Here is a 144,179-nt window from a genome sequence, read left to right as displayed (position 1 = left end):
CAGAGCAACAGGTTCTGCCTTTTGTGTGAAGTTCCCTGAGGCAGAGTTTCTGCCTCAAGAGTGGAGTCCAGAGTGACCACTGCATATCCAGCAAAACGTACCCAAATTTTAAGAAGCTGCTTCCATGTGTGAAGTACTCTGCCTCCGGGTCATTGAGGGGCTGGTCTGTCGGGGCTGGTCTGCTGGGGAACACTTCTTCCATGGCTTCAATGCAGTTGTCATCAGGTTGTCCAGGTCCGATGCACAGCAGAGTTGCTGGGTTTAGAGTGCGATGACTTCAACATGGACATGTGGATTTTCACATAACTGACTTCAACATGGACATGTGGATTTTCACATAACATGCCCTGGTGTCTGACTGACCTCTCATTAGTCAGTCAATATTGTCCTTTGTGCTCTAACAATGCCAAAATTGAACAAGGAACTCTGACAACCAATTCTTGTCCCATAGCCAGTTTATCAGCTTCCAACACCAGAAGAGCTGTGAGTTTAAGGGCCCATAAGCAAGGTGGCCAGCCTTGGGCTGCAGAGTCCAACTGTTTACAAAAAGAGGCCACCAGACGGTGCCATGTCCTCAGCATCTGAGTCAGGACTCCTAGAGCTATTCTGGACCGTTCATGGAAAGACGTTGTGAGGTCAGGGAGTCCTAGTCCAGGTGCATTGGGAGGGCTGGTTAAATGTCCTCAAAGGGTTTGTGCTGTGCTGGCCCCCACATCAGAGGGTCCTGTTCTCCCCCCTTTGTGGCATCATAGAGGGGTTTTGCCATAACTGAAAAGTTGGGGATCCATATATGGCAGAATCCGGCAGCCCCCAAGAACTCTCTAATCTGGCAGCGGGTTAAAGGGACTGGAATTGAGCAGATCACCTATTTTCTTTTGGGGCCCAGTTGCCACTGTCCCTGAATCAGATAGAAACCAAGGTACAGGACTTTTTCTTGACAGATCTGGGCTTTCTTTTTTGCAACTTTGTAACCAGCCTCATATAGGAGAGTGAGAGCCACCGTGTCCTTTCATGCAGTCCTCTCTGATTGTTCCTGCCAACAATAGGTCATCTACATATTGGAGCAGTGTGCACCCCACATTGTCTTGCAAGAAAGGCTTTTAAGTCAGAGGCCAGCGCTGTCTCAAAGATGGTTGGTGAGTTCTTGAAACCTTGTGGTAGCCTAGTCCAGGTCAATTGGTCATTTTTCCCGTTGGAGTCTTCCCATTCGAAGGCAAAGAGGGGCTGACTCTGGGGTGCTAGTTGAATGCAGAAGAAGGCATCTTTTAAGGTCCAGGCATGTGAAATAGGCTGTCTCTGCTGGGAGAAGACTTAGGAAAGTATATGGATTGGGGACCCTAAGATGTAAGGTGACTGGCTTGATTTATTACACATAAATATTGGACCAACCAGTAATCCTCAGATCCTGGTTTCTGAACAAGCAAAAGAGGTGTATTCCACAGTGATTGGCAAAGACTTGGCAGACTATTGCAAAAGTCTGCCCAAATGTTTTTGAATTCCAGGTTGTGCCTTATGAGGAATATTATATTATCTCTGGCATACCAGTGTGGCTCCCGGTTTTAATTCCACCACCACTGGGGGAATGTTTTGGGCTAGTCCAGGTGGACTGTCCTCTGCCCATACTCCTGGTACTTGAAAAGGAAGCTCTGGTCCCTGCTGTGGTTTACTAGGCCAGAGAGGCGCCACTCCTCTTCCCAGGGAATTGTGAGGGTTAAAATCCTTGCTTCAGCTTTTCCCAATGAAAAGCCTGCCTGGCCTCTTGCATCAAAAGTTACTCGGGCCTGGAACTTTCCCAGCAGGTCCTGACTCACCAGTGGACAATCTGGCATGTGCAGGACTCATGGACCACATCTTGGCCTGCTAAATTACAACGCCAGGGCAACAGGAAAGGATGACCAGCTTTGTTGCTTGCGGCCCCCACGATTGTGGTCTGTTTCTTTGAAAGTGGGCCCATAGGTTGGGTCACCACCGAATGGTGAGCTCCAGTGTCCTCCATAAAGTACACAGTTTGGGCCCCTAAAAAGCATTCAGAACATAGGCTTCTGGGGGCCCAAAGGGATGGAGCCCAGTCTGTCCTGGTCCTCACCCTAATTTCTCATGGCTGCCAGTCCCACAAAAATCTCTCTCAGGGGCATCAGAGGGGTGTCTGTGGTGTTGAGCATCATGGTGGACCCATTTGTAGGGCTGATATCACCTCTGAATGACTTGGCCTCTCTTACCCTGGTAAGGAGTAGCCGCAGCCCAGTTGTCTTCCTTCAGCTGGGGCATTCCTTCTTCCAGGGGCCAGCTAGATGGCAGCAGGCACATTGGTTTGGTCTCAGCCTAGTCCTAGTCCACGGGTGAGGTGGTCCTTCCAGCCAGATCTTCCTCCAACCTTGTGTTTGGCCCCAATGTTGATGTTAGTTTTGTTTTTGTTTTTTTCTGGTGGGACTCCCTTGGGGTGACTCCTGGGTCTGCAGTAAGGGCAGCTGCAGGGAGACACATCTTCTTTATCTTTCAGTCTGTTCTCATTGGCCTCTTGGTCTTGACTGATGGACACTGTGGTGTCAGCTCACTGGCATTCTTCCCAGCAAAACCCTCTAGATTTTGTAGTTTTCGGTGAATGTCACCCTGGGCCTGTCCCACAAAGGCTGCCTTGACCATCGCTGGTTGTCTGGTGCCTCAGGAGCAAAGGGAGTGAAGCGTCAGAGGCCTCACACAGTCCTTCACAGAACTGGCTGGGGCTCTCGTCCGGCTTTCGGAGCACTTCTGATATCCTGTTCGTGTTCAGGGCTTTCCCTCCCCCCTTTCGGCCTCCTGTGAGGGCTTCTTGATCTCTTTATCTTTTGGAGGTCTTCTTCTTTGTCGGTGTCCCACCCAGGGTCTGTGTCAGGGAATTGGGCCTGGGCATAGGCTTGGATGTTGCCTTGTGCATCTGGAGCATGTTCCTCTAGCCATTTTAGAGCTGCTCAGGTCACCGTCTGCACTCCTCCATATTGAATAGAGTTAGAAAGAGCTGGCGGAAGTCCACCCAGGTAGGCTGGTAGGTCTGGATAATGGATTGCATCAAATCAATCATGGCCTGGGGCCTCTCCATGTAGGAGGGAGTATGATCTTTCTAACTTAAGAGATCAGTGGAGGGGAAAGGCTAATACACAAAAATGCATTGTGCCCCTCAGACATTTTCTTCCCAGTCAACACAGGCAGATCCTCTAGTTTCTCACAGGGGCATCTGGAGAGCTCTCATCTGGCTTGTGGCTCTGGTCTTGAGACAGGTTCCCACCTTGATCTCTGGGGGTGGAGGAGGAGTGTTTTGTCCTAGGGAAGCCTCTGGTCCTGAGGACATCATGGAGGAGCTGGTGTTGAAGGGCCATCATCTGTTGTCCCTGGGGACAAGGGGACAGCCTGTTGTCTCAGTGATCTTGATAAAGTCCAGTAGATAGCATGTAAGATGGTGGGTTCACTTCTGGCTCACTGGGCAAAACTGGTTCCTTTTCTGTCTTTTCTTTCTCAGGTTTTCTCTGTAGCTGCCCTTTGTTGAACTTAGAGGCTGCTATGGTCCAAGCTAACATCAGCTTGGACTGTCCATCTAAACAGGCTTTCAACCAAGGGGGCTGTTTCTGTACTATCTCTTACCAGCAAATGATATAAGGGAACTGGTCTGGGTGTCCAACAACTATTAAAAAGACCTCAGCAATGATTCTCTCATCTAAAGATCCTTCTGGTGGTCAACCCACACCTAAGGTTGGCCATTCTAAATCACAGAGAGTATGCAACCTTTGTGGAGTGAGTTTCACCCAATAGTCTGCCTTAAAACTTTTTAAAAAATTTCTCAACATACATTCCAAGGGGCTCAAGACTCACTTGTCCATCTCTAGCCATTCCCCTTAGAGAGACTTAGGGTCCTCTTAGCCTTGTGGGTCAGTATCAGTCCCTGACCTGGAGTGTCCACCTACATTTTGGTTGGTGGACTTCTGCACAAACTGTATGAGGCACCATGGAACGATGGATTGGGACTCCGCACTAGTCGGGGGCGGAACCCTTCCCTTGTCCGTCTCCTGAACACACTTTCACACAGACATGGTCAGAGCAAAATTTCTATATCACCCAAATCCCAAAAATCCCACAAATTCCAAACCAAAAAAGGGAGTCATGGTTTTCCCTCTGCCCCCTGACCCCAAACAGAGAATACTTGGGTGACTCCTCAAGTTCTTTTCAGCTCCAACTCCTTCAGAGTTGACTCAGGACCCTCAGAGGTTGATCAAGTCTTTCTTCTACCTGCTTGGGCCTCTTTAAGGAAGTCAGGTGGGCTACCCACTAATGGATCTGGGTCCTACCTGTTCAGTTGGGTGGTGTTCCAAGTTCCCTAGTCCTGATTCATGCTCCTTGTGGGTTCTGTTGTGCTCTAGGGTGGTAGCTCCAGGGTGCCGGGTAAGTCATTCCTCCTTCAGGCAAAGAGTTGCCTGTGTTGGGTGGTAAGGGGAATCTTGTCCCCAACCCTCCAAGGAAAACCTGACCCAGAGAAAAGCTCTTCAGTCCCATCTGGGTTGCCAAGTGATGTAGGTCAGATGAAGCTGAACACCAAGGAATTAGCAGGAAGCAGATTTATGGGCTGCAGCTGATCCAGAGTGGGGCTTTTGCCTAAATCAATTCTTCCCTCTAAACCCAAGTCCAGAAATTTTTAGAACTTTATATTCTGTGTGCAAGGTGGGGGTGGTTCTTGGAGGCTTACAATTTTCAGAAGTCTATATAAATGTAGGATTTTTTTCTTTGAGTTCACAGAGTGCCTCTTGTCTAATTTTTTTGATTTTTCAGAGATTTTTACACACTTAACCACAAAAGCAGAAGTAACATTGTGAAGCCCATGGTCAAATTTAGTTATTACAAGACAGAGTAACAGGAAAATAGAAAGTCTAACTACATTTGAACTCTTTTGAAGAGATTCTTGCTGATAATCTAAGAACAATTATGTTGAGGGTCTCTGGAGATTTTTGGTGGAGGAGGGAGTACCACTATAGGATCATCAAGTTCCAACAGAATACACACTGTATCAAAGAACACTAATCTTCACCAAAGAACTTTCAGAGAAACTATACTATGTAATACTTTTGGAAATATTTTCAACAATTTATAACAACCTGATAATCTTGAATACTTTATTAAAAGAAAGCTGTGCCCTAAAAAAGCCTTTCACATAAAAATGGAAGAGAACTCAATTCCAACAGATGCACAAGTTTCAACATAGGAATACAAGAAAAATGAAGAAACAAGGGAGCATGACCTTGTTTCATAATTCACTAGCAACTGACTCCAAAGATATTGAAGTAAATAAAGTACCAGATACAGAATACAAAAGAATGATTACAAAAAAAAAAAAAAAAATCAATGAACTCCAAGACAATAACAAGAAAAGAACTGAATCAAATAAGACAGTGGGTTCAGAATATTAGTAATAAGGAGAGAGATATTGAAAATAGAAAGTCCTAGAAATAAAAGGGACCATAAATCAAATAAAAAAAAATCTGTTGAAGTGTCATCAATGAAGTGCCAAATTAAACACTGGAAATAAAATGATGGGATTAATAAGCATCTGTACATAATGACATCAACATTTAATATAAATGATCTCAACTCTCCAAATAAAAGACATAAACTGGCAGATTGAATTAAAAATAAGATCCACCTATATATTGTTGGCAAGAGATTCATTTTAAAGGCAAAGACAGTCATAGACTGAAAGCGAAAGAATGGAAAATGATGTTCCATGCAAATGGAACCCAAAAGATAGCAGGAGTAGCTACTTTTGTATCCAACAAGGTCAAATGCAAGACAAAATTAATCACAAGAGACAAAGATCATTTGATATTGGAAAAAGGAAACAATTGAACAAGATGATAAAATGATAAATATTTATGCCCCAAATTTTGGTGCACCTAATTACATAAAACAAACATTACATGGCATAAAAGCTTAGACTCCAATACAATAATACTGGGTGATTTCAACACACCTGTCTCACCAGTGCGCAGTTCATGCAGACATAAAATCAGTAAAAGAAATTCAGGGAGGGATATAAAAACTCTTAAAATCAAATGAGAGAAAAGACACAACATATTACAATCTCTGAGACGCTATGAAAGTATTTCCAAGAGGAAACTTTATAGCTATGAATGCCTACGTATAAAGATCCCAAATAAGCAACATAATGATGCATTTGAAAGCCCTAGAAAAACAAGAACAAACCAATTCCAAAACCAGTAGAAGAAAGAAAATAATTAAAATCACAGCCAAAATTAATTAGATAATTTAAAAATACAAGAGATCAATGAACAAAGCATTGATTCTTTGAAAAGATAAATAAGATTGCTAAAACCTTAGAAAACTAACCAAAAGAAAAAAGACCCAAATTAATAAAATTAGAGATGAAAAAGAAATTATCACAACAGACATCACAAGAATCCAGAGAATCATTAGGGACTATTTTAAAAACTTGTACTCCAATAAATTGGAAAGTCTAGACAAAACTGATAAATTTCTAAACATATATTAACTACCAATATTGAACCAAGAGGATATAGAAAAACTAAACTGATTAATAACCAAGAGGTTAAAGCAGTAATAAAAAGTCTTCCAACACAGAAAAGCCCAGGACCAGATAGAGTCTTATCTGAATTCTATCAGACCTTTAAAGAAGAACTAATGCAGATGGACATTGTGGCACATGCCTGTAACACCAACAACTTGGGAAGCTGAGATAGGAGGATCATAAGTTTAAGGTCAAATTCAGCAACTTAGTGAGATCATAAAGGGCTGGGCCTCAGTGGTATCTAGCACCCCCTGGGTTCAATCCTCAATATCATAAATGCATGCGTGCGCACACACACACACACACACACACACACACACACACACAAACTACTGCAAATACTCTCAAATTACTCCACAGAATAGAAGGATGGGGGAGCACACTTCCAAATTCATTCTGTGAAGCTAGTATCACCCTGATAGCTACACCAGATAAGGACACATAAAAGAAAGAAAACTATAGACCAATATCCCAGATGATCCCTAATGTACACAAATGAAAAAATCCTTAAAATATTAGCCAATCCTATTCAACAACAATTTAAAAAGCTGTACATCATGATCAAGAGTATTTCATTCCAGGGATGCAAGGATGTTTCAACATAGACAAATCAATAAATATAATTCACATTTATTAGAATCAAGGACAAAACCACATAATCATCTTAATGCAAGAAAAGACTTAGAAAAATTCAACACACATTTATGATAAAAACATTGAAGAAATTAGAGATAGAAGAACTTACTTCAATAATTTAAAGGTTATATATGGCAAACCCAAAGCTAACATCATAGTGAATGCAGAAAATCAAAGTATTTCCTCTCGAATCAGGAAAGAAAAAAGAGTGTCCACTATTACCACTCCTATTCAGCATAGTATTTGAAATTTTAACTAGAGTAATTAAGCAAAAGAATAAAAAGGTATACAGACAGGGGGAAAAAATCCACATTTTTCAGGTAATATGATCCCATATTAGAACATCCACAAAGCTCTGCCAGAAGATTTCAGAATTAATGAAAAAAATTCAGCAAAGTTACAGAATACAAAATAAACACACAAAAAATCAATAGCTTTTCTATACTCCAATAATGAATCTGCAAAAAATCAGGGAAACAATTCCATTCACAATAGCAGAGAGAGAGAGAGAGAGAGAAGAAAGAAAGAAAGAAAGAAAGAAAGAAATCTAACCAAGGAGATGAAAGACCACTACAATGAAAATAAAAGAGCACTGAAGAAATAAAAAGAATTGAAGACCTAGAAAAGGGAAAGATCTCCCATGTTCATGGATAGGCATTATTAATATTTTTTAAATGGCCATATTACCAAAACCAATCTACAGATTCAATGTAATCCCCATCATAATACATTCTTCACAGAACCTGAAAAAGCAGTCCTAAAATTCAAGTGGGAGAATAGATCAAGTGGGAGAATAGAAGACCCAGAATATATAGGACAATTCTAGAACAAAAAGAAATCTTGTCTCCAAGATGATAATACCCATTTTAAATTTTACTTAAGAGCTATAACAATAAAAAATGGCAAGGTACTATCACAAAAACACAAAGACCAATGGAATAGAATAAAAGGCAGAGAAAAACTCACACAAATATAGTCATCTGATCTTTGACAAAGGTGCCAAAAACATGTTAGAGGAAAGACAGACTTTTTAACAAATGCTGCTGGGAAAACTTGATACCCATAAGTGGAAGAGTAAAACTAGATCCCTATCTCTTATCCTGCACAAAATGTCAACTCAAAATGGATCAAAGAAATAGGAATTAGACCAGAAACTTTGCAAATGCTAGAAGAAATCCTAGGGTCAACCCTCCAACACATAAGCACAGGCCATGATTTCCTCAATAGGACTCCTAAAGCTTGGGAAATAATATCAAGAATTAGTAAATGGACTAGTAAGTAATAAAAAAGCTTCTGCACAGCAAAGAAACAGGAGCATGAAGAGAGATCCTATAGAATGGGATAAAATCTCTGCCAGCTACTATTCTGGATTAATATCCAGAATATATATTCAAAAATCTCATTACCAAAAAACCAAATAACCCAATTGATAAACCAGCAAATGAATTAACCAAATACTTCTTTAAAAGATGAAATGCAAATGAACAACAAATACAAGAAAAAATGTTCAACATATATAGTAATCAGGGAAACGCAAATAAAGGCTACACTAAGATTTCATCTCACTCCTGTTAGAATGGCAATTATCAAGAATGCAAGTAATAATAAATGCCAGTGAGGATATGAGGGGAAAGGAACACTTAAACACTGTTGATGAGATTGTTAATTAGAACAACTACCATGGAAACCAGTATAGAGTTTCCCCAGAAGACTATGAATGGAAGTGCTATATAACCCAGCTATACCAGTTTAGTGTTTATCCAAAAGGATTAAAGTCAGAATACTATAGTGGCACATGCATACCCATGTTTATAGCAATGCAATTCACAATTTATAGAACCAAGTTATAGAACCAGCTTAATCATCAACAGATGAGTGCAAAAGGAAAAAGTGTTATATGGAGTTTTATTCAGCCATAAAGAATGAAATTGTGTCATTCATAGAAAATGGATGGAACTCAAGAATTATGTTAAGTAATGTCAGTCCTAGAAAGTCAATGGTCATATGTTTTCTCTCATACACTGTAGCTAAGAGAAAAAAGGAGGGGATCTCATGAAAATGGTAGAGGGGAATAGAGAAAGGGGAGTGGAGGATAGGAGGTACTGGGGAATGAAATTGACCAAATTACATTATGGACATGTGTAAGTCACAATGAATCCTACTACAATGTATGACTACAATGCATCAGTAAAAATTTAAATTAAAAAAGAAGAGGATGGTACTGGGGAATGAGATTAATCAAAATGTGCTAAGTGCCTGTATGGATATGCATAATGAATCCCACTATTATGTACAATTGCAGTGTACCAATAAAATAAACAAGCAAATTAATAAAAATAAAAAAGTTGAGGTGTCACATTTCCTAATTTCAAAACTTATTGCAAAGCTATGGTAATCAAAACAGTGAGGTACTTGCAAAGACTGTTATAGATCAGGAAAATATTTCTGAGAAATAAACCATCGTATACAGAGTCAAATAATTTTTGGCAAGAGTGCCAAGACCATTCAACTGGAGACAGGCTAGTCCCTTCAACAAACAATGTTAGAAAAAGGAATATCTATATGCAAATATTTTTACCCTTATCTTCCACCACATAAAAAAATGAAGTCAAAACAGAACAAAGACCTAACTTAACATGTAAAACTGTAATACACTTAGAAGGAAACCTAGGGGGAAAGCATCATATCATTGGACTTTTCAAATATTTCCTGGATATGATACCAAAGCGTAGGTAACAAAGGTAAAAGTAGATAAATATAAAACTTCTGTCCATTAGAGAACACAACCAACACAGTGAAAAGGCAACCTGTGGAAGGGGAGGAAATATTTGCAAATCATACGTCTGATAAGGAGTTAATATCCTGAATATATAATTAATTCCTATAACTCAACAACAAACCAAAAAATACTGATTTTTTTTTTAATTCAGCGATTGAACCCAGGAATTCTTTAACACTGAGCTACACTGTCCCACTCCTTTTATTTTGAGACAGGGTCTCACTAAATTGCCCAGGCTGTTCTCCAACTTGTAAGCCTCCTGCCTCTGCCTTCCGAGCTGCTGGAATTATAGGTGTGCTCTACCGTGCTCAGCTTAACTAACCTGATTTTAAACATGGGCAAAGAATTTGAATGACTATTTCTCTGAAGATAACATATAAATGGCCAGCAAGCAAATGAGAAGGTGCTCAGAATCACTACTCACTAGAGAAACACAAATCAAAACCACAGTGAGGTATCATTCACATCCATTACGAATAGATACTATCAAAAATAAAACAAAACCAGAAAATAGCAAGTGTTGACAAATGGGAGGAAAAGGGAAATGTTTGCGCATTGTTGGTGGGAATGTAAAATGCTATAGACACAGGCCAACAGTGTGGCAGCTACTCAAACGTCTACACAGAATATATTATCCAGCATTTCTACTTGTGTGTTTGCATCAAGAGAATTAGAAGCAAGATCTCAAATAGATATTTACACACCCATCTTACAGCAGCAGTGTTCATAACAGTCAAGAGGTAGAGGCATCTCAGGTGGATGAATGGATAAGCAAAGTGTTTTGTTTTTTTTTTTTTCATACAAAGGAATATTACTCAACTTTCAAAAGGAAGGAAATTCTTCTACATATAATGACATGGATGAACCTTGGGGATATTATGCTAAGTGAAGTTAATCAGTCACCAGAGACAAATGCTGTATGATTCCACTTGTGTGAGGTATCTAAAGTTGTCAAATTCATACTAACACAAAGTGAAGTAGTGGTTGCCAGAGGCTGGGGGAGGAAGAAACAGGAAGCTGTTGTTTAAGGGGTACAGAGTTTCAGTTTTGCAAGAGGAAAATGTTCTGGAGATTGGTTGTAGAACAATGTGAATGCACTGGACACGACTGAACCATATAATTAGGAGTGATTAAGAAGGTATATTTTATGTTATACATTCTTAGCACAATAATTTTTTAAAGAATACTTACAGTGTGAAACCTCAGAATCAGAAGTAAAACAATAAAATACGTGCTCTGGGAAATTATGAAAATGAATTATTTCTGAGATCACAAATTACTGAAATCCATATCTGACTTTAAGTCTAGGACCATGAGCAAAGAGAATATATCCTCTGAGAAGATGAGTCCGAAGGACCAGAAGCCAAGTAAGGCAATAGCACGACCAGGAAAGAATAATTTCCTGATGGTCTTCTAAGCTGCCATGCCAGTCCCGGCACCAGATTCCACTGGCGCTTGCTCGTCCTTCATTAATCAAAGATAATGCAGAATTACAGGGTAGTGTTACGTGCCAACGAGTTTTCCATTTTCTGCCTCTCTGAGATGATGCTGATTGGAGAGAGGGAGTTCCCTGAGGACAAATTCCTGTACTCTCAGGACCAGAGTTTGCTTGCCATGAAAACTGAGTGCTTAGCAGTCTGCTCTTGTTATTATCACAGTCCCTCTGGTGAGCCCAGTGCCTTCCGCAACACGCCTCCAGGCCAAGCCACCATTAGGGAGCCAGGCAGAACATCTGCATTTTCCCTTTGTTTTCCAGCAACTGGTCTCTAATTGGATTGTGGTAATTGAACTGCCTAGTCCAGCGTTGCTTCTGCCCTCCAAGGGACTTGAAGCTAGAACCTATTGCATTTGTTCAAACCATTCCATTCATAGTTTATACCACAGTTTCTCAATCTTCACTCATACACTGAACTCTCCTAGAGGAGAAAGGGAACCAGCCTCTTGGGAGGCTGAGGCAGGAGGATCACAAGAGCAAGATTGGTCCCAGCAATTTAAAGAGGCCCTCAGCAACTTGGTGAGACCCCGTCTCAAAAAAAAAAAAAAAAAAAAAAATTAAAAGGGCTGGGGATGTGGTTCAGTGGTGAAGTGCCCCTGGGTTTAATCCCCAGTACTGAAAGAAATACAAGGGGGAAAGAAAAAGGAGGAAGGGATTCTTAAAGACCCTAACAAATTTATTTAAATTCTTTCAATTATAATTTTAATTTAATATGTTTTTATAAAAACAAGTCATAAGTCCTTGTATCAGCTACACAACAATGAAACCTCAATAATTCTCAAATACAAAAGTACACAACCTATATATTCAAAATCACAGCCTTAATGTTGTACAGCAGATAATGTCCCCACATTGAATTAGTACTTTCCACAAGCATTTGGTCCTATTTGCTGTGGAGCAATTTCTTTGGTGCTGGGTGCTGTGATAACAGGCAGTTAGTTGTCTGGTTGCTTTTCTAGACTACAATGAGAGTGAACCCTTCGCTCACAAGGCCTGCAGAGATCCATTTGGCCCATGCTTAGCACAAAGGCACAATTTGCATAATAATTTTATCTTTATTCTTTGCTCATTAGCTCACCATCACAAAATAGTGCTTTTTGGTGATCAATGGGACTCTAGAAAACACAGAGCAGTTATTTTCAAAGGGATATGCCAACTGAGCAGAATACCCATAATACTAATACTAATTTTTAAATGACCACCACAGAAATGAAAACAAAAAAAATTTAATATTGGAAAGAAATAACAGAAACTCCAGGTTCTTGGGATCAGTTGAGAAACACTATACCAAACCTCCCTTGGCAGCTACTTAATACTGAAGTAAAGTATTTCATTGTTTCCTATTTATTTCTTCCAGTTGGTGTTAGTTTCCCAACAACAGTAAGCCCATGAATCTATTGCTTCACCTACGGCTCCTAATAAAGCCATGCCCATTATCACAAATTATCTGACCAACCGTTTGGCTTCAGAGTTTGCTAAACTGAATTATTGATTAAGCCTCCCTGAGTTTTTACTGCTTTGGAGTTCATTCCAGTCAGTTCCCTGGGTTAGAGAAGGTTTTATTACGTATTGTGGGAAAAAGGTTCATTCCACACCAGGGCCATTTTGTTTGGCCCACTCTCACCACTTGCACGCAAGACTGGAACACCTGAGCTCTCACACTACCTGACTTTCATTCAGCTAGAGCCCTTAGCTGGAAAGGGGGAACTGTATTTAAAACAAAACAAGGACAGAAAAGCTTATTCAAGATGACCATAGGCAAGGGCCTGCCTTAGAAGGAGTCAGTAGTGGAAAGGATGCTGAATTGGAAAACCAGAGGCTGGTTGCTCTACCTTTATCACTATGTGTTTGTGTGGCCTCAGGCAAGTCTACTAATGTCCCTAATATGTAGTTCTCTTATTTATTAAGGTCAAGGGCTGAAAACAGAGATTCTCTAAGATTCTTTCATGCTCCAAGAATCTAATAAATATGAACAAGGTGGAAACTGGACATTGGAGGTAAACTATCCATTTAACATATAATCTGTTGTCCTGTAATAGTCCTGAAAGATTTGTGGCCTTATTATTTACTTGATCCATTTTTCTCTGTCCATTCCACGCCTTTTCTGTCTCCCTGATCCTTCTCTCACTCTTCCCTCTCCCCTCCAGATGGGGACGACCATCAAGGAACAGGAAGGTAGGAGCAATGGCGTAAGGAGCACTTCCAAAGGTTGTAAGCACAGAACTTCTGAGAGATACATACAAGGTGTTCCCTTTCTCTCAGGAATAGATATGGATCCCTTTGACAATTTTCCATCTCAGAAAGTAATTTCATGAGTGCATTTGCCAATCTGAATGTTGAACTATTTCCAAAAGATCTCTTCATCAAAGCTAATGGATAACTATTGTCTAGTAGTCAAGAGTTCACTGATGTGTTTCCTGCTCCATTACTTAATGAACATTAAATAACAATAACAGAAATTATACTAAAACCACTCTGAGTGAATTCTTTGAGGTGAAAGGAAATAGTAGGAAGGAAGAGAAGACATTATGCAGAAAATATAACCCATCTGAAAACAGATGTTCTTGTTCCCCACGGCCATGATGTTGCCAAGTGGACTTCATATTTTGCTGTGGAACTGTGAATTCTGACTGTTTTTAGAGGGTTACTCTGACAGTTGCTGAGGTGGAAGCTCCTCTCTACTTGTAAGGACATTTAATCACATGGAACACAGTGGCTCTGCTGTGCTGGTTAAATTGCTTATTTTTTAAAAGAAGACATGGAGATATTTAGGACAGTTCAAAAGCAAATAAAGATTACTAAAAAAAACAAAATTGGGAAAATGAAAGGAATTAGATATGTTTGTTGAGTTTGTAAAGGAAAAAGCTCATGGTTGACTTAATTGCCATCTTATGGGAATGTCAGATTTGTCAGAGCATATTTTCTGCATTTCCCTAATATACGTCTTTAAATTCAGAATTTTTGATTCCAGCAACTCTAATTTGTTCTTTAAGCAAATATCCTGGAAAGCCTTCATTATGTTTTTATTAACATTTTCTTCAATTCCTCTATTAGCTCTGCTTCTAAAGAAAGCACCTAATCTGATTATTCAGCCTGAGTTCCCTTTTCCAAACATCCCTGTCTCCTCAAATGGCTAGTGATGTTTCGGCTGTTTGTCCCAACCAGTGTGGTATCCTTAGCATTGGTGCTGTCAGACCTTTGGCCTCATCACATAGAAGTGTCCGGTCAAGAGGTGAAGGTAAGGTGGGTGTCCATTCCCCCTCCATCAGGCCTGCAGCAAAAAGTCTCGTCAAGAGACCAGAAGTCTACACATCCTCAGGTGCTGAGTTCCTGCTAGAGTAAGCACAAGCAGGCCTCTCTTCCCAGTGGGCACTTTTTCATCCCTTGCTCCAAAAATATTTATTTTTGACGGATGCTCAAGGAACCTAAGCAGATAATGGTGTTGGTCCTATGGCACTGACCAGAGGCAGGCCTCCCTTGCAGCTTGAGCCCTTTCTGGAGTGAATATCTAGGCTGTTCACTGGTTGCTGGTTTGGGGGATTGTCCCCTATGGATGCCCACCAAGTGCCAATATCTGGCCACCATTTCTTTAGTGTTTGAGTTGCCTATGCAAAAAGATTGATTTGTGGGTCTGAAACATGTGCACAGCTTAAACTACCCAAGTCCCTCAAAGGCAGTAGTTTCACCAAAAGCTTAAGAAAATTTAGAATGAATATTATAACTGGTTTTGAGGAATTCTTGGAACCTGTAATTACTTCATTGGTTTCTCTCCCTCTGTTCCACCCACAGTCTCGCTCATTTTTGTTTCCTGATGTGTATCTTGTGCCATTTAACCTATCTATTCAACTAATCATTTTTCTATGCAAAAAATAGAAAACAAACAAAAAAGAAATTAAAAAAATACCACAAATCCTCTCTCCCACTTTTACCTGTCTATTCTTTTGTATGTGTACAGCCATTAGCTGCATAGGAATGTTTATGTTTCAAAATATAAGTGTCTCAATGGAAGCATGTAGTAAGTACTGATGCCTGAAATTTACCAACCATTCAGACTGTCTTACAATGGGGCCTAAGCATTAGTGTTTTGAGAAACACTTCCTAATAATCTAATGCATAGCCAGTTTTGAGAACCATTGATAAGGAAGCTTGCTGGTTTCTTCTGAGCATAGTGCTCTGGGCACTTGCCCCAGAGTGTTGGTACCTAATAAAGTAGGTGGCTTCCCAAGGCCTTTGTGGTATAAACAATGGGTACAATAATAGTTTACAGAGAAAGATTTCTCTGGGACCAGTAGGGTCATTATTGAGTTTTGTGATACCTGTGTAAACTCATTAGAATTTTTACATTATAGATGTAGTTCTACTCCATGAGAAATATCTACTTAGAAATCTTGCAAACATGATACTAACATATGTAGTGAATACTATATGTCAGTTATTTCTATACTATATACATAAACTCACTCTAAACTCACAAGTTAGGTATCACTTTTATTCCCATTTTACATATAAAGGAACTGAAGTCGAGAGGTTAAGAGAAATTTCTGGAACAACAAAGATAGCATTGCAGAATCAGGATTTTGAACTCTGTTTGGCTTCAATATCTGTAACCTAACTACTCAACCATACTAGTCTAGTTTTAGAGATTTCCACTATAAAACCATTTAATTCATTTATGATTCTTACCAAAAACTAAACATGTTCTCTTTTCTTTCTCCATCTCTGGGTTCTAATCTTGATTTTTTAAGATGTAGTTGTCTCTCTTAATGAAGGAAATACCTAGGATTATAGGACACTAGGGATATAAAAGGTCTTATAAATTCACAAGTGTTGCCACTTCACTTATAGAAGTGTTTCCAATTTAAAAGGTCTCTTCTTGATTACGTCTAATCTGCTGTGTCACTGGTTACATTCTTTGGAAGCAGATGCTGAAACTGAGTCTTGGGTATAGGCTGATAATTAAGAATCCAAAATTAGAAAAGTAAAGAGGAAGAAACAGGACTAGGCAGAGAAATCAGATGAAATAGAGTCCTAACAAAGCCTTCACCAATTCAGCAGGAAGCCCTGAAGTCAATATTTCCTATCGGAATTGTCCTGAACTGAGAAGGACCAATCGGGGTCTCTAAATCCCCTCAAAGCTTAGCTACTGGATGGTGACTGATGCAGTGATCTTGGGAAAGGCAGCTGTGGCTTCTGAGCAGTGAACAGCTGAAGGCTGTTTGTTGACCATACTCCTTACACTTGGATAGATTTGAAGTGATTGCCAAAAAAATAAAGGCAAATAGGAGAGTTAAAAGATGTTACAGGAAGCATGAGGTCTGGGATAAGAGTAGTCAGAGCTGCCTGTGAGTTAGTTGAGGGAAAGGGCAACAGGCAATATTTGAAAAGATAAAGGGGGATAATTTCCAAAATCAGCAAAATGAACCAAACCTTAAATAAAGGAAACCCAATGAATCTCAAGTGAGGTTAGGAAACATATCATTGAGCATGTCATTAGCCAAAGAAAGTAGGCAGCAGAAAAAAGCCAGATTACCCTCAGATAATCAAGTAGTAGAAAAACGGATTTTTCAACAGGAAAATCAGGACCCTGAAGGCGGTGATATCAAAACAAACTGTCAACCTAAAATTATATACCCAGCAAAACTACATCCTAAGAATTAGAATAAAATGCAATCATAAATAAATTAAAGCTTCGTGGGTTTTATTTTGCTTGTTTGTTTTTCAGTGCTGAGAATCAACCCCTGGGTCTTGCACATGCCAGGCAAGCACTCCACCAGTAAGCTCCATCTGCAGCCTGCCAAATCAAAGCCCGGAACAAGATCCCCCAGTTAACCCTTTCCCTGTATAACACTCAGTGGGTATTTTAAAAATTGTTATGCAGCCTCCAGAGCTTCAATTCCTTCTTTTCCTGCAAGTTTGACATTTTTCACGCCTTACCACCTTTTGAAATGTGTGAGACAGTCAGCCAGCTGAGAAGGCTGTAACATTTTTCTGACCCTGGGTAATACCATAAATTTCCTTGCCTTTCAGATCCACAACAATGCTGTTCCCTATGCATGTCACAGATCAGCCGTTGTCTCATAAATTCACAAACTTAGCTGCTTTTCTATCTTTTCTATCACTCACTATGGATGTTACTTTAACAATTTCTAGAGTGGCCTCACATACAGACTGGCGTTTCGTCTTTTTTTTTTCTGCATGCACTGCATTCTTGATTCACTAGCAGTGAACTCAGGGCCAATAGTACTGTAATTCACGTTAAAATTGTTTTAAAATTTTTGTCAAAAGTTCTAACTCTTAATTGTTAATAATGTCTATTTGTTTGGACATGCAGAGCTACTTACTTGACCCTTGCCTGTGCCAAAACTCAAGACCCTCTAGAGCAATGCAAAAAGCATCTCAGACCAAAGAAGGCTAAGCATCCAAGGGAAATGAAGTTTGAGCAGGAAAGAGACCTGCCCGCTCGCTGCTGGTCCTTGGTGTCAGCCCAAAATGGTAGCATAGGTTTACACTCCACCAGCCTTATGTGTATCTGTTTCCCAGTATGTGCACCAGTACTTGTTTTTATTGGATGTTAATTTTTCTAGTTTGATGGGAATAAAATGACACCTTGTGGTTGTTACTGTTTGCAATACAAGGCACTCTTTTTATTCCTTTGAAACACATGACTTTTTAAAAACTCTTTAATGCATGTTTCACTTAAACACCTAAAATGAGTATACTTACCCTCCTCCTGAACAACAGAAGGACTTCAGAATGCCTTAATTTTGAGCATCTTTCCTATTTTGTGCAATTTCATCCAATATTTTAGCTGTAGAGTTGATCCTCATTATTCAGAGATACCTGATTTACTATCTCATAATTAACATTTATTTGCAACAATTGAAAATCCCAGAATGAGTCTATGATGAGGTGAGAGAAAGTGTTGAGTCATCTTGGAGGTTCTCTGAGCAGGTAAATAAAGCCCAGCTAAAGCTATCAGAGACGAAAGTAGGCAGGAGGGCGGCACAGGACCAGAGCAGAGGATGAGGTAACTACATGCTAATGACCCTCCTGCCCACTGATTCCAGAACACCAGCACACAATTCATTCCCACGCTGGTATTTTTGCTTTTATTCTGTGAAATTCCATTCCACCCTTTCCCATTTCATTTTGCTTCTCTTTTTAAAACTGTTGGTCAAAACATATTACTTGATTTTTCCACCCTTTGATTCTGTGTGAAAAATACTAATGGTAAATGAATATCCACTTACCCAGACACACAAATAGAAAACAATAAGTCACCGTTCATCATTAATGCACTTTGATGCATGCGAATGGGAATGGATAGCACTTTCCTCTCAGATCTTCAAGGAAAGCTGATAGTATAAAAAAGAGGGGGTAAAACAAACCAGGAAACAAAATTAGAATAAAGCAGGAACCAGAAAATTTTAAAACAGTATCATTAACAAAAGATATTACTTCTAAAAGCACAGAATGCAATGAGCAAGAAAAAAAATTATAGAATTTTGACATTTAAAAAATGAGGTGCAAAATTTTAGTGGAAAAAGTGGAAATTAAAGTAGAAGAAATTTATGTATGATCTATCAAAATGTATAAATGCATTCTACTGTCATGTACAATTAGAACAAATAAAAAAATAGGAGACAAAAAAGATATATAAAAAAATCAGGAAAAATCATTTAAAAATTAAGAGTTGAATGCAGCAATTACAAAAATTAAGGTGAGGAATTTTATCAAACAAGCTGTTCAAAACTATTGTAGAACTTAAGGACATGATTGTTCAGAAGAAAGATCTAATACATTAAACAAAAAGATCATCATTTGGGGACAATAGATACAGAAAAAGAAGGAATCGGTGAGGAGTGAGACAGGGTGTGACTCAGTGGTGGAGATTTGCCTAGAGTGCATGAGATCCGGGGTTCAATCCTCAGCACCACCAAAAAAAAAAATCTGAAATCAAAATAACATTGGATGTTTCAACAACAGCACTGGAAGCTAGAAAACAGTAGAAAAATTCCTTAAAAATCCTGAGGGAAAATTTTCCCAGGTGATTTTCTCAGCTTGGTAAAAATGTAGAGCCTGATATGATGCGACTTGCAAGAATCAAGTAACTTACCCCAATGAACTTTTTGTAGGCTCACTAGAGAGTGAGCACCAAGTAAAAATGGGAATAAACCAAGGAAAAAGAAACTTGTGATCTAGAACACAGAACTTTCAAGAGCAAAATGGGAAAGGGTTTTCCTAGTACCACAGAGAAGGGCAGTCCTGAGATGAGCTGTAATCAGAAGAAAAGAGGAAAGGAATTGAAGCAGGTGAAAAAGGAGTGTATTAAAAAAAGACAGGTTAGCCTGTTCATTTGAATATTGAGAACATAATATTCATAGGCATTAACACTGATGAAACAGCTGGTATATATTTAGGGTATTGTCTACAATAATATTAAAAATGTGTACATATAATATTTCTACATATAAAATATTATATGTATATACCCCCCACACAGAGATGAATCAAATAATAAAATGAGGTGATAACTAATCCCAGGAAGAAGGAACTTGTAAAAGGAAATAGTTGGAAATGGAGAATATCATGCTAAATGAAATTCACCAAACTCAAAAGTCAAATGTTTTCTCTCACATGTGGAAGCTAGAGAAAAATAAAAGAAGGGGGGAGAAAAGATAAGACTATATAAGGAACCAGTCAAATATAAATTAATAGACCAGAGGGTAGAGGAAGAAGGGCAGAGGGGAGGGAAAGGGGAGGGGGAAGGAGAAGGCGGGTCATGAACTGAAATTGACTTCCATGCATGTATGAGTTTGTTGAATGAACACAACTACCAAGTATAACCACAAAGTTCTAATAAAAAAAAATTATAAAAGTTAGGAACTCTAGCCGGGCATGGTGATGCACAACTATAACCCCAGCCACTTGGGAGGCTGAGACAGGAGGATCTTGAGTTCAAAGTCAGCCTCAGCAACAGCGAGACGCTAAGCAACTCAGTGAGACCCTGTCTCTAAATAAAATACAAAATAGGGCTGGGGATGTGGCTCAGTGGTCAAGTGCCCCTGAGTTCAATCCCCAGTAACCCCAAAAAATTTTTTTAAAAAAAGGAAGGAACTCTAATCCTGAAGTAATATATGACTCAGTAGAAAACAACATCTACTATAAACACTCTGATAGGAAAATGAGGAGAGAGACATATGTATTAGTCAGTTTTACTGTTGTGACTACAATTCCCGACAAGAACAATTTTAGAGGAGGAAAAGTTTATTTGGGGACTCACAGTTTCAGAGGTTTTAGTCCACGGACATCAGGCTCCATTCCTAGGGCTCAAGGTGAGGCTGAACGAACATCATGGTGGAATAATGTGGTGGAAGGAAGCAGCTCACATGGTGATCAGAAGGGAAAGAGGGAGAGGAGAGGCGGAGGTGGAGGTGGAGAGGGAGAGAGGGAGGTCTCCACTTGCCTGATACAAACATATACCCCAAAGCCACACCCCAATGCCCACCTCCTCCGGCCGCACCCCACCTGCCTTCAATTACCTATCAGTTAATCCCTATCAAGGGATTAATTCACTGATTGGGTCGAGACTCTTGTAATCCAATCGTTTCTCCTCTGAACCTTCTGGCCTTGTCTCACGCAGGAGCTTTTGGGGGACACCTCACATCCAAACAGTAACAGTGTGTGTTAGAGATTTTTAAATTCTTACACATCATGAGGAGCGAACAGTAGATTTCAAAATCGATTATCAAGTGTTAGCAGCAGAAGAAATTGAAATTGTTTACTTCCAAGAAGTAGAACCTGTGGATGGATGGAGGGAGAACAATGTGCCACCTCATTTCAATAAAAGCTTATTAGTACTCTAAGTCTTCAAAGCTATGCACAGTACCACTGCAATAATGTTTTCATTTTAATCGTATGGCAGGGAAATTTCACCGGTGGCTTGAGCAGCACTCTCCGGAGCTCCTGGCCCTCCCGGGCTGGCTGTGCTCTCCCCCACCGACTGGCTTTGTGCTGCGCCCTCCTAGCTCATGGAGTCCCACCTCATGGGGATATTTTTGTGATATTGCAAATACCACCTCGACTGTATTTTCTTTCCTGCATCCATTTTGTTTAAACTACCAAGAACCATGACGCAAAGTTGTGAATCAAGAGCATATAAACTGCTCAGGTGACTGAGACAAGAAGGAAAGCACTGTGGGCAGCGAGGGCACCTTTTCCGTCTCAGCCACCTCTCAGTGTAGGTGGCTCTACGTTTACAACGTGTCTTTTCAGGGAAGGTTTTGGTTGAGGTTTGGTGGTTTGTTTTCCCTTTGAACCAGCTGAGGCGTGTGGAAGGTGCCCGGCACGCATCAGGAAATGAACCCCCCATCTGACTTTCAGGGTTATGAACACGCTGGCAGCCGAATGCCCAGATACTTTTGGTTTAAGAAACATTCAACATTTTGAAACAGACTTCTCTTAACAGCACAACGCCTCTCTGGCAGCTCTCGTGGTATTCCTCGGTGGATATTTTTGTCCCTCCATCTAAAAACAACAGTAGAGAGGGAGGAGGAGAGCACATGCCCTCCTTGTGGGGCCAGAAGGCTGCTTTCAAACTGCCAGAAGATCTAGCCACAGTTGTGCCCACTGGGAGCCTTCATCAACTCGTGCCACCTGCCTGTGCCCATCCAGTGGGGAGGGACCAAGTGCAATCCCCCTCTCCAATGGTGACGTGCACTACTGCTGGAAACCACTTCCTTCTTTTCCCCTGTTTTTCAAGCGAGATGACTTTGGGAGTGTCCCCAATCCTGGGCTAAAACTAAGAATACTGAGAAAGAAGTGCCTGCAGGGGCATCTGGCAAAGCACCTTCGCTTTGTGGATATATGCAATTCCACTGAAGGCTCGCCAGACGAGGACAGCCAGTGTCCCCTGCCCAGGTGAAGCAAGGCTAATGGAAATGGTACCAGGATGGACAGCAGGGCAGCCAGTTTGTGGTTCTTCCCTGCACTCACTCACCACGCCACCAAATGTAGAGATGGACATGTCTCTGTGGGCCCTATTTTCTGCACTGAGCATCAGGGACAATGATAATGGCTCCATCCTCCTTTTGATGACCAGCAGGTGCATCAAGGGACATGATAAAGGGCTCCGTGTAGAGCACCAAGTTTTATGCAAATGGAATCATTCAGATGTTTCTACTACATTCTTTTTTAAGATTAATGAAGATTTATCTCTGAGAGCAGCAAGAACAGACTCTGGATGGCACACATTTTGGTATCGTGAAAAGAGGGTCAATTGATGTACAGATGCCTCCACAGCTCACAGTCTGACTGCCTCCCTGCTCCAGACTCTATTTCCTGTCCCTTGGTGAAACTAATCACCCTCTGCACCTCCTAGTCCACCACCAATACTATAGTGTTTCCTTTCTTGTAACCCCCAAAGAGTCAGCCACCAGTCCAATCCAGAAACCGTGAATCCAGGGGACAGAAGGCCCAGGGAAGTAACAGAATGAGTGAACCAGCGTAGGTGTGGGCAAATGTGGCCCCCCAGAGATGAGCTACATGTCAAAGGGACCGGTACTACTCAGTTCTTGAAGTTGCTGTCACTCAAGAGAAGATGGAAATCTGGATTCATATTTTTTTAAAAAAATATTTAAATGTTAAAATGTTAACCAATAATTTTAAAAATGTTTGAAACAGCCCAGGATCATATCAGAAACACCTGTGCATGAGCTGAGACTTTGCAACCTTTGATGTAAGTTAACTCCTATATTTCTACGAATAAAAATCCTTACGCTCCAGCTCCTATATCCAGGCAGCATAGGATATAGTTAGGATTACGGACTTAGAGTCAGAGAAGACCAGGACTCACACCTTTTGTTTGCACCTAGTTTGCTATATAGCCTTGGGTGGGCTTGTTACTTGTTCTGAACCAGTTTTCTCAGTTGTGAAAGGGGGCAAGATAATATACAAAACCACCTGGTTTAGAACAGTGTCTCCTTTCCCCAAAGTCAGCAAGTTAATGGTACAACGAGCCATAGTGTCCATGAGAGGCCGTAAGTGTCCACTCCTGAGTCCCACTTAGATCTCACACCCTCCATGCCAGTGTTTCCCTGCCTCTATTGCCTCAATTGCAGAGAAGTCAGGCATGATTTATGCTGGAACCTAAGCACAGGACTAGGAATTTAGACACCTGGTTTCTCCTCCCAGCAACAAGCTCACAACGCCCCATAGGTCTCACTTTTCTTCTCTGGAACAGAAGTGACAACCAGTGTGAAATGAGACAATAAATGTGTATTACACAACCTAAGTCACAGTCGGCCCGTGTGGGAAGACCAGATGCCCAGCAGTCTGGGATCAGTCTCTAATTTGATATATTAATGCCCAAGGACTGTGTTTTAGAACATATGTTTTATTGTTGTTCAGGTTTGAGGAGGCCAACAGATTGGGAGACAACTTCCATTACAAAGAGAACTTGTTACTCATGGTTTCTAAGATGAGGGGCAGGTCACCTTACAGAGGGCCACATGCAGGTATTCCAGGGTCAGCCAGCAAGCAGATGGAGAGAGGGCAAAATGTGGGCAAAACCTTTATTGTGGTTTATCCAGGAACGAGCAAGGCAAGGTAAACAGGTTTAGGATTGGCTAATTTGAATAGTTTCAGCAAGTCTGGGATGTAGGGGCAGTGTCCAGTTGTGTTGGTTCCTGGCCCTGGGATGATTAGAGCAGAGTACAGTGGCCCAGAGTGTCAGAGCTGTGTAAGAGCCCATAAAGGAGGTGGTTGGAGCGTGGCCTCTGAGTGGTTGGTTTATGGATGAAAGGCCTGCTCACAGGCCAGGAACGGGGAGCAAAGGGCAGACCCTCCAGGACCAGGAAGGTCCTAGATGTTACAGAATTAGAAATTCAGTAGGTAGGAAGGCATGATTAACATAATGTTCTTAAATCCATGTTTATTCCCATCACACAAAACTGGGTAGATAGCATGTCTGCAAGGGGGTTCCATAATAGGTCCTTCTGCAGGGATATAGCACATGTGTAGGAATAGAAAAGGTCAAGTTGCTTAGAGGGAAAGGTCATGGGGGATTAATGCACCCCCAAGACCAAAGCAGGCTAGGAATGCTGCTAAGGGGAGGGGGGATTCTTTTTTCCCCCAGGTGGACATGTTGCATAGCTATGGACTTTAGCATCCTGAGACTTTCTGAGACTAAATGAAGCCCCACCTTCTCTGAGTGGAGAAAATTACATTTGAATCCAGACGGTGCCATGGAATGAAGTTTATTCTGCTTGAGTGTGTTGACCTTTATCAACTATTTCATGAGAGTTTCTGGAGCATGAACGTGTGTTAGGCCTCCTCCTCAACTGCTCACGTGAGGAAGGAGCATTCCTTTCTGGCTCGAGTTCAAAGTCTTGTTCTCAGGCATCCAGAGACCAGGAAAGCAAAGTTAAAGTCAGAGACCTTTGAAATCTAGTTAGGGAATAGTTGGAGAAGGAAACGCAAATAGCAGTCGGGCTACGTGAAATCTCTGGAGAAAACGGTTTCTCTTCCTGTCACTGACTGAAAAATCAATTAAGTTTCTGGCCTTGGATTTGGCACCACATCATATACGAATTGCTAGTTTGAGCTGCTTCTTTCACTTCAACTAGATAATCAGGAGAGAAGGGTTAGGTATATATACATAAGTCTGTGCTTTGGAAAAAGGCAAAATGCTTTTAAAACCATGTTACCAGGATTTTAAAAGACTGGACGACATTTTACTATTTAAGAAAAATATTTATTTGCAAGAAATGGAAATACAAATGCATTACAATTTCAATTTATTTTTTTCCAAACTAAATACAAGTACAAAGCTTTTTTTTTTTTTTTTTTTTTTTTTTTTTTGGTATTTACTTAGCTATGATAGAGAATAAAAGACCATAAAAACGAGGCAATAGGACAGATAATAGACTCACAATGTGCTCAGACTTAAACACTGCTGATCTATATAACCTGTTACAAAAGAGAGGCAAGCCCGCTGTCAGAAGACATTAAAGCTTACTGGTGATTACAACCCAGGGTCTGCTCACCATTGTTTAAAAGGGTCACTCACGGTTTGCCAGAGAGTGCTGGTGTTTTCCATAGACTCATAAAGCACTTTATCTAAAAGAGGTTTTCTAAGCAGCGTACACCACGGGTGCAAAAGGTTCACGTTTCCACCCAGTTGGTGAGCGAGGGATGAGAGCAGAGAAAGAGAGCTGAACCCCTGGGTTCCCTTTTCCCAGATGCAAAGGCTGCTAGCTGGAACTCACAGAAGATGGGATGAAAAGACAGCAGACAGACATCTGCAGCACACTCTGCAGGAGAGGAAGAGCTGAGCAGGCACCACAGGGCCACCACACTGGCAGAAACTCTTCCCTGCCAGGGAGCTTCAAACATTGACACCGTCCTCAGAAAGGAATCTGCTCAACCTGTTCTATCTCACTCAGTTCTCTCCCCACCACATGGTAACTAATCGCCCTTGTTTTCTGTATCTGTAAGACTTAAACTTTATTTAGCACAGCATCCAACACCTCAGCAAATACCCAAGAAATATTATTTCCCTTTCTTATGGAAACCACACAAAAACAAAACATTTGTGAATTCTATGTTGCCCAAAATAACAAAACACCTAGGTTTTTTTTGTTTTTTTCCCCCTCTGTTAAGTTCAGACCCTCTGGCCAAAGAAACCTTAATCCTCAGGTGGACCAGGTTCCTCTGCACTCAGAAAATGCTCTGCTGTGAGGATTTATAATACCTTTCATCTTGGCTGTCCATTTGTTTTGATGTGATTGCACCTCTACAAAATGGATTTTCCTAATGGATATAACCCTCTTTCTTTTTCCTGATGTGCAAACCTAAAAATAGTGGCTTTCTTTTAGGAAACCATTTTTGAGCTTTTGGAATAAGTTCTTTTTCCCACATTCAATCTTAAAAGTCTGTATATAACCTCTCCCAGGGACAAGGGATTCCTCAGTCATCCTGGATTCATACATAAGGCACATTTAAGGCACAAGTAAGTATCAAATATAAGGGTGGAATGTGTGCACGCACACCTGCTTGTGTGTCTCGGTGGCTGGGTTCGGGGAGAAAGAGAGATACCTCATACTTGTGTCTTTTGAATAGCTACAGATTAAATGAAGTTTTCTCAGTCTCTCGTATACTCCAACACTCCCTGGGGCCTCAGGCAGCACTCTCCCCTAGTAAAACTGAAGTCTCGGGTAACTGAATGGATGAATGATCTGAAATCCGTCTCTGGCTCCTTCACAGCCTGGCCTCTCCCCTGTCCTCCCAGGCAGGTTCAGCATATGACATGTGCTAATTGTCTCCGCTGAAAACCTTCAAATGGGAGGACCACACTCTGGGACTCTCCTATGGTGAATGGCTTTCCTGCCAATCCTGCAGACAGGGATACCAAGGTCTCTAATCCAGGTTTCTCAAAGACTAGGTTCAACAGAAGCCAACTAGTGATCTGTGGTGGACACAGGGGGTAGCCAAAAGCCTTCTCTCCCACTTCCATGTCCCCGTTTTGTCAGGGATGGACATTCCTCATTTGGGGATGGGAGGTCTCCATTTCTGGGCCGCGCTCACATGTACACCTCAGATGACGTGTGTTCAGAGGAGCTGGCCCACAGAGGCCTCTATTCTGCTCTTCTGCTTTTGCTAGCTCTCTGAACAGGAGAGGGAGGGAACATGACATGCTGAAAAAGTATTTTAATAAAGTACATGTGACAAAAATACTTGGACAGTGACTCAGTGCCAAAACAGAGAAGAGTCAATTCAACACTCCTACTCTACAGGTACATAAGGCTCAGACCACCTTCCGACATCCAACCTGAACCTAGAGATTAAGAGGAATAAAAAAAAAAAATCTGGATTTCTAAATAAGTTGAACTGGAAGTTGCTCTCCCAGTCTACTAATTAGGTCTCCAAATCAGAACTATATTAACCAAAAGGTTATCTAATTTTGCCTGCACTGATGTCATATCCCACCCCCACCTCCTGCTGACATGGAGCAACTTGGTTGAGCTGTCAGACTTTACAGAAGGCTCTTTCTGAGAGTGAGACTCCAGAGTCCTAACACTTCCCAGAAATTCCTTCTTGAAGCTGGCGCTGAGCTCCTCATTTGCAGCGTCCATTTCTAAGTGTAAAGTTGAGAGCTGTGGAAAGAAGCATACGGAGTGGCGGGGGACCTGGATCACTCGCGTCTCATCCAGTGAGAAATCACCTGCTCTCTGTGTCTTTGCAGGATATCACCTTCACTAGTGTCATCAAAGGACGAGGGAAAACCTGTTTACATGACGGAAAATCCAATGAGATTTATTGTTATGGTTTCTGGTTGCTCTGATGGTCGCAGATTTGTCAAAACTTAAGTTCACGTGCCAATGTCTGCCACTGTGTGAACTCTTCGGAGCTAACCACGAATCACCCACTGATTTAGAGGCCTGCTTGCTTGCTGTGGAAAACAAATCCATTGATATTCTGGGCTCAATCCTTGAATAGGACACGTTAAGTATTTGGAACCAATTTGGTGGGATTCCACTCTTATTTGTCCTCTTGACCCCAATTCATCCTCCCAAGGGCACACCTAGTTTAGTTCCCTTTATTCACCCAAGCCAACCGTGGAGGACAGGTTTTCTCGAAAGAGCAACAAAGCTGGTTCTTTGAAGCCTCATTAAGAGGCCATTTGAACTCTCTGGTTGATGTTCCCTGTTCCGGAAGGACAGTTTCCCACAGAAAAAGTCCTGCTGTTTGAAGACAGTAATGTCCAGCAAAGATAGGTAGGGAGAAAATAAAATTCTCAAAGCACTAAAGACATGGGCTACAAGTTTCCTTCCTTTTCTTGCTTCTGTTCGGAAGAGTGGGGTTTTCCACCCTGGCTATGTCCAGGCACCCTAAAACCCCATCTGGTTCAGCCTCAGCACATAGAGGGGCTGGCCCATGATCCCACTTCTGCCCGTACGTTTGAGTACCTTCCTTTCTCAGCACCTATTAGAGTTAATTCTGTGATTTTGCTGTTAGGGCCCCTTAAGTGGCCCCATGTGTGATAAGTACCTAGCATTTTAAAGAAAGGGATCATATATGTTGTGGCTCATGGTTACCTAGCCAGGCCTAGAACGATCAAAAATAGCCTGAGTGGAGAAAAAGAAAGCAGAAGCAGAAGTCACCAGCTCCCCTCCTCCTCACAGTCCAGATGCGTGAACCAATGGCCACTTAAGGGACAACAAGCACCCTACAGACAGCAGGGCCACCATGCAGCTCTGACACACTGTGAAGTAAGCCTGGCCACCTCCCATCAGAAACCTCCTGTCACAGCAGGGAGAGAGAGGGTTCACTCCCCATGGTGACCCTAACTGGACCCAGGCAGACAAAGCAGGGAGCTGCTTAGAGACCAGGACAGCAAATGCTAATGCTAATGATGCTAATGATACCAAATCCTGCATCTGATATGTAATGGAAGGCCCAGTGGGCATAATCCCTCTTAGGTACAGGCTCCAGTGACCATGTCAATAATGAGAGAGAGAGAGAGAGAGAGAGAGAGAGAGAGAGAGAGAGAGAGAGAGAGAGAGAAAGCCAGAGCTAAAGGCCCTCAGCTGCTACTAAAAATAAAGTACAAAATGTAAGCACATTTTCTGCACAAAAATCACAAGCTGGAGGGGCGGAGAACATCAAAACACTTAAAGGGAGTCTTCTACTTTGTATGATAGAAAGGCAATTTCCATTTCTTATTTGTATGAAAGAGGAAAGATTTTTTTTTTAAAACTACAAAAGTTACTTTTAATCATTAAAAAAAATAATAATAAAAGTGGGTTGGGGGTTAGGTTGTATCTCTTTGGGTGAGCTGCAAGTAGCCAAACCTGACAGTAAAAGGTAAGAATGTGCACACCAGACACCGTTCACCCCACCCTCCGCTGAGGCGGCTAAGGGAGGGCCCAGTGGAAGTGAGCAGAGGGGGCAGCAGGTGTGGAGGACAGTGGCAGGGTCCTCAGAAACGCCTGCTGGGGGACAGGGCTTCCCTTCTCAGTTATGGGAACTGGAGACAGCATCTGGCCACAGGGCCACATTCCTTCTGAGTTCGTCCAACAGGGGGACACACATTTAAGGAGATTTCTCCATAGTAATTATTTTACAGACCTCCAATTTAAAAAAATGAGGGAGGAAATAAAACATCATATGGAAAATGGGGATCCAAAGCCCTCCTAGGTCTGAAGGCCAACAGAAGACATTGCTAGCTTAGAGGGAGGCCCTGAATCTCTTCAGCATGGTCGCCCATGGGGAGCCTCGGCAAGCTAATAAATACTATTTACAAACGGGGAGGAGAAGCCGGGAAGGCAGAACTATGGGGGTGGGAGAGAGGCTGTGGGGGGTCCTACAAGCAACAGGGTGGGCAGGTTTGCCTGGAGGAGAAAAGCCTGATGTCTCAGGCATTGCACTTGCGGCCTGAGAATATGACAGGGAGCCCTAGTCTGCCTGCACCAGTGTGGGGGCAGTCCAGCAGGGCCCCAGAGGGCAGAGTGGAGACAGGGGTACTGGCAGGATGCCCTGGTGCTCCCAGGGCTGACAGGGCTTTCACACTAAAGCCCGGGTGTGAGCGAGGGAGCCCAAGAGTCAGTGCTTTCCAAATCCCAACAGGCCTCGTGCTAGAGTCTGGGGTCTCAACTGAATGAGTCACCTCTTCTTCAGAGAGGGGTCACGCCTCACAGGGGAGAGTCAGGCAGTATCTTTTTGGCACTATAGGTGGAAACAAGCCTGCTTGTCCCACCCCCACCCCACCCCTAAAGCAATTTCCTATGGCAGTAGGAGAAATGGAGGGAGAGATGCCAGCCCCCGCGGTGCTCAGGAGCAGCAGGGCATGCAGATGAAAACTCAGGCTGGTCTCCCATCCCAAGCCATTAACGCCCGTCCACGTCTCCACCAAGATCCAGCGGCCCAGAGGAGAACCTTATGCAAAGGTGGACTTGGGGTGTAGAAGCAGGGTTAGGGGAAGCGGGTGAGGTGAGGGTGGAGACGGCCTCATTAGAAGGTGGTGTTCACTCTTCTGTCGAGTTCTACAACTTTTAGTGTTTCGTTCCCCTCCAGTTTGGTGCTGACCCTGTGAAGGGAGCAAAAGGCAAAAATGTATTAGCCACCACCTTAAGCTACAAATGCCATGCTTCAGAGTGTCACACGATCACTCTATGACAGTGACCCTATGGGCCCGCCCAGCCATGCATCTTGTCTTTTTTCAATCCATAGTTACTCTTCTGCTCTCAAAGTCCCCTGCTACCAGCCTGTCCACTTGTGCACACTCCTACCTTTATCCCCATCCAAGAGCAGGCAACCCAGCCCAGAGGATAAGCATGGTGGCTCCATACTGATTATTATAAATTGCTGTGTTTACTAAGGATGCTTAGCCCTGTGCTATATTTTGGGAAGGAGAAAATATAAGGATAAAGGCTAATACCTGGTCTTGAAGAGCTAGTAATCCAGATAAGGATTTTTTAAAGTTCATTAATTTGAAATAATACTAAAACAGAAAATAAATACATTATCAAATTGTGTAACAACCTACAAGTCTCCAGGCATTCTGGGAGATACTACATGGCACATGGAATTTGAATGGGGCTTTCAAAAGCTTTAAAGAGGAGAGAAGGCTTGATGTCTTCTCTTTTGGTGTCATGAGCCAAAAAAGCCAGTAGATACACCCAACAGAGCTTTAGGGTGGCTCTGGATTTTCTCTATAATGGGAATAAAAATAATGCATCACCTCTTGGGGTAAAGGGACTTACGTGACAGCACCCTTGTAAAGTGCTCGACCCATTAAGCATGAGTAAATGTTAAATGTACATATATAGTGATACATATAAAAGTATATGTAGGGGCTGGGGCTGGGGCTCAGTGGTAGAGCACTTGCCTCACATGTGTGAGGCACTGGGTTCAATTCTCAGCATTGCATATAATTGAATAAAAGGTCCATCAACAACCAAAAAAAAAAAATATATATATATATATAAAGTATATGTAGTCATGAACCTTCCTATACAGGGTCAAGGGAAGAAGGCTGAAGAATGTAAAATGGAATCTTTCTCCCTGACAGCCTCAGTCTTGGGAAGCCCAGGAGCAGAGCTCAGCTCAATCACCACCATGCTATCCAGGCGTGCTAATCAGCACACCCAGGTACCGACCTACCCCAGGAACAATACCTGTGGGCCTATCAGCCTTTATATTTCCAAAAGGATGTTTTCCCCATAACTATCTAAGAGAAACAACTCATGGAGAATTGAAGCCCATCACAGGGTATTTACAATATGGGAGCATATACATGTACAGGGCCTCTCAAACACTTATTTTTAATATAAATACACAATTTTAAGTTTATATAAGTTGAACATCCCTAAACCAAAAATCCAAATTGTGAAATGCTCCAAGATCCAAAACTTCCAGTGCCAACATGATGCCACAAGAGGAAAATTCTGCTTCTGACCTCATGTGAGGGTTGTGGTCAAAATGCAGGCAGCACCACAAATATTGTATAAAAGTGACTCTTGGGTACATGTGTATGGTGTGCATGCAACACAGATGAATTTCACGTTTAGTCTCGGGTTCCATCCCCAAGATATCTCATTAAGCATATGCAAATATATTCCAAAATAAAAAAAATTCTCATTTCAAAGCACATCTGGCCCCAAGCATTTCAGGTAAAGCATACTCAATCCATAGTTACAGTTAATACATTTGAATTGACATCTAAATCATAAATGTGTACTGATATACAACATAACATTTATTTTCCCTCTGGTTGGAAAGAAGCTAGAGAGCCTGCCTGAGGGATCTGCATCACTGCTGTTATGTGGCTTTGAGGGGAGGATGAAGGGAGTGAGGGTGGGGATACAGACCCTCCCTGACTCTTTGGTGCCACCACTACCTGCTGCCAACTGATGGTGGGGACTTTGGGGAGCTCCACTAGGCCTTTTCCCTGCTCAGGGAAGCCGCTGCCGAGAGGCAGACTCTCCTCAGTGCCAGGTCCTGGAAACAGGTCCGAGAGAGCTGAGGAATCAGATGAGGTCTCTGGGACAGTCCTTAGCCCTGAGCCAGGTTGCTCACCCAGACCCCATCCCCAGCACACCACAGGACTCACAGGTGCTGTTGTAGCTCCAACAGCACTGACTTCTCCAGGCTGGTCTCATTCGAGATAATGAAATGGGGAAGATCCACATCCGGCAGGGACTCCAGCCCTGACGCCCTGAGCAGGGAGGAGCCTCTGTCCCAGTTCCCAAGCTCCCCAGCTGAGGCTGGACTGGATGGTTCCTCCAGGGGAGAATGTTCCTCATAGATCAGTAGGTTCCTGGATCTCACTGAGGACAGAGGAAAACAATAAGGTGTTAGGGAAAAAAACCCACAGGAGTCCTACACATCTCCCTGCTCCCAATGCCCAGGGCCAGTGGCAGTTGATAACTGATGCGGTCTTCTTGTCCAAGACTTGGGAGATGCCAACTGGATTTGGCTTTCTATAAAGGCTTCAGGGCTTCTGAGTTTGTGCAATGAAAAATTATACCAATTATACAGTGCTGGAAGAACAAGAGAAAACATATACAAAGCCACTACCACCTCCACTGCTTTGAAAATAAAATTCCCCTCCTTACCCACCCATAACTATCCAGGGAAAACCTTCACGCAAGTGGGAGTCAAATACTTGGAGATGTCCAAGCTCAGTTAAAACACACAGTGTCCCCAGTGAGTAGGTCTTGTAGGGAGGGAAGATACAAAGCCATTTTCATTGAAATGTGGGGAGAAGATACAAAGCTAAAGCCATAAACCAGGGACTGCAGACAATATCCTTTGTTTTATAGGACAGCCACATAGCTAGATGGCTCTGTAGCAATCTTCCTCGACACAGAGACTATGCTCCCATTAGCTTCCAAAATGTAAAGAAATATCCCTTAGGGAAAACAAACTTCCCAATAGACCACTGTAACTGTTTGGAAGGCTTGCACTGGCAGAGATACACCTGTCTGGTGAGGACCACAAATATTTTAACATGACAAAATTGTCCCTATTCCAAACTCGGTACCTTCTAACTCATGCTTGTTTTTACTAGCAGAGGTGTGCACTCATATATGTGTTTCTTACTGATTACTCCTTTATCTCCCACATACTTAAAAGAGGTCATTGGTTTACCCTCCTCTTATCTGACACCTGAGCTCCACATTCTCTAAATCTTGGGCATAATGCTCAGAAAAACAGACGGATTCTTGAACTTCACTTTAAAACTCTTACTATGGTAACATATAATTTCACTCAATGAAGGCAGAATCACAGGTGCTCTCTTAAAATGTCAGAGAAAGCTTACTTTGCCCCCTCTCAAAATCCACATCCTACTCCCTCATCAGAACTCAAAAAAGAGGACACTAGAACACATCAAGGAACACAGTCTGGAGCAGCATTTTGCAAGCTGCACTTTGCCAAGCTCCAGAGAATTCCCAGTACTGCCTCAGCCCTGTGGGTGAGGGGCACAAGGGAAGTCAGCACTCTGAGCCCCAGAGCCCCCCATGTGCTAATGGAGAAGTTCCATTTTTAGCACCTCTTTTTAAAAGTTGGACTTTGCATAAGGTTCCTTTCAGCAAGCTTAGAAACCCAGTTCCACAGAAGCAAAACAAGATACTTCCCAAGAGGCTGAGAGCTGTCTTACCGATGGAGGCCGTGTATGGCTCTGGCATTGAATGCTGGCTGGGCAGCGCCATCTTGGTGGCAGAAGGATAGGGCCCATAGCCCTGAAAGAGGCTGCCAAATGCAACAGCAAAGCACAACACAACGACCTGGAAGGGGAGGAGAGAACACAGGAGCTGTAGAGTCCAGACGGCAGAGTGAACCTGTCGACCTGCAATGCCCGGGGCAGAGGGAAGACAGACTCCTGTCCTTCAGAGGCTATCTGCCAGGTCACACTGCTGTAATGACATGCAGAGAACATCCTTGGAGCAGGCTCCAAGGTCTCCTCAGCTGCACAGCAGTTGGCCTTGACAAGGTGGAGACACTGGGGACAGGGCCCTGGACCAGGGGGCAGTTCCTGCACTGTCCTTTTGGGAGACTCACCATGAGGCAGGTGCCAGTCTGCGTGCCGGCTAACTTGCAGGTCCGAGAAACCTTGCCCATCACCAGGGTCTGAAGCTTCTGGAGTTGCTGAAGGAGAGTTCTGTCAATGGCAACAAACAAAAGCCAGGAAGGGACATGAGAGATGAGAGATGATTTCTGGTGACCCCTCTGCCAGGCTTCCAGGGAAGTTGTGCGGCCTTGGGTCTATATTTAAACAGAGTTCTGAGGGAGGGATGCCAGTACCTGCTGGCACCACTGCTCCAGAACTTGCTGGAGCTCAGAACTAGCCTGGACACCTTAACCACGTGTCCTGTTCTGAATAAGAGAAAGACCTCACATGATCCCTGCTAGGCTGTGACTTGCTTGCCAGACACTGAGAACAAAGGAAAGTGACACTATGGTCTTGATGTTTGTCGCCCCACCACCCCGATCCACTGCAAAATAATTCATGGCATGTTAAGAGTAGAGCCTTTGGGGATGATTAGGTCATGAGGGTGGAGCCCTCCAATGGGATTACTGCCTTTATAAGGGATGAAAAGACCAGCCCTCGTCCCTTCCACCACATGTGGACACAACTAGAAGGCAGCTTCTAGGAACCAAGGAGCCCGTCCTCACCAGACACCAAGTCTGCAGCACCCTGATTCTGGGTTTCCAGCCTCCAGCGCTGTGAGCAGTAAATATCCGCTGTTTATAAGCCACTCAGCTTACAGTGTTTCTATGGCAGCCTCAACGGACTAGCCTGGTGGTAATCACGAGAACCCTCTGAACCGAGAGGAAAGAAACGCCATGAGAACATAAGACAGGGGCCGAGCAAAGAAAGGAAGAGGACCAGCAGAGGAACGCAGAAGGGCTGGCCCGAGGTCGCTGGGACTTGAAATGGCAACAGTGTCACTGAGCAGCAGGCATTTGGAAGGCACCCTGAAGGAGAGAGGAGGAGGAAAACCAGGAAAGGTCAGGGAGGCGGACGGCCATCGCACCTCAAGCTGAAGTCAGTTCTCAAAGCTCCACACCAGGAAATGAAGCCAAAACACCGCAGAGCAGAGCAGCCTGCTCGGCCAGACCTCAGGCTCCGAGCCCGGGAGCGGGGAAACAGTCTCCAATACACACACTCTCTTCTTCCCCGGAAAGACAGAGGAGGGCAGAGAAATCAAGTGGACCAGTGTGCATTCCCTCACGAGGTCTGGGGATAAGAGAGCAGTCTGTGCTCCATGCCATGACATCAGGACCAGAAAGAGCAGATGGTGAAACCCTGCAAATCCTGAACATGACGGGCACAGACAGGCATCTGATGGCACGCCCTTCTGAATTGAGTATCTGCATGAATTCTGCATGAGCGTGTGAAGAGCGGAAGCCCCTCCTCACCCCATCATTCCCCAAGTCGTTGCACATGGCAAAGTGGAAAAGATTCTACATGCAGATGTGTTTTCTTGAGTCTGAAGATTCTCAGTAAACTCGGGCAGTGATGTAATGCTGGAGACACACAGGTTCACTGGAAACATCAGCAGGCCACTTGTTTACAGAATTCTGGGATTTCATAGCCAACTTGCTTCTCACCTCGGTCTATCATCTGAAGAGCTTTCAAGTGGTGGAAATACAGGCAGTGTTGTCCACAGTCTGCACCTTCTCCTCTGGCAGATAGCGATGAAGCAAATTCCCGCAAATTAAGCAAATCCAGGGCAGGATTGGCCATAAGAATGGTTTTGCTTTAGCAAGTTAAATGGATAAGAATGGGGGGAAGAATTTGAGCAGTATGTGTATCTGAAGCTTTCCGAACTCAAAAAGCCCCGTGTGATCCCACATGCACATTACAAAGCACAAGTAATGAGTGATTTTAATAAGCAAAGCAAAATCATTCATTCCATTAAGTGATATCATTAATTTAAATTCTATTTAATGTGGAGGTCTTTTTTGAACTTAATTGTACATTTGTACATTTTTTGTTTCTGGTTATATTAAAGTATGATCACACATAGTCTAGACCTGATTTATGTTTGCATATATTCTTTAAAAGCATTCTGTATGTTGAGAAATTCTGATGGCATGATTACTTTAAATTGCACTTAGAAGGGTTGGAGACATAGGCAGATGGTAGAGTGCTTCCCTATCACATGCAAGGCTCTGGGTTGATCCCCAAGAGTACAAAAAATAAATAAAAAATAAACAAATTCCACTTGGAGAAAAAGTTTGCAACTAAGTGATCCTTCGATGCAGCAGCATCTTTTTCTCTCATCAAACCTTTTCTCTCTTCTCGCAGGCCTTCCCCAGAATTCCTCCCCTGTGGCCATTGGCACAGCTGCCTTTCAAAGCCAAGAGCTGAGCAATCCGCTGCCCGGCCACTTCCTCAGTGAGCACCCACTCTCACAGAGCTGAGACTCTGCTGGTGGCGGCATGTGCTGGATTGACTGCCACCTGTAAGGCCAGCCCCAAAGCCCCTGTTAGGTTCTCCTGGCTGGTGTTTCTGGAAATTTGTGGGCAGCATACAGGTGAGCCCTCAGACAAGACCGCAGGGCACAAACCCTTTTCTCTTGGATGATGGCCACCTTCCATGGTACCGATTCATAAGGTCTTGGCTGCCTGCAAAGCATCCCCTGCCTCTGGTCTTGAGTGATGCCTGCCACTTTTGCTGGGCACCTCAACTGTGCCCTGGGCACTCCTGCTGCCCTCTGTGCTGGTGGCATGCTGAGGCTTAGTGGAGCTCTGTGCAGGAGGGGGTGAGCTCTCTCCTCTGGTCTTCTGTGACTTGGACCTTTCCAGATGGCAACAGAGCCCCGATACTTTTACTCCAAAATCTTAAGGTGTTTTGAAAGTGAAACCACCGTTTCTATTTTTCGCCAACAGTACCTGTTGACTGGCAAGCACCCCATGCTTCCTCTCTGCCTGTCCCCTGCTCCTTGCCTGATCTTGAGAGTATGAACTACTAAGAAAATGAATCCCATACAATGCTCTGAATCCTCCCTTCTGATTTCGGGTTGAGAAGAGTCTCCTAGGACACACCCTGGTCGTTTCTAAAGCAGGCAGATCCACCTAAAGCCACTGATAGAAACCTGAGGCTCAAGGTGGCCCCACCCAGTGACAGGTGCAAAATGCTACAAGTGTGAAAGAAGAGCCATTTAAGTCTGGCTGGAGGACGTGGAAAAGCGCCGTGCTTACCAACTGTAGGGCCCTTCACTTGGCATTCACAGTGCATCCGTTCCAAACTCAAAGATGATTATCTGCTGAATCCACTGCAGATGAAAATGGTTGTTCAACGATGCCTGATTTCTAACAGTTTATAACCCAGTTCTTCAAGATGAGCAAACATGCCGCTTAAAATGCGTATTTTTATAGTCTGGAATTTTAGTGGAAGGCCACAGTGGTGGCTTCTGTGCTGTGTGCTGCTGCTTCTCCTGCTCGGCTGGGTGAAGGTGGGTAAAAATAAACTTCGTGGCTATCCTCAGATAGTCTGACGGTGGAAATTACTGCCTTAAGTCATATAAATGAGTGGAAGACTAAGGTGTTGAGAACTGTCTGACTCCACTGCTTGTGTACTTTCTAGTAGGTACAGCACAGTGTCCTCATCAATCACCTAATTACAACATACTGTTTAGTTAAGTAGACTTTTCTTAAATTCACAGTAACATCATATTGTCAATAGTCCAAGGAAGAGATTCATCCCCCATTAGATATTAAAACGTTATTAAAAAGGACCAAGCCACACAGCAGGGAGACCCATAGTAAAACCCAGGCCAATGGCAATGAGATGCACACTAGCAAAATTCCAGTGATAACAACACAAATAAAAAACATAAAGGTAAATAAACATTTTGAGGTAAATCATTAGATATAACCAGAGATAAAATGCAGGTGATAGATAAAAAAAAAAAAAAAAAAAAATCTAAGGTATTCCTCACCCTGCTTGAAGTCCCAGGAAGTTAAGGTTTTATTTAGACAAATGGAAAAGATAAGATTCGTCCCTTTATCAGAAACCCAAAAAGTAGATGCCGTGGATTTCGAATAGCTGAACAGTACGTCCAGAGCAGAAGAGGAAGACTGAAGGGATACAGAGTGCAGCACGGACCTCAGGACGACGGGCAGAGCTACAGGGGGCGCCACACAAGTCACACAGTCATGGGATCCCACAGCCAATCAAAGGTAAGTTCCTTGACCACATCAGCTAACGGGACAACAGGAGAGTCGCCCCTCCTGGGGCACTATGGGGTTGCAGAACCCCTTTGAAAAGCACTTACTGTCTCTATTCATGGATGACAGATGAAGGAAGTCCTTTTTACGGGAAAGCCTGTGTGACCTTATAACCCATGCTGCAACCTGCAACCACTTTCTCTGGTGCCACCGAGACAGATATCACTGCCTGCCACCCTGCTGACCAAACGGCTGGGTGGAGAAAAGGCAGCCTTCAGATGGAATGGAAAAATCATTTTAACAGTAAAGCTATAAAAAGTCACCCATAGGACAGACCCGATGGTGCCTTCAAAGCTCAATATAAACTTCCCCTTTCTTATTGTATTTTAAATCATCAGTGATCATGGCTAATTATGGCTTAATGAATTCTTGGGCTTCTGGGAGCAAGGTCTTAATTTAGAGAAAGGAATACTCTTAGCGTACATTTATCTGGGCCAACAGATTTTTTCATAACTTGTTACATTGGAGTGTCCAACACTTGATTGAAAATGTGGATTTTGTCCTACGATAAGATGTAAAAATAAACTTAGTGGCTATCCTCATATAGATCTTTCCAAAAGAGCAGTCAAAGGCAGCTGCCAGCCTTGCCCAAAATAAAGCATCACCCTGTATTTTGTGAGGCATATCAGAGGAAATTGGGCAAAACATTCAAAAGCACCCAAAAGTGCGAGACGCAATCTTATAACAACTAGGAAACATATCAACAGCTTCATATGTTACCTTTGTATTTAGTTTAATTTTGTTTCCTTCTATTTTCTTTATTTACAAGAGAGCAAAAGACAGTGAGAATAATCATACAGTTTTTGCAGGTGGGACTTTGAACGCTCAGGTACCTAACTTTCCACTGGAGTCAGAAACCAGAACCCGGGAAGAAGAAAAAACTGGTAGTTCCCAATAATTTGCTGTGTGGAAGCTTCAACCTGGGCCTCCCTGTAGACATACTTCCCGTCAATCTTGGAACATATTTTACTTAGAAATGGGACTCAATGGGCAATGGTGTGTGTGCACATATATGTGTATCTAACCCACTCTCTGGGTTAATCAGCCTCCTTCAGAGATGAAAAAACCGTCACATCCTTATGGGAGTACCTAGAACAGTAATTTCCAAATTCCTAATTATGAACTATTACTGAGTTGCAAAATTAATTGGATTGTGGCTGGTGTGTCTTTTTAATGAAATGGAACTAAATAGAATACACAATATCAGAGGACATTATAGGGAATAAGTAAGTACTAATTGGTGAAGAATACACATTAGTTAACTGTGTGATGTATGTCTGTATTAGTTATGTGTGTATATATATTAGTTGGCTAAATGATGAGTGTGTTTATTCATATGGTGTGACTGGTATGTTATTTGTATGAAATGAAATGTACAATGATTACATAATCAAAAACTTCCGTCACATATCTAGTGAACACACACATACACAAAACGTGACGGTGAATCTCAGGAGGCCTCATGATGGGGTGGAGCATCTGTGTCCTGCTGATGCAAAATCCCACCAGAATCCCTTCCCACCCTGGCTCAGCCCCTCACGGAGAGTTAGTGTCCAGGAAGTTCAAGGGCTAGAAAGGACTGTCCAGAGGCTGAAACACCCCTACCATGGGTGAGGAGGAGGAGGGATGCGATGTTAGCAATTCTATAAATTCCATGAAGACATTTAAGGAGAATCAGAGAGCTAGCTCAAAAGTCTCCAAACGCTAAGTGCCACATAAACAAAAGACAACTTTATAAGCTGAAACTCCCAAACTTTGAGTTAATACCTATTTGTTTAACCATCTCTGGCTTAAATTTTGAGGGGTGTTCATGGGATTCTGGCCAAAATCAAAAAGGAAAAAGAAGAAAAAAGAATATGAAATGTCTCTTTTTTTCTTTCTGAATGATTTCTACATTACAGGAAGTTTGGTTTTTTTGTAGGGATCAGACAGCATTTCTGAATTACTCTATTACCTGCTGGCCCAGGAACACAGAAAAATGAACTCTAGAATATCTCCTCGTTGGTGGAATTTCTACCTTTAGCACTAAATTACAATAAGATGCCCCTCTAATCCCTCTGGAGAACTAGGTTTAGTCCCCATCAGCTCTGAAGTTTGAAATATTTCCACTTGAGAAGAAAAATAATACTCTTCACACAACAAGAACTTGGAGACAATGGGGAAATGAAAAGTGAATTAGAACAAGATAAAAGTCCACAGAAAAATAACTAGGGTCATTCATCTGCCCTCGTGGCTTCTCTGTGAATGGCAGGGAGCTACATCAATCTAAACGAAGTACAGAGAACTCACAAACAGGAGGCCACAACAGCATGGAGGGAGAAATACATGCGACTAGTGCAAAGGGACACAGCTGTGCAGACCAAACCAACCAGGAAGGCCAGAGAGCAGTCGGAGTCCACAGACTTGGCTGGAAGGACCTTTGCCAGGAACCACAGAGGTCTTGCAGAGTAAGAAGAGAAGTGCTGGAGAGAAGACCTCTAGCTAAGAGGAAAGTCAAAGAAAAAATAAGAAATTCTTATTTCTGATCATAATAGAAATGTCTGGCAAGACAGGCATGCTCCTGCCTTCTGAGGAATCTGGGGAAAGAGAAGAGCAGAAGCCACAGGCCACACCTCCTGAGGTTTCTGCTCACCCAGCTCCAAGTCAGGCGGACGCTCCCTAAGGCCTCCTCAGCACCTGCTGCTTACAGCTCCCTCTCGGGCTAAGGCTCAAGTTAGAAACCTTGGACTCCCCAGGGTTCCTCCCTGTAGGGTTGGTGGGATGCACAGGCCACCAGAGGCGGCAGCCCCGCTCCCCTTCTCTTCCCATCCCTGGTTCTACCCTCTACCACAGGGGACAGGCGGTCCTCTCTAGAGACGGTGTGTGATGTCCAGAAGAGGCGTCGTGAGGAGCACGGAGCTTCTACTGGGGATGACTAGACCAAGGGCCCTGTCTTTTACATGGGCCACTTCTGAAGAATGATTATCAAGCTGGTAACCTGGAGAAATGAAGTCATGTGTCCCCTGGGCAAAAATGCAGGCTTATTTAGTACTCACTATAAAAGCAGTGGGTTCTCCAAGCTCAGGCCACAAACCCACTGAGAGCACAGCACCGACCTAGCTCTCTCCTGGAACTTGAGGGCAAGGAGAACTGAGGCAAATACCCTGGTGCTCACATTGCCTCCTGTGCCGGGGGACACAGTTCTTTGTCTTGGACCCAGGAATCTCATGTCTTCTACAAGTAAAGTCAAATTGAATCCCGGACCTGACACGCTGGGAAGGATTTCATGCATGTACCTGCTCAAGTTCAAACTCCGTGCACAGCCTTCACAAAGAACTGTTTACGACCACCCCATTGGCCTCAGGGTCTGCATGGACTTGTACTCTAAGTCTGCTCTTTGAAGGGCAAACAAGGTGATTTAGAGTACAAGTCCACAAGATTCGGAAATGAGTGAAGGCCTTTGGTCAGAGAATTCTAGGATCCAGGTACCAGGGCATGGTCTAAAAGGGGCAGGGCAGAGTTCTGGCAGACACAGCCCTTTGTCTAGCTAACTACTCATCCCATGGAGAAGGAGTGGGTGGAGGACAGCCAGAGGTGCCTTCTAACACACTGGATCCAAAGCAAGGCTCTCCTGTCCAGATCTAAAGTCCGTCCCATCCCGTTCAAGAGAGAGGGGTGCAGCAGGAGAAAACAGGGCGAGGGCCTGGTTAAAAGTTAAGAAGTTGAGTCCCATACCCCATTCCACCTCCAAATGTTTAGATGATATTAACTCCAGCCTCTCCTCTTATAAAATGATGAGCAGTTAAATAAGATGATCTCTAAAGTGTATTTCTAAGACCCTATGATTCCATAAGTTACAGCTAGAGGAGAGGGATGGTAGCTCACAGCCCCATCAAAGGATAAGAATTAACCAAGTCCAGCTAGAGCAAACTGAGCCACACACCTAAGACTGACGTGCTGGGTAGGAAATGTGCGTTGCTTATGTGGAAGGAAGGGATGTAAGGAGAAGGGACAGTGTGTCTCAAGAGTGAGAGAAGGTGGGGCTGTTCAGAGAGCTCGTAGAGAGAACAAGGGCAAGTCAGGAAAGTGGAGAGGATTCTCCAGCAGACACACGTGAGCACCACCTGGACTCCGACAAGTGAAAATGTATTTTCTGATGAGCTCAGGCAGAAGAGCCCCTGGGAAACTGTCTTGCTTCCATCTCACATATTTCTTGATGGTGTGCAATTAGTGGATCGTCTCAGCAAAGGAAGCGAGGAGGTGCCTCCACACCCTGTTGGCTCTGCCCTGAGAGGCTCCAAGAGAAGGGTGAAGAGGATGTCCTCCTCCTTAGCTGGCCCTACACCCGTTCAGTGTCCTGAGCTCAGATCAAAGGGTCTTTCCCCTAGAAACCAACCGCATGCTAGGAGGTTGCTGCTTAGTCCAGTATAAACAAAAAGATTCACAAATGATCTGTAATCCAAGCATGAACAGGCCCTGTAGCCTAAAACCAGGAACATGTAACCAGGAATCCTTTCCCTTCACTTTGGTCAAGGATGAGATAAACGTGCACATGCCTTTCCTGCCATGCCATGCCACGTGAAGTGATGGCACCAAGGCCTCCCGTTCCCTTCTGGTGACCCAGGACTCTGTCCACATAGTGCAGTTATTTCCACCTCTGTCCTGCAGCCTTCAGAAGATAATAATGCTGGAAGCTCCAACAGGAGCACAAGCACAGCGGGTTCACTCAGCCCAGCCCTGGGCTTAGGTCAGGCCTGGGTCACTCACAAGGTGTGACCTGACCAAGTCTTCCCTTACCCTATGCCTCCAAATGGTAGCTCCCTGCAGCGGGCTTGGGGCAAGGCACTGCCAGTACTTGCACCAGTCATCCTGGCCAATGCGGCGTCCTCTGAGCAAGGGGAGGCCTCAGGCGGGATTCGAGAGCAGCGGGACTGTAGGCCCCTGGCCCTGCTTCAACACCAGCTCTGCTCTTGTTTATTTGCCTCTCAAGAAGAAATACATTAAAAACCACTGGTCTTAGAAATCATGGCCCTAGGCACTCCCTGATAAAAGTACCTTCGAGAGGATTCCAAGTACCTCAGAGGAGGAACCAACTGTCAGCCACAACCACACAAAAGGGCTGTCAACCAGGAGCAGAGTTGAAGAGGGAGAGAAGCGAGGAGGACACACAGGGCCAAGGTGGAACTGCAGCCCACAGCCATCAAGGACACAGGGATGCGTGTTCCCAGACACAGAAGGACAAATGCTGCAAGGTATCACTTCAGTGTGGGCTGTTTTCTAGAAAGTCAAACGCAGAAAAAGGAGAATGGTGGGGTTATGGCAAGGGGCCGGGGGTTGGGGAGGGGGTGCTGGTCACAGAGCACACACTTCCATTTATAGGATGGGCAAGTTCTGGGGACCTGATGTCTAGCAGGCGACTGCAGTGTGACCCTGCATGTGTTCACAGGGTAGACCTTCAGCATCTGCACAGAAGAAAGGCAGAGAGAGCGAGAAGAAAGAGAAAGGAAGGAAAAAAAGAGAGCAAAAAGAAAAAAAAAGAATAGAAAAGTAGTAACTGAGGCGATGAGTGTGCTAATTCACTGGACTGGTTATTTCTCAATGCACACACACATCAACCCAGGACACCACACACTTTAAAAATAAAGAATTTTATCTGTCAATTGTACCTCAGGAAAGCTAAAAATGAACAAAATCACAAAGAAATTTTCCTTCTTTAATAAGTGGCCTCTGCTCGCCGTGGTCACATTCACATATGAGAACCTCATGACAGAGGTTCAAATAAGGATTCTGTAGAAACATACTGATAGAAAACTAAGTCCAGTATATTTCTGTTCAATGAAAACAGTTTCCAATAAAGGGATGTACGAGTAAAAATACACACACATAAAATATCCCTGAATGTAATGATGTAAATTAAAGGGCTGGAATTTTTATAAAAATATATTTTCAAAATTCTTTTGCAATGAGCATATACTCTATGTATATCTTCTTCTAAGTTTAAAAATACAAAAAACAAGGGGGACTACATTTAAGTAAAAAGTGTCTACATAGCCAAAGAAACAATTGACAAGATGTGGCAGCCTACGGTTTGGTAGAAAACATTCACGAACCCTGTAAAACATTAGGGCTAATGTCCAAAACATATAAGGAACTCACAGAACTCAACAGCAAAGGGGTGACTCAAGTTAAAGGAGGTCAAAGGGTCTGAAAGACATTTTGAGGGGTACTGGGGAATAGAGCCAGGGGTGATTAACAACTGAGACACATCCCCAGCCCTTTTTGGAAAAAAAAAATTTCTTATTTTTTTGAGACATGTTCTCACTAAGTTGCTTAGGGCCTCACTACGTTTCTGAGGCTCGCTTTGAACTTGAGATCCTTCTGCCTCAGCCTCCCACGCTGCTGGGGATTAAAGGTGTGACTCTCAAAGAATTTTTTATGTAAGACATAGAAATGGCCAACAGGTCCTTGAAAAGGTGCTTGACATCACTAGGCATCAGAGAAATGCAAATTGATGCCACAAGATGTCACCTCACACCTCTCAGGATGACAAATGTCAAAAAGACAAGATAAAATACTGGTCGACAAGGGGTAAGAGAAAAGGGAACCCTGTGCACTGTTGATGAGCACAGAAACCGGTACGACCATTACCGAAAACGTGACTGAAGTTTCCCAAAGAGGAACGTGACCAGGCAATGCCACCACTGGCACAAACCTGAAGGAAACAGTCAGCGCCTCGTAGAGATGTCTGCGCCCTGGTGGTCATTAGTGATGAAAAGTTGTACTTTAGACAAGTATTCTGCTAACAACCGAAGAAAGGACTGAATTTTACAGAACCAAACCCCTAATAGAGACAATTACTAGAAATTGTTAATAAGCAGAAAAGCAGCTATTATGTACCCCCTCATGGAAGAACGAGAAGAAACTATGAAGAATTTGCACCAAAACTAAAAACAAAACCAAGTACGGTCTATAGTGAACATAGGACACTGAGGCAGTGGAGACAATTGGATGACAGACTCAGGTCTTTACTAAAAAACAGGCAAAGTAGGCAGAACCTTTAGATGAAAGCTAAAACGGTATGTAATAGGCATATCAACCAGTTTGAATATATGGACCTTACCTGAATATCTGACTTAAACCAACAAGTAAAAATAAAAATGTTCGAGACGATCAAAGAATAAATAAATACTCAAGACACAGCATCCTCAGCCTGGAGAGGAAGAGACCCTTCCCCTGGCCAGGTGGCCTTTAGGTTGTTCTTCATAGGCACCCATGTGGGCTCAGCCCAGCCCTGCTATGCCTCTGCTGCTCCCGTGTGGCCACGGAAAGGCATGGCACCAGAGCCCCTAAAGAAGATGAGCTTCCAAAGTCATCTTCGATAGATTTCTCCTTCACTCAATGGCCATAATCTGTCCCACTTGTGAACATGCATGCATATGAACACACACTCTGGATGAAACTATCACACAGCCAGTTTCTTCCCCCTATCCCTAAGCCCCCTGCATAGGACCCAGAGTTAAATCTCAATGTACTCCTCCCATACTGAGGCGCCAGAGCCAGACTCTGGGTGTAAATGCAGGTCCAGCACCAGTGTTGCATGTCGCCTGACCTTCCTGACTATCAGTCACCTCCCCTGCTTAATAAAGACAGTAATAGCACCATCTCCTCAAAGGGCTGGGTGCTTACAAGAGTGCTGGCACAAGTGCTGGAAAGAATTTATTAACTCAGTCCCATAGTTAGCTTTTAAAAATGGGTTTGAGATATAATTCATGGATTGATTTTTTTCTTCTTCTTTTTCTTTTTCTTTTTTCTTTTTGGTACCAGGAATTGAACTCAGGGGCACTCAACCACTGAGCCACATCCCCAACCCTATTTTATATTTTATTTAGAGAAAGGGTCTCACTGAGTTGCTTAGTGCCTCACTTTTGCTGAGGCTGGTTTTGAACTTGTGATCCTCCTGCCTCGGCCTCCTAAGCTGCTCGGTGATTTTTAAAAATTAATTTTAAAAAACACAATTTTCTGTCTTTTTAAAAACTAATAAATACCACAAGTTACTAAAATCAGTGGCCAGTGCCTTCCTGCCTAACCCTCAAGTTTGGTGTCATTTCCAGGAAAATTAGACCTATGGACTTTATTTTCTCCAAGTCTCTAACTAATGGTTCTTGTCAGGACCAACCTCCTCCTACCTAGTGATTTTTAGGACAAGGAAAGAAGGTGTGTATGTGTGTGTGTGTGTGTGTGTGTGTGTGTGTGTATGCACACATGTGCCTGTGTGTATGTGTGCATGGGAGTACACATGTGTGTGCAGGTTCATGTGCATGTCTGAGTGAGTACGTGTGTAGCAGGAATGGGCGGGTGGAGTGGGCTGTCCAGTGCATCCTGGCCACGCCCCTGTTAGGTGGGCTCTCCTCCACGTCCTGGTCCTGGATTCTGCTAGCTCTTCGCCACCTTCTGCCCAGCAGCTCCATCAGTCCTCACTCTGGTGACACTTACCTATTGGTGTTCTCCAGAACCTCCACCTTCTTCCGAAGCTCCAAGTTCTCAGTTGAACAAGACTCCACTCTACAGGGGAGAGAAAGAAGAAAATCAGTTATTTTTTGCAGAGCAAACACTGGGCCAGGAGCTTGGGTGAAGGTGAGTGGGATCAGAAAAAGAAGAGGGGGATCCGCTACTCCAGGGAGGTGAGGGAAAGAGCTGAGGCAGCTGGAGAGGGTGGAGACAAAGAGAAATGGAGGAAGCGGAGGAAGACGGACCTCAGTCCCAGGAGGTGGACATTACCCTGCCTCCTCCTGCCTCCCTCACGTCCTCACACCTCTCCTCTGTACTACAGGGATCTGGGGCCACTGGCTCTTCTTCTGGTCAGAAGGACAGATGAAACCATGGGGCTTGGGTCAGGGAAAGGAAGGGAAGAACCCGGGTCTAGGAATCTGGGTGCTGGAGCCTACCCCCCTAAAAGGGGCAGTGAAGAAATTCTCATGGGTATATTGACCCTGAATACCCTTAGAAAACAATGGGAATGGAATGGGACCACTTAATGCTGAATGGCTAATACCTAATTCAGGTGATAGGTGATAACCTTCAATACAAACTTCTAGAACCCACCACTCATCTCCAGAGGCACAGGAAAACTCATCTCCAGGTCTAGGGTCCCCTTTCTATTTTAAAAGTGGCTTTAGCTTGTCAGCTAGAGGACATTTTCTAGGGCTAATAAAAGTTGAATTTAATTCACACTTTTCTAAAGCCCTCCTGATATTCCAGCGGACAAAAAACCAGTCCGCTATGGCATGGATTACAGAGTCTCCTCTGGGGAGATCCAGGAAGAGCAGGAAGGTGACCGATGGTTCTTGTTTGTAAGGAGGCATCTGAGGAAGGACTCAGGGGTGCTCGGCTGGAAACCTTGGCGTGGATCCAATGCCTGTGCAGACTGAGCACACTTTTCACTTCTTGCTGTCATTATAAACATCCCTCCAACAACCACTAGGTGGCAGGCCAGACACAGCCAACAGACCAGCGGCACCAAGGCAGCTGGGCCTCCCAGAGACGGAGGTGCTCACCCTTCGCTGTGCCTATTGCTCAATAAACACATCCAGCTGTCCGCAGGCTTACTTTTTCTCCAGGCTGTCCATATATTCTTTCTTCTTTCTCCTACTTTCCTGGGCAGAAATCTGAGAAAGAGAGGGGAGAGGGGATGAATTTCCAGCTCTGTAACTGAACCATTTGTGCACGAATGGAAGACAGGAGGTGGGACATCAGCAGGGACATCAGCAAGGCCCTCTTCCCCTGGAGGCCACATGCCATGCCTCACCTGCACTCACCTCCTGAGCAGCTCACCTGCTAGCCACCTGTTCCCCTGGATGAAGGCAATACCCACCTCTCTCGCTCCTGCCTTCTTCCTTCCTCCCACCTCCCTCCTGCTCTGCCTCTGCCTTGTCACCCTAGGCCTCCAGCCCTGGTCACCAGCCCTGCTCAGGCCCAGAGGCCCTAAGACTGGGTGCAGGCTGAGCCCAGACAGAGACCAAACCACGCAAAAGTCTTTATCACAAACCTCTATCAAGAAAAAAGTAAGTATAAACCCCAGGGAATTTGTATTCATTTATTTATAAATGATATATGATATAAATGATAACTGATATGATTGTCTACTGGGGGAAAATACAGCATATGTCATAAAAGTGAAATTTAAAAGGCTGAGATTTTTAAAACTAAAATTGCACAGAAAGTTTAATATCTTCTCCCGCTCCTGAATGAGCTGCTGAGTAGCAAGGGGCATATGGGGCCGGGAGTCCTCGGCCCAGAGCAGACGGAGAGGGATGGAGGAAGACAGAGCGGTGCTGGATGCACTCCTGGCTCCGGGAAGGCTGACCTGGGTCCCCACTGTGGTGCAGGCCAGCACTGGCCCTGGGGAAGGGGAAGGGCCTGCGGGTTTCTGGTCACTCTTTCTGCTCTGAAGGGCTCACCTTGTTCTTGATCTTCCTCCGGATCTTCTTCAGGGCCTTCTCCTCTGATTTGGTTAGGGGCAGTTTGGTGGGGATGGGGTAGCCCTCCGCCATCAGGGTCCTCTTCTCCTCCTCGGTCAGGACCAGGGGACCTGATCCCTGCAGCTTCTGTGCAGACAAGGAGCAGGAAAGGTCAAAGAAGAAAGCGGGGCATGCTGAGGGGCGAGGAGGAAAGGACCTGAGAGCTCTGGGTGGGAGGCGGGTCTGCAGAGTGGAGACAGGGGTGGAGAAGAGAGCCTGTGTACGTGCTTTAGCCCATGGGTGATACTGCAAGGCGAGGATGAAGAGGCCTCCACCTGCTGTTTCCCAGGAAGTGGGCCAGTAGTTCAACACGTGGGAAGTAAAAGCACAGAATTTATTTCCCTAGTCCCTGGGGACTTCCTGGCCTCAGAGTGAGGACGGATTCATTTTATGTGAGAGTTTTGTTGATCTCCTTCTGAAAACATCATTTGTCACATGCTCTCTACACACCCAGCTGCTTCTGGCCTCCACTTACAGCCAAGGGGCTGGAGGTCCCGGAGACACGCCTGCAGGCACCCTCCACGTTGCCTGGCCTCCACGGTGTCTGGCCTCCACAGTGTCTGGCCTTCACAATCCTGACTCCATCAGCAAAGAGGGTGCAACTGCAGTGATCTCACTTAGCCCAGAACAGAATGGCACGTGGACATTAGCGACAGTCTCCCAGGCACAGTTGCTGCAGACGCAGCCTCTAAGCGGCTATGATCAAGGCCGTGAGACTGAGCTGACACCCAGGAAAGGAGGAAGCCATCACATGCCGAGCTGTAATAGTAACTGCAGGTGCACTAGCACGTGGGAGAAGGAGACACATGTCTAGGTGACAAGGGGAAGCTCAGGGTGAGAGAGGAGACTTGAGGTGAGCCTCTTGAAGGAAGGGGGATGGTCTCCATAAGAGGAAGAAGGGCACTCCAAGTAAGAGCTGCGTTCTGCAAAGTAAGCGAGGTGCCTCCTGCAGGCGAGGGTCAGGAGTTCTGGAAGCAGTGAAGGCCTGACACCAACATCCAGCAGCGGTGGCAGGGCCTCGTGCCTACAGGGGGTACCAGGGAAACAGCGTGGCTGCTGGACGAGCAGGTGGCCTGGGGGCTTCCTCCACAAACATGCAGAACGCTGCTGTGGAGGACCCCCGCCGTCTACGAGGGAGCCTGTTCAGGTACCCAGGGTGGAACTCGGTGCCGGTGGGGAGAGTCACTCCTTTGTGGTCAGCAGTGGTGCAGGGGTGACACATACAAATGTGGCTGTGCATCAGAACCTCCGGGAGAACACGAACCCCCACTTTCAAAATTATGCTAATGGACACGTGGTTCGCAAAGACATTTTAAATATTTCACTTTGTCCAAGTTTGCTAGTCAAGATATTATAAATTTTAGAAAGTTGACTATGATTTTAAAAACTTCATAGAAATCAACTCACTCTCTAGAAAAACAAAATGTTAATTATTCCTCCTTTTTATTTGGAAAACTGTCCTTATATAAGTGAGACATGAATGATGATTCAGGATTTCTAACCTCAGTAAATATCTGTGGTATAAGTTTGAGGATAAAAGAATAAGATTTTTATTCCTCATGCTTACAGCTCTGTAACAAAAACACATGAATTAAAAACTGGAACTGTGCCCATAGAAAGAAAAAGAAGTGTCATGGCAAGGTGAGATGTCTGGGCAGTTTTTAAAAAATGTTCTTTAAGGTTATTATCACCTTGCTTTACAGCCAGTTATAAACCAAAATAAACCTCTTTTCTTTGTAACTTTCCCAGTCTTGGGTATTTTGTTATAGCAACCCAAAACTGACTAAGACAATTAGTCACTGAACAGAAACTTTATTACAAGAGAAATCAAACTGAAAGTTTCATGTCTACCCAGAAAGGCCCACCAAATACTTACATGTGGAGCTGTGAGAAGAGGGGAACTGGAAAGCGCAGAGGGGGCCCGGGGCATGGCCCTGGCAGGACTGTGGGTCTGAGGCAGGCCAAAGGGGTGCAGGCATGGGTTGGGGCTCAAGCTGCCCTCTGAGTCACTGCTGTGGCTGCTGGGAGGGGTTGGCGGTAAGTGCAGATGGTCCACGGAGGCTGGAGGAAAGGAAGCGCATTTCATCTCCCAGAACAGCAGCAGAGCAGGCCTGGGGGTTTCGAGCACACTACATCCATATACCTGCTGGAACTCGGGACGAGGACTCGCCCTGAGCTGACCTGGAGACATCTCCCAGGTACGTTCAGATAAACACAGTGTGTCCAGTGCCCGCCTTTTGTACAACCAAGGAGAGAAGACAGATGCATTTGCTTTCATTGGCACAAAGAAACAAACACTGGCAGGATCTACAAGGTGGCCGGGCGGCAGGAGAAATTAGGGTAGTTGGTGACCGGGCTGACAGGACCCTCTACTGTACCCTTTCTAGATGATTTACACAGTTCAACTCGTACACCGTGCTAAGGCGTCATGTGCTTTAAATGAAAGTATTTTCTAAGAAACAGCAATACCTGGGGACCCTCGGGGGTGCTTACAGAAGAACTCACTTGTTTCCGGAGGGCTGCGTGTGGCGGGGCCCACAGGAAGATGCGAGGCATTCAGAAAACACTAAATCCACTCTTAGAAAAATGAGCAGGCTCAGGAAAACAGTCGGGGGTGCAGGGGCACCGTCTCCCCCAAAGCCCTTCCTCAGGGGGTGCACCCACTCCCCAGGGCCCCAGAGCCTTCATGGTGTCAGGTAACCCCTCCAAGCCGGCTGGCAAGCACCCTGGCCCGCCTCCCTCTTTTTCAAAATGGCAGATATTTCTGTTGTGCCAGCCACTGTTCCTGGGCCAAGCAAGATCATCCCCGCGAGCCTTTCACCCCAAGCCGCCCTTGGGCCCCAGACAATGCAGCCCTCAGTGCAGAAGCTCGGGACTGGGCGTGGAGCCTGGTGCTTTGCACACACCTGGGCTTGCTCAGCGGGGCGGGGGTGCTGCTGAGGCCGAGCAAGGCCTTGGCCCTTCAGCTCTTCTTTCTGTCTTCAAATGCTGACTGCCAGGCACCCGGGACAAGAGGGCCTTTCTGAGCCACAACTACTGACCTGAGGAAATCGGCCCCACCCAGAGCTGCCCTGGAGATGACAAGCAGCAACCAGATCGCTGGCTGTCCGACCCAAAGACCTGAATACCCGAGGTCACAGTAGGTGATGCTCCTCTCAGCCACCCCTCCTCCCCACAGGCCCAGCAGCTTCTCTCTCCCTCCCTCCCTCCCTTTCTCTCATTCTCTCTCTAACATCCTGCAGGGGTGCCAAAGTGCTTCTTTTATCCATTTTTCTCTTCCAAAGTCTTACTCAAAGCTCTCTGGGCAATTTATTGTCTGTGGGTACTCTTAAAACTAAAGAATATTCTAAAATAATCCCATATACTCTATTCCCCACAAGCCTGCTAAAACCTGCTGGCAGCTGGGGGACAGGTGTGTGCCTAAACATGTATGTGCCTACCTAGAAAGCAGGAGTCCTGGGCTGGGGAGATAGTTCAGTTGGTAGCGTGCTTGCCTCGTAAGCAGAAGGCCCTGGGTTCAAACCCCAGCACCGCAAAAAAAAAAAAAAAAAAAAAAAAAAAAAAAAAAAAAAAGAGAGAGAGAAAAGAAAAAAGAAAGCAGGAGTCCTATGAATGCTCACCGAAGTTTTCCCAGTGAACACTGTGGCACTGTGTGCTTAAGAAAAAGAGAGAAAGAAAGACAGGAAACAGACTAAGCTATTGGAGGCTCCACACTGTGCTATTACATTCCCAAGAGCAACGCCTTCCCTCTTGCTTGGCATAGGACAAATTATTCGAATGGTTTTCTCCTTTCAAGCTGGGGTACCCCACAAAAGACAGAAACGGGATAACAGGAAGAGCCAGTGAAGGGAACTTGCATCTCATCTTTCCCACCCATGGAGAGCTGCTGATCTGGCTGCAGGTGCCTCAGTATCTGATTTCTAAATACCATTTGAAATGCCGCTCTTGGGTTACTGAAAGAGACGGGACAGCAAGCGACTTTGCCTAGAGACTGTGATGCATTCAAGGATATTGAATTTCCTTATCTCTCTACCCAGGATAATGAGGAAGGGCTGCTCTTTACTTGGGTCTTGAAATATCTCTCCTCCAGTGACCCTGCATTCTCAAGCCACTATGGGATCCATTGTTCCAGTTACGCCGCTCTCTGAACCATACTACAACATAAATTAAAGGAGCACAGTAATAACCGGTGCCATAAAAACGGAAGGAATTACTTTAAAACTGCATATAAAGTGGGAAGGCATTGATGTGTATCCCTCAGTGCCAAAGAGGAATGTCTCAATATAGATTCTAGTCAATGCTATTTAAATATTTTAACCCTTTCTTTCTGAGAGTGGAGGTAAAGAAGGGGTCAATGCTGATTTTCAGGGGTCACAATCCAAATTCTGAGCTGGTCCCTGTTGGAATGAAGCAGATGATGTGTCCACAAGAGCGACTCACAGGTAACGTCTGCGCATTTATATACTGCAGTGCAAACATAGTTGCTATGACCACTGCATCTACTGATCTGTTTGTCACCCACAGGATGAACCGTATTTTTAAACACATATTGATCAAATTACATTATGTGCTCTGTCAAATACATCACAAAGAACCCTGTTAGTATTTATCACTACTAGGCACTAATAAAATAAAATAAAATAAAATAAAAAGATTAAAAAGGGAGGTGAGAGCATGAATAGTAGCATGGAACTGAGATGAGAGGGATCTGCATAGACGACACAGTATCCCCAGGCTTCATGAGGCACAGAGGCTGGCATCCAGGATCCCAGCTACGGGCTTTGTAGGAGAACCAAGAGTGACAGGGGAAGAAAGGAAGGAGCAAGCCCAGCAACCTCAAGGATGACTTTGCTCGGCTCTACACAGACGGCCAGGAGGGGTGTGCTGCTGGAGGCCACAAACAGCCCGAGGAGGACGTGGCTCCCTGCAACTGCCGTCATCTGAAGTCAACATTTAAGACCAGCACGCTGTGCCGAGTGTGGTGCCACAGGCCTGCAGGAGGATCACAGCTTCAAGGCCAGCCTCAGCAACTGAGCGAGGCCCTAAGCAACTTAGCGAGACCCTGCCTCAAAATAAAATATAAAAAAGGGCTGGGGATGTGGCTCCGTGGTCAAGCACCCCTGGGTTCAATCCCAGGTACCAAAAAACAAAACAAAACCTGCATTGTCCAGACTGCTAGGTTATGAATTCACTTTAAAGAGGGTGGAAATGAGTCGTTTGGCTAAGCAATTCCCGTGTGGACTGCTGTGCCTTTGGGGGCCACAGAAAGTTCACACCAAGAGGGCACAGGACAGCAGGTCCGATCACCTACACTCATGTCTATATGGTGTTTGAAAACTCATCCTGGCTTGGAGTCAAAGAGAAGATAACACTTGGCTGGAAATTAGGCATGTGCCTTTTAGGGGAAAAGAATGTTTAGCTTTCAAAATATTTATGTGGAATCAAGACTCTGAAGAAGTCTTTTGTGAAGCTATTCCACAAAGCAAGTGTCGCCCCTGATGCCAACTATCCAGAGCTCTTGCTTGGTCCCCACTCCTCTTCAGACTGTGCAAACACAGGGGACTGAAGGACGCAGGGCGAGAGACACACCTTCTTTAGGAGAGAAGTTCAGGAACTGATCCACTTCATGAGGCTCCAGCTTAATCTTGGGAATAACCGTCTGGCACGAGGAATCAACCTGGAGGAAGAATTTCAAACACGATTTTTAAAAACAAATGCCAGCCTTGAAGAACCAGAGGAGACTAGCGATCTGTCCTCTGTGTCCTCCTGGGCCCAGCTGCGTCTCTGGAGCACAGCAGGGCATGGCTGCCTCTCTGACAGTCCTCATCTCAGCCTCCTCACTGCCAAACCTGGCATTACAGCCCATGGGACTCTTAGAACTCAAATAGGAAAAGCCCCAGGCTCAGGAGCAGGGCATCTTTTTATTACGTTTTTGGTAACCTAAAGGCATTTTATCATGAAATATTCTGGTAAATTTTTAAAGGGCCACAGACTTCCTGTTTGTCCCACAGCAGAGACTGTGTGCATCAAGTCCTGTCCTACCTCCCCATGCTTCCCAATGCCTGATGACATCTAACTGCAAAATACCCAACAGGGAAAAGAGAAGAGTTATTTGGCTCATCCTCAGTGAACAGGGTGATGATCCTGAGCAATGTTATTCTTAAATCAACTGAACAAAAATCCTCATGAATGAGGAAACTCATATGCATCTCAGGAGCCCAGCCTGGCAGAGGCTCAGGTAGCTACTGAGGAAGGGACCCTAGACAGCAGCTGCATAGGGCTCTGTCTGCAGGCCTCCTAGATTCTGCATTACCTTTCCAGGACAGGTAGACACTAATCCCTGCTCACAGGATGTCTGGCTTAATGAATGCTAAGGGAGTCATTGCTCAATGTAGAACGTAGGAAAGTCAAGACTGGCTCCAATATCTGGAAGAAGATGCATGAACATGACGCTGTTCATCATGGGACACTGGAAACACCCAAGGAGAAGGCAGAGTAGAACTGAACTCTGCTTGCTGCAGACCTGGACTCAAGCAAGGAAAATACTCCTGATTTCTTACATTTGTCTGGTATAACACAACGTGATCAGTAGTAGGAGATTCCTGAAGTGGGTAAGGGCAACTCAGCACTGTACTAGGGAAGCAAGCTATTGTACAGGACCTGGCATTCCCAATAGCCATGGCACTGTCAGGTGCAGGTCAGACCATCCTCTTAACCTCTTCCATTTCACTGACTTCAAAGTCAATGCCATGGGGACTTTCATTTACTTATTTACTTTCATGGCTATTCATCTATTCTTTTATTTTGTCATAGCAACCAAAGAAAACAATGAAATCTGCTTTAGTATTAATTTTTGTGGACAATGCCTTTAAAGGCTGTGATGTAATCAATGCTTGACACCAAGTCAACATATTCTGACACTTTGCTGCATACGTACATATACACACAGTTGTATACCCTTAAATCTATATAGCCAGTAGAATAAGTGCCTTATTGGAGAAGGAAGATCTGTATCTTTTGATCCAACTTATTTATGTGTAAGAAAATTGAATATACCCCAGTATTCATTTCCAGAGGGGGTTCCTCCTTTTTGAAAGGGGTGGAAATGGCTGTGATGGTCAGAGTGACAGAGGGAACAAGTCCTGGGGGCGGCTCCTCCGTAATCGGCTCGGTCTTGATGGTTGTTGAAGGCAAGTCTGTGGACAAGTACCACTTCTCACTTTCCACCTCCTCTGTGGGAAAAGGACAAGCAACACGGACCGTGTTAGAACATCAGGTATGAGCAAAACGACAACCCTCCTGGCAGCCGAAGCTCCAGTCGGGGATAAGAAGAGGGGATGAGAGCGGAAAACTGGGTGGAGGGACGAATGGCAAAGCAAGACTCCGCCCTCGTCCGAGCCCACCTGTGAATCTGCCTGGAGAAACTCTGGAAGGATCACATAGACAAGAAAGAAACCTGGCTCCTGGGCAGGGGCAGCAAGGAAGAGGACAGGTCAGGGACCCGGTCAGGGACCCGGTCAGGGGGAGGGATTTTCAGTGTTGAACGAGTTACATTTTCTTGTTTTCAAACCAAGTGAATGCACTATCTATTAAAAAATGAATACGGAAGCACAGCTAAAAATAAGGAAAAAGGAGGCAAATGGTTGGCACCCGAGGCCTCAGGACGCAGACCGAGCTCTCCCCAGGGGCAGTCGCTCGTTGGTTTCCTTTTCTCCTTCCCGCTCCCGAGTCTGTCTCCCTCTGCTCTCCCTGTGGTTCTGCACGTGCCTTCCATCTAACTCAACCCCCTGAAATTTTGCTTGGTTCTTAAAGAAACTTCAGAGTTTGCAACAAACACCTCCCCTTTGCTGAAATAGACCTAGTACTGGCAGGCCTGGGTCTTGTCTTGTTACAGAGGTCATCGGGGTTATGGTCAGGCATGGGGACAGACACCAGCCCAGCAATAAGACAGAGGACACTGAGCACCTTAGCCACACATTCTCCTGGAAGTCTAAGCGCCATGGAATCATGGCAGAGGGGGGACCTCAGCACAGAACTGGAAAAACAGGGAAGGGCCAGGAAAGGAAGGCTAGGGAGGCTGCAAACAGGCGCAGAACAAGAAAAAGGAAGCCAGGACTTCCCAAAGGCCACATCCCTCAGGACAACACCTGTAGGAAAATAAGGCGTAAATAAAGCGAAGCTAAGGGTCTGCTTCACGGAAGGGTTTAGACACACGATCCACGTGCTTAGTGACCCACTACTGTTTGGGGGACAGAGTTGTTCACATTATGAAACTGGAGTCCTGGCTCCAGTTTTCTTGTGGAAAGGCGCCTGAAAGTCATTCACGACTGCTAGGGCTGGAGGGACGGGTGGAGGCAGCAGCTGAGAGCTGCAGTTCACAATGATCAAAATCGTACTGCATAGCAATCCCTCCAATCCCAGAAGTCAGGTTCACATTCACACTGTGGCCTTTTGCCCCCAGAGCAAGGGCTCTCTGCTGCCGAGTGCTGTGGTGCCTGGGGTGCTTCCGTCTTCCGTAGGGTGTGGGCGACATCCTGGCGAAGGAGCGGGCAGGAGAGGACAAAGGGCCTTTTGATGGCCGCAGAGGAAGGAGACCACACTGTACTGCACACAGAACTCTGCTCGCCGGACAGGATCCCAGCTCGGCTTGGAGAAGCTGCTAGATCATGGGCCAAAGGAAGCCCAACCCCTCTCCCGAAAGAACCTGGGAACTAGAAGACTGTGCTGCAAGAAGACACACTTGGGGCAGAGACAGGGAAGGCCTGGAGGGGGAACAGGTCACATTTCTGCACTCAGCAGTGAGACATTGAGGCCTCTGCCTCCTGAAATCAACACTCAAAGTCCATCCAAACTGAGCAATGCTGGTGCGTGGGAGAGGCCGGAAGAGAGACAGCAAATGAAAAACAGCCTTGGTGCAAACTGAAAAGAACAAAGAGGAAGCATCCCTGAGAAGCCATCCCAGGCCATTACCAGGGAACCGTGAGAGAAGGCCAAGGAAGGTGACTGCGGCCAACTTCATTCACCAGGTAAACAGAAGGCGAAAATAAATGCAAAAGAGTAAATGCAAAATTGTAAGACCAAGTGAAGACAGGTGAGGAAGTCAGTTATTCCAATCCAGGGAAGCCATTCTCAAAGTGTGCACGCGGCCACAAACTAAGCCGGGACAGTTTGTCTCTTAATGCTCAGTGTCCTATAGCCCTATTAAAAACATAAATATAATCGTTGCTCTTTCAGGAAGTGGAGATTGCAGAGTGAGCAGCAGCACCTGAGCTGCAAGTGAAACCTCTTCTCTCAAAGGGAACAGAGCGCCTCCACGTGAGGAGACCGAGGAAGCTGCCTCCACTTTCCTGACCTTTTCTGAGGACAAACAATTGGTGTCTGCTTCATGGTTTCACTACACTCTTGATACTTTTAGAGTTAGAAGTTTAAGGCCACTAATATAGTTCAAGGATATCATTTTATAGCAAAGGAAACTGACATTCAAGTCCCGATCACACTGCAAATTAGTGGCACAGCCCAGATTGCTGTGTTTGGCCAGTATTCTTTCCATTAAGGAAACAATTCAACCTGTGGATACAGGTGCATGCATAAATACGCTTGTGGCATCCTTGCTTCTAATCACAAAGCACTGGAAATAACCAGAACACTAAAGAACAAGGGAAAGGTTAAGTCAATTATGATGCATCTGTTCAATGGAATATTCATTCAGACATTAATATTGCATTTAAAAAGCCTTGTTAACATCCGAAGAAAGGTTTATAATGTAATATTACAGGGGGGAAATTCTGGGTATAATAATATACTATTAATGAAGAAACCGAAAGGAAATACCCCAAAATATAAACATACGTCTGGCCGATCATTCAGAACTCATGCGACTTTCTTCTTACTGGTTACAAGTTATGCATTTCTAAACTGCCTGTGACAGGAAACCGTGGCCCCCCCGTGATCACACGTGGGCATAGCCTCGCCTGCCTGCTCTGCTGTTTGGAGGAAGCCTGTGAAGCTCAAGGGGCCCTTGACAGACCCTTGACTTACACAAATTGATGGCCACCTTAATGTATGTAAAGAAGTTGCATTATTGGCTCCAAGTCTTCATTTTCTCTCTCTTTTTCCATGTCTTTGGCCACGTGATGTCGCTTAGTCAATTGCACATTAATTCTGAACACAGTAGATCCCTGAAATGTGCTGTTAAGACTGCACTTCTATTTTTGATGTTTTATCACCACTATTAAAAGGATGTGCCAGGAAAATCTACTGGTTCCAGGAGAAAGATGATAGACACGTAGATGAGAGCTATCTCCACAGGAGCTTGACCAAGAGCAGCCAACTCCTTGCTGGCCTCAGAGATGAGAATCTAGATGAAACTAGCTGTCACTCAGTTGACCCCCACAAATATTAGCCAACCCCCTGCAAGGAACAGACATGCGAGCTACAATAATGAAATGGCTTTTCTTAAAGTACTAAGGTTTGTGATGGTTTGTTAGCTGAAGCAAGATGGCTGAATGTTTGAACAAAAATTAAATCTATTACATCAATCAGAGTGTATTATAAAATAGCTGCACTGATGTCCCAAACAGTTCCTCTAAATCATTAACCGTGAATTGTATCAATAGATATTTGTAAATTGGCTGATTAGACTTACCAGCTACATCATAAAAAAAGGGATTTCAGATTCAGAAAGTCAGCCAGAAAGTAGGTAGTAAGAACAGCATTCCAGTTTTGTTGAAATTAAAGAAGAGTTTTCATTCTGAAACACCGGGTATAGGTTTATCCTCTGTCCCCAACAGAAATAAGTATCAAATCAGAGAAAACAAAATGACAAATATAACCTTGAGAAAGGGGGTTAACAAAGGACAGAGCGAAGGAGGCATAGGAACAATGACTTCCCCATATGACCTTATTTTTGTAGTTTAATTTTATTGGCAAAAACATCAGTAGGGCCGCCAAGGCTTAGAACTAGAATTATCCTTGGCTATTTGAGTAGTTGGCTAAATCATAAAAGCAAGTCAGTAGACACACTATATTCCATAATTTCTAAGTCCTGAAGTTCAGATACTAGTGGTAAAAAGGTTTTTTCTGAATTGTTTTGACACACATTTAAGTGTCATTTCAGATGGAAAACGCCCCAGCTAGTAGCGCATCCTATGGAGTACGAGAAAACAGTGCTGTATCATCTGGTTTGTTCCAGCAGCTTCCTATCAAAGGTCAAACTCAAATGGCACATCTCTTCAGCATCGTCCTGGGCTTTCAGCAAGGAAGTGGAAACAAGCCACTGTCTACAGTGGGGAACGAGGCCTTAGCGTCAGGGACCAGCAAGGAGGCTGGACGCCAAGACTCCCAAAGCAGCAAGTGGGAAGGAAGTAAAAAAAGGCAGAAACTCAGAGGCAACACAACGGTAACAAAATGCGGATCCTCAATCCTTTCCACATCCTCTGCCAAGAAAAGTGCTCCGAACGGGCTCTGATTCCTGCAAAACCAACCAAAAGAAGAAATCCTGAATTGAGAACTGGCAGTGTCTTTATAAACACACACACACACACACACACACACACAACATGTCGAAATAGAACGGTCAATCATTCTTAAAATGAGAAATCATGGAAGGCAAATACCATTTATATGATGAAAATGTGAATATAATCCATTTATGATTTATATAACATCTGTAAAGCAAAGAGGAAATTTCATAAATTAAATTTGCACGTCCCATCTAAATCCTTCAACTACTTTGTTTGCCCTTTGAATATTTCAAAGGAGTTGACAAATCCTGACTAATTTTTCACACAAAAATATCTTTAAAAAAAAAATAGGTTCTAGAAGTTTAGGGAGGGAAGGTTAGGACTTCAGTAGAAAATATCAATTATATTAAAACTAGCGTCCATTCTGTATAAGTTAGAGGCCCGTAGGCCCAGGGTCCCCTTCTTGAGCACCTTGACCCTGAAATCACTTTGAGCTTGAATGTTGTGAAGAAGTATTGGTACTAATAAAGCTAGTGGACATTTACAGTAATTAGGTATTTACTATGTGCTGGAAATCATTCTAAGTGCTTTGAGGATACTAATTAATCTAGTCCTAAGAGTAATTATGTGGGGATAAGTACCACCATTACCCGCATCTTACAGACAAGAAAACAGACTAAATCCAATGTTTCTGGAGGAATCCTAGTTTAAGATCACCCAATAATAGCTGAAATAGGCTGAGTGCTTATTATACAGCAGGCACCCATCACGACCTGTGTGATCAGCACAGTTTCTCTCAGGTATCTTCCTCCTCCAATGTTCTTTCTGTGCTGTGGCTGCAGAAGCTCTTTTCCTGGCTCTTGTTATTCTGATTATGGCCTTTGGTAAATTATGTATTTAATTATGCAATGAGCCACACAAAGGCAATAACAATAATAGGTTATATTTATTCAGTGCTTACAAGTTGCCAGGCACTGTTCTAAATGCTCAGGAAGTATTGACTCACTTAGTCCCTACAATAATGTTATGAGGTAAGTATTATTATTATTCCTATTTTAAAGATCAGGGAAAAAAGACACAAAAGTTAAGTAATTCATCCTACACAACAGTATTAGTTAAGTGGCAGAGCCCAGATTCAAACCAATTTGACTCTAGAGAGCAAGACTGCACTTAGGGTTCTGCATTTAGCATCTCAGTTTCTCCTCTGGAAAATGTGTCTAGACTGAAAACAAAATAAGTACCTGTAGGACAAGTGATTGATTTCAAAAGATTTATTTAGCACACACATAAACACAAAATGCCCACGTTTTTTATTTTTCTTCACTTAAGTTAGAGCTCTCATTCAGGAATAACCAAAGTATTTTTAATTGTTAGAGAACTGGGAAGCATTGCTTTCTTTTACTGCTGTAGCTTTTCAATGGCTAGGCAAAGAGTCATTTCCCTTTCTTTCTTTCTTTTTAATAAAGAAAGCACCATTATCTTTTTTGCCTGTGTTCCTACCCAAGCACAGCGTGGTTCTTCCTTCAGCCCACCCATAGATGACGAACATACTTTCCTTTCCCACCTGAGTGTACCCCCTCCAAGATGACTCAGACTGATGCTCTTGTCACAGCTGAATGTGATGAAGATACAGCTATTCATCTCATCTCTGTGACTTACTCTCAGGTCCCATTTCCTGGGAACACGTCAACATCCAGATCCCTCTAACACTGCAAAGCAGAACCTAAGTGTCCTATGACTCACTCCTACCCCTTTTTCCCAACATACTCGACCTCGGGCTAATCCTGCTGCCAGCTTGTCTAATCATCTCAAAATCCATGCTTTCTTTGCCACCAACGTGACAGACTTCTCATTGGACAAGATCTGCGTGCACCCTCCCTGCTTCACGTCAGCAACCACAAGCCATTATACTCCTCTTCTTATCTCCAAACACCACCAGCCCGCTCTGCTTAGTTCCTGCTTTCCCTCACGTAGTGAGCAATCCCGAGCCCCTGCCCTCTTCCAGCTGTCCCATTTACCCCATGTGACTTCACACCAGCGCCATCTGCTCACCTTTAGCTCACAGATGACTGCTTTCATGCCCATCTGTGAAATCAGCTCCATCAATTTAGGGTATCCATACTAAGTTGGCCCACCATGTCATTCCTGGTCCCTGTAAGCCCCAGACACCCAAACAGACTTATCTGAAGGGAGATGGTTACTATTTATGTTCCTGGCCCATTCTCTGTAAACCTGGGACAATTCTGAATCCAGTTTTTTTTTTTATCCATCATGAATGAAGCATCCTAGATTTAGGTGTGATGCAGCTATGGTATTAGATTATTTCTCTGTTAGTCTATTTGAATGCTAAGATCTGTTGATAATTAACATGTATTTTAACTTGGTTCTAATATCATCTTGGAGGACAGGGAAATGCCTAATTCTCTCTGAATGGCCCTAGTCCAGCACTGTGTTTTTTTCTTTAGGAAGAACACTGAAATTAAAAAACAAAGAAAATGTGTGTCTAGTGCTACAATCTGTATCTTAAATGGTCCCCAAAGGCCCAAGTGCTACAGGACTGTGACACAATCAGGAGGTAGTGGAAACATTAAGAGGTGGGGCCAGTGGGAGACTTTGGGTCCCTGGGGTGTGCCACTGAAGGGGACCTCAGGAGCTGTCTCCTCCTCTTTCTGGCCATCAGGTGAGCAGTTCTGTCCCATCATGTGCTTCTGCCTCACCACAGGCCCAAAGCAATGGAGCCAACTGATCACAACTCCAAAACTGTGAACCAAAATAAAACTTTTCTTTGTATAAATTAACTATCTCAGGTATTTGTTCAGTCACAGGAAAGCTGAGCAAAAAGCCTAGTATCTCAATTTAATTACAAAGGAACACCACTAAAATCCAGTACTAGAAACAATTTCCTCCATGTTGTGAAATGCAAGACTTGGCCATTCAAATATAAGCTTTCATTTTTCAAAGCGCACACTCAAAAAAAATTCACAAACATTTTACTGGATTAGATACTGCTTATCTCTTCTAAACTTCTCACTTCTTTTTTCCTTTTGATTTTCATTTCTTTCATTAAAACACAAAGGCCTCTTGGCATCTGGTTAACAATCCCAGCTATAAGAAGTGGGTGGCTGGTGGGAGGCCTTTTCTGTGGTGGATGTGAGGAAGGGTGAGCCTTGCATCCCTAGACTTGCTTTCTGTGATGGCTGAGCCCATGAAGTTCTTAGCTCTAGCATTTCAGAGAAGTCTACCATCCAAATCACCCCTGAAACAGATAAGTCCTAGGGAAACTTGGACCAGTGTTTCTTAATCTTTTTTTTTTTTTTTTTAAGTCTTGGACTCTTCCGAGAATCTAAAAAAAAAGTTAGAAAGGCTCTCATCAAAAAGTCAACAAATGTAGACAGCCCAAGCTTTTGTCTCATTTTAAGAACGCACAGTCCATCTGAGGTCCACGCTATGGCTCAGGTCTGGAATGTCCCCCCAAAACCTCATGTGTTGGAAGCCTGGTCCCTGGCACATCAAGGATCAGAGGTGTAGGGGGTTTTAAATAACAACTGGATTGTGGGGGGTGCAACTTCATCAGTGGATTAATCCATCTGATTGATTAATAATGCAAATGGACAGCCAGGTGGTAACTGGGGAAGTGGGCATGGCTGGAGGAAGTGGGCCACTGGGAGCATGCCCTTGAGGACTACACCTTGCTCTACTCTTCTCTCATGCTCTCTGCTTCCCAGCTGCCGTGAACCAAGAAGCTCTCCTGGGCCACACCACGATGTTACAGACTCGGAGTTGGCACATGATGGACCAAATTCTCTGAAACCATGAACTAAAACTTTTCCTTCACTAAGTTGTTCTTGTCAGGCATATTTATCACACACTAAAGGGGACTGACACAGTCCATGACAGAATGGTAGGAGAAAAATGTGTACCTTTTCCCTATATGATTGCCTTGGGGCTCAGGCAAGGAAGGGGAAAGACAAAGTAAAGATAGGAGGAAGAGGGCAGAGAAGGAAGAGGGGGAAAGAGAAGCATTGTGATGGAAGGCAGCAGAGGAGAGAGGAATGGAAGGAAAAAGGAAAACTAACAAACTAAGCCTTTGCTACCTGTGTACCATATCAGAAGCAAATACAGAAATTGTATTTAAGTAAAATCAGACAGAGATCTAAATCACAGGCTTTCCCAGTTACAACGAAAAACTTGCTCACTCTATCACTAGAGGCAAGCACTCCTAGTTTTTTGCTCAGGCTATTATCAAGAAATCAAGAATATTAGACTCAATGCAAACAGCTAGCCCTAAACACTACATATTTATATGTTACTTAGATAGCAACTGCACTACTCCGTCAGGGTGATCACCTGCTTTGACAGAGAAGGACCCTCATACCCCACACCCTCTGGCTTAAGTTATGGTTGTATGAATCATGTAATTCTGCTCCCAAACATTTGCCCTTCCTCAAAACCCACAAAAGTCACTGAAGCTTAAACCTGGATAAGGCTAAGCTGGGGAGTTCCCCCTCCAACCAGCCAATTGCCTAATTTTGAATTCATACTTATCAACCAGTTACTAGTCATATTTGTTATCTTTTACTTAAAAAATGCCTTTGCTAGTATCAGAAATAGCAACTGCTTAGAGAAAACAAAAATCAACTGTAGACGAGAAATTCTGAAAAATCTATCTAACGTCCCCTGCCTGCGCTCAGCAAATGACCAACACAGTCTGTTGCAGCACAGAATCTATAAACAGAAGGTGCAAATGGTGCATACTTGGATTTCATGATAAGAAGGCTTCCTGGAAAACGTCCACTGACTATTCATCCCCATTCTAAGCCATTAGCATAGGTGGAACCCATGATTCCTTTATGTTGCATTTAAATTGATTAGAAGAAAAATGAAAAACCCATTAGCGACATCATGAAAGAGAAAGGAACCCTGAACTTGTGGAATTCTGCTTCTTTTCAGTCATTTCACTAGGGATCTTACTGCAAAAGAACAGTGTCCTAACCCTCTGCTCTCCATCTGCTTCCCTCCAACCACCGCCATGGGACTAAGTCTGGGCAGTGCTCCAAGGCCCAAGTGAAATTTTGGCCCTTCAACTTTTCCTGTAATCTTCAATGAGTATGATCTCCCTGCGGGAACTCACACAGATTAATTTCCTCTTGGGACATTGCTCCATTCTGTCTGATAAGGTGGTTGGATAACACGGCACTTTCACAAGACTCTGAGCTTCTCATAGGCAGGCCTAGGTTTCACTGTTGTGTCCCACAAGTATCTAGAACAGTGCCGGACACAGAGTAGGCATTCAACCAACAAGTGTGGAACTGAAGGGCAGAGTTAGTCTGCCACGTTTGTGGAGACCGCTTCCAACCCCCACTGGCAAGGCTGCTGGATGGCTGACTCCCCCTCGGTTACTGTCCTAACACAATATGGGCACCAACATATTCTCATCACATTCTGACACAGGACCTTTGCACTTGTTGTTTCTTCTGTCTAAAGCTCTGTATGAGACATGCACCTTGTTCCTTCCCTCTTCTGCAGATCTCTGCTCAAATGTCCCCTTCCATGTAAGGTCTTCCCTGCCTATCCTAATTCAAATTGCAACTCTCTTTCCTCCCCAACTTCCTATCCCTTTTTCTGATTTAGTTTTCTGTGTATCAGTAACTATAGTGCACAAGGTAGGTACTTAAAAATAGCTATGGAGTTAATCTAAAAATGAACATAAAGCATTTATAAAATGCTTCTATCTGGCACAATGCAAGGTGCCAGAGACACGAAATTGTCCTTGACCTCAGTCAGCTCAAAATATGGAAGAGAACTGACAACTACATGGACAACTAAAATTAAAGAACAAATGTAATCATCTCTATTCAAAGAATGCTTTATGGAAATATGGTGAGAAGGGGCCACTTCTAGGTGGGAGAGTGACTGAGTCTTGAGAGGAGGGAGACTGACCAGTGGGGGTGAGCAGAAGGTGGAAGAAGGCCCCGGAGTGCAAGAGGGTAATAAAGGTATGCAGTGGAAAAGTTAAGGCTAGGGTCATGCAGACAGGGAGCAGGAGGACACCAGGTGGGAAAGAGTGATGGATCAGACCACAGAGGCTCTTGAAAGCCACATGACGAGATCAGCTTCATCCTAGAGAACAATGGGGAGCTGTTTCAAGATTTGAGGGAAAAATAGAAACAAAAATGAATATCTAACAAACTTCGTGAAATATTTTACATCTTCATTCCACAAAACATCTTGGACTATTGACTAATGACTCTTTAAGGAAACGTTTCTATTTATATTGGTCCTAAGGAATCAGCTCCTGCTGGTCTGCAGTTAGTCACTGTCCTCTAGAGGAGTATACTCTAAGGTAAATTCACTGTCTCTAACTGACAAAAAGAATGATCCAATGAAAACAGAGTAATCCACTAGTAAGTTGAACAGCTCAGTAACCACTAGAGTTCTCTGTAGAACACAGGCTGGTAAATTCTGAAATCCTCTACAAAGCCTTCCTGAACACCCAAGGTCCCCTTGTCCTCTTGCAGCTTGTTTTAGTCATCTTTTGCAGTCACTATGACCAAAATACCTAACAAGAACAACTTAGAGAATGAAAAGTTAATTTTGGCTCATGATCATCAGAGGTCTCAGTCCATAGATGGCCGATTCCACTGCCGTGGGCCTGAGGTGAGGCAGTGTCATGGGGGACAGGCATGACAGAGGGAAGCTGCTCTCCTCATGGAGCCAGGAAGTGGGAGTGGGGTGCAGGGAAGATGAACCACCCCAGGGCACACACCCAGCGACCCACCTTCTCCAATCACAACCTATCGGCCCACAGTTAGCACCCAGTCACTCCATTCAAACGAGGATGACAGGTAACAGCTCTTGCTATCATTTCACCTCTGAACATTCCTGCACTAACAGAGATTTGGGGGGACACCTCACGTCTAAACCATAACGTGGCTCTTGGTTTTAAATAATCACAATGGCAACATCAGGTGAGAACACAATCCTTCCTATCAGTTGGGTCCTGGGCTAGGCATTGAAGTATGTCACACAATCCTCACAAGAAGACAGAAAGGAGTCATTATTGTTCTGGTCTTATACATAAAGAAACGGTGGCTTGGAAAGATAAGTAATCTGCCCACCACTAGTTAGTTGAGAAGACGATTAGAAACCAGGTGTGACTACAGAGCACACAACATTGAACACCACTGCTGGCACGTGCTTAACATCTGTACACTCTGTTTATACCTTGCTACTCTCCCCACTTGATAAACTGTGTGAGAGCAAAGAACAATTTTTTCTCTGTGTATGTCCTCCAGGGCCTTATATCTGAACTTAAGAACTTCTTGGTGAATGAATGGCAACAATGTAAGGCACTGATAACAAAGGGTCAGAGTTCAGGCAGGAAAGAAAGTCACTTCCCAGACTTCATTGTGAGGAGAGGTGTGGTAGTCAGCTGCCAAGATGGCACCAGGGATTCTCACCTCCTGGTAGCCACATACTTGTACACAATGAATCAGCCCTGCCCTTTGTGACCAACGGAACAACTTCTCTAGCGAAGTTAGAAAAGGCACTGCAATGGATACCTCACTCTTGGGGAAGTCAGCCACCATGTGGTGGCATCCAAACAGCCCTATGAAGAGACCCACACAAAGAGCAACCAATTCACTACCACTGACTCGCCAGTTGTGTGAATGAGCGAACCGTCTTGGAAGTAGACCTCTATCTGGGGAAAGTTTTTTAGTTGACTGTAGCCTTAGTCTGCCTTTGATTTAAGCCTCATTAAAGATCCTGAACCAAAAACACAGGCAAGCCACTCCTGAGTACTTTCCCACAGAAACCATGAGAAGTAATAAATGATTGTTATTGTCCTAAGCCATTAATTTTGGGGGATATTTGTGACACGGCAATAGGTAACCAAGATAAGAGAGTGGGAATGAATTCCCCAAAGAAGCAGAACTAGAAATGGAGGCATCAAAGGAAGTGTAGAATAATGTAGGCAAAGCAGTGAAGAAAACATAGGGGAAACTTTTAAGCAAAGGCAGGTACAACTGTTATAAAAAGCCATCTCCACAGAGAACCGAAGGATTGGAAGAAATTGTAATGGTCATATAGTCCACTCATCAAAAGCTAACATCCACTCGTAAAATAACAAAACTAAGGTAGCAGATTGTTTGAATCTATCTAAGCTGAAACCCAGAAGGGCTGACTTACACAGCTCTCCCATATGAAGTGACAAAGGGGGAACAGGGAACCCCCCTTATCTGTGGTTTTGTTTTCCACATTTCAGTTACCAAGGTCAATCATGTTCTGAAAACATTAAGTGGAAAATTCTAGAAATGAGCAAATCATAAGTTTTAAATCACGTGCTGTGGTATATCGTCATAGTAATAGACAATGCTATGAGGATGAGGGGGATGACTGGATGGTCATAACAGATGACAGGAACCAAAGTCATTCCTGAAAGCAATCTGAATAAGAAAGCAAGGGCGCAGCAGAAGAGAAGAAGGGGAGAGGAAAGAGGAAAGGAGGAGGCTTCCCCTTACCCTGTTCTGCTCTTAAGCTGAAAAAATGATAAACCATAGAGAAAAGAGATGAAGGGATCATACATCTAGACTCTTACCAGGGGGCAGAAATCTGAGCTTATGCTTAGGGCTCCATCAGGGTCCAGCAAGAAAGAAACCACTAACAGATCCAGCGTTCCTTTCACTGAGAACACGAGCCACACTTCCCGGCCTACTGGTCAGAGTAGCTGTCTTCAAAGGAAGAATGCAACTGAGATGGAAGTTCTGCCACCCACAACGTCTCTGTTCCAAGGTGAGATGCTTTATTGGTCCCAGAATTGGTTCTCAGCAGATCCGTGAACTCCACTGGAGAAGGAGTTCCACCTCCTTACACCTTATTCAAATGGCCACAGCTGCCGTTAACTAAAGGGGGGCACAAGGAAACTAGTTCTGGAGGTGGCCACCTGTAAAAGGTGCTGCCATGCACACAGTGGCACAAGAAGCGGGAGGACAATGCTCAGGCCAAAACCGGAGGTGGTCAATTTGGTGACCTTTCCCCCATGTCCTCCTCGTCTGAGGAAGACATCATATGCTGAGCTGAGAACAGAAAACAGACCTTCAGAAACACTCCAAATACTAAAATAGCTGGTGATCCCCCTAGGAAAACAAAATACAGTTCAGTAAGAAAGGCACGTATGCCTTGGAGAGTTTGAGATTTATAATATATACCAGTGAAAGGCCTAAAGAGTAGAGGTCAGAATCTCATAGCTTCTCTAAACCCAGAACCATTTTTATGGCATTGCTGATGTGCATGATACATTGGTCTAGTATTCCCAGACCAATGGGAAAGTCTAGGAACACTCACCAAGATCCCAGACACAGGGGGTCGATGGAACCTGCTGGAAATGGGTTAAGAGGGTGCCTAAGAAGCTTCTAAGGAGAAGAGTAGTGACAAAAATTCTTTCTTAGAAAATACACACAATTTATTGACACCACGGACTTGCTGGACGGGAGGGAATTATCAATCAGAGAGGCCAATCTGATTTGCACATGGCTGCTCAGCTACCCAAGCCACAGGCAGCCACGTTCATAATAACTTGCTATTATTCAGTCATAGCAAGTTCCCAGGGACGCAATGTAGCATAGAGGAACATGCCCCATGCCTCTTGGCATTCTCCCAAGCCCAAGCACCAGGCCCTGCACGCGGCAGCCATCTGGCTAACGTGGTGCAGATGTTGGCACTACTCACACCCATCCCGTTGAGGTGCCAGCGTCCCAGGTGCTTCCCCTGCGCTGGGCTCTTACCGTCGTTGAAGCTGTCGCTGGTGGCCACGTGGGTGAACGGTGACTGGGCCCGGGGCTCCTCACACAGGGAGTAGCTGTGCTCAGCCTGGATGAGGGGCGCGGGGGACGTTGGGGACGGCTCCACCTCCATCGATGTGCTCTTCTCTGTGAGGAAAGGGTCATTCAGGAGCTGACCCAAGACGTTCTGGGAAAACTCATCCAGAAGTTCTGAGAAGTGCTGCAAGAAACAAAGTACTCGGTTTTCCTAACCATGATCTGATATTTACACACACTTGGAGGCAAATACATGGACCATGGCTCCATGGGAAGCCACCTACAATGTCCAGCTGTCTTTCTGTCAAGCAAACCACCCCAACACTTAGTGACTTAAAATAACCATGATTTATTGTTTCTCACTCCTGGGTGGTTGTCTGGGGTGGGGGTGAGCTGATTTCACTGTGCTCCCTGATAACACTCTCACTGAGCTGGAGCGTTAGAGGAGGCTCTGCTGGGTTGAGACCCCTGGACCCCTGGATCCTTTTCAAAGGAGGTTGAAATCAGGTCAAGCTACTTCACATGGCAGCAGACATGTTCCATGAGGGAGAAAATGAGTGACCTTGGAAGTCACACAGCATCCCTCTCCCCACATGGTTCTGGTTAAGGCAAGTGACAAAGCCAGCCCAGACTCATGGGACGGGAAAGTAGACTCTACCTCTTGAGGAGAGGAATGACACCATCCCATTGCAGATAGGTGGGATGGGAGATGACATGATTCACTGGGCACCACTGCTATGACCATGTGCCCTATTCTGCACTGGTAATATCTTTAAATAAGCTACCCTATAATTCTATACAATTACAGTAAAGTGCCAAGTTCAAAAGCACAGAGGCAGTGCTATATTTTGGATCTGGAATGTCCCTCAAAGGCCCACATGTTCCAGGCCTGTCCACCAGCCCGGGTGCTATCAGGAGGTGATGAAACCTTTAAGAAGTAGGGGATAGTGGACGTCCTCAGGTGACCAGAGGCATCCTTTAAAAGGGACTATGGGACCCTGGTCTCTTCTTTCTCTCCTTTGCTTCTCAGCTACAATGTGAGCAACTATACTCCGCCATGTGCTCCCTGCCATGATGTGCTGCCTTGCCCAAAGCAATGGGACCAACAAATCATGGAGCCAAAATAAACCTTTTCTCTTCACAGCTTGATTATCTCAGGCATTTGTTATAGTTACAGAAAACTGACCAACATAGGCACCTTTTTTCTATTCTCCTATCTAGACTTTGTTCCTCCCCAGTTTTCCTCTAACTCCTTAATCACTTCCCATTTCCCACCTCCAATACCATGAGCTTTCTGGCCTCCACCATGCTATGGACATGACACAGGAAGAGTCTATATATAATCCTTGGGACTCCCATATCCCTTGTCCTACTGTCCCACTTTAAAGGAGATGAAGCAACTCCACCTTCCCTCATCAACAGGAGTTTGTTCTTGATATTGGGATCTGTGGAGCAGGGCATGTCAACCTTGGCATTACTGACATATTTGACGAGATGATTCTTTGCAGGGAAGGAGGGGGGAACGTTGTTCTGTGTATTGTAGGATTCTCAGCAGCATCCCTGGCCTTCACCCACGAGATACCAGCAACACTCCCCCAAGGGTGAAACCAAAAAGGTCTTCAAACACTGCCAAAAGTCCCCAAGGGACAGAAAAATCATCCCTGTTTAGAATCACCTCTATAAAGTATATTAAAAATAATGACTTTAACATCCACTTGGGCACCAGCAGCTATTGCCACTTCTGCCTCCTTAGCATTCTTCATGACTAAACATCAGGGACATCTCTGGTGTAGAAAGGAAGTCAAGGAAGCAGACGCAGCAACACGAGAACTGACTGCTAACCGTGACACCGGGGGTAAGCAATGACAATTCTTGTGATTCACAAGGACAACTAAGTCCCACCAAGGAACTGAACCAGCAAAGGTGGGAAAATGAATGCAGGAAGGGAGGTGGGAGGTGACCTTGGCACTCCAGCTCTAAGCTCAGGACAGCTGCAGGACAGAGCCTCTTTCTAAAGGAGAGAGGCGGACAGCAGACAGGAGGCTCTTTCTAAAGGAGAAAGATGGACAGCAGACAGGAGGCCCTTGTAGGGGGTCCTACAGGGTCTGAAGGGTGTGCTTCCCCGACATCAAGAGCAAAGGCTGCAGCTCATCAGGACAGAGTGCAGGGGAGCTGCAGGTCCTGGGCGGGGCTGTCTATGAGGGCGAGAGGAGCTGGGGGCCTCCTCTGGGCACACACACATTCAGAAATGGAAGGTCACTGGGAGTATCTCAGGCAGCCAACTGCCTGCTGCACAGTTCCCAGGGGAGTTGAGGGCTATCGTTTTATAATGAAACACTTCAGGCTCTCAGAAAAATTACAGAGAGTAGTATCACCAACACATATTCATTCCTTTAAAAGAATCTTACTTTCCATGTTTGCTTCTGCAGACTTCTTTGCTCTTTCCTCCCTTCTTCCTTTCTCCCTCTCCCACATCTTTGTTTTTAAGAGACAAAATACATGAAGGGACTGCCAAAGCTCCCATCCCTACCACATCCTCGCTCTTCAAGTGAACTACTAACCTGACCTTGGTGTGTATCATTCCTGTCCAGGTCTAGACACTTTCATTACATAAGTATGTTCCCACTACATACATGTGACCTTTATACTTTAAGTGAATACAGGACCATACTTCAGACATCTTCCTGAAACTTTTTTCTTTCAAAAACAGTGTTTAGATTTAGCCACACTTATACATAAAGCTCTTTTTCAATTATTAAACTTCCAGATTATATTCCATTGTATCTACTCGTTTCCTCTTGAACATTTAAAGGAATTTTATTATGAGCAATATTGTAATAAATATGCTTGAACATCAAGGGAGTTTTTAAAAGATACCCACATTCCGTGAGCCACCTTCAGAGATTTTAAATTAGATGTCAAAGGCATCTGCATATTGAAACCAGCACGACCACCTGTGATTCTGCGGTCACTTCTTTTCTGACCACTGAAGGTTGACTTTGCTTCCAATCACCACCCCTCTTCCAAAACCAGCAGGAGTTTCCCAGAAGTTTAGATGTGCCCAAAGTCAAAGGAGAATTAATAGACCTTACAGCTGCCAAACACTATCCCTGAGTTCATCATTCAGGCAGGGCATATGAATTTCCTGGGCATCTTAAGACAGATTCTGACACAGGGCTAGGCAGGGCCCAAGTCCTTCACTTTAACTAACTCCAGGTAGAGCTGCAGATCCAGATCACTCTCTGAGCAGGAAGAAGCAGAACCGCAGCAAGGCTAAGATTAGAACCAGATTTCTTGATTATACAATAATCCGAAGCCAGCATCTGAGTCCCTAAGTAGCTCCCCAAAGACACAACTACTGCTTGACTGACGGTGACTATTCTTCCAGTATTTGATGGAGTTTCTTTTAAGACCCAAGTTAAGGTAACAAAAAGAGAAATAAATAAACACAGAACAGAAAATGCAAAAGCAAAAGATGAACTCACAGGGCCTCCACATCTGAGCCACAATTCTGTCCCCTGAAATAAAGCGTCAACCCTGGCCAACTCTGCTGACTCTGCTAAACCTCTGGAATCCCATTCTACCCAGAGGCAAGGCAAAGCTGCCCAGGTTGGGTTACTCTGCTGACATTCTGTTTTCTTTGTCCTGAGCAGCACTAATGAATGTTTTCATGAACATCCCCTGGATAACCAATAATAAACCTTCTCTAGTTCTGCTAACCTTCCCAGAGTCTCCCCTACTTTGGATGATATAGTAATTATCATGTCATGAAACAATTTAGTTCTAATGATAGACAGTCCTGAAACATTCACAGTTGTTATCAAGTGTGTTATCATACTCTCCTCTCTGGAGAAAAGAACCTCCCCAGAAGCAAGGACCAACTGAACCTACCCAGTCACCCACTCTGAGGAACTCAGCACAGGTAAGCAATCAGTTCAGAGAAAAGACTTATGAATTAAAAGATAGACCCAACAAGTGCCAACCAGATAATGTGACTTGGGCCAGCCAAATGGCACCACTTAGGTCTTCTTGGCAGCTGTGGGCTCCAGGGCTCAGCAGACATGTCGACACTGCACTGTGGGTGGAGGCTCAGGCCAGAATCAGCTCATCATTAATGCCAGCCTGTGGCACTAATAGAGAGAGGTATCACTTGTCAAAAAACAGAGAAAGGAACAAAGCAAGCCTCAAAGAGGATCCCTTCTGAATCCTGCAAACACTTTCACAAAGTACTCAAAGGTTATAAAAAATTAGTTAAATTTCTGCAAAGACAACGACATGAAAATATTTTGCTATTCTGCCTAAATATTTTAATCAAGTTTTATGGGTTTGCAAAGGACTCTCAGAGCCTTTTCCTCACTCTGCGATTATGACTATTCTATGGGGTTGGCTTTCAACCCACAGTCCAAGATCTTAGTCACCTAACAAGTGGCCTTGGATGAGGCTCCTCTTCTTTCAGGCCGACTAAACTTTTCCCATATCACTTTTCCCAGGAAAGAGATATGTGAGCCTCAAAATGCAGTTGCATGTAGAGGTCTGAATAAGAGGAAGAATAGGATGTTGATTTTCGTTGATGATGACGTTGACAGAGTTAGGTGCTAGGCTTTGTCTGATGAACTGACATCAGATTTTCAGGAACCTGGCACACGATTTTCCACAAGGAGAAAACGGGCTCAGGATAGCTAGGTACTCTACCTGGGGCTGCACTGTTGGTGAAAGGTGGAAGTGAGATTCCAGGCCATAGCAGGGGGTTCCAGATCCCAGGTGCTTTCTACTACATGCTTCCTCCATGGAGTCAGTCCCCAACGCCAGACAAAGGCAAACTCACAGTCCACCCACTACGCATGTGATCTGCCAGCTACAAATGCTACAGATGCAGCCACGTGGCCCAGCCACTGTGAACGGGCGAGCTTCCACACTCGCGGTGTGGAAACATGCCAGGGGGTGTGAGGTGCAGAGGTTCCTGGCATCACTCACGTTCTGTGGTCCATCGGCAGGGAGGACGGGGATACTTATTTGCTCTTAATGCAAGTTTCTGCCAAAGGGTTCAAAGTGACATCACAGAAGCTCTGGGTTGGAAGAAATCTGCGGATAGGATTGAACCCCCAACCTCTCAACAAGAATGCTCTTCAGCCAACTCCGAAGACATTGGGCAACCTCCTTTAAGAATTTAAGAATGGGTTCAAGATCTTATCTCCCCATTACCTAAAGACCCTGCATTCGATATCCTCCAACCTGGCCCCAAACAAACTATAAAGTCTAGTCTCCTTTTATTCTTATTCATGATACTTTGATTCCAACTTGAATGGTCTTGGTAGGACCCTGTAGCAATACAGCTATGGAGCCAGACAGCTCCTGGTTCCCTGCTGTGCAAACATGAGCAGGACACCTTCACGTTCTAAGCTGAGTGTCTTCCCCTGTAACGTGAGGTTAGCAATCATACCAGGCCACTGTACTGAGGGTTCAACTAAATGATGCACATAAGGCACCTAACTCTTCATTGGCTAGCAATCCTGGAAGTCTTTTTTAAAAGATAACATAATCAAAACAATACATTCTGCTTGCATATGGACTTCTCACATTATTCTTAGGGTGTTCTTTCATTTTCCTGCAACCATCTATTTCTTTTTTAAAATGATCCTAGATAGACATAGCTTGAAGTGGTCTTTTCCTGGACAGCCGCCATCCTTAGAACAAGTATCTCTTAATTGGACACACTGCTACCTTTCTTTGATGTTCCTTTCATCCCCTTCCTTAAATACCTTCCTTAAATACCTTATGAAACCTATGATGGAAAACTTTCCACCCTCTCCTGAGCAGTCCACAACTGTCTCACCTGGATCTGTTGATCCTTCTGCAAAACCTCAGTGAACAGAGAACAGATCTGAATTAAAGGCCTCCCAATAACGAAAGGTTGGTGCTGTTCAATGTTTCAAATGTATATTAGAGTTTAAAAATCAGATAAACTAGTAGAAATCACTAACCCTATAAGAATTACTTATTTTATTATAAAAATTACCAAAGCCCTGAAGCATTTGCATTTGTGTCACTAACGAACTGTCAAGGTAGCTTTGATGGGGAGTGGTTTATGATCTGCGGCTACTGACTGACCCAGACTGCAGGTCATTGTGTGAGGAAAGGGGAACAAGGTAAGAAGAAAATGAAGGACTTGTGACTCTTGAGTTCAGGTAACTGGCACACAGAGCTACTTGGCTGCTTCCTTACAGCACACACCCCGGAGGGTCACTCAGCAGGGAGAGGCCTGTGCCGGGTGAGGGGTGGGCAAAAAATGGAAAAGGGCCAGTCAAGTAAAGAGAGCTGCCAACTGAGTTATCTGGGCCACATACCCGTGCCCCCCAGGAAGCACTCGTCCTAACATCCCAACATCCTAACATCCCAGGGCTGCGTCACTTTCCTGTGGTCAGTCTGAAAGGCCTCTCTGGTGGAAGAAGGCAGGCAGGACTGGACAAAGCAAGGACACAAATGCTAATCCTAGCTCTGCACTCCACTGACTGTCAGTGGCCTCGCTGGACTCTGTTTCCTTCTCTGTAAAATTCTGTGTGTGTGTGTGTGTGTATGTGTGTGTATGTGTGTGTGTGTGTGTGTGTGTGTGAACTGCTGAAGGGGCGATGGAGTGGAGTGGGGAGTGATCACTGGTCTCTGACCCCTGACCCCTCTGGAGAACCTCCCTAATGCTCTGGACTGGCCACAGCCACATACACACCCACAGCCACACACACGAGCCCTGCCCCCAGGCACCCCTCAGTCTGCTGCCGACGGGAGGGGGTTCCATGGATCAGAGGTTCAGCACTGCCAGCAGAGATAGTAGTAATCACACAGGAATATTTATAGGTCATTGCTAACAACTATTCAGCTACACCCTATAATTTTCCAAAACGTTTCAGGCAACATAAAACGGAGCTACAAAAGCTTTCCCGCTTGGGAGAAGGAGGAGGGAGAAGGCCCTCTTTCTCCTCCATGGGTTGTTTCCATTTGCCCCTGTGGCCCCTGCCCTGGGCCAGTGAAGGAGGCGCTGCAGATGACGGGGTTCGGGGTGGAAACTCAGCAGCCGGCAGCAGGACTCCACTCTGCCTCCCCAAATGTCCTGTTTTCCCATCCTGCCGTCTGGAAAACAGGCATGGAAGGGCTGTGCTGTGGGCCTGTGGCTGAAGAGGTGGCTCTGGCTCTGGTCAGCCAGGGAAGAACCCTTAAGACTAAAAAATCAGAACTCGGCAGTTAGGAGACTCCCAGGGAGCACAGCACGCCCCGGAGACTGGAGCCAAGAAGCAGGGAATGCGGCGGGGCAAGCTGACAAGAAGCAATTTGGAGGACACGCCTGGACTTCACCGTGGAAACCAAGGCCTCCCTCCAGGGAGGCAGGGTGGGAGGAGCTGCCACCAAGGACAGAGGTGGCGCCCCCAAGACGAGGGGCCACAGAGGCCCTCACTCCCGTCCCTGCAACACTGGCAACAGCCAGTGGCAAACAGCAGGAATAAGGCGACTTTGTCAAAGTCGCAAGGAAAAACACCAGCTCACAAGGCAAACCCCGTTACCAGGAAACTGCAAGCATGCCTGATTCATTTCTTGTACAAAAATTGAAGTACACTATGTATTTCCCTAAATGAAAATTATTGAAAGCTGGGCCTTGGGGCTCTTTTTATTATGAAAGGGATAGCTTTTTTTTTTTTTTTTTTTTTTTTTTCGAGGGAAGGGGTTGTTTCAGTTTTGGTAAAGTAATACTTATTTTATTGAAATTTCACAAGCAGCAATAAAAAATGCCTTTTAAAGAGCACATTCCCAAAACACATACACCTTGGTTGGTAGTAAACAGATACACCTTTCTTTGGGTTAAAAAAAAAATTAAAATTAATCAAATTATAAAGGCATTGGGGGATACTATTTAAAGGTATATTCTATGAATTGTAAAAGGAATCACCCTGGGGCCAGGGGAAGGGGAGGTGCAAATCAGTGTAGCACAGGGGTTTTTTTTGTTTGTTTGTTTGTTTTAGTACTGAGGATTAAACCCAGGGGTGCCCTACCACTGAGCTACACCCCCAGCCCTTTTTTTATTTTTTATTTTGAGACAGTGTCTCCCTAATTGTGGATGATGGGGATATGGTTGTGTGTATGTAGAGTCAAGAGGATGGTGTGGGAGATCTTTGTGCTTTTCTGCTCAATTTTGCTGTGGACCTCAAACTGCTCTAAAAAAAAATTGTTTAAAGTCAACCTCGATTTATTTATCACATAAATATGAATTTTTACATATGATACTTGGCTTCAAGAATATGCACTAATAATGAAATCTTGTCATCATTAAAGCAAGCAATGAGGCACTTTCTCCAAATGCAATCCCATCCTGAATGGCTTGTATTGATTCTTCTTAGAATTTGAAGTGACAAGAGAAAAAAAAAATGTCTACTTAAAATACAAACAACTTGGTTAATGAGATTAAGGGAAAGATTCCCCATAGGTGGCTCCTGCTGGCAAAGGTGCAGAGAGATTCATTTAGCTAGCACAAACACATCCATCTGCCTGCTTCTTGGCTCATTTATATCCATAACTGCAAATATCTCCAAAATGTGCTTCTTAGTTCTTTTCTGAACCAAGCTGGGCAGAGGGCCTCTCCTTCCATGGCCCAAGGGTATCCAACCAGCCTCCTCAGAAATAAAAATAATGATAAGAAAATAGAGTAATAGACTACCTCCCAATACATAGTGCTTCACACAGGACAAAACACTTCCACACCATTGCCACCACTGGTCTTCACAGATTGAGAATTACCCAGAGGATGGGGATTGTAGGATAGAGAGGAACAGGACAGGATTCCCGGTCTCTGGTTCTCCTTTTCGTGCACTTCCAACACATCCCCTGCCTGCTAATCATCATGGAGAACTCAGTGCTCAGATTCCTAATGGTCAAAAAAGAAATGCTTTGCGGATTTTACTTTGGGCCAGAGAGCAAGGCAAGCTCCTCGTACAGATGGAAGAAATTCCTAGGACCCTTTTAGACTAGGTAGAGCTGTCCAGAACCCTGGAGTCTTCTTTTATCTGTACTGAGAAACTCAAACCATCCCTTGAGACCTTCTCTTGCTTCTTCCCTGTGCCATAACTGGTAGTTGAATTCACAAACGAATGAAAAGCCCTTCAAAACTCAGGGCTGGGCCAGCTGCTCAACAGAATCTGCATTTCTCTTCTTTCCATCCCTGGGGAGGGAGCAAGGGAGACCTGGAATGCTGGGAGTGGCAGCCACCTTCATACCAACGTCCAGTCCCCTTTCGTGGCTCTCAGACGGGAGTGCTGGCCACACAGCAGGGCTCTTCACTGTCTCTCCTCCACCCCACTAATCTACACACTCAACAAAATGGCTGCTTTTAGCCCTTCCACACTTCAGAGCCTCCAGCCTAATTCAATTTCAACCCAAACACCCCACAGTTGGAGTTAACATGGATTTAAGTTTCTTATTTACTCTCTTCCCATTAAATTCCCTAAAGCAGATCTTTCAGGTTGGTGTTTTATCCCGTGTTGATATCCCTTCTATTGTTTACCCTTCAATTTGGAGTTTTCCCTTTTACATTCTCACTAGATAAGTCAATGTCGAGGCTGTCTGGTCAGTCTCTCCTAGTGGTCTCCTGCCTGCTCTGCAGCTATAAGCCTTCCTTTCCGGTTCACTCCACCCTCTTAAACAGAAAGTGTCCCCATTCCCTCACCCGCAGCACACAACCTGGCACTATCAGCATTTGGTCTTTATCCCAACAGGCCTCACGTCCTTCAGGGAAGACACAAAGTTAGACATTCACCACTTGCAGCTCTGGGGTCCTACCCTTGAATAACTAAAATCTAGTGTTTGCCATTCCAAAAACTCTCTGGGTTATGGCAACAGTCATTAACTAACTAACTAACTAACAACTAACTAACTAGTGAAGTCTGACAAAACTTCAGAAATCATCTGGGCCATTCTGGTTATTCTAACTTGAAAAAACAGATCCAAAGTGGTACATGAAATCCAAAAGTTGAAGGCTGAACTCTCTACCTCACAGATTCTGCAACAGAGAAGCAGGGACAAATATCAGGCTCCCCAAACGGGTGACTGAAGGAGCCTCCCCAGACAACCCCATGGACTTCTCAGAATAAGTACATACATTTTACAACAGAAATTCTGCTTTTAAGGACCCAGTACCAAAGATGCTGGGTACTAAAAAACTAAAGGAGATGTGAAGTTTTTAAGGGAAAAATCATGGCACGCATGCGTCCTAGAAACCTATGCTTTAATCATGAGCCAAATATGTGAGAAGCGTTACTGAGATAGTCTCATCCTGGGGCAGGGGTTGGTGGGGGGTGGGGGGAACTTCCAAAGTACAAAGTATCATGCACGGGAGTGACTCACAGCCAGGAGTGCCCTTCACCCCAGATAGGAGCACCAGGAATCCCACGGGTCACTCTACCAGGAGACCCAGGCAGGTTCTGGTTACAGCACTTGCTGTGGGAACTCACGTGTGTGCCCCACCTCCCTGAAATGATAGTATGCAACATACCACGGACCTTGGCCGTGTGTTGCAGTTTTACTCATTGGATTCGTGAATCAGACAATACATTTGGTTGTGAGGTTCTGTATCTGAGGACTAAACCAACCAGATTGAAAATGTCCAAAACAAGGGCACCTGTATTAAACACGTATGGACTTCTTTCCTTGCCATCATTCCCACACAATGGAGTAGAACAACTATTCACAAGGCATTTATATTGTAAATTATCTAGAGATGGTTTAGAGTATATGGGAAGATTGTGGGGTTTACATGCAATTATTAAGCCATTTCATATAAGGGATTTAAGCATCTGCGGATTTGGGTGATCATGGGGGATCCTGGTACCAGTCTCCCGTGGATGCTATGAGACAACTGTATTCTAAGTCAGGTCTACTTATTAGCAATCACCTTGGTCAGATCATTCACACTTTCTACCCCATGTGAAAATCAGAAAAACAATATGTCTTTCAAAATTATAGTGACAATAAAATAAATTCTTCACTACTCCAGATATGACTATGGTAAATGAAAACTGGTTGAGAAATCCATGTGGGCTAAGAACATTAAAGCTACTTTGTGGTCATCCATAGGTTGTTACCTTCATTTTGGCTAGCCAGTTAGTGCTGGCCACTATCTGTCCATTCCTCCATGTTCCTTCTTAGGAAACTCAACCAGTTTCCTGAGAAGTTCTCAAGGTCAAGAACTCTCTTCAACCAGTTTCCTAAGAAGTTTTCAAGGTCAGGAACTCTCTTCAACCTCCAACTCAGAAGCTGACTAGCCTGTTCAGGACAGAATATCTTGGAGCAGTGCGTGTGAAGAGCCACCTGTTAGCCCTACTTCCCTATGCTGCTAGTCTCAAGCTAAGCCATTAACTCCAGTCCAGAAATGAGAGAGATGGGAAAGGCAAGCTCCACCATCTTAAATGAAGAAGCCAAAGTTAGGTACACTATGCACTCCCAATTCCCTCCAAAGGAAGCAGGGTTTGGTTTATTCACTTAGAAGAGTTCCTTTCACATAGTAAATGTTTAATAAATGTTAGCTGTTTTGTTTTTTACATGCTAAAATTGGGACAAGATATCAGCATTTTTCCGATCTCTCAGCCTATCAACACTATAAAAAATGACAAAGCTCATCAACTACCATGTTTTCTTAGAAAGCTCATACCACCTCATGCCCATTTGTTTTCCAAGGGCCTCAATGTTCAGTCCATCAATTTGTAACTTGTAAATCTTCTTTTCCCCTTTTGTAAACCAGGCTCTTATCTCAAGTCTCAATGCATCTCTCTCATGATTCCTCCATAAATCATTGACTTTAATTATGTCCATATGATTCTTGAGTGCTTTTGTTTTAACCAGCAATTATAATTTTTATGCAAACCTCTCACCCAAACTTTATGAGGGAACTGTTTGGAGCTAAACTGTATTACTAAGTTCCTCCTTTGGTGGAACTGCTGACAAAACTGGCCCAGAAGACCCAAAGTAACCAGTATGAAGAATGAGATCACCGGCATCTGGGTACTGAGAGTCACGACAGAGACAAGCACAAGCGAGTCAAACAGAGAAACTCAGCTGAGAGAAGATCCTGAACAAGTTCAGAGGTTCTTTATCCTGAGTCTGAGCAGCAGCAGCCAAATCCTTCCCAAAGGATGGATATTTTCTGGTTCTTAATTTTTCTCTGGAATTGTAGCCCAGGTACTCTGAAAGGTATCCTTTTGAGTGCTTTTTCTGTTAGGTGGAAATTCCCTACCATCTAACTACAGTCCCGCCATTCCTCTTGGTGCCACCTTGGTAGAGTGGGAGAATGTCTAGGGAAGGTGAAAAAAGAGGCCATGATATTCTCTTTCTAGTGATCTGAGTAGGTTGTTCTGAGAAGGTGGTAGAAGATGATGATGGACAGAGTCTTTCTAGAAAATGCAACCACCACATGTTAAAACGTGATCAAACAGCTTCTTTGAGTATTTTTCTCCCAAAAGACAATTTTAAGTAATGCTTCTGAATTTTTTTTTCATGATTGAATAATAGTGAATAACTACTTACTGCAGGATGAATCAGCAACATTTGCTTTCTGGTCACAAAAATTCTTTTTCCTCATCCTAGAGGCCAATAATCTTAGAAAGTACCTAAGATTCAAATGTAAAAAGGGTGCAATGCCTTGGTGGGAATGGGAGAATATTTTGGAAAGAAAGCCAGTAAAGTTGCACTAACGAACAACATGACAAGTCTGCCAGTGTTGTGGAAAGGGTCCTTCATTTGGAATCGAAAGGCCTGGCTTTCACACCTAGTTCTATTGCTACCCGGTTCGGTGACCTCAGCCGAGACCTGGATCTCTTTGGGTCTCTCTTCTTAGAATACAATATTGAAGGGTAAGACTGGTTGGTCTCCCAGCCCCTTGCAGCTCTGACATTCGGAGAACAGTTATGATGCAGGTGGCCTCCGCTGCCACTCACATCCAAGGGGAGAAAAGGGACTAAAAGCAAATCCTGAGCCTGAGTCACTGTTTCCCCCGCAACGCCCTCTCTGGCCTTTTCCAAGACATTTTTGGCAAAGAATTGGTTCCCCTGAGCATGGCTGAGCTAACAGCTGGATAGGACTGGACAATTTCCACTCTTTCCACAGCTGGTCCAAGAGACAAACAACCCGACAGCCTTTATCAGAAAAAAATGACTCAATTTGGGCAGGCCAAATATATCCTGTCCTGCTGTCCCCTTACCCATAAGGCCAAATGTGGGCTTATGGGTAAGCCCATAAGCCTCAGCTATGCGGAACCTCTATGGGAAATGGGGAGATAGGACTAGACAATTTCTAGGAGGCCCCAGAAGACTTCAGGGCCATGTATTCATGCTGTCTGCTCCATTCCTCAGAAGAAACCAATCATTCTGAAATGGCTAGAGATGTTCAACCAGACAAGGTGGATATTTTTGGTAAGATGATTCTTCACTAATCAGGACTGACCTATACATTACTATGCCCCTGAGCAAGAAATGCCAACAGCATTTCCTTCCATATCATGATGACAACCCAAAATGACACCATACACTTCCAAAGCCAAAAAACGGAACTTTCAAAATGCAGACCAGGCAGGATCACAAGGGACGGATACGTTAATCTGAGTTCTTTCTGCTGAGGGAATGTTGGGGGTGGTCTGCTGTATTATTTCTATGAGATACAGCATGGTGCCAAAGAGATTCCCAGATGACTCTCTCAGTCACCAAACTGTACATTCTTCACTGCCGGGTGCCCCTCCAAAATCCAAGAGCCCTTCTCCTGTGGATCCTGATACCGGACTCTTCACATTTGCAGAGTCAGTTTCTAATAGGTCAAACCTCAAACTAACTTTCAAAGTTTAGGCTTTAAACTGATTCTGTGCTCACCTTTGTTTAAACAGATTTTTGTCACCAGCAGCCCATTTAGAAGGGAACGGGAAAGAAAAACAGCAATTCACAAAGCTTCACACAGAGTCTGTGTAGACCTAAGGTGCAGCTGGCCACCTCGCAGCCTTGTGATGTCTGCACTCGCAGTAAAACTGGAAACCGTGCCAGTGCTAATACTCCCAGTCTCAACAAAGTGGTTTGTTTATTAGGGCTGCTAGCTCACAAAAGAGGTATTTAAAAACTCCACAAGTAACCTTGGGAACCGACCAGGGAAAAAGTAAACATAAAGCACAAGTTTGGCCTTTGCAAGCAGCAAGCGCTGGATCAATGAGCATTGGATGAAGGCACAGCATCGCAATCAAGAAGACCAGGTACCGATCAAAGCTGGAGGGATAACCCTGAACTGCTACCCATCACCTACATGAAATCTGAAATGGCCTATAGAAGACTATTGAAATAAACTGAAGGGTAGCTAAGCAGCTATTGAAAAGGATACTCCAGAAAGTCATCTGTTAACACATAAAAATGTCCACAGTATATACCTAAGTTGCAAAATCTGAATTCACTACAGTTTCAATGATAAAATAGAAAGTGTCTATAAAGTGCTGGCGTGTGAAGAGGTATAGACGGATATATGGTAAAAATGTGGACAGTACTTCTTTTTTATTTTATTTTATTTTTTTTTGCGGTGCTGGGGATTGAATCCAGGGTCTTGTGCTTGCAAGGCAAGCACTCTACTGACTGAGCTATCTCCCCCCAGCCCTTGCACAGTACTTCTTAAGAGCGTAACAGGTTATGTATACTCACTCTTCTTATTTATGTTTTCTACAATGAAAACCTTCAAACTTATAATAGGATGAAGAAAGCATTGGTTCTTTAAAACAGACTCCATTTAATCAAATGAAGTGAGACATGGTTTAAATAGTCCTCAGGGAACAAAGGACAGTGAGAGCAACTTACTAGAGGCAACATTTTCTGCTTAGAAGAGAGATATTCGATATTCCTTTCCTGTTATATAAATAAATACTCATTGGAAGACACAGGCTGAAAACACAGACCAGTCTGCAGGACAATAATACTGATTTTTTTTTCTCTCTGGCGTTTTAAATATTACATGGACAGAAATCTCTCTAATTGTGTCCCGCATGTTAAAGGCGATTAGGATTTATAACAACTGGGCCTTTTCCACCAAGTATGGCTCTTACAGTGAAGGTGTGGAATTTGTTCTCCAAAACTCTGTATGCAATAGGACCTCCAGTCCTGGAAACAAGCTCTTCTTTCTTCACCCCCTGTTCACCCTCCACACTAGGGCAGGCTCTGGCATTGCCCTATGGGTGACCCTTTTTCTTATATACATCTAAATTTCCACATTGAGCTGCTGCATTTGAACTTTTCTCTTTGGATTGTATTGAGTGGTAGTTTCTGTTGTCACATGACTGTGGCCACCAGCCATGAATTCTTAAGATAATATTTTTGATCCTGCTATCTAAACACCCTCTCCCTGTGACCGTCTGCTAAATCCATCTGCTCATAGGCAGAGAAGAGACATGCACTGGCCTCTCACTTTCTCCTACTGCTATAGCGGGCTGGATTTTAGGATAACCTGAGATTCCTGTCCCCTGCGAGGCATGACCTGGGTAGTCCCCTGCCCTTGACGTGGCCTGTGCAGCACATGAGTATGGTAGATAGTGTCCCTGTGAGCGCCAGGTTACATTATGGCAAAGACAATCTGGAGATGTAAGTGAGGTCCCAATCCAATTGACCTTGAGTTCATCAAAAGGGAGATTATCCTGAGTGGGACTGGCCTGAGCAGAAGACCACTTTAAAAGCAGGTCCAGAAGTCAGAGAGATTTTCCTCCCACTGGCCTGGAAAAGGCAGGCTACCAACAGGTCTACATGTGCCAAGAAGTCAGTTCTGCCGATGACCCTGTGAGCCTGAAAGAGGACCTTGAGTGCGGAACGCGACTGCAGCCCGCGCTGACGCCTGACTGCAGGGAGGTGAGACCCGTGGCCTGAACAGAGTCTAGCTAAGCTGTGTCCCGGCTTCTAACCCATGGGAAATTCAACAGGAAATGGTGTTTTAAGCCACTACATTTGTGCTGCTTTGTTATGTTGTGCCATTGACTGAACTGTGTCACCCCCCAAAATGCGTTATGTTGAGACCCTCGCTCCCACTGTGATGGATGGCACCTTAGACAGGAGGCCTTCGGGAGGTAACCAGGTTCAGACAGGGTCACAGGGTAGGGACCTCATGATGGGCTTAGTTCCCTCAGGGGGAGAAGCACCTCCCCTCTCCCTCTCCCTGTCTCTCTGTCTCTGAAGACGCAGGAGAAGGCAGTCATCTAAAAGCCAGGACGAGGCCCACACAGGGCTCTCCCTCTCTCTCCTGAATGGTTTCTCAAACCTCATGTCTGCCTCCTCTCCCACTGACCGTCTTCTGGGAAGTCAGGCTATGATGTGAGCTGGCAGCTGTGACTTCATCCCTGGCCTCCAAGACTGCAGGTCTGTTGTTCGCGCCCACTGGCCTAGGTTTGGGCAAATCTTTTTTCCTAATGTTCTAGGCCAAGAACGAGTTTGTTTTGTTTTGTTTTTTTAAGAAAATTTTACAAGAAAACTGAGGGAAGGAAAGAGAAGACATTTTTGAAATAGTAGAAGTAGATCCATTTACATATGATATATTTTGTGCTGTAGCTTAGGACAACTCACAGCCTGGTTTGGCTGGAAGATGCTTCTAGAATATTTATCTCCACATTCACTTCCTCTCAATGCCCTGTCTTTGCAGGAGGTTTCTACATGTGCCAGTTCCCCTCTGGCCAGTTTGCGTTGGCTCCCTTACTAGCCCTAAGACCTCCTGGCCCTTCCTCCCAACAGCCACCCTACCAGATTCTTCCGCTGTGGTTTCTGGCTCCATGGCAGACCAAGGTGCTTCCCTGCCTGACCTCAACACGGCCTCCTGAACACCTAACCCTGAAAGCGGCCTCTTGCACACCTAACCCTGAATGCGGCCTCCTGCACACCTAACCCTGAACATGGCCTCTTGCACACCTAACCCTGGACACACCCTCTTGCACACCTAACCCTGAACACGGCCTCTTGTGCACCTAACCCCAGGACCTGACAAGACCACACTCTTGCTCTACTCACAGTCATTAGGCCTCCCTGTGGCGTGTCTTGCCCTTGTTCTCTACCTACTCTGGCCTCAACTGCGCTACAATGTACTGAGAATGCACTAGACGTTAGGCAACGGTGGTAAGTTCTTGATGTCCGCGATGCGGTCTTACAGCTCAAGGCCTACTAGGACTACCCAAAACCTGCTTGTCCACGGTGGAGGCTGGGGCTGCCTTCTGCCAAAACTGGATTCATGATTCAACTATCTTTCTTACCTCGTGCCTAAGCTTTAACATGCTAACAGCCAGAGAGACATCAAGGCAGGGACCACACACTTACCTGTAGCTCCTCTATATCCTCTAACTCTCCAACTCTAAAGATGGAATAAGACTAATTCATTAGAATTTCAGTATCTAAGTTTAATCGCCCCACTAGACTTTTTACTATGAGAGTGTTCATTTATAGATGGTCATTGAAAGTGAGAGAAGGAAACAGGATACCAAATCACCTTAACCTTTAATAAGAGGTTCCTCCTGGCAATTCCAAAGTGTGCTGGGCTCAACACAAGAATTCCCTAGTTTGACTCTTCTGACTGAATTGACAATATGAATACTAGTACCCTACAGAAAACACCTCAGGAAAGTAAACTGGCCATCCCTACCCATGAACTGTCTTAGAAAGCTCCCAGAAGGCATATCAGATGCACTTTGTCATCTTTGTTCTGTGGTCTGCACAAACGAATGAGCAACTGGTCATTCAAGTGAGTTTTAGAGATGACGATTAAAACCAGCAGTGTCATTGGGCATGGCTGGCATTGCTGAGTGGCTCTGTCCCATGCTCAGGGATGGCTGTGTGTTGCTGAGTCACAGGCCTACGAGTGTGAAATATAATGGGACACACGATAAAATGGTAACTATAAAGAGACATTCACACAAGAATGGAAGAAAGCCCCAAACACACTATATGTGAAGGTGACCCTCTCCCTAGTTGAGAAATGAGTCTATAGCTCATATCAGGGTCCAGAGATCACCGTCTCAGGGTAATCTCGAGGATCAAGCCAGCACAAACAAATGTCCTTTTGTCTCAGGTAGATACCAGCTATCAAAGTTCAGAGAGAAATAGCCACTTGGACCTGGAGTTTAGCATCGAGATTGCTGACCCCATCATCCTTGCCACTGTGAGGTTTACAGTGAGCCTGTGAGAGCAGTCCAGTAGCTGGGTTTCACCAACTAACTTCACACAGGAGTTTTCAAAAAACATTTCAGAGTCCATGTCGTTGTTAAGTGTAAGCTGGATCTCAAAATGGACATTTCACAAAGGACCCTATATTCTCATTTAAGTGCACAATTATCAAGAGAAAGAAAACTCGTTTGTGCCTCTCCTTTAGCACCTGGGAAGGCGTTTTCGCGTTTCAGGATCCTTCTGAGCCAGTCCCTTTGGTCCCCTCCACTTTCCCCACTGGTGAGATGGGCACCCGTGTTACGCCAGCTATTCCACAGTGCTCACGGACCTGGGTCTGCTGTACCCAGCAAACTCTTCCCCCACCTCATTCAACAGCTAACACAGACTCACGCATTCCTCTTAAGGTCAGAGAACGAACCTAAAGGAGTTTCCGTTAAGGTCTACTTTAGAACATTTGTGTTTCTCACACTGAGGACAAAGAATGTGATTTAGAAGGAAGAATGACAGTAACCAGTGATGTTAGCTTAGATACTCAAGCAAATGCCAAAGCATACTGGTTACTCAATAATGTGCTACTGGGAGTCAACTAATGGGAAACAAAGGGTACTGCCAAGATTGCTTGCTGATTTTCTCTAAAAATCCATCAATGAACTCCATGTCAACATAGGTCTTATCATCAGAGGTATTATAATGAGCACAATGGCTACATCTATGATTTCATTAAATCCTTACAACAGACATATGAGTTAGGTAATTATGATACTCATTTTACCAATGAGAAAATGAAAGTCCAGAGAGGTTCTTCAACTTACCCAAAACTGCATAGCTAAGGAAGACATGGAGCCAGGAAATCACTATCAGTTCCTCTGATTGGAAAAGCTACCCTTTTCCCACGACATTATCCTCCATGGTGAAAATGTGGGTGGACACCCTCATGTGTGTGTGAGCCACGAGACAGACTGTCTTTTCCAGTGGGAGATCGATTCTGGCCGAGCAGACACTGGTCAAAGAAACAGACTCACTCTCTGGGCTTCTTGGGAGAGGGAAACACCTGACAGTCACTTCAGGTGGAGTCGGATATAGTTACCATAAATTCACTTTTGTGACTTTTTCTGGGAAAACTAAACTACCTCAAAGAAGTTTACAAATGCTAACGTCCCCCCATAAAAGCGATGAGCATAATGCTCTTCTGAGACACAGAGGGGTTCTCACCCAGCCCTGCTTAGAGCTCCTCCCTGGGCACTGCTAATTTTTTCAAGATGCAGTTTATCCGTGGGAACTGAGAGGGAATGGTAACAGATGCACAAACAGCAGAGCTCACCTGTGATCTGCGTATGCTTCCAAAGTGAGCGACCTAGGACTCAGTTGTCCATAGCCAGTATATTGAGCCTTCGTGTTTACAGATTCCATATTTGTTAATTCGTCGACTTGCTAAAATCTGTTTGTAACCACCTTTGAATCAATACTTGTGGCAGTTTCACCGACATTCGCGAGTCTGCAGAAAGCAGTGAGAAATTTCCGGCATGTGGCGCGCACACTCCCAGTGAGGGCCAAGGAGGCTCTCGACCCTCTGCCTTGTTCTCATGCTGTAAACAAGTGCTCTTTTCATGGTCTATTTACTGCCACATTTTTCACATCTTTGTGCTTTTCGCTGGTGATTTTACCATTTAGGATGGCCCCCGGCACAACACTGAAGTGCTGTTTAGTGTCCATGAACTTATATAAGAAGACTGTGATGTGCTTAGAGAAAACATCCAAGTGTTAGATAAGCTCTGTCCAGGCAGGAGCTACAGTGCTCCTGGCCATAGTTCAATGTCTATAAATCAACAATATATATTAAATAACCATGCTTAATATATATTTGAACAGAATCACTCATAAACGAAGGCTATATATTGACTGGTGGATAAACATGCTGTGATCACAGGCTCAGAGGAATCTAACTCTGTATTTTTCCCTCATTCATTATTTGCTAATTCAGTGTTTGCTGTGACATTCTAGAGCATGACCACTGAGAATAACAAGAATTGCCTGTACTTAGTTATTAAGTTTGCAAGCATGGAGTATAACTTTGAGAAAGTATGGGGAAAGGCCTGTCAGCCACTTAAAGGGCTACATATTAACTATCTAAAATCACACAATGAAAAGGACTGAAAAAGACATACAACACTGCTGTCAGGATAATGGGAACACAGAAGCTTTTTCTTTATTCATTCCTCTCAGTTTGGTAATACATTATTTTCATAGTTTAAAAATAAAGTTCCAAATATAAAATAGCTCCCATCCACTAATATCTGTGAGAAAAACCTAAATGTCCTTCATTGTCATTTCTATGACTAATACCATGTTAGGCATCCCCCCAAAAGGCAATTAAAACCATCTGAGAAACTTGGAAAGGATCTTTCTAATATGGAGCTGATTTATCATCTAAGAATACCAGCACCTCTTGGTGTACTGATCTCTGCTAACCATCCTGACCACCAACTCAGCCTGCTTCCCAACCTCCTGGCTGCTGATCTGACATCCCTCCCAGGCCCTCAGACTCCCAGCCGCCCAACTAAAATGCCACTCAGAAAGGTGGAGTCCCCGCCTCCCACAGTCCTCAAGGACCTATTCTACCACCTTCTTTGCTTTAGCCATTATCTGAAACTAGCTTGTTTATTATCTGTTCTGTCTTTTATTACCTGATCCCGCCCTACCCCCACTGGGCTACCCAGGGGCTGTCCGTGTTGCTGTTGGACAGCCCCCTCCCTGCCCACCACATCTGGAAGGGCAGCAGTGCACATAGGAGGTGCTCAGCAAATATTTGCTGAGTTCCCAACTCTCAGGTTTTCCTTTCTCATTTGACCCCAGGTCCAGCCATAATCATTTATTCATCTACCTTATTCCAAGTGTTCAAGAATACTTCATTTAATAAGACCTTTGAGTGTGTATTTCTTGGGGTCTTTTGACTCCATCCTGGTTTTCTGCTTGAGAAACAGAAGGGCTCGGGTCAGAGAGTCTGTCTGAGTGGCGGCGGTTGATTTAGAGTGGGCGTGGCCCCGGGTGACATTCCGCTGATCACCTGCTTATCGCTTCGCTGATGAACCGTCACTCTACATCGCACATTCCTTCTTCATGACCAAACCACAGCCTCTCGCTGCTCTGCACACCCTCCAGTCTGGCTAAGGTCCGAGGAACTGATGGATGAATAACAGTGCCTGAGATTTGCCACTGGTTTATGTTAATGTTCTTAGAAAGGGCCAAGCATCCCAAAACCAGACGCTCCAGAAAGGGAGGGCCACACGGGGGTAGGGAGAGGAGGGCTTTGGATCAGTGATGACCATCTCAGAATGCAACTATGGGGAAATCACTTCCCCTCTGTCACTTCCTGAGGGTCTTTAAAGACTGAGGGGTCTGCGTGAGCTATTTCTAGTGACGAGCCTTAATCAGAAAGCAACTGTAATATAGAAAAAAATGCTCTTCCTAATCCTGTTTTCATGCCAGTTTCTAGGTAATGGTTGATGCAAACCAGTTCATAAACAGCTGGCAGTTAGATTAGATAACCAAGCGAAGGAGGACTCCAAAACAGGTAGACAAACAAAGAGGCCCTTCTACAGGGACAAATATCATGGCAGGGTTTTCACACCAACCAGTAATATCACACAGGTGTGCAAAGAACAGTGGGTTGTTGAACTGCAGACCCAGAAAAGTAAACAACCCTCCTGATGAATCATGGGGAGAGAGAAACCCTGTCCCTGTTCCCATAGAGATCAGAATCTTGAAAGGCCCCTGCATGGGCTTCTGTCTGGTTATTTTGAAGGTCCACAGCCTATCTGGAGCTCTGCCACTTGACCTTGGGAAACAGATTGTATCTATTCTCCATGTGCATGAAGGAAAACCAAAATAACAACTGAAATTTTGAAATGACCCCAGCTGTTAGTGACCACAGAGGAAAATAAGTGTAGAATTTGGGTGCTTACTTATATTTTGCTCTAATTGAATATTATTGATCCTAATAAGACTTCTTAGGTATCTAAGGGACATAATCTACAGCTTAGAAATGCCCCTTTCCTTTCCAGATGGGCACAGTGAAGAGTTACCCAGAAAGGGGTGGAACCAGGAAGATACTGCGGGCTTGGGGTCATCTCCCTCATGCCTGTTTGCTCCCTGGCTCTTAACTACAACGGCCTCAGTTTTCTATTGCCAGAAAACTTTCAGTCAAACAACAAGTGGGGACACATTTCTATAATCCCAGCAACTTGGGAGACTGAAGCAGGAGGATCAAAAATTTGAGGCCAGCCTGGGCAACTTAGCAAGACCCCGTCTGAAAATTAAAAAAAAAAAAAAAAAAAAGTTTTTAAATCTGACAATGCATCTTGGTAGAGCATTCCTGGGTTAAATCTCTAGTACAACAACAAAATTTAAAAAGATAAAATAAAAGTGCTGCAAAGGAAGAGCCTGCAGCTCCGCAGGGGATGCGCAGCCTCTCCAAAGGCAGGTCACACTCTGTCCAGACCGAAGGAGCAGCCCCCCGCCTTTGTTCTTAAATATCATTTTGCTCTGCCAAGCCCTCCAGTTCCATCACCCTGGGTAAAGTCTATCTGTAATGTGGACAAAGGAGCTTGGGATGCTTCCTGTCTTGCTTGACCAGGAGAGAAAGGAGAGAGGCAGGAAAGCCAGATAGCAGGGCAACCAACTGCCCCAGTGTGCCCCAGCCTTTCTTGGTTCCAAGCACTGAAAGTCCCAGATCTGGGGACACCCTGCAGTCCTAGACAAATGGCACAACGGCCACAAGGGAGGAGAGAGAAGACTGCAGACACTGACTCAGAGCAGGAATATTAGTCACTGGGCACTCCAAGTCCAGGAGTGCCCAGGCTCAGAACACCCTGCTGCAGTGGGTCCCTGCCCTCCAGCTGCCGCCAACCAGCCTTTCAGTGGCTGTGCCTGGTCCCCACTGGGAGTCTGAGTTCTTATTTAGCATCGAATAAAATTCCAAAGGGCAGCAGTCCTCCAACCTTCCAAATTTATACTGAAAGGTAAATAATCAACAGCCAGGACAAACCAATGTTCTCCTGACCTCTCATTCCCACCAACCCGTTGCAAGTGGGGACTCTCACACAATGGCTCCGTCGTCATCAGACACTCTAGAAATTCCAGTCCATTTTCCATCTTCACAGAGCACAGCAAGCGGCCACCAAACAGGCACAGAAAAAGCACGCGTTCATCTTTACTTCAAGCGGCACCGGCTGGGTGGATGGAGGACAGCGGCATTCTGACAGGCTGCATGCGGAGGACAGCGAGTGGTTCCTCAGCACTGCACCTCCATGTCCCCTAGAGCCCCACCCTTAAACAGACCCAGGTTCGAAAGCACTCATGGGCCCCAGGAAATAAGAGAGGGGCACCTGGCACTGTCACTTCTGCTTTGTGATTACAATTTTGTTCTAACTGGGAAATAATGTGGGGAAACAAAGAGTCATTGGGGGGAGGGATGAACAGATACCCCTGAAACCCACCACTTAGATTTATAAAATGATAATCTGCTATCTTGGCATCACATTTTTAAAAAAGAACCTAAGTGTAAGTGATAAAACTAGAACCGCCTCAGAGAGGCAGGTCAGAAAGACCAAATGGCTTCCTCCAGGACCCTGGGGACCTCCACTGGACACAGTCAAATCCCTGTCTTTGTTGCTACAGGTAGAATTTCTCTTCTCTTACTGAGTGCTTTTAATTCATTTGAAATAACTCCTAATTTGATGCCTAAAACGCTAAGCAAAGCACTAGATTTCAGCACTCAGATTTTGCTGCCACTCTATGCCAAATATTTGGTGGCAGGACAGAGTCTGAATCAGAGATGATCCAAAAGGCATTATGATTATTTTTAAACAGCTGTTTCCCACTAATACATAGAAATGAAGTTAAAATGCAGTAACTATGTGAAATGAGTAAGACCTGACTGGTGGAGTACAATTTCTTTTTTTTAAATATTGACTCATTGTACACAAATGGGGTACAACTGTTGTTTCTCTGTACATGAATGTTTCTCTTTCATTGTACATGAAGTAGTCACACCATTTGCGTAATCAAACATGTACACAGGGTAATGATGTTTGTCTCATTCTATTGTTTTTCCTTCCCCCCACCACTCATTTCCTCTATACAATCTGTCTTTCCTCCATTCTTGCCTCCTTCCTACCTGCCCGGTTATGTATCATCATCCACTTATCAGAAAAATCATTCAGCCTTTGGTTTTGGGGGATTGGCTTATTTCACTTAGCATGATATTCTACAACTCCATCCATTTACCTGCAAATGCCATAATTTCATTCTTCTTCATGGCTGAATGATATTCCATTGTGTATATATACCACAGCTTCTTTATCCATTCATCCATTGAAGGGCAACTAGTTTCACAATCTAGTTATTGTGAACTGGGCTGCTATAAACATTGATGTAGCTACATTACTGTAGTGTGCTGATTTTAAATCCTTTGGGCATAGGCTCAGGAGTGGGATAGCTGGGTCAAATGGTGGTTCCATTCCAAGTTTTCTAAGAAATCTCCACATCGCTTTCCAGAGTAGCTGCACCAATTTGTAACCCCACCAGCGATGTATGAGTGTGCCTTTTCCCCCATATCCTTGCCAACACCTATTGTTGCTTGTATTCTTGATAATCGCCATTCTAATTGGGGTGAGATGGAATCTTAGGGTAGTTTTGATTTGCATTTCTCTTATTACTAGAGATGTTGAACATTTTTTCATATGTCTGTTGATTGCTTGTAGATCTTCTTCTATGAAGTGTCTGTTCCTTTCCTTAGGCCCTTTATTCATTGGGTTATTCATATTCTTGGTGTAGAGTTTTTTGAGTTCTTTATAGAGATTCTGGAGATTCGTGCTCTAGCTGAAGTGTGTGTGGCAAAGCTTTTCTCCCACTCTCTAGGCTGTCTTCAGGAGTACAATTTCAATACAAACGAATGCTTGTTTTCATTCAAATGATCGTCATTCCACCACTTCTGGTGTTAGCTGTGTCCTGCTGAGACCCCTCCCCGCTGCAGGCCTCCTGTACTGGAACTAGCTTCAAAGAAGATGTCCTCTAAATCAGAACCTGACTCTCTTTCACAAAGTTCTCCTCTCCACCTCAGCCACTTTCTGCCTTCCCCTCTCCCCTCCCCGTCTCTGTTCTCCAAGCTTCTGGCCCTGGCAATCCATACACAGAAACCATGGCCCAGCTATGCCACATTCAAATGGCACAAAATAAGTTTTGTTTCCATTCATGACCCAGGTCCTGAATCCTTTGAGTTGGGCAAAGATCTGCGACCACTAACATACAGCAGAATGCCTCACGCCTGAGGTTGGACTGTTCAGACGGGTGGGACGCTTCCCACGGGGCTAGATGAATTGGTCCACTTTTTCTAGAAAAAAAGATGTGCCACCTTCAGGGAAGCCAGTGTGGAAGGGCTGCATTTCACTTTGTCAAACACAGGCTGTTCTAGAAGCAGTGCGTGGCTCTTCCCCGCCTTCCGTCCTGATGTACATCGTAGTCCCCCAAATGCTTCCTGTGCGTTTCTTCCTGCCCCGCCACCTACTCTGGTCCAGCCAGATGTAAAGGTAGGGCGCTCCCGGAAGAGACTGTGCTAACCACATCCCCCGGCCGTGGACACAAGATTCCCACAGCCTGGAACGAACTCCCCCACTCCTACTTCAGCCCCACTCCCTTTCCACTCACTCAGGAAATCACGTCACCATGCACCCAGAGTCCACCTACAGTCTCTTCCCTTCAGTTCTCTTACTACAGCTGTCCCTTACTTTGTACATTTTTACCTATTTCCCCCTTTCTAAAGATGTGGCCCACAGGAGATCTAACCCAGTACTTAGGGCAGAAACCAAATAAATAAGTTGACAAGTGACAGGACTCTAATGCTCTCCCTGCCCTTCAGGAGAACATTAATGCTGCATCCTGATTGTCCACAGAGCTGTTGAGTTATGCCACCTTGGGGTCACCTGTCACGCCTGTCACCTGTCTCCATTTGGCCCTGACACCTTACCACCAAAAAATATATAGAACTGTAACCCAAACAACCAGACCAGTCCCTCAACTAGTAAAGAACTCTTAAGCTTAAGAGAAGATGGATGACATTTCTTCATCTTAAGAACATGAAGACTATTTTGATTACCCAAATTATTCCCACTCCCTCCATTTGATTTATGTGCTTTACAAGTAGTTTTCAAAGGACACACCTGTAAGAAAGATGACTGGGTATTTGACATGCGGTAAATGCAGAGTCATTGATCTCATTCTTCTACCAAGACATTAACTGATCAATGAGCAAGAACACCTCAGATGAGTTCCTCCTACTTGTTGCAACACAGGGTAGAAGACTGTTTGGGCCTAAGGGAATGGGGCCCACACAACAGAACCCCCTCCCAAAAGGTGGGAACATCATGTCTGGCATAGCTGACCCACTGAAGTCCTGAAAAGTCCTAAACTGAATCAGCCATGTCAGAGGTCTCTCCTAAATCTAGGTCATCACTATACCCAACTCCATGATCTCCTCTCCCTCCTTTGTTCTTGCACTAACCTGGGGTCGTGCCTCAATGGGAACAGAGTAAAGCTTACCGGTCAGAAGATAATCAGAAAGTTTTGTGTTACGAGAGGTATAGAAGACCAAGGCTATGAGTAACAGACTTAATGGTCTAATACAAGTTAGTACTCTGAGATAAAATTCATGCTAAAAATAAACCCTGTTAAGTTTGAGAAAGACAAATCACTGAGATCCTAAATCCAGTGTCTGGGGGAAATGATGGAATTTCTATTCCCTCAAAATGATCAGAAAATAAACCCGTAGCTACTTTCAAATGCCCAGTAGCTTGAGATCATCTGATGGATAAATGAGTTTAAAATAGCAATATTTGAGGGACTCAGAATTTGCTGCAAGGCAAGGGTTAAATGTCCCAAGAGCCCAAGTGAGGGAGGGAGGAGCCCGTTTGCTCATGTCACCCCTTCCGAATCAGAGGCAATGAATAAGCTGCCCCTGGGTCAGAGCCACTTGAGCGGCCTTCAGTGGGGTCACCACGCTGACACTTGCCCACACTGCCTGGCCGCTGCCCAGAGAAGGGTGAGTGAATTTGTAAGGGATGGAACCCAAGGGAGGCCAGTGGGCTCAGGGGCCATTCTCCAGCATCAGCACGTTACAAACTTGAGATCTGGCTGCAACAGAAGGGCTGCGAGAACCTACACATCTTTTTTGGTCTTCAGAATGCCAAGTACATTAGTCAGTCTTCCCTTGCTGTGAAAAGAAGATTTAATTCGGCTTATGGTTTCAGAGGTGTCAGTCCATGGCTACTTGGCCCTGTTGCTTTGGGGCCTTTGGCAAGACAGGACATCACAGCAGAAGCACTTGGCAGAGGAAAACGCTCACCTTACAGCAGCCTAGGAAGCAAAAGGAAGGAAACGAAGGGCCCAAGGTCCCAACAGAGCCAGCAAGGGCATATCCCCAGTGACCTAACTCCTTCCACTAGCCCCCACCTTCTAAAGGTCCTGCCACTTCCCAGCAGCTCCACAGGCTGGTGACTACATCTCTTGGCATGTGGTCCTTTGGGGGTCATTTCATAACACCAAGTCTTGAAAAAAAAATTAAAGCGGAAAAGACTACTGTTGGCTTCAGGAGAAAAAGAAAATTCTGGACACCAAAGGGCCAGAAGTGACTTATCATTGCAGGCTGTAGAATCCCCACATGGGAAGGGTTGCAAAACCGTCCTTAATGCTTTGCAGTTCCTCCCATTGAGAGGTCACTCTGCTCTTTGACTCTGGGACAGCCTTGAGTTGCTCTGGTCAAAAGAACAGTAGAAGTGACACCATCCCAGTTCTGAAACTGGACCGCAGGAAGTCTTAGCATTTCCAGCCCTTCTCTCAGAAGCCTGAGCTGCCATCTGAACTGGCCAGGGCTAATCTTTTGGATGGTGAGAACCCAAGGAGTGACCTCCCTACCTTCCTTCCTCTGTCACCCCAGCTGATCACCAGCCACCCCTCGGAAGCTGAGCAGACTGCTCCCTAGCAGCTGACCACAGAGGCATATGTAAGCCTAAGTGAGACCAGTGGATGCTGTCCACATGAGCCCATTCCAAATCAGGATTGTGGGCTGAATTCACTGCTGTCATTTTAAATCACTAAGCTCTATCATGATGTGTTACACAGCAAAAAAGTCACATGTCACCCTCAAAAATTTTTCCAGAAGAAAAGAGATATACATGTGGCATTCAACTCTTTGAAGACAAGAAACTGGATCAATGCTTTCAAATATTCCACAAACCAGGGTGAAGGAAATGAGGATGAAAATCAAAGTGATAGAGACTAATGAAACGATCCAAGGTAAACTTCATCCTCTGCCATCCAGTGAGGAAAGTGTCATAAAATTTAAAGTGCTTGTACTACCAGTTTACTAGTAAAATAGAAAACCGAGTGATTAAATACTCGCCTGGATAACTTATCATTTCACTCTCCTCCCTTTATTTCTTAGAGGCCTTCTCTCCCATGTTCCCCTTCCCTAGATTTACAGTTCTCATTACTTCCTGTTCCCATTGCAATTCTCTAACAAAAACAACAGTATCCACAGTAACTTCCACTTGTGGGAACATTTTACTAGATGCTTTTAACATCTAGTAAAACATGCAGTTCAAATTACATTGTGAATTCTCACAACTCCCCCATTAGATAAATATGATTGGACCCATTTTATAGGGCAATAAACTGAGAATCACCGAGGTTAAGCATCTTGCCAAGGTCATGTGGTTTGAATGTGCTGGAGCCAGAATTTAAACTACCATCTGTCTGCGTACACAGTTCATGAATTTTCCATTATGTAACACCACCTCTAAGGAACAATAAGTGCTGAGCTCATAACAGACTTTTCATGAGAACGCAGGCTGAAAATACAGTGACCACAAATAAATGTAAAAATGGACACACATATACGTGTGTACACACACACACACGTGGGTGGGAAGAGAATAAAAAAGAAGGAAAAAACTGCAAACTGAGATTCTGCCAAGTGTTGGAATTTTATTGACTCTGGCTATAGCCTTTCCAAGACTTAGCAACAGAGACAAAGAGAAGCAGGAATCAGTCAGGATTCGAGATATATTGCCTGGAAGTAGTCAATAAGAGACATCACTGGATCAATTACCTCTGGACCTAAAGTTCACACCTGTGAGAGAGGAAGCAGCTGAATTCAGGCTAAGTGTGCATATTTCATCACAATTCAACCAAGTGCTAGGAAAGCATCTGGCTTATTTTATTTAAATTAACAGATAAATATAATCTTTTTAAGTACTTCTCAATTTTTTAAACTTAAAAGGAGATTGCTCCTTTTACTCAAAAAGGACGGGCTTCAAAAATGAATCTATTGTTTGGTAAGAAACATATTGTTAATTAAATGTTTGTATTCTGCATTAAATTCATTTCCTTCCTCTAAATTATAAATTGGAGAAGATAGATGAGAATTTTAAATGTTTCCATTTGGCCCTCATCTTCTTCATTTAAATTAAATTAGTTCAGTTCCTTGAGATCACGCCAGCACATAATTATGCAACAGTTTGGGGGAAAGTACGTAAGTACTTTGAATTAGAACAGGGAAGAAACACGGTGGGGACCCACGCCCGCCAAAGCCCAGGCTGAGTCAGTCCCTCTGTGCACCCCCGGGGACCTGGAAGGACCTCAGCCTTTCCCCACCTGCCTCCTGTGGGAGGCCTTTTTCCCACCTTCACAGGACACACTCGGAATGTTCCAGTCTCAAGGCCTGGGTTCTTGCTGCATGTCTGGTTCCCAAGGCATTGCTGCCCTTCCCTGTCCACCTCCACCCTAGGGGGTCTCTCCCTTCCTCTCAGGAGCCTGTTGTCCCTGGAGAAACGAAGCCTCATTTTTGGTTTCTGGGTTTTTAGTTTGGAGACGAAGTCTTGCTATACTGCCCAGCCTGGCCTGGAATACCTGGTCTCAAGAGACACCTCTGGCCTCAGCTGCCCAGTAGCGAAGACTAGAGGACTCCCCTGTGTCTACTTTGAATCTTTTGGGGATTTTCTGTTTGTGTTTTGGGGGGCGCTGGGGGTGGTGCCCAGGGCCCTGCACAGGCTAGGCTGTGCGACACCCCCAGCCCGTGAAGCTCTTTCTTCTCTCCCCGAGGGCCACACCTCAGCCTCTGGTCCACACCGGGGCCACTCCTGTCTATGCTCTGTCCTTGGAACTTCTCAGGCTCATCCTCTGTTGCTTCCTGCTCACTGGCAGGTGTCTCTCTCCTGATCTTGTGAGCCAGCCCTCCTCACAGCCCACGGCTCAGTGTCCCTGTGGCTGACTTTTACCTTTTCTGAACCACGGGGCTCCCCTCCTCCTAGGACCCACTGCTCCCCTGTGACTCTATAAACCTGAAGACCCGTGAACTCTGGCACCCCGTTCCCCTGCGTGCCCATTCTCCACCCCACCCGAAGTCAAGCCCAGAATCAGAGAATCAGCGAACGTCCACCTGAAGAGGGGCCCTGAGGTTTTAAAACAAAAAAACCAGGAACAGAAACGGGGAGGCTCACACCTATAATCCCTCAACTCTGGAGGCCAAGGCAGGAGGATGGTGAATTCCAGGCCAGACTCAGCAACCTAGCAAGACTCTCTCTTAAAATAAAACCAAAAACCAGGAAGGCTAAACTCACTAAGTCACTTAGAACAGTACTGAGCAGCTTGAATCATACAGCTGCGTCCCCTAGAGATCAAGCTGTCTCAGTACTTGCTGGAAGGTCATGTGGCTCTGACCTGGGGACTATTTCCTTTATATATTTAAAGAGTCACGCAAAAGGACTCCGAATGCTTCTTCTCAGATCTTGTGCCCCTTGACTTCAGATCTGGACTTGCTGTGGGATGAACAGTTGGTTGCTGGCCCACGTGCCTCTGCTGTTGGCCCCTGGGTCTTCTCCCAGCCCCGGCCCCTGCCCCACCCCGCCACCCTGCCTCAACACACCTTGGCACACGCCCTCCCTCGGGAACACTCTGCCAGCCTCCAGTGTGACTGCATCTTCCCCAGCCTCAGTGCCAGAGGCCTTGGCACATCCTCCACCTATGTGCTGCACCACCCCAAGATGCCAGCCTGCTCCCGCCCGTCCTGATTCACTGTCTTCCATGCTGTGAACACCTCCTAGGTAATTATAGACTTTTGGGTCTGTTTCCTGGGTTCCCCCACTCCACGCCGGCTCCGTGGGGTGGAGGCTTTGTCTGATTGATTCACGGCCTTAACCCCAGCACTCAGCATGGAGAATCTGGCACAAAGCAGGTACTGCGTAAATATTTACCCAAGAGCGAATTCCTACCTCCTCCGCCCTCGCGCCCCATCACTCACACACACAGGTGCCTCCCCACTCTGCCCAGCACACGGGGCTTCCTACCAGTAAGGCCATTCTGAACACGGCCTCTGGCCTGTGGCGGTGCCTTTCGGCATTGCGTCCTCTGCTCTACACGAAGATGTGTCCTTCCGCTCTGTCCCACTCACACCAGCTCACAGCCTCATTTCCCTTCTGAGCCCAAACTACCACCCGGGGAAAGACTGTTTCCAACAATGCATGCTACTTTCCTGCTTGCCCAAAGATGGACATCAATCCTCCTGCCCTCTGGATACACTATTTTGAATCCTGATCTTATCAGAAATCCCGCCACTTAATTCCTAGTGTCATTACCACCAACAACCTGCCGTCTTGGTTTTATTGTTCATGTGGTTTTTTTAACAGACCGAATTTAAATTTTCTTCTAACTTCATCCTTCATGAAACATGTTTATACTATGGAGTTTGTCCAATTTCTTCCCCAGCCTATTGAAATCCTTCTCCTTTTATTGCTGGTACAGGGGTAATTATGTCCAGGCATTACTTGATTTGTTTTTATAAACTTAAAACAGAAATGGTCATTAACCCTTTGTTTCAGTGTTTTTTAAAAAAACAGAAAACAAAAAACAAAACAAAACAAAACAAAACAAAACTTAACTTTCCGTTCACTGTTTAGGACAACATTTGGCCAATCTGTTCAAGAAAGAAAGAAAAAATAAGAATCACCAAGTAATGACTACATCAAAGCAAAAATGCAGGGTAATCTATTTTCAGCAGAAATAAATCCATAGAAGATCTAAACAGAACCTCCTATTCCAAAAATTTCCATATTAAGGAAACACTCACTTACTCTACCAGCAACCTCCGGCTCCCAGAACACCCTCGCTACCCAATCACCTGCTTCAACAGGGGACTGTCTATCCTTCTGCACGCTCATCACAGACACTGAAGCACCTGAGGCCACCAGCTCACCGAATGCAAGAGTTCTAAGCCATCCAGAAAAGCCAGGGCATTCAGGTAAAAGCAAGCTGTCTTTGCACCACCTGCACCCCCACGAGGAGGTGTGCTTGAGCCAGGGGAGAGAAGCAGGTGCCATATGCAAGGAAGTCAGATACTGAATCATCTGGACACACTGCCTGCTTCCAAATTCGTAGAATTCTACTTTTTTTCCAGATTACAGCAGTGACTACAATAATCTAGCTTTATACAGAGATGATCCAGTCAGAAAATGAGACGGAGGAGGCAAGTGCCTGGAAATGCACTCCACCAAAGTGAGATCCAGGGACAGGACTGTGAATGGGCCCCAGGACTCTGGTCGCAGCTCCTGCGGCTAACTGACATTTTCCAAAAAACAGAAATCCAGTCGGCCCTCTGTCTTTCAAACACATAGGATACGTAGCAAGAGCGGGGCAAAATCAAAAAATGAAATATATGGAATTTTGCTAATTTAGGCGTTTGATTCTTTTACCCTTCAATGATTAAACCAAGTCAATGGCAAAAAACTCCTTGATTTAGAGGCTTTGGAACCTATATCTATAATATTAGAATACTAATATTAAAATGTTAAGAGAACCCACAGGTGATTAGTACAATGCTATTGGTTCTCCTGTACTTCCTTATGTCACCTTACCTGCAAAAAGTAGTGATTAAGCTGACTTACAGAAGTGACGTGACTAGGACAAGGAAGCCCTGGATTCCCAGCTGAATATTTCAACTATCCACAAAGCTTTGACACACATCCTAAGCTCTAATCTATTGTTAAGTGAATTGACCAGGGTGATTTCCACTTAAAAATATCACTCCACTTAAAATGGTTTCATTCTATATCTAAGGGAGGAGCAAAATAAAAATTCTGTTATTTATGACAAAATGGGCAATAGGGAGATAAATGCATGGAATGTGGCCTCCTAATCTGATGCAGAAATTCTTAAACTTCGGGTGGGTCAGAATCACTGGGAGAGTTCACTAAACCACGGAAGCTGTATCTCTCTCCTAGAGTTCCTAATTCAGTGGTCGGTCTCAAGGCCCAGGAAAAGGTCTTCCTAACAAGTCCTCAGACCCCGCTGCTGGTTCATGAAGCACCTGTGAAGACCCACTGGTCGCCAAGGAAGAAGGGTGATGTTCATTGACAGGATTGGGGGACTCAGGGGAGCAGGTTTAGGGGGTTACCAAGAGAGAGGAGCCCAAGATAGAGATCAGGAAAAGGAAGTACAAATGTGAATAGCCATGAAGTTCTTCTAGAAAGTGAGAAAGTAAGGCTGGTTGCATCTTCTTATATCCTAGTGCATATTACTGTATAATCTGATTATACAGCTTGCTTAAATACCTTAAAAACTTTGCCCTCATAAGGTGGATGGTAACATGATGCTCTTTCAGAAAGCAGGTAAAAGCAAAAGCAAATTTCAGTCACCAAAAAAAACTGGAAACACACCAGGCACACTAGTGCTCAGGGTAAGGGCGGGACTCCACCCTTGATGTTGAATGTGGATATTTAAGAAGCATATGTTGACTGCAGTCAGGGGTCGGAAGAAGAGGGCACCTTGGAATCTTTTGGAGAGAAGGAGGCGGCGGCCTCACTTTGGATTATAGAAAGTTTAATTTGCAGACAATAAACAATAACATATTTTGCCTCCGTTTCATGCCTCTAGAATAAAAATTAACAAATAATAAGGAAATGATAAGAGAAACTAAGTTGAGCACAGTGGACATGCCTGTAATCCCAGCAGTTTGGGAGGTTGATGGAAGAGGATCCCAAGACAAGGCCAAACTGGGCAACTTAGTGAGACCCTGTCTCAAAATAAAAAATAAAAATGGTTGGGGGTGTAGCTCAGTAATGGAACACCTGGCAATCCCCAGCACCACAAAATCACAACAACAGTTGGACAGAGAGGAAAGGTGTATGTCATAGGGGAGTTGGGAGCTCATGAGAGTCCCCTGCTAAGTCTTATCGACAAGCTGCCAGGACGGGGGCTCCGAATCAGTCTCTGCCTCCACCCAACATGTGTAAGCAGGGTAACATTTGCGTCACATGGATTCCAGCTTCTGAGGATGGGGTCCAGAAGGAGGAGGCTATGGACTGAGTGTCTGTGTCATATACTGAGGCCCAATCACCAGCGTATCTTTGAGTGGCCAGAACCCTGCCAAGCTGGCATCTGGGCCTCAGACCTTCAGCCTCCAGCTGCTGTTCCAGCCACCCGGTTTACAGCAGCCTGAGCACACGGAGACAGAAGTGGGTGAGTGAGATCAGCGCTGCAGCCTGTGCTCTGAGTTCACGGTCAAGGTATCATCATCTACCTAGTGACCACTACCCTAACTCCAGGCAGGAAAAGCACCTCTGGTGTATCATCGCGGTCATCACACCACAGTCCTAAGATGGGAATGAATGCCAGGCTTATTTTGAGCCCCAGCTTTCCCCTGACAACTGCTCCCTCACCCTGGGTCCTCCCTAATGTGAACTCAAAACAAGACATGCCCCTGGTAGCTCAGCAGCAAGCCACCCATGCTGTTCACTTGAACCTGAAGGGATAGATGGTTCTGGCTCTTGGGTTCTGTTCCAGGTGCCGAACCCTACGTCTTCGAAAAGTTATGCCTCAGCCTCTCCTGCTGAAACTGCCTTACAAGAGTCTACCCTGAGCTCCAACCCCCAAATCAGCATCCAGTGGGTTGCCTGCATGAACTTCCAACCTTCACCTACCTGGGACGCCCCTACCTGTGATAGTCCACCCATTCGATGGGACACTGGGTAAGTGCCAGTTAAATGTCAGCATCTTTGTTTTAATATGCATTCTGCCTAATCCTCAACTCAAGGCTGCACAGTTGATAATACTCTTTCATCTGTGGGTAGAGAACACACAGTTAGAGAGCCCAGTCACTTTCCCAGGATCACACAGCACAGCCAGTTGGTAAACCACCCACCTGAACTGTCTGACCTGAGAGCCCACAGTCTTTATTTCTCCTCCATACTGCTGCATCCCATGTCCCTTCCCATCCCACTCTGCTAACATTTCCCAGGAATGGAATTGGCTCTTCTCACATCCTCTCAGTCTGGTGTTGGGCCAAGCTCCTGAGTCTCCTCCAACAACTAGATCAGTCCCCCATGCCCCCTACCCCAGGTTTCTGTCCCAACCTGCGTACGAATCCAGGCTGGTGAGTCCCACTTGCTTCTCCACCTGTTTCTGATTTGTACTATCAAGCAATGGCAACAAGTTATGATGGATCAGAGAAAAGGAGTAAGAAAGGGGAGAAAAGAAAAAAAAAATGGTCAAGAAAAAAAGTAAAGTAGAAGAGAGAGAAGAAAAGAAGACGCGGTAGCCAGTAAAACAACAGGTGTCAAGTAAGGACATGGCGGGAATGCTCGGTAGGGAGGGACAAGATCCGTCGTCTAAGATAAGCCAAAGCAAACTGGTCCTGGTCTGAAAAGAAAGGGAATGATATCTAGATAGCACAGCATGAAAGCAATGTTTGATCTTTGGATATGTGATCAAAAAAAGTGGTAGCTATAAAGGACATTTTGGGGACAACTAGAGAAATCTGAACACAGATATATTAGATAATAGTATATCAGTATAAATTTTGTAAGCATTATAACTTTCATGAGGTTACTTGGGAAGATTTCTTTGTACTTCAGAGATTCCTGCTGAAGTATTTAGACATGGACTGTCAGGATGTGTCAGCTTTCAAAGGGTCAAGAAAATAAGAACCCTACCTGCCTCCAGAAAGACAGAAAGACAAGCGCATATAACAAAAGATAGCAGCGAGTGGATTTAAAGGATGTATGTCTTCAATGCACTGTTTTTATGACTTTTCTCAGATTTGAAATTTTTCAAAATAAAAAGCTAAAAGAAAAAAATTACACATTAGCGCCAAAGAAGCCAGTACTTCCACAAAGCTCAAGATATTTTCGTTTGCCCAATCATATCCTCCTCCTGACCTTGAAGGCACTGTTATGGGTACATTAGGATACCACCCAAGGGACAAGCTACTTACCTGCTTCAAGTCTCAGTCCCCTCATCTATAAAATGGGGCCAAAAATGGTACTTAACTCGAAGGGTTGATGGTGTATAAATTAATTCACAAAAGTTACTATTTACTGAACAAGAACAGAATATATAATAGGATCCCCACTTAAATTGCCCAAATATAATTCTAAAGAAATTGACTTTTGTTTTAGAAAATTCTTTTTATCATCTCCTAAATAAAAAATAGAGAAGCAATTTCATAGAGAATACGTGCCTAAAACCACAGAAATTGGAGTTGACCCATACATCTTGTCTGTTAAGGGGAGAGCAGTTTCTTATAAACTGTTTCTTAACTTGACATTCAGGGTGAGGCACTTTCAATGAAGAAAAGGCAACTCTAAGAAAGAAAAATGAGCTTCCCTCTCTACGAGGACAGTTGTGCAATGAGGGGCAGGGCCCAGGTAGGAAACCCAGAGTCTTCAAAACAGATTCCTTCTCTAGGCAGGAGACACTCGGCCAAGGGTGTGGGGAGGGCAGAGGCCCTCCCGGCAGCCAGCGTCTGGAGGCCTGGGGAGCAGCCCAGACGAGCACATTCCACAGGGCTGGAGGGTGGGCCAGGGGCCAGCAGCCGTTAAACACCACTTCTGTGTCCTCCAGAAAGAAAGAATGTCTGCAGCCAACAGCATGTGCCTTGTTCTAAGAACAGCTTTCTCCCGCAGCTCCTCCTCCGCCGCCCAGCCGGCCTATCGCAGGCAGCCTTGCCCCTGGGCCTCCGTGGGAGAGCGGAGGATGCCCGCACTTGCTCCAAGCCTGCAGGACGGCAGGCTCCCAACCTCAGGGGCGCCCAGCCCTAGGTTAAGCCAGTGCGAGCTCTGAGGGCTAGACTCGACTTCAACAGAAAATAATGAAAAATAATAAAACCTGTAGAGAGCTTAAAGCTGCCCACTCAGATTTGGAGTGACCCCCTCCCCCAAAATTGTGGAAGGCAGGTTAAGTGGCTATGTAGGACGTAAGGGGAGCTGCGGGCACCGCAGGACTTGCTGTGTGCCCGCGCTGTGATAGGTCAATGCCCACAGGGTCAAGTCCTCCCCGCCCTGACCCCCGATGGCTTTCCATGCTGCGCACACGTTCTCACCTTCATCCTGGACCTCCCTGGGTGGTCACACACAGCCACCGAACGTTCCTGACGGATAATCTGACTCTCTTCACCTTATTATTATCGCAATAATAACAAAATTATTAATTGAATTACTAAATACAAAGTAAGACAACCTATTTGAAAGAGGAGAAAAAATGGAAAACCTAAATTTTGGAAAACCTAAAATTATAATAATTGACTAAGTTAAGAAACTATGAAATGTATTCACAATCCCTGATACACAGCTGTGAAAAAGTGAGGGATTGGTACTGAAATAAGAAGAAGGTCTATGGCTGAATATATAGGAGTATGACATAATAGTTACATGAAGATTATAAATCACAGCTATGTCCAAGGAAGACTCGTGGAAAAATGTCTGCCTACTAATGCAACAGAAATTAATAGCTGCTCAGAGAAGCAGATAATGAGTTTTTGAGAGATGTATTTTCTTTTCAGTTTTGTAATGAGGTAATACTCTTTGTGATGAGCAAAAATAACACTATTATTTCTTGATTAAAAAAAAGGAAACGAACCTAGAAAAGTAGTAGAATTTTTATAAAAAGAAAATAATTTTTTATATGAATTCTATACATGTCTAAGGGAAGTAACCACCAAGGAGTGTGTAAAACTCATAAGTAAATACATTATGGATCAACAGTGGGGTTCCTTCCAGTAGGTACCCAGATAGACACCCTGGTAATGGACTCCTCCTATCTGAGGGAAATCACAAAATGGAGAGAAAGCTTCCGGGACTCTTTGAAAATATTTATACATGACAAAGAACTTTCTCTTTCTACAAAATTCACACCAGAAAATTAAAGAACTAGGTTAATATGAAAAACTAAAAGGATTTGAAATCCCCAGCTAATAGTCCTGGAGATCCTATTCCAACTCATTTGCCTCGTATAGAAAACTTGGATCCTAAGGGAAATCCAGATGCTCACAGAGAGCTGATGAACTTTCAAGAAACAGGTTCAGGTCTGGAGCAAGGTGTGCAGAGTTTCCTAGAGAATGACTCTCTGGACCTACTCTGAACACAGTGGAAGACCACAGACCTCCGGAACTAGAAGAAAGTGTGCCTAAAGAAAGTTAGTCAGCTGTGGGCCTCAGAGGGTGCAGGCAGCAAAAGATAACCAAGATGGCTAGAATTCAAGAGAGTAGCAGTACAGGACCCATCTGCACCAGGTAAGTAAGTATGTCCAGAGGCTGACTATGATGGATCTGAGACCCCAGAGCCTTCCAAGGAAAGCGAAGAGGGATCTTAGCCAAACCAGTACGACTAGAGCTTAAAACCCTTCTCTTAAAGACCTGCTCACGTTGTTTAATTATCCATACAGAGCTTATAATTAATGACTTCTCCATCCATTTTCATAATTAAATTCTCCAAAAGATCACTATGGAAGTTTTCATCAGACTATAACAATCTGAAAACATTTTATGAGTTGGCGTTTTGTGTTCTGACACGACATATTGATTGCTCCGGCATATTGATTGCCGTCACTGACTTGCGCTAAGATGAAGCAGGAACCGAGTGGGAATGAGAAATAATGGAAAGAACCTGTTAGAGGCAGAACTATCTATATTATAAAATTAGAAATAAAAGAAACAATGTCAGACATCTGCTTTAAAAAAAAATCTTGTGGAAAAAAAAAAAACACAAATAAAAATATTTGTCCTGCCCACCTTTCAATTATTCAACAAAATTTCTGAGAACTGGGCTACAATAGTCTTGAAAAGCAAATGGATCCTTGCTCTGTTGGAACTAAACTAATGTGAGAGATGGTGTCAGTCAGATCATCAAAGTACTGAACCAGAAATACAGCATATTATAACCCCTCTGAAATAAAGGAACTCTGATCTCTAAGAGCAGAGAGTTTACATAAGACTTGAGCTGGATTATCAGTTAACTGAGCAAAGGGAAGAGGAAAAGAAGACAATTCCAGACAAAGGAATGGTGTGTGCAAAGGTCCTGTGGCAGGAAGAAATATATTTAAAGAACTTTTAACAAGGAAGGGGGCTCTTATGGCTGGAGTATAGATTGCCAGGAAGAGCTATAGAGAGATCAAACCATAGAGGGAGCTGCAGTCCTTGTTAGGAACTGCATTTTTACTATAACAATATAAGGCATTGAAGGGTTTGAGGAAAGACAATGACATAATCAGACCTACATTTTTCAAAGATTTCTTCTAAATATGAGGAACAGGAAGGAGAGAGAGGGCAGAATACATGTGAGCAGAGCTGCTTACAGGCTATTCCAGTCCTGGTAAAAGATGGGGACAGCTTGGCTTTAATAAGGAGGACCAAGAAGATGGAAAGAAATGGATGGAATAGAGGCATTTAGGAAGGACGATCCCCAGGACTGAGCAGCAGACTGGATGTGGGATGTTAAGGAGAAGCTGGTGTCAAGGATGTGTGCTAGGTTCACGGCCTGTCCCAGTGGACAGACAGCTGTACTACTCACCAACATGGAACAGGTCTGGGATACAGCCTGGGAGCCAGAAACTCAAATCCAGACTCAGGCAGACGTGGCTGAGAAGCCTTAGAGATGGCTCCGTGGAGAAACCGCTGGCACCGGATAATCAGGTCTTAGAGATCCAGGTTAAAGATACAAACTAGGTGCCCGTCATAATACAGGTGGCGACTGAAGCGACAGAAGTTGCCCAAGGAAAGTTACAGAGAGGAGGGGTGACAGACAGTTCAGCACGGAGCCTGAGGTACTCAGACCTTTTAGAAGGTTGTATGAATCCAAGGAGAAAATGTCCACAAACGTGCTTTATAAACTGCAACGCATTAAAACGATCAGTGACACTAAAAGCTAAAAGGCTTAGAGACTAATATTTTTCAGTATTTTACAGGTGTAGACACTGAAAAAGAAAGTAAGGATCAAGCTCCACAAGGCCCTCAGTTGTTGAGAACTCAGCAAGAGTTTAATCCATATCTAAGCTCCAAAAAGTCCAGAACAGACTGAGTTCTCTGTGAGCTCCCTAGAGGCTCCTGGAAGGGGGCTTAGAATTACTCATAATCAGCAGGCTATTTCTTTTCCAGAACCCACAAATGAGCCCCATACTTAGCCTCTGCAGCAAGCTGGCTGCAGCTCCTGGGCTGGGCTGACACACTGTAACCTCACATCTGCAGGACTCTGGCCCCCTCTCCCTCCCTTAAAGGGCCTTTGTCACTTGTTCCCCAGCCTGGCAGGCGGGACAGAGGGGCCTTTGCTTGTGTACTCTGTAAAAGCAGAACCACGTCTGGAGAGCCAGAAAGCTGGAAGGAGACCTCACGGGGCACACTTCAGGAGGGCCAGCACCCTGGCAGTGAGGAGCCACAGGAAGTAGCCCCCACACGCTTCTGCTAGAGACAATGCTCCTCTCCCAGAGCTCAACACGCGATTTTAAAAAGCAGGAAAGGGAGGCAATCAAGCTTGGTGTAAGACAGCTTGCATTTTTCTCTTAGGAAAACCATTTTAAACAGTATTCATTTGCTAGAGTTAAAAGTGGCTTCTCAAAACGGTGACCTTAGAATCGTCCCGCCCAGCTGCATGAATCAAGAGCAATTCAGCTCAGGCCCCTGGGAGGGACATTGTGTGGGAGGCTGAGCCAGATGACCCTCCGTGGTTTTCCTGCTCCGTGATTCTACTCCCACGTGGAGGAACCAGATGTTGTGCGGCCACGTTCTCCAACGAAGGATTCAGCATCTTTCAAAAACATCCACTTTCTCCACACCAGTAAGTGAACTAATGGCACTACAGAACTCTGATTGACCAAGTCTGGGGTTCAATGCGGATATTTTATTAGCCGAGAGTTTCTTCTTACCCACTTTCTCTTGGGTAAGAAGCCTTCTTGGGCTTCTTTCCTAAGTGTATGGCCACCCAGCCACTGGACATGTGCTGAGACCTGCTGACCTTTCCCCAAAGGACAAATACAGTCTCTTCCCACTCACCTCAACCCTAGTGCCATCAGCCCCACCTTTCCTACCCTGGGCAAGGGTCACTCAGTATTTTACCCTTGAGGCCAGTGATCTCAAGCCTGGCTGCATACTACAGTGCCTTGGAGAGGTGCTGCGTCCTTTCCCCAAGCTTCTCAAGGAGAACATGTCAATCACCGCAAAAGTGTTTTAACCAGGTGCTGTAGGCCTGCTGCCCAAGTGCCACGACAGCACCTCACCACACCTGATCTAAACCTACCCACTGGTGTACCCTCCACGCCACTCATCTATATATACTGCAGACCTCTGTATACACGTGTCCAGTCTGGAGACTGCTGAAGAAGCTCTTCTCCCTCGCTTCAGAAATTTGGAGTTAGTCTTAGGTAGGATTCAGGCCCTGTAATTTTTAAAACCTTCTGAAGTAATTCAGATGTGCAGCAAAGAGGTAAGAAGGGTTCTGCTTCCCATGAGGCCTCACGCATGAGGTGGGAGAGGGTGGGCACCGGGGGCTGCCGGAGATGCACAGCTGCACAGCCTGCAGGGCCACAGCGTCTCGGTTGTACCACCAACACAGGCAGCTGGTCACCTACAAAGAGATAGGGATGTGGGGCTGGGACTTCAGAGGGAGACATCCCTTAACTCTGGAAGGTCAAGTCCGCCGACACTTCCTGAGCTTCCGGCCTTGAACATGGTCCCTGCCCGGCCACCTTCTTCCCTCCCCATCAGTTTTCTTCAACCACTGTACTGCCTCCCGGCCTCAGAGGAAGGCTGCATGGTATGGGGACGCAGGGCTCGAAATGAGTCCAAAGGGAGAAGCTGGACTTGCAATGGCAATCCGAAACCAAAAGCTCAGGCAGCAGAATGACTGAAGCAGTCACATCTCCGATTCTCCCTCTTGGAGACCAGAGACCCGGAGCACACACCTGAAATGTGATGGAACCACGTAAGGATTATGAATGACACTGTAGGGACAGGTAATGCCAGTGGGTTCTCAGAAAAAGGGTAAAAAATAGTGACTCTAAAAGAATCTTCTAGAACCCACTGGACATCCACACAAATAGTAAGCAGCAGTTTCAGAAGGCCTGGAAAATTAATTTCATGTTGAAGACAATAAATGATAGAAGAGATAGATGGGTAGATAGGATAGAATGAAAGGTAGTTGCATAGATAGTAGATAGGGAATCATCAGATAAACAATAACAAAACTTGGTGTTGTTTTTTTTTTTTTTTTTTTTTTTTTTTTTATACTTAGAAGATTTGAACTTAACACTGGGGGCACACCTGTAACCTTTTCTGAAGTGACTCCACATAAGTGACCTCGGTTAGTCCTCACACCAACTTCATCAAACCAAAATCAGTATTATCATTTCATGTTAAAAATGAAGCAAATGAAGCTAAGATAAATAAAATCAAACCAGAGACATTTCGACAATCCCCAAAATGAAAATGCCTGATTTTTGGCCACCTTCTTCTAACCTCGAAGCACTTTTCAGGAAAACTGAAGTCAAGGTCAGGTACAGCAGCCACTCTAAAAAGACCTGACGACAGACAAAAATGAGCTTGAAGAGCAGCCATCACAGAGCAAATAAAAATATCCTGACTTCATTTCTGGTTCTAATTACAGAAGCATTTCAGATAATTGTACAAACCTGTCTTTTTATGAACACAGGTAAACAACAGTCCAGGCCTAGCCTAGGGGACCTCAGCATAGTTCACACACTTGAAAGCATTCATTACATTTCTGTGAATTTCCAGAAAGTCCACCATTTGTCTTAAATGTCGATGTCTACTTTATGGGTTTCTTCTTCTTCTTCTTTAGTTTGTGGCAGAGCATTAGGAGGGCAGTTTTTAAAAGAAAGAGGTTTTACAACCCAAAAAACTATACTTCTGGTTTCTTCTGTTGTTGGTGGACCTTCATTTACTTATTTCTATGTGGTGCTGAGAATTGAAACCGGTGCCTCACACATGCTAGGCAGGTGCTTTGACACTGAGCTACAACCCCAGGTTTCTTTTGAACCCAGATCATCTGGCAACATTGGGTCCAAAAACCTGGAGGGCCATGGTCTTTGGGCTGCTGCTTCCTCTGAACAGGTTCTGAGCTCCGTCCCTCTGAGCTCCTGACCAGCTTCACTTTTTCACTGCCTGGTTCTTGAACTTGATCAACAAAGCAAACAGCGTCCAGGAAGGTGGTAACAGTCAACTCTACTGCAATAACCGAAAGTCAAATCACTGTGTTTTCAAATAATGGTGCATAGAAAACGAATGGCCAGGGGGTATCACGGGGGGCCAAGAAGCTGCATCCTGTTAGTCCCACTGAGCGGTGAGGAATGGAAGGACTGAGGCCCAGTGGAGCTGGGCAGCCGGCGATGCAGCTGAGGCAGGTGGTGGGTCCCCACCAGCTTGGTATTCCCCTGGCAGCACTGGGCACTGCGCGCTGCTCAAGGATATCTGTGGAAAGAAAACCTCCAAGGAGGAAGCAACTGCCCGAAGGGTCTAGAGATACAGAATGAATGAATGAGTGAAGCCAAGGTCAGAAGGCAGCTCGAGGTGACTGAGAACTCAAAGATGCATCACAAAACCTGAGCATCACAATGCGAGCTACAAATGATGCTCCTCCGAGAAAACACAAACTCAAAATAGTTGTATCTTAAGTGCCACATCTGAGCAGCTGGCCATGTTGTCCTGCAGAGCCCTACTGAGCAAGGAACAGGAGCTCTGAGAGTCAAGTCCGAGCTCAGCGGCAGGAGCGGCGTTCACACGGGGGCATCTGCAGGACGGAAGCAGAAACGCCAGCGTCACACACCTGTCACCTCTGGCTGCGTCCCTCCCAGCTCTGGCACACCTCGCTCCTTTCCCTCCTGCAGCTTCCTTCTGGCCTGAGTTTCCTGCTTCTACCTGCCAGGTCAGGGCAGGGCAAGCTAACCATGCCGACCCAGCGAAGCACAGCCAGGTCAGGCCTCAGGTCAAAATATCAAAAAGCACTGCTTGTAAACAGCCAACCACGCCCTAGTCTCAAAATAGGCACATGGACCAGATCCTTGTCTTGAAACGAGCTGAGACTTCTGAGTGGACAAGAATCCATCAGGAATGGAGAGGGCAGGGAGCCCAAGTCAGATGGGACCCCCACAATGGGTTCCTGGGGCCGAGTCAGTTCCTTTGGCGCCATCCAGTGTGAGGGGGCCCCAGTACTTAGCATTCTGCAGAGGGTCAGGGATCCAACTGGCCTCATGCGAGGGGTAGCAGGACACTCTAGACAGCGTTTCTCCAACTTGACAGGCACAGGGAGCATCTGGGGACCTGTTGATACTAAGAGGTTGACTTGAATGTCGGGCATAGGGCCTGAGATCCTGCATCGGTGACAAACTCCCAATAATGAGGATGCTACACGTCCATGGACCACCCCTTGAGCAGCAATGTTTCAAGCCGAAGGTTCTACCTTGGTTTCACTTTAGAAGTATTAAGAACACTTTTAAATTCCCCATGCCTGGGCCTCATCCCTGAACCAATCAAATCAAGCTCACCGGCTGGGACTCCAGCATCAAGACTTTTTATTCCAGGGTAAATATGACATGTAGCCAGGACCGAGAACCACTGCTCTAGACAGTGGGATGGCCAGAGGTTCCAGGGGACTCATTTGGTTGAAGCGACTCAGAGATAGAGCCACCAGGGGCGGGACTGGAGGCCCCAGCTGAGAAGGCCCCTCAGCAGTAGGAAGCACCCCCTGCCTGGACCAACACAACTAGGGACCAGGAGGGAAGAGCTGCTGTGCCCAGGGCTTACCCAAGAGTCACGGGCACTTACAAACAGCAAAGTAAGGTTCACGTTCCCCAAACTGTAAGCCAGGCTGCTAACAGCCAGGGCCTGGATTTCTCACTGTAGGTTACAAAACAGGTAGAGCTATGGGCTCAGGAAGCGGGGACTAGGAAAGACAAAGTAAGAAACAAACTTTCCACTGCCACCAGAAGAAGTCCTCGCTGACCGCCAGAGTGACGAGTCCTGTCTTCACCGCTCCTGCTCTTTATTTAAATGTTGGCCCCTGGTATTCCAGGACGGGACCCCTCCTTTGTCCCCAGGTATTGAATACATTTGGAAAGTCGATTCCACAGTTTCCAAATGCTCGAGAGAAATCCCCACCCTCCACAAAGACCCTCATGATGCACCCCATCTAGGTGACACTCTTCAGGATGCCATCAGCTGCTGAGGACCCCGTGTCCTTGCAATAAGGCAGGACAACCTGAGAGCAGGTTCTGAACCTGAGTTCAGGGCGGGCAGAATAAAAGCAAAGTCAGAGCCCTGAGAAGAAGGGAAGGCCTTGGTGGAAGAGAGAGGAAAGCACAGGATACAAAGGTGCAAAACAGGGACAGAAAGAGGAGCAACCGGAAGGGCCGGTGGGGAAAGGGGGGCCTCCTTCAATACAAGGCCAGTGTCAGGAGCACAACCCTCAGCTAAACCCAAACTCTGTGGGATTGTGCTCTTTAAGTTTATTCACCTTTGCCAGGTTTTAAAAAGGAAAAATGTAAGTGACTCAAAGGAAACATAATACAAGGTCAAATAAAATTCAAGATGAATTCAGAAGGATTAGCCATGTGGGAGGACCAGGAAGTAGAGAAGGAGGGAAAAAAAGAAGAAAGTATGGGGCTGGAAAATACTCCAGCCTCCCTGGAAATCAATCAGGAAGGCAAACATCATAGACCAAAAACATGTACCTGGAAACCCCATCCTTGCCCTCCCAATCGGTTAGCCTGGAAGAGCCACGCAGCCAGGGTGTCCAGGCCAGCACGGGTGAGCTCAGGAAGGTATGAATGGACATGTGGTTAGAGCCCCCATTTACGGTCAGATTTCAACCTCTGTCTTCTTTGGGTCAGAATTCTGAGAATAACTGAAATGTATAATAAGCAAGTTGATTTTTCTGGCTTATGATGTAAGATGGCCACTCATTTCATATATTCGCCAAACAAAAATGTTTTCTCCAAAAGTGCCAAGGGCTAAGGTTAGGTTTCAGGTACAATTACGGACTCATAGTGCAGCTCGCTGGTGAAGGACTCTCTTTAGTTCTTGGGTGGTAAGCTCACCTGCCTGTTAGGGTCCAGTAGCAAGAGGGAACAGGGTTTCTCTGGAATGCTCTGCAGGAGCATTCCATATCCTGCACATTCAACATCCTGCAGAGTGATTCCAGAGGGTCCCAGTCCCACATGAGTCCATGGACTCAGTTTGAGAACCCCTGGTGATACCTTTCAACCTTCACAGGTTTCTTCTAGTAGCAAACACACCGCCCTGGTATCAGCATCCATCACTTGGGAGCCTCATGAAACTCCAGTGAGTCCCCAGAGACATGCACTGAACTGTGTCTCTGTAAATTCACATATTGAACTCTTGCCCCCAATGTGAGGGTATTTGGAGATGGCACTTGAGGGAAGTGATTAGGGTCAGATGAGGTCATGAGGGTCCCACCCTCCTGATGGTTCTAATAGCTTTGTAAGAGGAGGACACAGCAAGAAGGAAGAGAAATCACCTTCTATCATGAGAGGACTTAGAAGGCAGCCACCTGCAAGCCAGGAAGAGCCCTCCTCAGGAGCAAAATTGGCTGGCAACTTGATCCTATGGACTTCGTGTCTCTGGAACTCTGCGTACATGTCTGTTGTTTAAGCTGCCCATTCTGTGGCGTTTTGTTACAGTGGTGTGGGCAGATGAACACATCTGGATAACAAAATACAGTCCACTGGTCCACTGTGGGGCACAGGAGCCTCTGTGACACTGGGCAAGGTCCCCAGAGCACTGTGCAGCACATGGATCCAGGACCCAGCAGAGGTAAGTGCAAAGAGGAGAAGCCGGGCAGAAACGAACTGCCGTTCCCACCACAAGAGAGGAAGGGAGAAGAGGACTGAAAGTGAAAATTCACAGGGAATGCTGGTGCTGATCCAGTGCTCCTTGCAACCTGTCCCACCCAAATCTGGCCCTTAATACCCCTTTGCACAGAGTGAGGAATTCCTCAGCATGGTCAATTCTCAGGGCTCTTCTAAAAACACACCAGACTGCAGGCCTGTTATTGAGCTGCTCCAACCTGGCAAAGATGCTCACTCCCCAAATCAGTATTTTCACACCCCAAATATCAGACCACAAATCCCTGGCCAAGCCAGCTCTGGCCAGCCACCCTCCGGGCCTGGCACTCAGATGCCCTTCACTGCTGGCTTTTACCTCTGCTTTGTCTCTCCTGTGCCACTATCAGCCCTCCAGGGCAGGCCGAATCTACCACGGCCTCTGTGATCATTCCAGGGGGCCGGATTCCAGGTTCTGCACTCGGAGACAGCCCAGTAATTATTGTTGGCCAGCTGCTTTTCCTGAGAAAGCATAATCGGGCCTTTTGATTCTCATACACACACTGCCTGTTCCCTGCCACTCTCCTCTCCAGTGAAAGGGACCTCAGCCCACTCACATTCCGCACAGTTTCCAGATCCGGGCATGAGCAGCCTGGCTCAGGAGTGCTAAGAAGTGCAAGTGAGGTTTTGGGCCCATGGTACAGAAGCCAAAAGAAAGAAAGGAGTTCCCTTACCTGTGAGATGAAGGGGCTGTGCTCAACAAGGTCACCAGTCCCCACCAGCTCAATGACCATGTAAGTCTGGGGACATGTCTTTCCATGGTGTAGCAGACACCACTGCCTGGTTACTCAATAGCCACCCTGTCCTTCTCACTATCAGACCAATTTTGATAAGGGTAGGAAGATAACCAACTAAAATATGCACTTTTCTAGCCTTTCTTACAGGTAAGTGCGACCAGTGAAATTTAAGAGTAATTCTGCTGGAGATCTCAAGAGGAAGCCATGACTTCTCTGATACAGGTGGAACCCCTTCCTGCTTCATCCTCCCACTTCCTTACACTGTGGAGGCCAGAGGGGAAGCAGCCATCCTGTAGACATGAGGACAAAAGTCTACCTGCTAAAGAAAGGGTGGGAAAATTCTGGGTCCCACTGGCATTGGCCAGTTACTACAGCAGCTGTGGAAGGCTGACCCCAGGACCTCTTGGTTCATGACATGATTAGGTCCCTACATGTTTAAATTACTGTATTTTCCAGTCAAGTAACACATACACTTATGATTTTTGTACTTTTGTTCTTGTTTTTGATGCTATTGTTGCTTTATGTTTTGTTTTTCTAAAAGCAAATTTGGCTCTGATGGTAGTTTCTAAAAACAGCAATGAAGGGGAAAAAAAGAAAAGGAAAAATTTTTTAAAAGTACCTACCAGGATATTTTTCTTTCAGTTGGCAAATCCAAAGAACAAACTTTTCCATGAAAGGTGTCTGCATTTCACAGAAGACCAAAGACATCTAAAAGTCTTCAAAATTGCAAACTTTTGAAGTAATGAAGCTCAGTAGAAAAGAACCATCAGGTAATTTGTTAAAACTTGTCAGCCTCTGAGGCCAAGCATTTGCTTTCTTTCATATTCAACCCCATTATCAGCAATGATATTTTTGCTTGAATGAAGTTTAAATCACAGACCCTTCTTCCCAGATAACCACCGAAATTGCCAAAGTAACAAGACATTACGGAAAGAGATCCATTCATGTGCTAGAATCTCCATGGGACTTCTGTTAGGTAAAAGGCTGATTGGTCCAGATAAAAGAAAGGCACAGAGGACCAGTTTAGAATCCTGCTTCCCAAGAAAGCAGCACCCTGGTTCTGCCTCTGTGGACTTCTTTGGAAAGCCCGAGGCTGGAAGCTGTCAGGCCACAGGCCAGCGAGAGCATGTGGCTCAAGTGTCTTCTCTGAACTTCTCGACAGCACTCCAGAATTGCTCTGCTGGGAAGCTGCAGGGGTCAGCAGTGTCACTCAGCAGCCACCAGCTTCTCCCTGACAGCATGGGCAGCGGCCCTGCCTGAGCTGTTCGAGGCCACACTTCCAGTTCCTTCTCCATCACCTCGTGTTCACAGATTTCTAAATATATCACAATCAGCCCTTGAAAAGTTATTTATATTAGAAAAAAGCAGTGCAGATGATCTCAATGTCCAATAACAGATGGTTGTTTCGGGAGACAGAGACATAGCTTCCCCTTAGAGCAAAGATTATGAACACCTGCTGGCAACCCCTCTGCCCCCTGCCCAAAACCTACAGAGAATTTCAGTTCTTCAGAAGTAGATGATGAAATACCATCAAAGTGTGGATTCAGTCATGCAAATCAATACCAGGCCTTGAGCCTAAGCTGATTCAGTAGGAGCTAAAAGAACATGTAGATTCTTTTTCCCTAAATGTCTTTTCACAAGTAGGTCACAATACAGAGGCCTTATTCTATTTATTAATTTTTCCCATAAGTTCAGATTTCAGCTGAGGTTTTCTTCCTGTATTTCTCTGAAATCACTGAAGTAGAAAAGTGGAAAAAATAAATAAATTACTGCTCCTACGTGCCAGGGTCACTGGGTACCTATAGGTAGAACATTATGCCCTCACACCAAAGGGGGGCATGTCTGTCTTCATCTACGTTTAGTCTTGGCCAGCCCATAGCCCCAGGCCTTCTGGAAGTTCCCAAATGTAGGCCACAGGCTACAGGGAAGACCTGGAAAGAAAACTTGTAAACCCAGAGCAGAACCAGAAAAACCACCCCTGGCAACACCTCAGAAATGAGTGCCATCCCAGGGCAGGGGCTTAAAAGTCACACCCACAAAGACCAGCCTCAGGGTCTTTGGTTACAAAAAACATAGCAATTCCCCACCGGCTCCCAGTCCCTTTGCAAAGTACAGTGTCTAGTGACCAAGTCATATGTAAACAGAAAGAGGGAGGAAAACAGTTTTTTGATTGTATTCTACTGAAACGGAAATCTATAGCTCTGCACCTGGGTGTCTGACTATGTTTTTGTTAACACAAAATAAAAACAGTGCACACACACATTTATGATTGAGGCTCTCAATGGGCCAGTTTGTCTTCTGGCTGGTTACAAAGGGAAGCTTATCTGCAGCTAATGTTAAAAAATAAAGTTAAAATCAAAAGCTGCCACAGGTAACCCCAGCCTAGCAATCCACATTCCACAGGTCTGTCACAGCAGGATGTTGATGGTGGGCCAGACTGCAGGTGCTGGGGGGCAGGGTCTCTTGGAACTCTTTGTTTTGGTTCAGTTTTGCTATGTACCTAAAACTGCTCTAAAAACCAAGTCTAAAAAAACAAATCCGTTTCTTAGAAAAGGTTTAGCATAAGTGCTTCAAACTCACAAGGCATTTTCTCATTGAAAGAATGCGACAGTCATCTCCCTACCCCACCCCACCACCCCCATGCTACTGGACCCAGGGAGTGAATCTTAAACTCCTTGAAGAAGCCCATTCTCTTCCCAGTGGTAGAACTTTCCTTACTGCCCAGCTCTGGTGTGCCTGACCTCAGGCCCAAAAGAAGAGCTTTTGCTCCCATCGCTGTCCATCATGTCCCTGGGAGGCCTGAGAGCCAGGAAAGGAATGTGGTTGGAAACCATAATGTTGAGAGCAAGGGCAGAACCCTGCAGCAGCGCCAAGGGGTTTGGGAGGGGAGTGGGGACATGTCCACCACAGTCCCCGGAGGTCCTGGGACCAGAACTTGCTTGTAGCTCCACATGTTCTTTGAAGCCACAATTGTTTATTTTAATGTCCCTCTTCAGACTCCTAGTCTTTATTACAAAGTACTTTGTCCTCACCTGCTCCTGTTATTATTTCATACAAAAATGGCACCAGTTAGTTTGGTGGCGGGGGTGGGGGAGGTTATCTGTTCTTCTACCACCTGAATACTGCTGATGCCTCTGTACCAGACCCATTGTTGGCATTCAGTGGATCCACCCCATACTTTGTCAGAGGAAAACTCCGAAAAAATACAAAAAGGAAAATTCTCCCATTTAGTAATCTTCGGGGGACTCCCAGTGAACTTTTACAGGAGTCAGGAGACAGAGGACACTGTTTTGCGTACCCTGAAGGCCAAGAAGACAAAGGACACACACATGCACAAATGCCTCCTTGCCAACTGGAAGGATATCCAGAAATAGATGGACTCGATCAGGAGAGAAGAATGAAGAACAGATCAAAATAAAGTCACACAGGTACCAGTGACATCCACAGGGTCAGTTCTGAGAATAAAATCGATTTTGGTGTGAAAGCGAAGCAGCGCTGTGTGTTGTGCAGTCTTTCTGCAATCTCTATCGTTGCCTCTATTGTCCTCCCAGGCAGACGCTGCAGGCCATGCACACAGGTCTGACCCCAGCAAAGACCTGTGGCTGCTAACACACAGGTACTGTCCTGGGCGCCTCGCAAGTCAGTCCTCAGAGTTCTTCCGGTCAACTGAAGAGCGCGGGCAGCGGTCTTCATCTGACCTATCTCTACCAACTCCCTCTCCTTTGGAGGCTGTGACAGAATTTTCCTGGCTTTCTCTTCGTCTGCTGATTCTTTCTGCCTTTCACCTGCAGACCTGCTTCTCCTGCCAAGGTGTCAGGTGCCCCCCACCCAGTTCCAACCTCTGCCTTTCCCTCGGCTCCCCCCTCACTCTGGTCTTTGTGGATTATTTGCTATGGACTCTTGGCTTCGCTACTACCCCACCAGGAGGCTCATATCTCCAGCCCAGACCTCTCTCAAAAGTCCACCAGTTTCCAAACACCTCCTAGGCTCTTGGGTATTCTGCAACCCATTAGTCACCATGTCTGAAACCAAACTCGTCATCCTCCCCACCAAAGTCATTGGCTCTCCAAACATTGCCATTCTTTGCCAAGCCAGAAAACACCCACTCTCAGTCCTTCCCCCACCATCAAATCTCCTACTCTAGCTTCTATTCCCCCACATTCATTTGCTCCTCCCTGGAGGATACTCTGTGGGTGGAAGAGCCAGCCAGGAGATCATCTTGGCACCATCTATTCTTCCTTCCAATGCATCCCTTAAAACCACTAGGGTTTCCTTCTGTTCCTCCCTCCTGCCTACAAAAGAATGCCCAAGGGCCACCAAAGCACTGCAAACCTTCTGTGATCTTGACACACCTCCCAACACTCCCCACAGAGCACTCTATCCTCAAACTACAAAACAAACAAGCAGGCAAGCAAACTACTTAGGATTCCCACGATCAACCAGGACTATGTATACATTTCTACCTGTTGTTCCCAAAGCCTGGAGAACTCCTATTTGTACTTCAGCACCCTCTGCAAACATCACCTGTTCTGTGAAGTGTTCCCCTTCTCTTCAGCCCTTCAGACTTATCACTCCATCCTCTCTGTTACAGAAATACTGTGACCACAGTTTTAATGCAAAACCTTTATCAGGTATTTTAGTGACTTGTCATCCCAAGACCTGTTTACTGACCTTCCTTCCTATGCTCCTGGGAGAGCCCCTTGCCTATAACATGTGCAACTTAGAAAAGCAGTTCATTAAGTTCCTCAAAAATCAGCGGAAGAACCAGCTGTGAGAGATGTTTCCCCAGGATGTGCAGACAGGAAACAAGGGGAAGGAAGGAGTTAATGGCTGAACCTTTAAAAACACTACGCTAGTAACCTTAGATTACATTTCTGTTTAACACAATTGGCCAGTGAAAAAGAATTTTCATCACAAATCCTATTTCCTCCAAGTTTTCTAAAAGCATCACAATATCAGTCTGAATCTTGCAAGCTCTTTCTCAGCCAAAAGGAATTTCCCTTTACACAAACAGTATTCAGACATTTCCAAGATATGAAATATTAAAAACCAGGACTTTCCACTCAGACAACTGGGAAACTATTTGTGGATTTTTTTTCCCCCAGACTCCTCTTGTATTTGCCAAGAAGTCTAAGGAAGACCTTTTTTTTTTTTTTTTTTTAAATGTTAAAAAAGTGTTTCCTACCTCTGTGCTTGTTTTTCCATTCTTTATTTTGTCTGGGTTTTACTGAGGCAAGGGTTTAAGTCAGAAAGCAGAGACTATAAAACTTAAAACTACACTTGCCAATTGAGTTGTCCAAGTGAAATATGCTATCAACCGAACGTAGCTATTGTTTTAATGGCCTGTTTTTTTTTTAAAGAGACTTTCAATGGTAGAAGTGCAATATGTGAAATACAAATAGGACTTTGGGACCACGTAACACAGATGCAGAAGTTAACAGTCAGGGTGTGAAGCAAAAGGCACGACAATGCATTCACAAGTCAAAATGCTTTATTTCCTGAGGAAAAACTTTCTTCTAAGAGCTAACATTGATGCCTCTAACGAAAAGCAGACACGGATATTTGGGTGGTTCAGTATAACCTATCTCCACTGGTAAAAAAAAAAAAAAAAAATCAAAACTCTTCAGTAATGTCAGCAAAGGTCAGATACACAAATGACGCCAGTAGAGAACAACTTAAAACTCTAACATGAGGCCTTTTAACACGAGTGGGTTGTAACTGAGCCTAACTGCTGCTACACAAACCAGAGGAATATAGTATACATGATCTAAGAGTTCTGTCTCTCTTTTGCATTGACCTTCTAAACAGTAGGAAAAAATTATATGGCCACCAAAATCCACACAGCGTTTCCCAAGCCAGAGTGTAAGCAAAAGTCTAGTCAAAACAGACTGCATCCAATGGGTGACATGGATTCTAGAAGCAGCTGTGTCCTAGGAATCACTCCTGAGCTCACACTGCAGGAGAGCTGAGTCACTAAACTTTCCCTGAGATAAACAGAGTGCCTTGATAAGGGAGATCAAAGTGTCCCCAGCCCTTCTTAGTCAGAGTAACACATCATGAAGATTCAAGGGTTACCCAGCCAGAGTTGTTCTGCAGCCACGGTGGACCCAAAAGATTCTTGTGTCATACTCCAAAGAGCCCCTGCTTTCCATCAACAAACAACACACACAAAGATCTAAGAACCATCTGCACTGAAGTTGATAGAGAGGACAGAGAGGGGAGCATAGAAAGAGAGGAGAAAAGGCTGAACACTAAATGCTCACATCTCAGGCAGTGAGGACAGGAAGAAGGGAGGAAAGACCAGCCTCCCAGAATGCCATGGAAACCCAAGCAAAAATGAGTTACAAGATGACCCTGTGGTCAGTAGTGACAAATACTTCTACGAGGTCCAGCAAGTAAGGACAGAGAAGAAATTATTGGATTTAGCAGTTACAGGACGGTTGAAGGACCTGTGATCCTCATCAGAACAAGAGCCGAGGTCTGCACAGGAGTAGAAAGTGAGGAAACAGGGGCTTGCTTGAGAAAACCTGGCTATAAACAAGATAGGAAAAATGAGTAAGAAGAGGCATCTGGCAAGCATGTGTTCCAGGCAGAGACCTGTGTTTATAGCAGAAGGCAGGAGCTGGGGAGAGAGAATATACAGATGCACGAAAAAGAATAATTACAGACCCCCTCTACTTCTGAATGATGTCAGACTCCTAACATTGAGACATCTCGTCCTCAAAGAAGACATCTGACTCAGGTAAGAGGGTGGAAAAAATGCATCTACCGTAAGCCAGGAAATGGCATGCAAAGAAACCCAGATCCAAATAATAGGCCTAAAGTCACCAGAGAACCAATGGCCATCGACACCAAATCTTCCTGGATGTGAGTCCTACCCGTTCCATGCGCTGCCTTCACCCCGGCTTCCAGGGGCAACCGGGACTGTTATTCAGTCACTCCACCCTTATCACCTTCTCTAAACAAAACAAAAATAGATACTGACACTGAATTGCCCAAGGCACTGTCATAATAAATGTCCACATTTGCAGAAATATTTAGAAGAATCCAGAGTTTAAAAAAAATACACTAACAAAAGAGGCCCAGGCCACCCAGCTTAATCATTTTCCAGGACTGCTCTGCTCCACTTATGTCAGCAGTAAGCAATTATTATGTAACTTTGAGCACACTGCTCTTGACTTTGTGGGGACAGAGAAAAGACAAAGCTATGTCTCCCATCCTCAAGGAGCATGTGTTCCATCCATCCGGGCAAATTTCTACTGCTCTAGGTTTCAAATTATCCATAGAAGAAATGAGCTGTAACCTTCTATGCATTTTATGAATATCCTCAATTCAATTCGGGGAAAAAAAAATCAAGGTCACTTAGAAATGTATTTTGCAGAGCCAGAGAGCAACTGACGAGCAGGAAGAAAGAATAAGCTCAAAGAAGGGGAGTATCAAAACTTCCTTTAGATTGTGATTTTGCAGGGACAGGGAACATAAATGCTACTCCTTCACGCATAGGGTCAAACGTGGATAATTCAGATGCACTGCAGCCACAGGCCTCAACCATACTAAATGCCCAGCAAAGGATTAGGGCCATTGGCCCCAAGAGTCAGCAGACAGGTTACAGCCATGCTAGGCTGCAGCAGGCTCTTCAGACTACAAACACTAACATGTAGCATCATCAGTTTTTGAATAGGCATATGCAACTGGACAAATGCTCCTTTGAAAAATGGCATTCAGCTTTCTAACCTCTGAGGACCCTGAACAGAGCAAGTCATTCTTGTCTGACATGGTAAGCAAGATTACAGGCTCAGCTAGATACCTCCAGCCCTGGCATGACCCTGATGCTGGGAGTCCAGATAATATACTTAATTCTATGTGCCCTAGTCGGTGAGTCAGGAGATAGCGTCCCCCACCCCACGCATGCACTGCAGAGAGGCCAATTCTCTCTCTTAGTCTTCCTTCATTGGGCAACAGTGGCACAGCCAAATCATGTTCTCAGAACTTTGCAAGTATCATAGTATTTGGTTTTGCTCTTTTGCTCTCTGGGCTATTGTGAATTTTAAAGCATTTTCTAGTTGTGAGCCCACCTTTGTGAGCAAACAAGCACACCTTTGTTAAACAAATACACCTTTTGACTAAGGAAAGAACTGTCAGCTCAGATTATTGTAGTAATGGTCATGCTGATTGAGTCTCCAATATCTCTTTCATCTCCAAATGATTAATCTAAACCAATCACATAAATCCCACCCCTCTTTCTGGCCATTGCTTTAGAAATAGTCTTGTGGCCCAATCCTTACCAATAAAGCTCTAAGAAAAATCAGGTGGTAGGCTACTAAGAAAGATTTCTACCTTTCTAAAAAAGGGACACAAGGAAGTCACGACATTTCTCCTCTCCATACTGTCTGAATGCAACACCTGCAACTCCTATGTCCATCATGTCTCCGACGTAGATTGAGGGAACCAAGGTCCATTGGAACACGGAGGAGCTACTGAATCATTCAAAAAGGGAGCTACGTTCCCAGGCCTCCTGCACTATGAGATAATAATTCGCTTGTATAAGCCAAACAAATGTTTTTTGGATACTTGCAACTGTAAGCATTGTGATTAACTCAATTGTTAATCAAGATGCAATGCCTCCCCTCTCCTGCAAGATCAGCAGCACATCAGCATTCCTATTTCCACAGAACATTATAACTCAGAGATCTGAGAAGGAGGGCAAATTCAAAACTATACTTCCCACTCATCTTTCAGGCTCATGCCCATGTCTACCTTCCCTCAATCCACATTAACACCACAAGAACAATTTCAGAGATGCTAAAATAGTGGGTCAAAGATTTTTTGCTCAGCCAATGGAGATCCTTTAAAACACAGGTAAATTAACAACACATAAACCAAATGATGCCTTACAAGTGCTTGGATGGAACAATGGGGGATCAGGAAAGTGACCGCCCACTCCCCAGGTATTCCTCCCCTACCACCCAGCTATGCCCTAAGTTCTCCACTTAGAGATTCACCCTCTTGATGTAAAGTAATTATAGCCAAATGTAAATGGCCATTTACAAATTTACATATTACATAAATATTTACATATTTAGCCTTACTAACATGTAAAATTTTACCTTAAGTTTATCAAATTGTTCTTGTGCATAAATTTGAAAAGGGGGGACTCAAAAGAGAACCCCTGCCAATGAGCCCTTACATCCTAAGAAGAGAGGGAAAGATAAGAGGCAAAGGTATAGAAAGGTTCAAAGAGGGCCTTGAAGAAGATTATACTCACTTCACAATTTTCTGTCTTGCGAATTCTATGCCCTTTGTGCTGATAGAGGACAGGTGACCAGAACCAAGGAGTACCCAGGTCTCCTTAACATCCTGGGTCCCCTTCACAATTTGGCCAGGAGTCAATAATAGGAGATGAGCTCAAACTGGAACAGAAACCCAAAACTTCAATATCCCATTGGAACAATATCAGCCTCTGGGCCCACTGGCAGGAAGAGGAAACCACCCAGTCTGTGAGATCAGCCAATTTCTTCTCAGCAACACCAGTGCCCGATGTGAGCCAGATGCTTTCCACATGGACACCAGCAGCAGGTTGAACATTCACTACCTACCACTGTGTGGGATCAGCCATTTCATTTTGCAAACTGACCAGATGTAAAATGTGAGAAGCATAACCACCACATAATTTTACAAGTAACTGGTTTTATATGCACTTTGCATTTAAAACAAGCAGAAATTCTGTTATCTTTGCAAAGACTCAGTATTTTTTAATACATACTTTTCAAAAAGGACATAACCATTGCAAAAACAATTGATAAAATCTTTATTTTCCTGATGCCTAAACAGGAATATAAAAAAGAAAGTTACCATGTGTTATGGTTTAGATAAGAGGTGTCCTCCAAAAGCTCACGTGTGAAACAATGCAAGAAGGTTTAGAGAAATGAGTGGGTTATGAGAGCCTTAACCCAATGACTGAATTAACCCCCTGATAGGATTAACTGAGTGGTTAACTGTAGGCAGGTAAGATGTGGCTGGAGGAGGTGGGTCATTGGGGATGTGCCTTTGGGGTATATATATTTTGTATCTGACAAGTAGAGTCTGTCTCTCTCTCTCCTTCTTCTTGGTGTCCCATGTCCTGACCTGCTTTCCTCTACCACACCCTTCCACCAGGATATTCTGCCTTACCTTGAACCCCAAGCAATGGAGCCAGCCTTCTACGGACTAAGAACTCTGAAACTGTGAGCCTCAGAATAAATTTTCCTCCTCTAATTGTTCTTGTCAGTTCTTTTGGTCACAGAAGCAAAAAGCTGACTAAAACACCAAGTTAATGAGGTTTATCCAACACAGGCCCACTGTCAACCACCACCCACAGGGTCCTTTCTACCAAGCATTCTCCCTTCCCCTACCCTCCTTCCAAGGCCTCCAGAAACATGAGTGGCATTGAGTTTTAATACAGCACTAGAACCCCCTTTCCCCCAAGGACATTCAGATAAAATTTTTCTCTAGTCCAGTTTCAGTCTGTAACTTGAACAGTATCGAAGGGCATAGTGTATAGCTAAGTCTCCCTCCCTCCCTCTCCTGACCTCCAGGTCCCCAAATCACCTTCCCAGGAACAATCAGTTATCCATCCATTTCTTGAGCATCCTTCTGGACACAGTCTGTGCATATACAATATACACAGAAAAAATGAACAGATTATTTTTCTTTTTAAACTGCAAAGGTCCACAGAGAATTTTCAGAAATGAAATTTACACAGATCTTACAGGAATACAACATGAATGTTAGAAATTCCCAACATCTTTGGAAAAAGAGGGAGGGTTTCTCACAATGTTATCAAACCCTGAGAGATATGCTCCTCATTTTCAGATCTGTTATCTTTTCTGAACCTGCTAGTGTGTGTGTGTGTGTGTTGCTGGAAACTGAACCCAGGGTCCCCAGGATGCTAAGCACATGCCCTACCACCAAGTTACTCCAGCCCTGGGAACTCCTTTAAGCTTCAAGAAGAAGCCCATAGCTTTAGAAATTCAGGGTCTGGTGAGCACATCCATTTTTGCCCCATCCATGTGCTTCATTATTTTGTAGACTTTCAATCTGTCTCCTCTAAGCCTTTGTCCTTGTGAACCAAAAGCCTTCATAGCCAACCAAATGAGGAAAACATTGCTCTTCATGGCTCACAGAAGGCACCTGAGAGACATTATAATCCCAGCCTTAGGCGATCTGAACATTTTTGAAATCAGCTTTGTGACAGGTTTGCTAAAACACAGCATTAGCAATTATGCATGTGGTAACTAAATCCCTATTTAGGACAGTGAGAGGGATCACGCTAAGAAGGTTCCGAGGCTGCCATTGTCAGCCCCAGCTAAACGTTAGCTGCTCTGGAGCTCAGCAGTTTCTGTATTCAGTCATTCTCTCCCAATCTCCTACTCAGATACTTATCTTTAAGTGAGGATTCCTCATTCCTACGGCATGATGGGCAAGAACTTGGGCTTTGGAGGCAGGGAGACCTGGTTTTGAATCCTGGTTGTGTCAGTGATTAGCTGTGGGGCTTGAGCCAAGTTACTTAAACTCATTCGACCTTGGTTTTCTTATATGTAAAATGAGAATAAAGACGGCTCTCTCTCGTTGAGTCATGAAGAGAGATAAATGACATAAAGACACAATGTCTTTCAGCAGAACCAGCAACGGAATTTGTGGGAACCAGTACAAAATGAAAATGTGGATCCCCTGTTCAGCACTTAGTCAGAATTTCAAGAAGGCAACATTAGAGCATCCAACCAAGAGTGGAGCCCAGCGGGGCTGGAGAGGGGGCCTGCATCATGCAAGCATGGCTCCTTCCAGGGAGAGCAGCACTCCACAGCTACCATCACCTCCGGCCACTTTCCCAATTCACATCTGTCTGCTCACTGCAGGCTCCCTTCTCCCAGTAACCAGGCCCAAACCACTCAATTTGGAAAGTTGCACTGGGTCATTGCCAAAACAGGCACTGGTGTCTTAGAAGTAACCTGTAGCAACTGTATTTTCAAGGAAAAGAACTCACCAAAACAGGGAAATCTACCTTCAGGCCTTTGCCTGGTTTTTCATTCTGCCAAGCTAACAGTCTTACCTGTTTCAAATCTTTGTGCAAAAGGCTCATTATGGTAACTCACTTCAATACATTTTTTCATTCCTCTGTCTTGAATTCTCTATCTCCACTGCCCTGTTCTACTTCTACTTTTTCCATAGCACTTATATTATTTAACATACTTTACTGCTTCTCTGTTTACCATTTATTATTCTTTCCTAAGTATGCACACATGACCACACACACGCGTGTGCACACTTGCACATACACACACTAGAATGTAAGCTTCTCAAGGTCAAGAATTTTTGTCTGCTCTTGTTCACTGATGTATGTCAAGTGCTTAAAATAGTGTCTGGCACATAGAATATATTCAATAAACATGAACTAAAGAAATAAATACATCTGTGAATAAAGGCATAATCACATCGGCCTTCTTTTTTCCAAATGAAGATTCAGCAGGAGGTCAGGTCACTCAACATTATGGATAAATGGCAATAATAACTAGCTCCACACCTGGATCCGCAACAGAGTTCAAGAAACAAATGGGAAAGTTATCTATTTTCAAATCTCTACCAAACCTCTCTTAGTCCAAAGGACTGTAATCCAATAGTCCAATACCTCTTTCAACACTATCTCATGTATACACAGCTAGTTGCAATCACTTGCAGCAATGATGAGCAGCATTTCTTTGTGAGCTGTTTGGAAGGGAGACATTTATCTAAATAGAGAGCATAAAGAGTCATTTAAAAAAGAATTAGAAGAAAAATAATCCCACATTACCGCTTTACCACAACAGAGAAAACCTGAGCTATTCATATCAAAAGGAATGTAAGGTGTCTACCCCTGAAACTGTGCAGAAAGCTGTTACACTCAGTCCAAGCTGTTTGTCCTCGTCCTGAAGTTAATGCCACAGTCACAGGCAGCATCTCAAACACTGACCTATGATCTCACAACGCAAGCCACCGGTTCCACCAGCTAAATGGCAACCCTGAAGCTGTGGCATTACAGCAGCTAGATGGGACATTTTCCTGGTAATGGAACAGTATGTTTAAGAACAAAAGAGAAGAGCTCCCACTCCATACATGGTTAAAATGTAGCTCATGTCAGTATAAACATCTGGAGCACCCAAGACTCAGAAGATACTTGAGGGCCAAAATCCAAGTTCTTTATGGAGGGCAGGAAAACGACTGAGCTCCATTCCAAATGCAGCCCACATGGTCTCCATGAGACAGGCTCAGTGAGCAAAGCCCAGATCACACTGAACATCTGGCTTTTGCCCCAGCATGAACTACCACTCCCTCTCAGTCCTGCATTCTGGGTTTTTCAAACAAGCCCTTCTCAGCTACCTCAAGCACTTTGGTGGGAATCAGCAGGGAGGCCCTCAAACCTATTCCCAAAATAAAGTCAGTCAGAGGCAAAGGCCAAAGAGGTGGAGCCTGCAGGCCATTTTACAAAAGTTTCAAATATCGTGGCACTGACCCCATTAAAAGAACCCTAAAGGGAAAGCAGCCAAGTCTCTCCTTCTCTCATTAGTGTTTGCTTTCCCTCTCTCATTACAAACTTCTATATGTATACAAAAGAAACGAAGAGATAAAGATATCTTCAACAAAGGCATATGATCAGTGCTGGCTATTGGAAACAAAATTTCATTTTACAAATTTAATATAAAAAAAATCGAAATTGAAAACATTAAGAAACGTGCTTGCTCTGTGACAGTTTTATCTCCAAAGAGGTCTCTGAGGCATAGAGGGAAGGCGAGCTATCCTACCTTCCCCATAGTTCTTCTGAAATATGTAACTGCCTCAGATTTTCCATACTGATCTTTCCTCTAAAAAGGGAGGAAGCAGCTTTCTTGGCAGTACAGTTTAAGAAGCCAAATAAAGCAGCCTTCTTCCTAGAGTAAAGGAGGTTTTCCAACACACACATGCGCACACGTGTACTCTTTAAAATACAAATAGTAGGTGAGAGGGAGGAAGGGAGGGGGATATGAGACGGATGGAAAGAAAATGCTATTTTACCTTGTCTCGTTAAAAAAAAAAAAAAAAAAAAAAAAAAAAAAAACAAAACTTCCCACAAAAATCAATAGCAAACTAGGCGATGGCTTATTAGTCTCAAAACACATCCCCCTCTTCCCACGTATGGTTACAATATTTAGCAATAGGAAATGATATTACAGATATGAAAAGGCCATGGGGGGAAGTACAAATAGCTAAAGGAATACGAGTGTCACTATTCTTAAGAAAGTTCAAAGGGGCCGGGTGTGCACCGTCATCAGCTCTAACAGAAAAACTGCTCCTCTCTCCAGACTTCTAGACTCTGGCCATGCCCTTTCCCAGACATTGTTTTCCCAGTTCCCAGGTCTCCAGCTGTTCCTCTGATGACAACACCTCCCCCGTTAAAAGCCACCCAGGCCGCGCCGCGAGTCCTCACCGTGTGGTACATGAGGGCCTCGGTCTCCCCGGGTTCTGACAGCTCGCTCAGCTTGCGGTCCCACTGCAGGACGCTCTGCTCTCCGCTCTCCAGCACCTCCATGGCGGTCGGAGCCGCGCTGGGTCGAGGATGCTGAGGGCAGGAGGGGACCGGGCGGAGCCGCCTCGAACCGGAGAGATTCCTTTCTCCGGGTGTGCGTGCGTGTGTGCGTGTACCAGCGGCTTATGTTCTCAGACAAGAAAACGTCTGCTTCCCTGCCTGCGAGAGAACCGCCAAGGGCTCTCGTCCAGTGTTCTCGGAGATCCGAGGACACAAACCGTCCACGGCTCGGACCGGAGGCTGCAGGGGTTAAAGTGGGATGTGCATTCAAAATGAAGTCTGCTCGCTTCCCAAGAAAATCCCTGCGCAGTAAGCCCACTTTCCACTACCGCTCCAGACACAAACTTTGAGAGTCCCCTGGGATTCTCAGCTCCGCTCCAGGATGCAGCTGCGACCCCACCTCCTTTCAGGCCAGTGACCAATAGGATGCTCGACTCACCGCCGGACGCAATCAGAAGTCTTTCTCTCCGCTCTGACCCGCCCACAAAGGCAGAGCCACGGGAGGTCTCCGCCCATGCCTTGGAATGTGGGAGGGGCGCGCCTTTGACGTCACCGGGGAACTCCTCCTGCCCGAGCCGGACCAGCTGCCGTCTGTCTGCAACAGCGGACCAATAGAGTGCGTGGATCCGGAAGTGATGGACTTGGAGACGGACCAATAACAGCAAGGAATCTGGGAGGGACAGCCAGTCAAATAGCGACAAGAATACATTTTTATAAAAGAGGGAGGCCGAACCCAGTCCCCTCCCTGAGGATCCCCAGAAATTAGCTCGCTCACTGAGAAGGGGAGTGAGAGTTGCTGCGCGACAGAATTAGAAAAATGGGGCAGACTTAAGTGCTGTCCAGAATGCTGCGAGTACGTTAGCTCAATTGAGTCTCACGGGATTTTTTAAAAATTCATTACGTATGCACAAATGTAAATATTCCACTTGAGCATAGATTTATACTGGCACATTTCTAGCAAACTGTTATTGTTCTTTACATTTTCTGTTATATTTCTGTTATATTTTTTATGGGCTTCACTTTTTCTGTTTTTACTTTCACTCAACAGACATTATTGATAAGAGTCAATGAGCTAAAGTTCTTAAATTCTTTGAGCTTTACTCCCAGTGGAGTCAGATAATGGAAAGATTAAAAAAAAAAAAAATGACGGCATAATATAATTTTGGAATGTGATAATTGCTATAAAAGAAAAATTAAACAGGATAAGAGGGTGGGGTAAGTCGATGCTGTTCCAGATATTGGTCAAAGAAGTCTTTCTGGGTGGGTAACATTTGAGTACCATCTGAATGAAATGAAACTTAGGGAGGAGTAGATATTTTGATGACTGACAAGAAGGCGGCGCCTAAGTCAGTGGTGGGAAAGAGATCTGACAGATGGACAGGAGCCAGATCATCTGGCCTGTCTAGATTAGAGAAGAGATGGCTTATCCTAAAGAAATTACCCCAAACATTGTGATTTTTCTTCCACCTTTTGATTCTTTCTTTTAAAGAAACGGTTCTTGAAATATAATCTGCCTATCTTAAATATAAAGGAAACTTCGCCAGTTGGCTGTACGTGTTTCTTGCAACAGTGTGTTCAGGTATCAGGTGTTGCTTTGCCCCCTGACAAATATTTTTTGGTGGGTGAAGACAGTAAAATATCTTAGAATTTTATGTTGTCTTTAAGCAACAATTTATCATGTACCCTACTCTATTTTTCTGGTATTATCTCTTAGAGACCTTGGAAATTATTTAAATGCTTAAATAGAAGGCATAGTTTATGGGCACAGACCTTTTTTATATAACAGTTTTCTCTTAGGCCCTTGGTTTTTCTTCTCCGACCTATTAGCCTCCTTCACCATGGCCTTTTCATAGATCACCTTTTCAACTTTTAAAGACCTGTATTTTTAACATAGTGTTCAACATGAGCAAGAGAGATTAGAAACATACATTCTCTTTAATACAGAAATGCAAATGTTTTATCCGCCAGACATTTCTGTTTTTGACCAAGTCTCATCCTGGTTATGCCCCTTGTGGTAGGCAGCTTCTCAGATGGCTTCCAGTGACCCCACCTCGTGGATTCAGCAGCCATGGGTAAGTCCCCCGACTTGAGTGTGGACTAGACCTAGGGACTTCCTTCTGACAGAATAGGGCAAAATCAAGGAGGCTGGGCAAAGATTCTGACTCCTGGTGTGCTGTTCTCTCTTCCTGTCTTGCTTGCTTGCTCTGAAGAAAGCCCTGCCCCATGCAGAGGCCATTGTGGCAAAGAACTGAGGAAGGGTTCCACCATGAATCAGCAAGGAACTGAAACCCTCAGTCCAGCAAACCCTGAGCAACTGAACTCAGCTAATAACCACAGGCGTGGACATGGGAGTGGATGGAGCCCCAGTGAGTCTTGAGATGACTGCAGCCTTGTGAAAGACCCTGAGCCAGAGAACCCAGCTAAGACACACTCAGATTCCTCCCCTGCAGACACTGAGGCAATCAATGTATGGTGGCTTATGCACTAAGGTCTTCCTTTGTACAAGAGGTGATATGATCTCTGGCACCCTAAATGGCTTGGTTAAGTATATCTGTCCTCTAACAATAACATCACGATCCCTAACAGTGAGTTTCTTCAGCCTCCTTTGTTTTGTGTATCCTTCACCTGTTAAATGTACGCAAGACTTCTAGACGTCCCATCTTCTTGTTTTACATTTGATTACTAACGATTTTCTCTTCCCCACTTTTTCTTAGGACTTAGCGATTTAGTTGACTCTTTTTCCAGTCTCTCTGGCAACTTTTAAGAGATAGTGAAAACTGAGCCCCATGGCTTGGGAGGAAGAGGCAAGAGAATGGCAAGTTCAAGTCCACCTGGACAACTTAGCAAGATCTTGTTTCAAAAAGTAAAAAGGGCTAGGGGCTAGGGATATAGCTCAGTGGTAAAGCACCTCTGGGTTCAAGTCCCAATGCCATCAAAAAAAAAAAAAAAAAAAAAAAAAGAGAGAGAGAGAGAGAGAGAGACAAAGAAGAAATAAAGAAAGAATTAGGTGCATTTATTCCCTTCTCTATTATTAATGAATGGCATCTGCGAAATTAGAAGTCATACTTTCCCAAAATCAAAATCAGATATATGAACTGACAAGATATATTTCTTATTTTTTTCCTAACATTATTTTCTTTGTTTTCATGTTGCTCACCTATTTACGAATTTCTTCTGCTTGCTTTCTATACCTTCTTCTCAATTATTAAGATAAATTGGGTTCAGAATCGGGCACTTGACAGATCCCTACATCATGAAAATAGAATCCACCTTCCAAACTGACACAGCCCCATTCATCAACAGGCTTTGCATTTGACTGGTCAACAACTATCAAACCACTGAAATTTCCCTTTTAATAGCCTAGTTTTCTTTTTATCCACAAAGATATATTAAGTACCTGGGAAATTTCAGACATCATTTTATCCACATTTTTCTAGGTTCAAGATTCTTTAAAAAAGTAATGGGGTTCTGTCATTCACCTTTGTCTAGACTGGTGCTTTGGGGAGAAAAAAGATCATGCTCAGTTCAAGTATGAAGATATGGAACCCAACTGCATGAAGATGGACGTATTGTAGTCAGGAATTCCTCAGGCATTCCTGGAATTGGAGCTGACCTCCGACCTCAAGACCTAGCCAAATGCGTATAACAGCAGCCAGGGAAACTGAAGTCGGTGATGGTCACAGAGCTGTTGGTTCTTCTTCCTCAACTGGACTCTGCAGGAGATTCAGCACAGCTAGCCCGTTCGTTGGAGAGAGCTCAGTGCAAGCCTGCTGTCTTTGTTGGTGAGAGGAATAGTTGTCCTGAGGGGACAGGAAAAAACTGCAAAACAAAGAGCAGCAGACATGTCCCCGGAGCCATATCCGGACACTGATTCATGCCACAAGTATTGAAGACTTGCTCTTCCCAAGTGAATTGTGAGGAGTGTGTGTGAAACTGTTTCAGGTCTCTCTCTGAATGACTGTGGGTAGGGACAAGCGAGAGAGGATGTCATCCTGTTAGCAGGTACCTGTTCTGTTGCTTTCCTAGGGCTGCCGCTTGCAAATGCCACAAGCCAGGTGGCTTAAAACTGCAGAAACTTACTTGTCTTCTGAGTCTGGAGGCTAGAGGTCCAAGTGGAGGTTTCAGCAAGGTCACACTCCTTCTGAGAGTCTGGGTAGAGTCCCTCCTTGCCTCCTCCTGGCGTCTGGTGGAGGCCGTCAATCCTTGGCATCCCTTGCCTTCCAACTCCATGGCTGTAATTTCTATCTACATCCCCGTATGCTGTCCTCTGTGGGGCTACACTCTTTCCTGTGTCTTTCCCCTTATCAAGTATGGCCTGATATTAACTAATTTCATCAGATGACTTTATTTAAAAATAAAGTCCATTCTGGGAAGTCGAGGATTAGGACTTCAGCCTCCCTTTTACATAATTCAATCAAGTCACCATCAGCATTACCTCATGAGTTCCTAGTGCAAGCTCACTCCTTGATCATTTTACTACCCTCAGACACCTCTCTTGGAGCCTTTGCTACAACTCCCGTAGACAAAAGGAAGAAAGCAGTCCCCAGGATGCTTGGGACTCGGCATTCCTGCCGTAACTCTTCAAGGCCGTTCTTCCCTCTCTTGGCATGTGTCCATTCAAGAGCTCATTTCAGCCCGCCCCCTGCAGACACCACGTTCTGCAAGGACAGCCACTTGTCCTCCTTATTTAGACCATTTGTGATCACAGTCACCTTTGCGTTTTTGGGAACCTCTCATCCCTCTTGGACAGTTTCTTTTCCTTTTAGGGTAACCCACCATGAAGTCCTGCTTGTCTCATCTCTGAGCACTGTTTTGATGACGGCTGAAGATGTAAGGGTTGAGGGCATCAATGAGCACATCCGCACCCTTGCTTTCTACCATCTTTTGAGAGTTTCTCTGATAACACGAGCTATGATTGGGGTCTGAGATGACCCCCTGATAACAGAGGTCAGCTGATACCTGAGATGAGATCCTACCGGAGATTCTGTGGTGTTCTTGGCTCGCATACTCTTGAGGAGAGGATTTCGAGCAAGACACGAGACAGTAAAAGCATAACAAAGGTTATTAGAAGAGAAAGAAGACGGGGGAGACACTCAAGGGAGAGAGTGGGTCCTCTCAGAGAGGACAGTTTTATGGGGGTAGCAGGGGAGGGTTTGGGAAACTCCCACCCAACACTATTTCTTAACTTCTGACGGACAGTGGGATTGTATCAGATGTTTAAGTCCCTATTGCACATGTTTTACCTAAAGGTAGCTCTCAATTACTTTAGTTTGCGTGAAGTTTACAAAGGCCCTCTTTCATCTGGGTCTGGCATGGAACAGGGTAACTTGTGTTCTTTTTATTGGCGGAGGAGTCTTTGGGCCTACACTCCTCAGCCCAAAGAAGGAAGAACGGCCCTGGAAATAACAAGCTTGTTGGTCAAGGGTTGTAACATACTGTTATCTCTTTAAGCCCCGACTGGGTCAGAATGGCCTTGTGTGAGCTGCTTCAAAGAAAAACATGCTGAGAGCACGTAGGCTTAGTCCACAGAAGTAACCCTTTAACTCCATGTGCCCCTGCTTACGTCTGCCTGCTACCTAACTGCCCAAAAAGCTCATGTGACAAATGCAGGAGTGGTCAGAGGTGGGATGATCAGACTCTGAGAGCTGAAATTTTATCAGTGGATTACTCCATGTGCTGGATTAATAATTTGAAAGAACTATTATACTGGGTGGTAACTAGAGGCAGGTAGGGCATGGCTGGAGAAAGTAGGTCACTGGTGGTGTGCCCTTGGGGATTATATCTTGTTCTCCTGGCTCCTGGCTCCTGGCTCCCACTCTGCTTCTCCCAGGTGCCGTGAGCTGAGCAGCTTTCCTCTGCCATACCCTTCCACCATGATGTTCTGCCTGACCTTGGGCCCAGAGCATTGGCGTAGTCCAGCCACAGACTGAATCTCTGAAACCATGAGGCAAAATAAGCTTCTCTTCCTCTAAGTTGTTCTCATCAGCTACCTTGGTCATAGCAACAAAAAGCTGACGATCCCTCTCTTCTTGGCTTAGGATGGGGACAAATTTTTACTGCTCCTTCACCTTTCTTCTTTTTATTCTTCCTATGCTTAAAAATCTTGTTTTATCTTGTTTTGTGGAAACAGGGTCTCTCTATGTTGCCCAGGCTGGACTAGGATTCCTGATCTCAAGGAATCTTCCCTCCTCAGCCAACTAGCTGGTACCCAGCCACGCCCCTCAGAAAACAGTCTTCACCATAACACATTTTTTAGCTCTGAGGAATTTCTTTCAGCTGTGATGATATAATCAGAAATAATATCTTTCGCTGAACAGTTATTGTTCTTTCTTGAATATAGATCGGAAAGGAGAGATGTCTGGGAGAATCTACAGTCTCTCTGGAGGAAATCTGGGAGATTGATGTAGGGCTCAGGAGCCTGAAAAAGTGATAATGAGGACTTTGAGCACTGAGATCGTCAAACAAAGGACTGGGGATTTAGCTCAGTGTCCAATCTCCAGTAAAAAGGAGAAGGAGGAGAAGGAGAGAAAAAAGTCAAGTAAGAGTCCTTTTTTTTATTCTCCCCTTGTGGTACCAGGTATTGATCCCAGGACTCTGTACACCAAGCTACATCCCCAACCCTTCTTTAAAAAAATTTTGTTTTGAGACAAGTCCTCACTAAATTGCCAAAGCTGACCTCTAACTTGAGATCCTCTTGCCTCAGCCTCCCAAACAGCTGGGATTACAGACATGTGTCACTATGGCCAGAACGAGAAATTCTTTTTAAGGCTATGATAGTTTTATCAAAAAATCAAAGAAATATGTTTGATAAGAAAACAGATGAACTTGCACCAGGAATTCATGGGGTAATGTTAATGGTGACCTGTTGGTGTTATGGATGGAATTAGGTCCTGCAAAAAGGTAGGTTGAAGTCCTAACCTCAGTTCCTCAGGAAAGGACAATGGAGCTGCTGTCCACCTCTGAGGTGGGCCCTGGGAGACGGTGGGCTATAAAGGGCTGTGGGCCTTGGCTTTAGCCCAGGTTGCTTTTTGGTAGACAATAGCCCAGGGCTCCTTGGTGGAGCCACTCTGCCTGGAAGCAAGGAAACAGGCCTCTCTCTCTCAGTTCCTGGAGCGGGAAACCTGGAAAGCAAGATGCCCTTTGAAAGTCTAATACGATGTTTAAAAAAAACTGGGGAAGAGAAATCTCTTCCCATCTCGGCGAGATGGGAGAGAACAGATGTCACCAGGACAACAGAGAGAGCTCAGGTGGGGAAGCAGCAGCCATGTGGCATGGGCCCTTCTCCCCTCTCTGTCCTCAGAAGACCTTGAACTCCACCCTCCTGGTGCCACCACCCAGCCCCACAGTTACATTACCTGCTCATGCACTACGCTTCTTTTAAAATCTTAGTAAATTAACTAATTTTTTGGAAATAAAATTTGATCTTAGAAAGATGCAAGTGTATCTTTCTAAGGCAATATCCAGGGCAACTAGAAATAAGATACTTTTATAATTTTGCTATGGCCAAGTCTAGTTATACTATAAAAGAAAACGTAAATGAAAAGCTAGATTCATAAATGCATAGATATTTGGGTGTATTTGTATATGTGTACATGTGTACACACAGTTATAAGTAATAAGTAATTTAAATGTTACTACATGTTATAAGTAATTTATAAGTAATGTTATAAGTAATTTAAATCAATGACATTAAAATGTCACATATGACATTAAGTTTCATCTTTTTAGGGAAGGTCTTTTTTCATTGCTGATTCCTTTGCCCCTATCCCATTCCAAGTAAACAGTGTTAAAGGCTGGGAATATAGCTTTCCATACTCTTTTTTCTTTTTTTAAAAAACTTTATTAATTTTTACAGACTGCATTTTGATTCATTATACACAATGGGGTACAGCTTTTCATGTCTATGGTTGTACGTGATGTAGATTCACACCATCCCTTAACCATGCATGTACATAGGGTAATGATGTCTGTCTCATTCCACTATCTTTCCTTCTCCTGCCCCCTCCCCTCCCCTCCACTCATTTCCTTCTGTACAACCCAAAGTTCCTCCATTCTTCTCTGTTCTGCCCCTGTTATAATCTTCCTCTTATCAGACAAAACATTCGACTTTTTTTTTTGGGGGGGGGGTTGGCTTATTTCACTTAGCAAGATATTCTCCAGCTCCATCCATTTACCTGCAAATGCCATAATTTTATCTTTCATGATGGCTAAATAATATTCCATTGTGTATATATACCACAGTTTCTTTATCCATTCGTCCATTGAAGGTCATCTAGGTTGGTTCCACAATCTAGTTATTGTGAATTGAGCTGCTATAAACATTGATATGGCTGCATTACTGTAGTATGCTGATTTTAAGTCCTTTGGGTACAAACCAAGAAGTGGAATAACTGGATCAAATGGTAGGTTCATTCCAAATTTTCTGAGGGATCTCCATACTGCTTTCCCGAGTGGCTGCACCAATTTGCAACTCCAGCAATATATGAGTGTACCTTTTTCCCCACATCCGTGCCTGCCTGGAATAACATGCAAATACAAGGAAGTTTGGCCATTGTTTATTATGCACATTTCTGTGTGTTTCTACTTTTCTCACTCAACAATAGAGCTTGAACATACCCTACGATCTCCAATGTAAATATAATGCATTCTTGCCAATGGCTAACTGAAAAAGGATGAAGCACTTTTCATTCCCCCGTTGATAAACACTGACTCCATTTCCAGGTTTTACTTCTAGAAACAGCCATCACATGACATGGGGATAATAGGCTTTTCTCTTTTGAACTTCTCTCACTGTGACCTTGTCCCAGGAGTGGAAGTCTCTTGGTGTTGCATTTGACAGCTTAAGGGCAGCAGAGATGAGGCTAGGATATCAGAAGTGACCCAGAAAGGAGGAGGGAGCTGAAATGTGTGAAGGTCAGGGAAGCGGGAGAGAGGCCTCCAGGATGTATTTGGCTGCACCACTCAGAACTAATGTAGGGGCCTCACCTGGGGATATTGTTTGCACTGGGACACAACAGGAAGAAGCTGGTGGAGAAGAGATTTCTTAACACAGAAGAAGGAAGCTAGGAAGCCAAGCAGTTGTACCCACAAGGACAGGAACTTAAATTTCCATTGTCGATTTTGGTCATTTCTACAACACTGCCACCATGTGGCTGTGGCCCAGCAATGCAGCAAGCAGCCCCAATTTGATGGGAAAAAACTGGGATATCATGAAGTAAAATCAATGCTCACTTTTTATCTTAATTTTCAGCCCCTGGGTCAAGATACAAAACATTTCCATCCACCCAAAGAGCTCTGTCATGTTTTTTTCCAGTCAGTACTTTCCCGGAGGTCACTGCTGTTCTGAACTTCCATAGATTAGACTCATCTTGTCCCTGGTCATGACCTAAATGGAATCCTACCAGGCGTGCTCTTGTGTCTGACTCACAGCGTCTGTGACATGCACCCATGTTGCATGTACAGCCGAGTCTCATTATTCACAGTGGTGTGTTCTGTAAAGTCACCAGAGACACTGAATTAGCCAATACTAACCTATTGTTCCTGGCGGGGAATTAAAGATCAGGCTCCTGAGAGTGTGTGGTGATGACAATTCCATCAAGCGATCAATACTTTTAAACAAATATGTGTGTATGTGTATATACATATATACACACATAACACATATATATATCTGTATCGTATCAACTAATCAATACATAGAAACAAACCAAATCAAAACAGTGAAACAGACATTATTACCTCATGTACATATTTGTATAACCAATGTGATCCTACAATATGTATAATCAGAAAAATGAAAAATTACATTTCATTGATGTATGATTTATCAAAATGTAAAATGCATTCTACTGTCATGTACAACTAACTAGAACACATTTTAAAAATTAATAAAAAACCCCACAAAGTCATGTGTGTTTCTGTTTAAAGATACCTTTATTTATATAATGTTTTCCTCACAAGACACATTCAGCCTTCTTACACTTAGGAACCACACAGCACTTAGGACCAAAGAGCAAACACGCCAATAAAAAAGGCACAAAAATGTGAAAAATATAGCACTAAAGAGACGATGAAAATGACTCTTGTTTAGAGTAGGAAAGCTGGAACAAGAGCAAGGTCTTGGTTGACCTCCTTGGGCACACCGCGTGCACAGCAGGTGGCTAACTTTTCACCACTCCGTGCCTGTCCACAACTGGCCATGAAACCATCCTGAGGATTCATTTTGAACTTACAAACAAATTTTAACAAGTAGACAAATTGTCATCTATACAACCCATGAATAGTGAAGATCACCTGCGCTTTGTTCCTTTCTATTACTGAGCTATATGCTATTCCATGTGTGTGTCCCTACTGGTTTATCCATTCCCTTAGAGCTGGAATTTGGGGTTGTTTCCAGTTTAAAGCCACTAGGACTGGGTAAGCTATAAGCACTCTCATACAAGTTGTTTTGTTGAAATAATACACACATTTCTCCAGGATATATTTCACCTAGGTGTGAAATTTCATCTAGGTGTGAAATTACCAACCTGTTCAGCTTTATTAGAAACTCAGTTTTCCCAAGTGGTTGTACTATTTTGTACTCTTACCAACAATGTGAAACACCTGCTCTTGACAGTTTTTTAATTGTATTTAATCTGCTCTGGGTGCGTGCTGCTGGCTTTCATTTGAAATAACAAATAATTTTGATTAATGGTTGTGCACGCCTTTTCATGCATGAATCAACCATTTGGATATATTTCTTTGCAATGTGACTTTCCAAGTCTTTTGTCCACTTAGCTTTCTTACTATTAGAGTCCTTCATATATTCTACATGTGAGTCCTTGTCAAATAAGTATGTGTTGTCACATGTAGAGGAACTGTTTTCTCCCACTCTGTGGTTTGCCGTTTCATGTACTTACTTGTGACTTGTGAGGAGTTTTAGATTTCTATTAAATTCAATTTGTCAATTTTTCACTTAGGGTTAGTGCTTTT

General features: G+C 44.6%; 1 protein-coding gene and 1 long non-coding RNA gene across 3 annotated transcripts; one reads left to right on the top strand and one right to left on the bottom strand.

Annotated features, from left to right (window-relative positions):
- Positions 1 to 25,270: 25,270 nt before the first annotated feature.
- On the bottom strand, positions 25,271 to 133,587 carry CREB3L2 (cAMP responsive element binding protein 3 like 2). Of its 2 annotated transcripts, none has more exons than XM_079150121.1 (12): positions 133,110 to 133,587; positions 70,462 to 70,678; positions 56,271 to 56,446; positions 54,804 to 54,891; positions 51,091 to 51,275; positions 49,155 to 49,301; positions 48,304 to 48,362; positions 47,191 to 47,259; positions 34,540 to 34,639; positions 34,139 to 34,265; positions 32,588 to 32,804; positions 25,271 to 30,562 (listed from the first exon to the last, which is right to left on the bottom strand). In XM_079150121.1, exons 1-12 carry the CDS (start codon positions 133,209 to 133,211, stop codon positions 30,487 to 30,489), a joined length of 1,563 nt encoding a protein of 520 aa, XP_079006247.1. In that variant the 5' UTR covers positions 133,212 to 133,587; the 3' UTR covers positions 25,271 to 30,486. The 2 variants fall into 2 exon arrangements, with proteins under 2 accessions (XP_079006247.1, XP_079006248.1); XM_079150122.1 differs by lacking the exon at positions 133,110 to 133,587 and adding an exon at positions 102,071 to 103,209.
- Positions 80,216 to 82,989, top strand: LOC306668656. The gene is made up of 2 exons (XR_013765929.1): positions 80,216 to 81,708; positions 81,751 to 82,989. It is a non-coding gene; the product is annotated as an uncharacterized lncRNA (long non-coding RNA).
- Positions 133,588 to 144,179: the final 10,592 nt, after the last annotated feature.

The sequence above is a fragment of the Sciurus vulgaris genome (assembly GCF_902686455.1).
Source record: "Sciurus vulgaris genome assembly, chromosome: 8".
NCBI lineage: Eukaryota > Metazoa > Chordata > Mammalia > Rodentia > Sciuridae > Sciurus > Sciurus vulgaris.
The sequence above is the reverse complement of the archived record's forward strand: the minus strand, read 5'-3'. Positions and strand labels throughout refer to the sequence as shown.

What these genes read in the sequence shown, in the direction of transcription:
- CREB3L2 (XM_079150121.1), bottom strand. Translation starts at nt 133,211, where the DNA reads ATGGAGGTGCTGGAGAGCGGAGAGCAGAGCGTCCTGCAGTGGGACCGC. An exon ending in CTCTTCTCACAGCTCCACAT is followed by an intron (nt 49,302 to 51,090) that starts GTAAGTATTTGG and finishes TTGTCTGCACAG; the next exon opens with AAGCTGCAGGGATCAGGTCC. An exon ending in GTTCTGGAGAACACCAATAG is followed by an intron (nt 34,640 to 47,190) that starts GTAAGTGTCACC and finishes TGCCATTGACAG; the next exon opens with AACTCTCCTTCAGCAACTCC.